This window comes from Lytechinus pictus, chromosome 2, assembly GCF_037042905.1.
Source record: "Lytechinus pictus isolate F3 Inbred chromosome 2, Lp3.0, whole genome shotgun sequence".
In the NCBI taxonomy this organism is placed as follows: Eukaryota; Metazoa; Echinodermata; class Echinoidea; order Temnopleuroida; family Toxopneustidae; genus Lytechinus; species Lytechinus pictus.
The window spans coordinates 27,932,268-28,076,446 of NC_087246.1; the positions used below are offsets into that span (position 1 = coordinate 27,932,268).

The 144,179-nt window shown below is 35.4% G+C and overlaps 6 protein-coding genes across 10 annotated transcripts in view; 5 read left to right on the top strand and 1 right to left on the bottom strand.

The window, feature by feature from the left end:
• Positions 1-3,745: 3,745 nt before the first annotated feature.
• On the top strand, positions 3,746-28,196 carry LOC129254466 (Y+L amino acid transporter 2-like). 4 transcript variants are annotated; one of them, XM_064114695.1, is made up of 12 exons: positions 3,746-4,159; positions 7,581-7,778; positions 16,327-16,650; positions 17,187-17,312; positions 18,215-18,314; positions 20,057-20,101; positions 20,790-20,913; positions 22,949-23,052; positions 24,644-24,740; positions 25,509-25,658; positions 26,504-26,678; positions 27,445-28,196. In XM_064114695.1, exons 2-12 carry the CDS (start codon positions 7,619-7,621, stop codon positions 27,600-27,602), a joined length of 1,563 nt encoding a protein of 520 aa, XP_063970765.1. In that variant the 5' UTR covers positions 3,746-4,159; positions 7,581-7,618; the 3' UTR covers positions 27,603-28,196. The 4 variants fall into 4 exon arrangements, with proteins under 4 accessions (XP_063970765.1, XP_063970787.1, XP_063970780.1 ...); XM_064114717.1 differs by lacking the exon at positions 22,949-23,052 and adding an exon at positions 22,397-22,500 and having other exon boundaries at positions 3,792-4,159; positions 7,584-7,778; XM_064114710.1 differs by lacking the exon at positions 22,949-23,052 and adding an exon at positions 22,397-22,500 and having other exon boundaries at positions 3,795-4,159.
• An 8,797-nt stretch (positions 28,197-36,993) lies between these two features.
• LOC129254465 (DNA replication factor Cdt1-like) lies at positions 36,994-50,554 on the top strand. The gene is made up of 10 exons (XM_054892929.2): positions 36,994-37,755; positions 38,805-38,962; positions 39,918-40,133; positions 40,826-40,998; positions 41,617-41,765; positions 42,380-42,574; positions 42,951-43,103; positions 43,909-44,021; positions 44,673-44,761; positions 45,858-50,554. The coding sequence occupies exons 1-10, from the start codon at positions 37,153-37,155 to the stop codon at positions 46,022-46,024; spliced, it is 2,016 nt and encodes a 671-aa protein (XP_054748904.2). The 5' UTR covers positions 36,994-37,152; the 3' UTR covers positions 46,025-50,554.
• Positions 50,555-51,600: 1,046 nt separating this feature from the next.
• Positions 51,601-71,500, top strand: LOC129254464 (probable aminopeptidase NPEPL1). The gene is made up of 12 exons (XM_064114736.1): positions 51,601-51,908; positions 57,963-58,148; positions 58,948-59,205; positions 60,631-60,712; positions 61,137-61,279; positions 61,873-61,950; positions 63,506-63,606; positions 64,665-64,719; positions 65,479-65,623; positions 66,813-66,913; positions 67,315-67,425; positions 67,622-71,500. The coding sequence occupies exons 1-12, from the start codon at positions 51,750-51,752 to the stop codon at positions 67,775-67,777; spliced, it is 1,575 nt and encodes a 524-aa protein (XP_063970806.1). The 5' UTR covers positions 51,601-51,749; the 3' UTR covers positions 67,778-71,500.
• A 4,873-nt stretch (positions 71,501-76,373) lies between these two features.
• On the top strand, positions 76,374-95,387 carry LOC129273146 (hydroxyproline dehydrogenase-like). 2 transcript variants are annotated; one of them, XM_064114743.1, is made up of 10 exons: positions 76,379-76,957; positions 82,389-82,576; positions 83,038-83,173; positions 85,417-85,518; positions 88,455-88,529; positions 89,069-89,215; positions 91,187-91,316; positions 92,232-92,382; positions 94,132-94,220; positions 95,121-95,387. In XM_064114743.1, exons 1-10 carry the CDS (start codon positions 76,487-76,489, stop codon positions 95,294-95,296), a joined length of 1,665 nt encoding a protein of 554 aa, XP_063970813.1. In that variant the 5' UTR covers positions 76,379-76,486; the 3' UTR covers positions 95,297-95,387. The 2 variants fall into 2 exon arrangements, with proteins under 2 accessions (XP_063970817.1, XP_063970813.1); XM_064114747.1 differs by lacking the exon at positions 85,417-85,518 and having other exon boundaries at positions 76,374-76,957.
• Positions 95,388-101,101: 5,714 nt separating this feature from the next.
• On the bottom strand, positions 101,102-121,296 carry LOC129282061 (cytosolic arginine sensor for mTORC1 subunit 2-like). The gene is made up of 10 exons (XM_064114755.1): positions 121,076-121,296; positions 117,445-117,643; positions 114,263-114,336; positions 113,456-113,640; positions 112,970-113,096; positions 112,268-112,397; positions 111,563-111,670; positions 110,130-110,212; positions 109,166-109,260; positions 101,102-108,340 (listed from the first exon to the last, which is right to left on the bottom strand). The coding sequence occupies exons 2-10, from the start codon at positions 117,552-117,554 to the stop codon at positions 108,224-108,226; spliced, it is 1,029 nt and encodes a 342-aa protein (XP_063970825.1). The 5' UTR covers positions 117,555-117,643; positions 121,076-121,296; the 3' UTR covers positions 101,102-108,223.
• Positions 121,297-140,153: 18,857 nt separating this feature from the next.
• The window catches only part of LOC129254463 (unconventional myosin-XVIIIa-like), a 7,957-nt gene continuing 3,931 nt past the window's right edge, over positions 140,154-144,179 (top strand). The window contains exon 1 of the mRNA XM_054892927.2: positions 140,154-140,247. The gene's annotated coding sequence lies outside the window, so the exon portion shown is untranslated. The remainder of the gene's footprint in view (positions 140,248-144,179) is intronic.

Consider the following 144,179-nt stretch of genomic DNA (forward strand, 5'->3'; position numbering starts at 1 on the left):
ATGATAATATGGAACTTGTAACTTGTCTCTAATATACGGATTGAAATTCATAGAAACTGAAACGATAAGAGAGAAAAGCAAGATAAAAAAGTACACAGGTGGAGTGAGTCCACCATCCCCGACGATGATAATGATGATGGTGATGATGATGGTGATGATGATGATGGTGGTGGTGGTGATGATGATGATGATGATGATGATGGGGATGATGGTGATGATGATGGTGATGATGATGAAAATGATGATGATGATGATGTTGTTGATGATGATGATGTTGATGATGATGTTGATGATGATGATGATGTTGATGATGATAATGATGATGATGTTGGTGATGAAGAAGATGATGATGATAATAATGGCAGTGATGGTAATGAAATCAGAACGGTCCAAGTGAAAGTGTCATTAACTTCGCCCATTGTAATCTTAATAAGAAGTGAATTGCTATAACCAACTCGTATCTTCTCGGATATTTTGATTTCATCTTATTTTTTTTTTATTTTCAAAACCACTCAATGACTACGGAAAAAAACCTTGCCTGTGCATTGGTGACTTCTCGTTTACTTCCATACAGTCTAGAACCTAGAAAAGAAACAGTTAAAAAAAAGAAAACAGAAGAGGTTATTGTTGGTCATGGATTCAGAAGAACCTTCTTTGTACAATGATGGGAAGTCCGTCCTCTTTCACATCCTTCTGTTACGAAGGAAAACATTATAACAAGTACTCTGTTGATAAACTAAATAATAGACGTTTTAACGCCCCGAATTTCTCGGTTCGTATATCCAAGATTATGATAATCTATTCTGGAAACTTCGATCAAACTTTGATTCAAGCGAGAACGTCATCGTGTATTTCTCTTGGGTTTGGCATGAAAAATAGAAAAACGTACAGTATACTCATGTTTTACGTTACGTCTTGTTCTGTTTTCGAGTAGTTACATCTGATTACATCTTAATTGTTTGATTATATATTTCCTACATTATGTACAGTATATATTCATTCACTTGTAATTTAGTTTGTTTATTGTACATGAAAAGATATTAATTACAACATATCTTTCTTAAGTCATGTATATTCTCATCATAAACCTCATCATAAATCTCAAACGCGTACAATGGAAAGTCCATTAAGAGCAATTGAGTGTTATAAATAGGCCTCTTCTCTATATACAAATTTATTGGTGTAAATATCATTTTCACTCTTCTTGTTATACTTTGTATACAATTTTATGCCGATGATTGATGAAAAATATGCTATTTTGATAGACAAAAATATTTATTGAAACTGAAAATGGTATGAATAGTCAAAGTTTATACTTCAAATTATGAAGTTGTAATGTTATAAAAATTCACTGCAATTAGAACCCATGTAAAATTTTGAATTTGCTAATAGCTCCAACCAGATAACGTCTAATGTCAGATGTAGTTTGGTATGTTTTTATATCCAAACTGGAATTGCACTAAAGTATTGTTTCCTATCGTTGAGTGGTATTGGTAACAAAGGATATTACTATTTGACGTAATCTGCAGCCATTGGCCCTGTCCATCGATAAACTGGGAAATAGGTTCATTGGACGAGGTCGAGGGGCAGGAAATTGTTATAAAAACACTTAGAAATTTATCAAAGTCATATAGTTTAACATGGCAAAAAGTTGGATTGCTTGGATATTCTGAATAGTTATTTAGATATCTTCCACGCATCCTACATTGACGAAAAATATGAAATTAATATATTACAAAATTCCAGGTTAACTTAGTGCATCTATGGAAATTTGAACATTAACTAAAACTGCAACAGTTTTATGTAGGATTCATTAATATTAATTTTATACTAAAAATATACCTAAATCTGACCATGGAAAGAAATTGAAGTGTTGTCTGTGCAGTGTCCAATTTTTATTATTATTATTATTATTATCATTTTTATTACTATTATTATTATGATTATTGTTATTATTATCATCATTATTATTATCCTTATTCTAGTGAGTACCTACCGCTTTAAATAGGTTTTTTGATATTATGATTTTGACATGTAGTACGTCATTGTAAATTATGAAGTGAAGGTCATACTTTTTTATTTGTAATCAAATTCAAATTTGAAGAGGGCAAATCGACAAGACATCAGTAATTTATGAAAATAGGAATTGCTTGGAAGAAATGACAATTTTTAACTGACGTGCACCTGCAATTTTTAGCAAAACCTAAAAGTATTAGAACTTTTAGCACTTATTCATTTTAAATTTATAATCCTGCATCCATGCCATTTAAAATACATTAAACAGTAATAATGTTCTTGAAGTCCCTATATAGCATCATCTTTTTTTCACCAATATGATAATGTTTCATTTCTATGACATGAGTCTACGTCAAGCCACATAACAGTTTGTCAAATACAATGTCAAGGTCATGCCTGGTCGTATTTCGAACACCACGACTCATTGTAATGATTCCATTAAATGCACGCTTCCATCTCACAACTGGAAATGTAATTTAACCTGTACTATTCCACCCATGTTCATGGTCACATAAACAATGGAGAATGGTCCGGTATAATGACATCCCATTGTTTTTTTACTCAAGCATGGACCTACTATTCTGTATGCCTGGTCTGACAATGGATCGAGTTTCTTAGTAACACACCCAATCCAATGTCTGAACTATAACCTGAACAGCTATTCTTTTTAGCTGCGAGGAATATTCATCAAGAAGATATTCATTATGTTCCCTTTTAGATTATATAAATACATATATATATATATATATATATATATATATATATATATATATATATATTTAGGTCCATTGCTCTAAAGTTACTGAACCCCACCAGAATATGAAGATATTTAAAGGCCGCAATCGTTTTCAAGCTTAACCGCTCACGATGGCGGTCTCCTGCATTCGTTTAAACTGATATTTTCTTTCATTTGAATAACGCTTCTTGTTGATATTCATTTTTCATTGCTTTATTATGACTATTGTTTATTGTTTTGTAAAAATTAAATGTATCACCTTTGTAGATGTTATGTTGCATATTTATCTGAATGCAGAAATAAAATTAAAATCAAAGTGTTCGAGTTCTGGCATGTTTTATATATCTAGATACTTAATTTGAAGTCGGTTGATAATAATATTACATTCAATAAAATCTGTTTCTCTGGACTAGCCGAACATTGCAGTGTTGATGTCTGCATTAACTTTCAGCATTGAATGAGTGCCATTTTGTGGTGGGGTTCACTAACTTTTGAGCACTTCATGATTGATTCACTACTGTACACATGATCAATTGTTTTCTGAGTGAAATAAAAAAAATTATGACAACTTTTTGTACGGATATTAAATCCATTGAATTGATCATTGTTACGAGTCTTATTTAGTGTTGATAAACAACAGTATGATTTTAGGCATATCTAAAGAGTATATAAACATTATAATATCATGTGGATATATTAGATATTATAAATTTGAAGGAAAAAAATGTTTTGAATGTGCACAAAAGCTGAATAACTGTCTTTTTACATTAATTATCTATTTTCATGTGTAAAAACTATACTAATTTTGTAAATGTAAATACATATTAGGCTTACACATGAGCTAGGTTACCTGATTACTTTAGAAAAGAATATTTTCTGGTAAGACTGAGAGGATTCGAGATCGGACCCTCATCATCTCCATCCATTTACTCTCTTACTTAAGGCATTGTACTACGAGGGATGAATAAATAATTACGTAATAATACAGGATACATAGGCTAGGGGTAATGCATATATAAGGAAGTTTCAGTTACCAAACGGTGAACAAACCAAACTACTATGTTACTCTGGTTGAAAGAAAATAAATGAAAAGTGTGAACAGGAAGATAAAAGGTGTATAGGCCTTGACGTCTGCATTCTCCTGTCATTACTTCAATCAAACCTAAAAATGAGGTCAAAGTTTCCAACTAAACCTGGATTAATAACAGATCTACCAGCCAATTTTGGTTTATGCACCGGTCAGTCGTGCGTTCGCTATACGGGGCTTTTTAGTCAGGTTGGTTTTGTTCTATGAGGGCATTATTGTTTCATCGCGGTCTGACGGGAGGAACGTCATTCTACCCAGTGGTATCTGTTCTTAAACATTAGCCTCTCTGGATTGTCTTTTACTTTGAACCAACATAAATTGTAAGTTATCATTGTTATTTCCTCTATTTTCTTAGCTGGCAATTTATTATTTTCACTTTTGAAAATATGTAAAATATTTTAATGCCTGTTTGTTATCTGAAACTTTTCAGGTTTTTTCTTCTTCTCCATTTTAATTCAGTCTTAGAAGAGTTTGATTGAAGATTTTTGGATAGGACTACTTTTATCTCACATTTTCATATTTATGTTTTTTTTGTGTCATTTTCAAGAAGTTTAATATTGATGATCTTTCATAAGTTCGTAGGCAAGAACAGATTGTATCTTTAATTCATGTTTTAAAAAGTGTACGTTTATAGGAGCTGTCACACTACATAAAAGCTTTATATTTTGTTTGTCCAAGCGCATCCATTAACATCCAAAGTCAACCAACAACACAAGGATCAAGTAATAGCTAATACATTTTTATTACAATTGTTAAAAAATCAGTGCTTTTTGATTGCCGTTCACTTTGTTGTATAATTTTATTTATTTTTGCCTCATTTATGTGTGACTATTACGGACAAAAATAATTACATTCGATGAAAAATAGTGTTTCACTTATTGTTTATCCGATTTACTAACATTACTATTGTTAGACAGGATATATTTTATGAACATGCTTAATCGTTTAGGTGTTTAAGCTTTCATTATAATTTTGTTAAGATAATGGCAGTCGGTATTTGCTCGGTCGTGTGAAGAGAACGCTCACGATCCAGCTGTTGCTATGTAGGTAAATCCTCAGAGCACAGAAGATTGCAATGTAGTATTGCTGCAGATATTTATAGTACATTTTTGTTGTGTCGTTATATACAGGCTGCTTCTTCTTTTGTTTAATGTAATTCTAATAACCAATTAATCATGGACGCGCGCTCAGACTCTCGGAATATAATACTATTGTAATTAAATTGCTATATATACATGTAATACTTACATTTCTTCCGATGTTATGCATTTTGCATTATACTAAGATAAAGTACACACGAAGAAATTAACATTTCAAACTTGCACCATATTTGCGACACCAGCAGCAGCATTGCTGGTGCAATCTTGCACCCTAAGTGAAAAAGAATGGTTGAAAATGTACTCTGAAATGCTCGTTTGTGCCAATGTGCCTTTTTATTTAGGTTGCGAAACATTTCATATTTTTAAAAGTGCAAAGTTGTATATTAAAGAGTACAACTCTGCATAATGGAACCGCAACTGCACCAATGAAGGTGCGTAAAGGTGCACAGCAGAACCTCGATGGTTGATAGTCGCACCATGGAGCTATTAGCTCTATGATCGCACCACTATTTCTCAAAGTGTACGTAATCATCGTAAAAAAATTGTCTTTTCGCACTTAGTATGGGCGTTTCCAACAAACGCCTGCCATTGTTAAATGGACTGTCTCACTGATGAACCCGTTTAAGGCCTAAATACATTAAAATTCATATATTCTATATACAAACGAAATAGAGTTCTCTTTCACTTAACGAAAGTCAGCGAGGTTAATAATAAAAATTACATATACCAGCATAAAGGCAGGTTGTACTTATAAATGCTGTAGAAATCTCCATGAATGCAATGGTAATAGGCAGTAAGTGACTCACGTGACATTTCATGAATAGGCCTACGGATTGTATTGTAATTAACACTGAAAACAATGCAAAATAATTAGTCGTCACTCTGCGTGATATATGCTAATCGATCCGTCTCCTATCTTTAATATTTATCCCTCTTTCCATTTTTCATTCATCTTTCTATTTTTCATTCATCTGTTCATCTTCATTCCAACTGATTACCCAATTGTCTCTCTTTATCGCGTGGAAATTTTCAAAACTAGGAGGTATAAAACACCTATATGACAACAATGATTTCTGTTTCCAGTGCAAAACTACACATTGATTCCAGTTCATTTCTCACGCTCTTTTACAAACATTTGTACCTTTTTGTCATGCACTGTTTGTGTTTATCCATATACACTCTTAAAATATTATCCAACATCGGGTAAAAACTTAAAAGGAAATTGTTTTGTTGTTGGTTAAATCCGATACTTGATATTATGTCAAATTTTCCAAACGTTACCTTAAAATCTTAGTTACCTTCATCCGTAATGCACGTATTTTACCTCACAAGAGTCAAGACTCTTCCAACTAAAATCTATTTTCACTTGTTATCAAATGCTTTGGAAACCTTTACCCAACCTCGTTGAAATCATCTTGATTTCATTATCTACATTATCTTTTCATATTTTCCAGTCTGGGAATAAAATTTATTCACCCTTTATTTCACTTAATTATCATTACATAAAACTCAAAACAGAATATGAACACCCTGGATGACATATCTTTAAAAAAATATCATAAATCAAATTCGATCAATGTCACTTACTCCCTTTTGCCATCGCAGGTCAATAAATATTTATACCAGCATCATGCGGTTTCATGGAACAAGTATTATAGTGGGTATAGTAAAATGATGACAGTTGAAAAGTCTATATGATCAAGCTAATGTCAAAATGTATATCCCCATTAATTTACAATGACTGAAACCTATTCAAGGGGTTAAGTTTTTCCCAATTTTGATGACCTTTGTGTATACAGCTTGGTATTGCAATAAAGAAAATAAAGGTGTAAGGTAATTGAACATGCACCTATTGACTCTAGTCTGCAGGCACAGACCCCGATTGGAACTTTGATCAACAGGTGGGTCTCCAAGCACAGACTAGCTCATACAAAACAGGGTCTTCAGTGCACAAGGCGTTATAGGCTTGCACATTCAGACCCTTAACTCGAGTGAAGGGTTTGCACAGCAGACTACATTGACTGACTCGTCATCGATCATCACGTTTTTCATATTTTTTGTATCTACGAAAGAATTAAGTTATCTTATTTCATGTTCTGAATAGCTACAAGAATATTGTTTGAAGGACAGACGTTAATTTTGATTTCTGAAGGAAAGTATGTAACTAGAGTGCCACCTTGAATAGGTTTTGAGAAAGGTTATGAAAATTCTGGGGAAAATATTTTTTCTTTACATTTTCTCTTCAAATTTAAGACCAGAAAATGAGTCATCATCTATAATTGATTGAAATAGGAGTTTCTTGGGGGATATATATTTTTTACGTACGCGTACTTCTCATTTCAAGAAACAACATGACCCTATTTAAGTTTGCTCTCGCGAAGCGCTGATTTTCTTATCTGAAGGATAGGGGTAGAGTGTGATATGCTTTTTGTTCAGAATACTGCCAGGATTTGGATCTAAAAAGGTAGGTTTAATGTTTATGTTTTACAAGCAATAGTGAACAGTCGAAAGGGTAAATGATATGGAATTAACTGACATAGTTAATTAATCATAAATATGGTGTTGATCTCGTTAGTGTATGAGAAGTAATGTTAAAAAAAATCTCCCATTAAAAGTCTGAAATATTTTTGTTTCATTCCAGCAGCTTTTGAGGAGACTGTATAGACCCCTTCAGCCACCATGGCGCACAGTGCAAAGAACGGAAAGGCGAAAGGTGTTGATGAGTTCAGTGATTCCGGCTCAGATAAAGTGGTGTTAGCTCGTTCATTGGGATTGAAAGAATGTATCAGTATGGTGATGGGCATCATCATCGGAACCGGTATCTTCATCTCTCCTAAAGGTAACAAATCGTGGATTTTAAATTCAGTGCTGATGGCTGGTGTTGGTTGTGTTTATATACCGGCACCGGCGCCCATCTTGAATAGAGGCTGGTGCTGACACTGACATCAGGTGTTTAACAATAATAATAATAATAATAATAATAATAATGATAATAGGCATCTATCTAGAAATAATGTTCCGAGGCGCATTATTGATATTACTATTTCCCCGGCTTTAGCTCGAGCTACCTTTCAGCACTCAGTGCATTCAATGAATTAACCCTGCCGGGTACCCATTCACCTCACCTGGGTTGAGTGCAGCACAATTTGGGTAAATCTCTTGCTGAAGGAAAACACGCCATGGTTGAGATTCGAACCTACGTCCATATGATTGAAAGACGAGAGTCGCAACCACTAGACCACGTACGGCGTCAATGAGTACAGTGTCCTTTATTTCACCTTTGTACACCCTCGGTGTGTTAAAGCTAGCGAGGTATATAGACAACCTGATCCTGATTTATGCACCAAACACCAACACCAACAATAACACAGACACCGAAATCGCCAAGTTGTGTTAATGATGGAGCTCCAAATGAAACACATAATGTCGACATTCACATAATTTAACGAATCAAATTATTTAAAAAAAAATCATAAAACCGTTAAGATCACATATGAAACTAAATTGGAAACTAAAAAACTAAAGAAATTGCGGGGAAAGCACAATTCCCTTCTCCCCTATTTTAGATTGAAAAATATCGTGTCATGAAGCAGAAGTTGGTTTTTTTTTGCACTAAAAGTTTGTTTTCTATGGAGGCAGAGATAAGGAAAGAGAGAGAAAAGGAGAAAACAAGCTATAATAAGGCAACAACTTAAAAGGGAGTTAAGGTGGAGGCCTCTTCGTAAATGATGTGGGAACCTTTTTTAAAAATTAAGCTTCGAAATAAGCATTATTGGAAGACATGGAGTGCACCATAATTTCTAAGTGATATGTGGTAAATTATCAATGAATGTAAAAGAGCCACTATAAAAGTGGAAACAGGTATTTTCAAGGAATAAAATGAGAATATCCCGAGAAAAAAATTGAAAAAGGGACACTTTGTCCCCCTCCCCTAGTATACAGTGCGTATCAAAAAAAAGTTTACACTAAGAAAAAATCCTGTAAAATTATACATTTGTAATATTCTGAAGGTTTTTCCACAATTTAACATTGCTACAGATCCATTTTAGCTAAAGACGATATAACTGTCGAAAAATATTTCCGCTTGAGTGAGCACCACTTACTTTTGAAAAGTAAGTGAAATATTAGTGGCGCAGAACTTTGAAATAGTTATGCGAATAAAAGTAGATCTTAATCATGAAGATCTCGTGGAATTTAGCTAGTAAAATTGATTTGAAGATATCTCTTATCTTTTTAAACTTCTTTCCTTGCCCAAAACACTTCGAAGAGTGCATTGCGCGATTTGCGCCCCACCCCACTCCCCCACACACCGAGGCCATCGTGACGATATTTGCTTTACACTGAGCTGTGATTTACATGAAATGGCTTAGGCTTGATTTTAATTTTGTTAATCATTGTCAAGCTTGGGAAAAGTGTGTAGAAACAAGTATTAAATGAAAAATGAAATGTAAACCCACTTTAAATGATAAGAACTCAGTGAAAAAATGCTGGAGATGTCTGATATAAACTTTTGTTCAGATTCAGTTATGTCCTCAGATCCAGCTGGCACAAAAAGGGTAAAGGTTGTACTTACTAAGTGTTGAAATCTCAATTTGGGTGGCAAAATTGGTACAAAATGCTTGAATGTATCCGTTTTATTTCAATTGACTCAAAGTGCAAGGGAAATGTATGAGAAATGTTTCGCAGGGTAAGTTTTATTTCACCCTTTCCCCTTGACACGGCAGTTTATAATCACTCGCGTCGCGTGCGGGTTCGTAATCACTCGCGTCTCATATGTAACGTGGGATCTAACTCAGCTCGACTCACGTTAGCTTGCTCCATGCTACCGATGCACGTCGTGTCCGACCACGGCCGGGTCCGGCCGCCTTGGGGCCATTGCATGCATGCATGTCCGCATATGGGAATGATACGATGTAATATCGATGTGGCAGATATGGCAAGTTCCGACTCGGAGTCCTCGTATAAGACACAGTAGAAGTCCGGATCTATTCTAAGTTAGTTGAGCCACATGGCTGATTTGCTTGTTTGTTATGTTAAAACAGTAGTCGAGTACATCTTATTTAAGGCACTTGTCGGCTTAAAACGAAACTCGAATTTCTTCCCAGCGTGTTTGTCCCATTGAAGACACCGTTAGAAAAAAATCGCACCGAAATGAAAAAAAATCGCCAAAAATAAAAAACGCGTGTGATTACCAATGCGACGCGAGTGATTACGAACGCGAGTGAATATAATAAGCCCTTGACACAGCGTGAAAACGAGAATTTCTGGGCAAACAGATTTCTGCGAGCTTTACAAAAATGGACATTGCTCACTCAAGTGTAACATTCTGTCAAAACTTTTACTTTCATTGGATAGATGAGACCCAAACCTAAGATCATATGTGAAAATATTACCCACATGTTGTATATTTTTTAATTCCCAGGGCTTTTTCAAAGTGTAAACTTTTTTTTTATACGCACTGTATACCCATGTAAGTCACATTTTCTGGCAATAATTGATTCAATGTACAAGTGATTCTATAACAGCATTCGACAATTTTTATACATAATCTTGAGGGTGAATCAGAATAACATATTATAAAGACCTCGCGTTTATGCTTACTTAAGTTGTCTTCGTGATCACTGATCAGGTGGTATTGTGTAGCAATGTTTATTTTCCTGTATCCGCCTGTAAACCGTACACAATCAGGACAATCGTTGCCATTTCCACTTGAACGAAAGACGAACTATGTTCAGTTCTTTTGATGTTCATACCCATCGTATTGAATTCGGACAAACCGTTAAGGGGTGAGCAGTTCACAGTCCCATATCTAAAGCAAAAATAAACACCGAGACAAAATTTGCAACAGAATTTAAAAAATACTTTTTCAGAATACTTTACTACTAACTCTTGTGTTCAGACGGATTATATATATATTTTTTCTCCGACCTAACACATAAGATAAAAGAAAATGGGTAATTTTGGTAGCTTGGTCAGAACTTTTCTAGAAGTTGTACGAAAGTTTTACTTCGCTATGGACCTTCGTAATAATTTTGGTCAATATTGTTAGTTGTTTAAAAGGTGAAATTTACAGAGTATTAGCTGTTCCCTTTGAATTGTCATTTTTTATATGATTTCGTTTTATTCTGTTCCAACAAACATGCAAAGCAACGACCACATACTAAATATAAGAGTTGAAAGTCTCTGTAATAAACGTGGTCCAAACGAGATGTTATGAGTATCAATTTTGGGGTAAATTAATTTTGTGGTACATGAATATTGACTGAGGACGACGAAACCTGTGTTCCTCAGAAGGGTCAGTGTATACAGACTGAAAAGTTTGTTAACTTATACTGTCTGAAAAAATACCACCATGAATATCCTATATAGCTATTTCAAAACATATACATATTTACTCTCGGTTGTCTTCCCTCTTGACATGCACGTGTATCGATTCTTATCTATTTATTTCAGAACCAATCAGGAAACTATAGATCTACACGTTGTAGGGAAGCAATAGACTCTTAATGATAGTCTACCATTATTGATAACCTGTAACTAAAGGAAATAAAACAATGATTTGGGATATCTTTTTTCTCCTGGTAAGATGTTGGGATAAAAGGCGCTGACTTACAAAATGAACCCTATAAGGTGTGATATAGTCACTCACCCTTATAAAGTTCACACACACATACACATCCACATATATATATATACAGTATAGCGTTTTATTTGAAGAAAAATAAATGGAAATGAATGATAACATAAGCAACAAGAATGTAAACAAAGCTGAACTATAAATACCAAAGCTGCAACTCAATAGTTAAAGTGAATAACTGAACTTAAAGGAACATTTGACTCAATGATTTGGATGTGCATGGGTTGGGCTCCTATACCTCCATCCGCCTCTTCCTTCATTTTCTATCGTTTTCTCCATCTCTCATTTTTCCTATATGTCTCTCCATCATCCTCTCTATTTTGTTGTCTCTCTCACTCCCTCTCTCGCTCTGTATATCTTTATCTCTCAAAGCAGCAGCAGGGCCCTGTGAACGATTTTTTATGCCCCCAGGATAATCTTGGGCGCCCCCAGCACCCCGCTTCCCAGGACCATTACCAACAATCATCTTTGCTTCCAAAGTCGACTGTTCTTATACGCTGGCATAGTTGGGATGGGGGCTATACCCATTAACATTTAAAAAAAGATATTTGTGTCATATTTCTCTCAAATATTCACCGATCCCTGCTTTTATCTCGATTGGTTTGCTTAACCTCATCGTTTCCCACTCATCATTAAGTGTTCGGCACATGGTTTGCATACAAATATGGGAAAAATCATCTCGATGACTGAATAATCACCAGTTCATGGAAACGATGTACAATTGTGTGCCAAAGACAAATAACATACATCGGAAATTCATGAACCTTGAATGATTTTCATCAAAGCATATCAGTATTATAACCCCAAATAGTAAAACTGATAGTTTTTTTTTTGTTAGTATTAATGTTCTAGTGTATGTTGATACTTCTCACTTAAAATATCATTGTGGTGGGAGACGGAAACTTTGATTTAAGGAAAACCATTAAACGTCCCGAAAATCAAATACCCTACATTTAATACAGCAGATTAATAGCAATCTGTATACACGATTACAGCTTAATTTTTCCTAAAAGGCTGCTGAGAATATAAAATCTAATGGTGTCATTGATCTTGGCTTAAATGATTTATGTTTCTTAATTATTAATTTCAGATCTATACAAATTCCTAAAATCATCACTTTAGGAGTATTTCTAGTTAAAAAAAAAATTACTTACCAAAATGCATAGTATGTAAGCGAAAACATGCTCAATTTTTGCGTAAAGCATTCAATACCGTGAATCCTCATTATACAGTGCGTCCCAAAAAAAACTATACACTTTTGAAATGGCTGCCAAATAAAAGATTTAGCACTTTGGGGGAAAAGACTTATAGATATGGAAAGCCAATATAGTCATCTTTCAAATGACACCAAAAAGTTGAAAAACTATTTACGCTTGAGCGAGTACTGCCCATTAAAACAAAGGGTATGAAAATTAGGGTGGGCCGGAATTAGCCTTCCAATTTCTTTCAGGTTTTTTTGTTTGATACTTGCAAAGTTGAGGGTTATTTGGTGAATAAAAGATCAGATGTGATCAGATTGTTGTTTGTGAAAATGTAATGCATTATTAAATTGAAATGTAATGCATGAGTGATCATGAATTGCAATTTTTAGTGCAGTATTTTGTCTTTATCATGTGGATCTCAACAATGTGTTCATGACAGTCAGAAGAGGGGGGTAATATGACTTACATGTAGGTAGGTGAAGTACGTCGATGGTATAAAGGTCAACAGAACATTTAGCAACCCCTCCCTCCATCTCTACCCCCTTCCCCCACTTCTTGAGAGACTAAGCTTGGCTAGGCTGGGCAGGAATTAGCCTTACAGTTTTTTGAGAGGTTAGTCCTTTGGAACTTACAAAGCTAAGGGTGTTCTGCTATTTATGAGTGAGATAAGGTTTGGTTTTTAGGCAAATTTCACGAGTTACTAAATTGAAATGTTATGCATGAGTGAACAGGAATTGTAATTTTAGTGTAGCATATTCATCTTGTGGGCCTCAGAAGTGTATTCGTGAGAGTCAGATTAATGTGATGGTACATGTTACAAGCAACAGGCCGAGATATGCTAACTTGCTAAGACTTGGTTAAAAGGGCATTCCTCTTCATTTTGTCCTTTTACAAATTAAAAGTCATATGTACCCTCCCCTCTCCACCTCCATTTCCCAGCCCCCCTCTCTCTCTTTATCTGTATCATTTCCTGGATTGTAGCCTATTCAAAACTTAACTGCCAAGTGACCGGTGGCTGATGGTCAGTTTTTTTTATTTAATGATTATGGTGATTAATGAAGTAATTTATTGAAAAAAACGAATGTTTGATTGGTCACATTGCACATTGAATGAGTTGATTTACTGATAAATTGTTGATTAAATGATTGATAGGAAAAAGTTGATGCCCCAATTCAGAATTAATCATTAAATCAACATTCTGCTCTGGACTTCACGTGTACATGACAATAGCCATCAGTCTCTCAACAGGAGGGGAGGGCGGGAAAGAGGGAGGGGACGGGGGCTGAATGTTCCGTTGACCCTTGTTCCATCAACCTACTTCTCCCACTTAAGTCCTATCTCACCCCCTATTCTTCCGACTCCCATGAACACATTGCTGATATCCACATGATAAAGTTGAAATGCTGCCCCAAAAGAGATCCAAATTATAAAGTTGAAATGCTGCCCAAAAAGTGTAATTTATGTTCACTCATGCATTAAAGTTCAATTTAATAATTTAAAAAAATTGCTTAAGCAACCAAAACTGGTCACGGTTGATCATTAATTTATCACAACGCCCTTAACTTTGCAAGTTCGAAAGGATTTGCCTCTCAAAAACTGACATAAGTTGGAAGGCTAATTCCAGCCCACCCTAATTTTCATACCCTTTGTTTCAGTGGGCAGTGCTCGCTCAAGCATGAATAGTTTTCCAACTTTTTGGTGTTATTTGAAAGTTGACTTTATTGGCTTTCCATATATGTAAGTCTTTTCCCCCAAAGTGCTACATTTTTTATTTGCCAGCCATTTCAAAAGTGTATAGTTTTTTTTGGGACGCACTGTAGATAACGATGATCCCCAATGGTCTGTATTGGGTCCACTAATGTTCATAATTCATTGATTCATTTACATTTATTGATGATATCGTAAAGCATGTACAAAAAACTTGTTCGATTCACCTATATGCTTCGTGTGGAAGTTAACATCTGCTCCCACAAAAATTTATAACAACTCTAGGAACCAAATTGATTTCCTTTGGTTAGCATATTTATTTATATACTGTATTATAAATAGCGGAACATGCACTTCAATTCAATTCAATTCAATTATTTTATTTCATTTCCATTCAAAACATAATACAAAGTAATATAAAGTAATACAAATCAGTTCGGTGGGTTTATGTGTGGAGGTACAGATGCGCGCGTGTGTTACTACGGGAGAGGAAGGAGTCAGCGAGAATATAATAACTGGTCTGTAATGAACTTTGGATTAAAGAAACAAAAGTCATATTACAAACAAACAAAAACTTTATCATTTTGTGTTCCCTTTCAATATTTGCCTGAAAGTGAATCGAGAGAACTGTATTTATACTGTCATTTGGGGAAAACAAACATCTAAGGCAGCTCATCAGCACTGCACACCATTCATCATAGGCCTATTATTATTTTATTTTTATTGACTATTGGTAGCCGCTTTAGGTCTTGGTGATCAACAAGGAAATGCACTTTATCAATGAATGATGTCAAAGATTTAAAAACAGACAATATTATTTTTTAGGAGTGAAAGATTTAGGATTGATTTATTATAAATGCAGATTACGACTGTACTACGATTGAAAATAACTTTGTGGCTTCACTGGTGCTGGTGAAATAAAACGTTTATTTTGGCAAGCAACAATCAGGTACTTCAGGACTACTGCATTGTGGTTTGTAGTCATGGGCGAGTCACACGCATTTTACTATCAGAATCTTATAATGAGCGGAAATATAAACACCGGTCTGAATTTAGAAGGGTACCAGGTAGTATAAGAACAGTAACCAACAATTTAACCATTATAATGTCATTGTAGTACATATAGACAAGGTTATGGATGATACAAAAGTACAGTATGACAAGTCTAATAACAATTGGTCAAGTGGACGGGGAGAGGTATAGAGGGGGTATGGTCGACAACGAATTATTATTATCTTAATGTCATGTGGAACGAATATCATCAGGGGCCGTGCCCACGGGGAAAGAAGAGGCGACCCCTTCTATGATAGTTAAGAAAAAATGAGGGGAAAGAACAACAGAGAGATAGCGTAGGAAGAAAGGACAGGATAAGGAAAGAAGAGTATAAGATCTGGGTCGTGCATTTTATCATTAATATTTAATTGAGAGGGAAAGTTGCGTTACCATTAAGGTCGTCTTGACCCTTTAAAATATTTTAGCGCCACTACCTTTGGTATTGTAAATTGACAACAGATACAGGAACACATGCATTGAATATGCTGAAGTACCTATTCCCCTTGTGAAAATTGATTTTATGAAAGTATCAAGACTTATTTTTTTATGAGTGTCTTCGACTGTCCCAGAATTCTCTAACACAGAAGAAAACTTAAATTTTCACATACTCAGTTTGCTGCCTACCGTTGGTCCGTCACATGTCTGCCGGAGAAACAGATGTAGTAATTGTTTATTGTAAATTAATAAGTTATTGACGTCTATAAAAGAACCTTAGTCGAATAATGAATTACTTAGGATAATTTTGTCCTTGTTCTTGGAATGGACTTGCCTTTCTTTGCTTCCTGTAGGTGTACTTGCGGGAGCTGGTGGATCACCGGGATGGTCGCTTATTATGTGGATAGTCTGTGCCATCATATCCCTCTTCGGCGCCCTCTGCTATGCCGAGCTCAGTACGACCTTCAAGAAGTCCGGCGGGGAATTCACGTTCATCTTACAAGCTTTTGGACCATTACTGGCCTTCTTGAGGATGTGGACATACCTCTTCATCATCCTCCCAGCCGTGGCTATTGTCCAAGGAAACACCATCGCAAACTACATCACTGCGCCATTCTTTAACGACTGCGAGGAAGTGCCGCTGAATGCTCTCAGACTCATGGGCATGGCCGTCATCTGTAAGTAGTTTCACACCCTCCTCCAAGAGCGTGTTAATTCAAGATTCAATATGAAATATCAAAGCTTAAAACTGAACGATTCTTCCATTTTCAAACTTGTATTATTCCAGTAAAGATTACTTGTGCGCATTATTGATAATTTTGCATTTATGCTGAATTATGAAACTATTTTCATGACGTGTTGTATGTTTTATGACAAGGTTTGAAAGATACATTTACTAAATATACATAAATAGACCTCTTTATAAAAAGTTACTTCAGTAATATATGTTTCAAATGATTCGTATATTGTCTTTATATTTCACGATGGTCTATATCATCTGAATTGAAAATATCTTTCAGGGGCTGCGCGAAGTAGTGAAAGTTTGTGTGAGTGTGTTACTTTGTGTGAAAGAGAGGGGTGTGTGTGGATGTGTGGGGGTGCTAACCATGCCAAATATCACAATAAGATTTTTTTTTTTCGTTTTTGTACACGTTTAATGAACAGTGATCCCGCGGCCCCTGATTATATCAATTCTTTACTATTTGATCTTCAGTCATGTTGGCGTTCATCAATGCGATCAGTGTGAAGTTGACTACTCGTCTCGTCAACATTCTGACCGTGGCCAAGACCGTTGGGCTCATAGTACTCATCATATCGGGACTCGTATATCTAGCTAAAGGTAACACCATTTTACAGGGGTATTTCACAGATTCTCAAGTGTAATAATGTCAGGTTGCACTGAGTTCCCCGGTATAATGTGATGTTTGAGACTTCATCGAATTTGCGAATGCTATAAGATGCACGTTTCTGCATCGTCGCCATTAACAGAATAATCATAAATTGGTATTTAAAATCTTAATTAGATTTTGTTTTGGATAGTACTCATGAAATACCATTTGCACTTTGGCGCTCGAGCCCGAGTTGAAGTCACACGTTACTTTCCATAAAAGATTCCCGGATTTACGACAGTTTTATAAGACATAATTATAATCATGATTAAACATTGTACCTCAGGAACAGGTTTATAAATTACAAGAATATGAATGAAATAGGTGAAGTTATGGGTCTTTGATCGGAGATTAAAGATGGTTTGACCTTGCACAATTCATGTATACGACATCACCACGACTCTCAGTCGATGCTTCTTTTTCTTTCATGAAATTCGATGCTTACTTTAAAAAATATAATTATAAATAAATCAAATAAACCGAATCAAGAATAATTTTGATGGATTTATAGAGGAATATGCAGTCATTATGAAAGATATAAAAAGTAGTTTTATAACGTAAATTATGAAACATCATTCTTAAGACAGATAACTTTTTTCATATTGTAAGATGTAAAACTATTCTCATTATTATCCGGATTGGGTGTCTATTCATAGTAATACCCATAAACATGAATCAAGAAAAGTACAAACTCTAGTTCAATAATTATGAAGGTTGTATTTTTCTTTACATTAAAAACTTTAATGAATATATAGGATATTTGTCTTTTCATATTCATTTGTTTTTGTTGTACAACGGTGTTATATATCTGTTTTTTACGCTCGTATTCTGCATTTTATTTCCTTTTTTATAGGAAACACAAAGTATCTTAATCCTGAGAATTCTTTTCAAATGACTACGCCCTTGAACATCCCTCTGGGTATCTTCGCGGGTATCTTTGCTTTCGATGGATGGTAAGAAGAATGGTTACTTAAGTAGGACGTATTTTACGAAGTCTAGTCGAGTAGTACATTGTACCACCACCACAACCACTAACTACTACTACTACTACTACTATATTTTACTACTACTACTACTACTACTACTACTACTACCACCACTATTTCTACTTCTACTACTACTACTACTACTACTACTACTACTACTACTACTACTACTACTACTACTACTACTATTACTACTACTACTACTACTACCACTATTTCTACTTCTACTACTACTATTACTACTACTACTACTACTACTACTACTACTACTACTACTACTACTACTTCTACTACGTCTACTACTACTACTACTACTACTACTACTACTACTACTACTACTACTACTACTACTACTACCACTACTACCACTACTACTACTACTACTACTACTACTACTACTACTACTACTACTACTACTACCACTACTACCACTACTACCACTACTACTGCTACTACTATTACTACTACTACTACGACTACTACTACTACCACTACTACTACTACTACTACTACTACTACTATACTACTACTACTGCTACTACTACTACTACTACTACTACTACTACTACTACTACTACTACTACTACTACTTCTACTACTACTACTACTACTACTACTACTACTACTACTACTACTACTACCACCACCGCTACTACCACTACTACTACTACTACTACTACTACTACTACTACTACTACCACTTCTACCACTTCTACCACTACTACCACTACTACCACTACTACTACTACTACCACTACTACTACTACTACTACTACTACTACCACTACTGCTAGCTGCTGCTACTATTACTATTACTAGTACTAGTACTACTACTACTACTACTACTACTACTACTACTACTACTACTACTACTACTACCACCACCACCACTACTACTACTACTACTACTACTACTACTACCACTACTACCACTACTGCTAGCTGCTGCTACTATTACAATTACTATTACTACTACTACTACTACCACCAATACTACTACTACTACTTCTACTACTGTATACTACTACTACTACTATATACTACTACTACTACTATTGCTGCTGCTCCTTCATGATAACAGAAACTCAAGGCTTGTTCTCTCTAATTATCTCAGTCTTTCTTTTACCAAGGTATTTTGAAACAACACAAAGATTTTCAAACTTTACTCTGTGACGGAGATCTGGGCCCCGTTGCATAACTACAATGCTGATCACCAACCAATAAAAATCAAGGATTCCAGCCAAGTTACCATTGGATGTCAAAGTTACCATACCAGTAACTTTTATGCAACGGGGCCCAGATCACCAAATGGTCAAACACTTTACCACCACTTTCAAGGCAGGTACACTCTTGCAAATACTATGATATCGATAATGGAGAGAAACATAGACAGGTTATTCGGATCAGTGTATAGATCACACCATAACGCTCCATCTTTTAGCTTCATGATCACACCAATTTCGTTGTGATAAACATGATAAAGATTGAGTCTGTTATAGATGTTTATAGAATCTCTGTAAGAGTTGTATTAAAAGAGAAGTGCTTCTGGCTATACTAGCGCTTCGAATGTAACTGTTGCATATTATTCTATTAGTAGTTAGAGGGGAATGAACCAAAATGATCTGATCTGGGTTTTTTATTAACACTGTATTCACAGTTTGATAAAATATTCAGTATTCGACAAAATATTTTATTCATTTTTGTTTTAGGGAATCAGTGAACACAATCGTGGAAGAAATAAAGAAGCCAGAAAGGTTTGTATATTTTGTTTTTTTCTTTTACCTACTTTCTCTTCGCCTTCTTATTTCTTCATTTCATTTCTATTTTATCATCTCTTTTACAAATTTCCATTTGACTGTTTGAATACTCCATTTTCCATTTGTTGTTCTTTCATTTCTTTATATTCTTATGCTACCTTTATCTCCCCTAATCTTGTAAAAATATATGTAGTAAATAATATAATAAATATATATTCAGTAGATTTCTATTTTTCAACAAACTGAAATTAGTTCATGAAGATCGTCTGAAATAAAAATCGAATAGTTGATAGTCAATAACACTGTAAAAGCGCCAGTTTGAAAATTTAAGCATGTTGTTTAGGCCCGTCACCCTAACAACTCTTTAACTAAAAAAAAAATAGTTTATAAATTTGTTAAACAACGTGATTAAAAGTTTAAATAACTTGTTTAAAAAGCTTAAACAACAGTTGTTAGAGTGATGGGATTAAACAAAAGGTTCTTTATTATTATTATTATTTATCATTATTAATATTATTATTACTATTACTATTTCTATAATAATTATCATTATTATTATTATTATTATACACCATCATTATCATACTATCATAATCATTATAAGGATTATCATTACTTTTTTTTGCATCATTATCATGACACTGATATCTGTTACTGTAAAACTTCTATTTATTTTTACTGTTAGGAATGTACCCCTTGGTATAGTGATATCTCTGGCTGCTGTTACCGTCATCTACCTGATGGCAAACATCGCTTACTTCACCCTCCTATCACCTGCTGAAATTCTGGCTTCCACTGCTGTAGCTGCGGTAAGTTATCCTTTATTCAAAGCTCTCATAAGATATCCATCTCCCATGCAGGCCCGTTCCCATGCAGGATCGTTGCTTACAATCGGGAAGAACCCGAACACTTTTCAGATACGAAGAAGAAAAACCCCAGGGAAAAACATACCCTAAACACGTTTGGCTAGTCTTTAAAAAAAAGCTTTGGAAAAAAAAACTTAGCCTAAATTTTGACCCCGCGATTGACCATTGACCAGTCTTTCAAAACCAACCTTTTTTGAAAATCTGTGTTTTTGATACCCGTAACAAGTGCACGCGCGGCCCTCGTCCAAAACTGAAAAAAACACCCCTTGACCCGAGAATGACCCAGTGGTTCTTACTTAAAGGTCAATTCTACCCCAGGTCATTTTGATTTGACTCAATAGGGAAAAATCAAACAAGCATAATACTGAAAATGTCATCATAATCGGATGTAAAATAAGAAAGTTATGACATTTTAAAGTTTCGCTTATTTTTCACAGAACAGTTATGTGCACAACTCAGTGATATGCAAATGTGATAATCGATGATGTCCCTCACTCACCATTTCTTTTGTTTTTATTGTTTGAATTATACAATATTTCATTTTTTACACATTTGACAAAAATGACCAACCTGACTGAACCTCAAAATGTTTAAACATTGGTAATTCATTTTCAGGGAGGAATAAAACTTTGTGTCACATGACCATTAGGAGAAAATTAAAATATTTCATATTACATAATACAAATACAAAAAAAAAGAGTGCATGATGTCATCAATCCCCTAATTTGCATACCAACCAGGGGAGCGTTTCATGAAAGGACTTGCCAGACGTTTTATCCGACAAGTCCCATTTTATCCGACAGTTACCATAGTAACATTGCTTATCAGCCAATCAAAATCAAGGATAGATGTCAGATCTGACAACTTGTCGGACAAAAATATTGATGAAACGCTCTCCAGGATGTGCATATAACTGCTTTGTGAAATTAAGCAAAACTTTCAAATGTCATATCTTTCCTATACATCTGATTTTGATGAAAGTTTCATTGTTAATCTTGTTGGATTTTTCCCTTTTTATTCGAATAAACTTTTTGCTAGGGTGGACTTATCCTTTAAAATCAATGCAATATTGTGTTTGTCTGCTAAATGATGATGCAGTGGTTTGATGAGGATAAAATTTAGAGGGATGAGTTTTGGATGCAATGTACTTTAAAAGTACTTTGCATCCAAAACTCATCCCTCTAAATCTGCAACAAAATGAATAATTTATCTATTTTTTTTTTAATCTTTAAATTTTTTTTAAAGATTAAAAAAAAAAATAGATAAATTATTCATTTTGTTGCAGATGGAGTGGAAAGTGCAATCAGCCAGATGATATTTGATGAAAATTATGATGATGCAATATATCATGAAATGATTTTGAGGAAGTCATAACATACAAAACATTTTGTTACAATACATGATTGTAATTCTTTCAAACTGACAGGATTACAGCGTTTTAGCCCTAGGAAATTGGTCCTGGACCATCTGGGTGTTTGTGGCTTTATCTGCTATGGGTAACCTAATCGGTAGTTGGTTTGGTTTTAGCAGGTAATGGAACAGCTCAATCCGTTTCAAAAGCATGTACTACATGCAGGTATATGCATGAAAATGTATTCCAACATCATTATTTTATTACATGTATATACAGTAAGTTATGTTATACATGAACGTTATTATGTATTTACCATTTACGGAGGAATAAAAAACATAAGAGGGTCGATAACAGAACCTTGGTGAAATCACTGGACTAGACGTTTGTTTGCATGTATTAAAAATAATGTTACTCTAAGGCAAAATTATAGAATGATAGAAAATTGATAAGAAATGCATCATATTGTTCGCTTTGTCTTTGTTCTTTATTTTCAAAAAGCTACAGCAATCATTATTCATGTTACGTACTCCAAATTTATCAATACTCATACTATATATTTATGAAGCCTGTCATATAAATATATTGTACATTATTTTATGCATGCCTAAATATATATAACCGCAGGATTTCAGTACGAAGGCCTTAGGAAGCTGGTCTTGGACTATATGGGTGTTTGTAGCCCTATCAGCCATCGGTAATCTCCTAGGAAATTGGCTAGGTCTAAGCAGGTAGGAAACGGGGTATGCATAATTATGTGATTTCTTTATCTCTTCGTGGGTCCTACTGTAGGATCTAGGGGGATCTAGGATCTATCATAAAGGGCCGGGCAGAACCAGATTTTATAAATGGAGAGGGGATAAAGGGGTTAATTCTGAAAGGACCTCAATTGCCCCCGCAGAGAGGCATCGGCCCTGGGAGGCATGGTCGATTGCCCCACATGAAACTATTAGAGGGCAAATGGCAATTTGCCCCCAATAATTTTCACAACATGAGAAAATAGCACTAGTAATACGTAATGCAGGTTTGTTTTTAAACCATTGGGAAGCATTATGAAACCATTAACTGTGCATCAACATTACAAAATTTCAATTTTTTTTTCTTAAAGAAAGTGCGCCTTCGCGCAAATTACTGTATAGTAATTTGGCGCGCAGGGTGAGCCGAAAACTTTGAATAATTTTTCACTATTGCCCCCCGAACCCCTCGGAAATATCGATCGACAGCCCTGGCACCCTGCCTAGAAAGGGGGGAACGTTCCATTTGAAAAAGAAAAAGGGGGCAATTTTCACAAAAGGAAATAAACAATTAAGTAAGTTTTACCTTGAAGGGGGACACATGCCCCCGTGCCTCGGAAATGCGCATCAGTCTGTAATGAAGTCTTCTTTTATAGGTTGCTTGGCCATAATGAAAGAGGCAGTCTTGAATCATTTCTTTCATACACGAAACACAAAACATTATTAGAAAACCACTTCAAATCATGATTGGTGCCCATTGGTGCCAAATAAAATCAAGAATTTCAGGATTTTAACTTCTTTCCAAACATTGAACAAAATTCGATGATGGATAATGATACGAACAAAAAATGGAAAAGACTGTGTTTACACAAATGTTCACGAACATGTAAACATGACATACTCTTATGTAAAACGCATGAAAATTGTGTATTGCATGTAATGTATGAATTCAATATTTATGATGCTGAAAATCTGCATGAAAATGATAAAAATATACAGCACATTTTTTGTTTAAATAGCCAATGAAAGTTCCCCTGTGTGCATGCATAGGTATGATAAAATTTATTACATTGAATGGATTTTATTTGAAAAGTGTATAAAAAGTAACGTTTTTAAAACTGAGTAAATTTATGCAAATGTCTGTTCAATATTTAAACGAATGTAAAAAGTTCTTTTTAGCTGATGTTTCTTGAATGCTCTAAGAATGTTTACCATGCAGATAATATGAATCAAATTTGTTTGCTATGATTTTGCTTATTTTGATAGTCTAAAATGTATAGCAAGTCCCCATAAGTATAATTTTATATCAGAGGCTTCCTATGTTCAATTATTTTCATTTTTCGTTTGAATTCAGGGGAATTCCGGGAAAATTATCGAAAGAAATTTGCCTAAATTAGATTTACCGTAAATGTCTTGATCCCACTTCAGACATTTTATAAAAATTTTGGTCGCTATCTAAACATTCGGCTCTTTCAATGCCGGAAAGAAAAAATACCATTGTCTTTTCTGTTTCTGAATTTTGAAATAATAAAAGTTACATTAGGAAAAAAAATAATTGTAAATATTGTGTTATTATATTTGCTGATAGAATGTTCTACGTAGCAGCGAGAGAGGGCCTTTTACCCAATGTAGTAGGAATGATCAACGTTAAACATCGTACTCCCATTCCATCAGTCATCATTGTGGTGAGTTATATTCTATTGAATTTATTATTAGTAATGTTCAAGGTACTATCCTTTAACATGAGTTGATCTGAGACGTATCCATTCATACCAGACGATAAGTAATGACCATCGGGTCTAATAATACACAAAAGATATTGATGATGATGATGATGATGATAATGATAATGATGATAGTAAAATAAGTAATAATCATCAAACGTTAGGGGGAAATAATTGTGCCCTCTCTTGTAGTTCACTTCCCCCCTAACGTAATGTAGATTTGGATTCCCCTATATATACCTTTTCCTTTATCCTGCCCTTTTGTTGACGAAATAAACCCAAATGAGTTTTTACAGATGCGTATCAAACAGATTATGATTATTCGCGTCTGGGATGGACCTTTAAGTTCACCATCCAAAATGCTTGACCAAAGCTGTAACCTAGAACCTATGTATCACTTTTGCAATTTCTTCATTGTAGCCTTTCGTAATTTCTTCATTGTGGCGTGGATGACAGGCGCACACCACATCGCCCAGTTGTTCTCCCTATAGCGTTGATTCCCTTTATGGTAATTTTGAAGCAGATAGTAGAAATAGAAGTAATAATGATGATGATAATAATTATTACTAATATTATTAGTGGTGGTAAAAATAACCATGAAATGATAGTAATATAATGATAACAATAATAATTTTAAAAAATTACATGATGAGGGCGAGGAGGATTTAAAGTAATAATATTGATAATCTATAAGCGAGTGTCAATTTTTTTTAATATTTCTCATCACAGCTACCAATAACATTAATATATCTGATGTTTGATGACGTCATTGCTCTGATCAACTACATGTTGTTCGTCATCGTAGCTTTCATGGCTCTCACAGTACTCATCATTCCGTATTACAGATGGAAACAACCTGATATGGAAAGAACACTCAAGGTTAGGATGAAGTTAATGAATTCAGTTTACCGTGAGGTTGATAAAGTTGTCGATGTAATTGGTATTAATGAAGGTGAATAAGATGATGGTGGTGATGATGATGAAGACGATGACGATGGTGAAGATAAGGATGATAATGAAGATAAGGATGATAATGAAGATAATGATGATGATGATGATGAAGATGAGGATGATGAGGATGATGGTGATGGTGGTGGTGGTGGTGCATAGTGGTGATGGTGGTGATGATGATGGTGGTGGTGGTGGTAGTGGTGAGGATGATGATGATGATGATGATAATGATGCTGCTGATGCTGAGGATGGTTTTTTGGTGATGGTTGTGATGAGGATGATGATAATGGTGATGATGGTGATGGTGGTGATGACTATGACTATGATGATGATGATGATAGTGATGACAATAAAAGGATGATTGTGATGGTGACAATGATAATGGTGATGATGATGATGATGATGGTGATGGTGATGGTGATGGTGATGATGATGATGATGATGATGATAATGATGGTGATGATGATGATATAGTGATACTGACGATGATGATGATGAATGATGATGATGATGATGATGATGGTGATGATGATAATGATGATGATTATGATGGTGACGACGGTGACAATCATGATGAATATTTCGTCTGAATTGCAGTGAAAATATTTGGTTTGATGACATTAACATGGTTCACGATGCTAATAATGATTGTCATGATAATCATAACACATTTTCATGTAATATTTTTTTTTTCTTATCAATTTATCTATATTTGAGAATGTTTTGTACAATTTAAATTAATTGTATTTTTGTAAATTTATTTCTTGCAATAGTTGCCATTGGTGATTCCAGTCATCTTTATCTTAGTCATCTTGTTCCTGATGGGACTCTCAATCTACACAGACCCAATCAGCGCTCTTATAGGAACCGCTTTAACGTTAGCCGGTGTGCCGGTTTACTTCATTGGATGTGTGTGGAAGAAACCCGTCTGGTTAAAGGCAAAGATTGGTGAGCAATGATGCCATAGTCACACGAACAACACTGACTCCAGCCGATCAAAGATTTTATGTTATTTCCGATGACGTACAATCGATCGGTTTGGAGGGGTAATGTTGGTGTGTCTGTTGCATGTAATGTGGAAAAAAACCCGTCTGGTTACAGGCAAAGATTGGTGAGCAATGATGCCACAGTCACGCCAAAGAAACCGACTCATGGGGCCCGTTGCAGAAATCGTCGTGATCAAATGCAACTCTAAAAATCAAACGCATTTTTGTTGTTCAGCCATTGAAATCCGCTAAGCAGAGACTTGCGTTTGATAGTTTTAGTTGCATTTAAACTTTTTTTTTTTATCTGCAACGGTCCCCATACCGATCAAAATTAATTTGATATTTCCAATGATATGACACCGATTGATTTGGAGTGGGTTCCGTTTGAGTGCGTGTGTTATTCATTTCTGGTAAATCTTCCAAAATGTTCATTTTACCATCACAAGTCATTACCAAGACTTTGCCAGAGAATAGTGATAATGTGTGGAGGATATGACGTAGATATAATATTGGGTTTTTGAAGACCCCCATTTCATGCTAAATCCCAGTTCACAAGCACCCCATTTGCAGAGGGCCATCTAGTTCTTAAGCCCCTCATTTCGTATGGTTTCAGATGATTTTGGGGCCGCACACCCCTAACCTTTCCAAATCCGTGTGCCCCCCGACGTATAGACCTATAAGCCTAAGTGTGTAATGACTTTGTTACATTTTCTGTTTTCCGTCCGCAGTTGCATTTAATATCATGCTTCAGAAGTTTTTCTTCGTGGTTCCTCAAGAAAAGGAGATGGCTTCTGAGGCCGATGATGATGACGACGACGAAGACAAGAAAGCCAAATCTAACGGTTACAAGGCTGCAAAACAATTCGAAGATGTTCCTCTGAATTAATGCAATGTTCCTGTAAACTGAACGTGCCTTGCCGCCTTTGTTGCCTGTGTTATATAAAAGGGTCTCGTGACATTACGAGTGAGTTTTCACTTTAAGTCTCTACGACGTGCGACAGATTCAAGAACGTAGAAAATACATTGTCAAAATGTTCTCCAGCGCCAACCAAGATGTCTTTGTCGAAAATCGTTAATCAAAACAGAAGTTTCGTCCTAAACTCTGGACAAACGACATATTTGCAATTTTTCGTCAGCTCCGAAACTTAGGACCAAACTGCTGTTGCGGTTGACCAATTTTCGAGCAAGATCCCCAGATTTTTTTTTGTCATTTGGCGGGAATTTTCAATACATTTTTTTTTCTTGAATCTGTCGGTGGGAAATCTTCCTGCTGGTATCCTTTCCGTCTAATAGTTCTCGTCAGTGATATTAGACGGCCGCTAATTCAGTTTGAACATGCCCAAACTTGAAGAAAGATCAACATCAACTTAAAAAAAGGGTTTAATTGAAAAATAGTAAATAATAGATCAAGCATATACGACTGAAAAGTTAATCAAAATCGGATGTAAAATAAGACAGTTTATTCGTTATTTTCACAAAACAGTTAATGTACATCGTTGGCGATATACTTATGTATGCAGATTGGGAATTGATGATACCACTATAGCTCTTTAGCTTGTGTATTATCTTATTTGACTGATAAAATATTTCCATGTTTTCATGCAATATCATATTTAAAAAATGCATCAATGAGATACTCCTTTATCGCCAGAGTAACAAAGATTGAAATGATGATATATCCAATGGTGATAAAGATTACAGTGCCATCCTTGTCTGCTTTTTTTCTCATATTGGCTTGATTAGGGTGGGCTTGCCCTTTAAATGTGTCTGGTGCCGGGAACCGGTGCTATCTGGTTTTCGAGAAGAATAAAAAATAAAAAAATAAAAATGTAAAATGAACCCAAGCTAAGCCCTCATTTCTTAGATGGTTTAATTGTGTGACTGGACCCACTGCCTTTAAAGGTAAACTGAAAGAGATATGGTAAACAATGTAAAATTGTAAGCACGTTTAAGTACATCACTCTAATAACTATTGATTAAAGTTTTAAACAAGCTGTTTAAAACTTCAAACAAGTTGTGTAAAAAGATTAAACAATTATAAAAACAAGTTTAAACGACTTGTTGGTAGAGTGACACACGTAAACAATTCGCTATTTTTTATATCTTTTTTTTTTTACTATAAATGATGTTTTAGTCACATCCTGAGACTTGTCAACAAAACAGACTCTAAACCTACCGATGGTATCGAAATATTGCAGTATCTATTGGTTTGGTTGGTCAAGTCTGCTGTTACCGCAACATTGAGGATTACAAAATCACGTTCGGATCGTTTGAATATAAATCAAGATCCTGTTCAATTTATAAGAACTAAAACAGATAAAAGATTCATGTTCTTTGTTGTTAATGTACAGTATTTCATAAATATACGTTTTGTAATGGTGCTAATCCTTCATTCAACATTTTTTTATTTATACATTCCTATAGACAGGGTATACGTTTATATACGCCAAAATAAAGACACAGAGAGTCGGTCTAAGTCAGTGTATCTTATTGAGACCTTATATGATATACTGATATAATGCATGTCAAGAAGATAATGTCGCAATAAATAATTGATATTGTCACTAAGGGAATGTATTTTCTGTATAGTTTTAAAAACTATATATATATATAGTTTCGATATATATATATAATTTTCTCAAACATTTTTGCATTATATCATTTAATATTTGTTCAGATATAAGAATTGTCATTCCATCATGAGTGCATGTCTTTATAAGTTTGCTGTAGGCTGATCTGATGGTGCATGCATTTACGAGAGTACAGTTCCCTCCTATTTTTATATAGGTATTATCATGAGTATTTTCGTCTTTTGTAAGTCAGGCATACGAGATTTCAAATTGAAAACAATTTGGATGCATACAGGGGCGGCAACAGGTTATTTTATTGGTATTGGGAGGGGAGGGATATGTGACTCAATGGTGATTACTTTTGTATAAAATTAAGAATATTTTTATACACCCTTCCCCGAAACAATTTTCATACTCCTTCTTTCGTTTGTCTTTTTCTTTCCTTCCCCCTTAATTTTGTTACAACGTAATAGAAGATCCACCTGTAAAGCTAACACAATTTTCACAAATTTGAAATGAAATGTCATGCGTTTATTTTGATACACACTGTACAACATGATATAGCCAGGGGGCGTGACTTCGACAGCCCCCCCCCCATAGGCCTATGCCTTGATGTGCCAGCACTTTTTATGTAGCTGATAGAGATACGCCTACTCTTAACTCTCCAAGTGGTTAAAAAAGCGAAGATAAATACATACAATTTTTAACTATACATATTTTATACTTATTAGTCTGCGAAAATGCATACAAATGCGACATCTTTTAAATGAGTAGTCAACTTTGATACCTTATAAATATGTTAAACAGAATGAGACCAAGTTAGAATTTCATCCACATGCTAATAGTAAATCAATAAAGTTTTCTGGAACATTTCAAGGTAAATGTTCTATTTTTCTTAGATTTATGTAAAATCGTGTATTTCCAAAATTGTCAATTTTGGGGAAAAATGACAAAAAATGCAGTTTTGACCTAAAATCTCTTCTAAATGACCTATTTATCGCCTATAAATGGTACCAAGGTGTAGAAAATTTATTTCTGTTTCATATGACACCAATTTTGTGGCAATTCAATGTTCATGTCAAAACTTATGTACAAAAATTCAAATTTTCTGATAATTTGGCGGCCATCTTGGATTTATACAAATTAGACGTCTTTCCACCTCTGGGATTTTTCTGGACTTTTAGTATATCATTTTGGGGACTTCAGGGAAATGCTTTGCGGTGAAAAAAATTATGTTGCAATTTGTTTGAGGTTGACCCCCCAAATCGGCTATTTTTCCTGGACTAGTAAGCACATTAGCTTTCCAGGAAGAATTTGCAATGAATTTGGAATAAGAGATATTGTCTAAAAGGGTATATGGAAGCATCAGGGTTTCCATTTACAGAAATTGTTTTTTATTTATTTTGCCAAGTCTTTTCACCAATAGGCCTTTTTTAATTACATTTAATGCCACAATGGGGTGTTGTTTGCTTTGAATTGTGTGAGGGTCAGGGTGGGTGCGTGTGTAAGTGCTTAAGTGTGGGTGTGTATATGTGAAATGTAAAAGATTAAAAAGAACATATATATATACACATATATATATTCTTTTTAAATCCCTAGTTCTATTTATTTGTTTATGAATAAAGTTTTTAATTTCGTGATCTTAGTTTCTTGGATCCGCCTTACTGAACTGAGGTTCATATATATATTTTTTTGTTAATCAAAACTGATAAATACGCTGTTTAAAATTTTAAGCACGTTGTTAAAGCCCTTCATTATAGCTACTATTGATTAAAGTATTTTAACAAGTTATTAAAAAAGTTTAAACAATTTCATTTTTTTAAATAACTTGTTCTTAGAGTGACAGGCATAAACAACATGCTTTAAAAATTACTATGAAGAGATATGTATTTTAATCGCAACTCTTTGCAAGGCGGGGCATAGAAAACAGTCCTTTTATGACACCGTGTTGCGTATAGATGTATAATTCTATTTTAAGTGAGTTGATTTATGAAATTATACATGAAATTATTTTTTGAAAGTCTTCTCACTGGATTGCGCACACATTGGTGTAAGTACCCCGTAATAATTACATACAACGAAATTATATATAAGACGAATCAAGAATAAGATGATATAATTATAAGAAACATGTATATAATCTAGTTAAGAATTGAAATTGATGTGATTTTTTTGTATATTTGTACATAAGAAATATATTTCATGGAGTTATTATTTTAATTCGTGTGAAGATATCGGCATAATTTGGAAAAGCTATAACGTTGATGATAAAAACTTTTTAATTTCTTGTATTGCTTTCCAAAATTTTTTGGAACTACATCGGATGATTGATTATAAATTGTTGAAGATGAAGTAATTCTATGTATAAAATTATTAATTTATCTAAATAATTTAATTTAATTAAATCAGGTTTAACATTGATTTGTGTGTGTGTATCGAAATGCCTTCATGTTTAACATGGATTGTGGGTGTTAAAAGAAATAAAATACAAAAAGGTATATCGTAGATATTCATTCCAAGCATATCAAATGTAAAGTATAAGAAATTAATATAGTCTTTTTGTTGATGGGAAAGAATTTTTTATAAGGAAAGTGTCACCACGCTGACTTTTATCAACGTAACAAGATTATAAATGGAATATATTTATCTACAGAAATATTATGCTGCGAATTATAACATATGTATTTGTCTTCTGATGTAATTGCAACGTCTTGAAGTGGTATGTCAGCATTAAAATGAGAAATTATTTCCAATATCTCAACAATAGTCTTGTACTCATGCCATATTGCAGTTGCTGAATAAATGAAGCTGAAATGACAAAAAAATCTTTCTCTCTTTTGTTGTATTTTCGTAAACTTTATGCAAACTACAAACAATGACATTTCAAAACTAAACGGCAAACATGTCATACACACACCCCGACACACACTCCCACACCAACACCGTATCCTCGCACACACATCTTTATACGTCCTAATTCCGAGGTAGGATGCATGAAGGCAATTTTGCATATTTTTAATGGACATTTAACCTGTCCTTCCTTTGGATAATGTTATGTTTGAATATTAAAAATTTTGAAATATAAAACTATTTTTTAGACTTCACCATTGAAACAAAGACTTCAAAAATTAATTCCTTTCCTTAGAAAATACAGATATATTTTAGATTTCAAGGATATGCACATGAAATTGATGTAAAAAGCGTGATTGCATTCCAAACAAATACTTTATTTTTTAGAGGATCAGAATATATTGTCTTCAGTGTTAGAATTTTTAATCGTTTTCCCATAATGGTTTGACTTTTCTACATTCACAAACACGGGCGTCATGCTATTCAAGTGGGGGGGGGGGGGGGTGGAGCAATAAATCATCTCCCCCTGAACAGTAGGTGTGACGCAATGACTTACGCCAGTGTTCACAAACAAGTATTTTAAAGTTGTGGAAATCTGAATAAAAATCATGTTTTGCAGATTATGTTCTTCGTCTTAAAAATTTGAGCGAAAAAATCCCAACCACAATAAGAGAATTAAAAACAAATATCAACATTTGTGAGGAAGTCTCACTTTCTTTCATCTCTGATATAGGAATGTCAAATTCAAGTACAAGGTCTTCAAATGACTTGAGGAAACCGAGGTCATCATATAATTAAGTTATAAATGAAAATTGAACATTCTGAGTAGTTTTTGTAATAGTGACAGGCGCGTATCGAAGTTTGCGAGCGCGAAGAGAGAACTATAATTTTTAATGTACTGTCCTGACAAGAGACCTGCGTTTTTCCAGAATCTTTTTTTTTTAAATATTAGCAACACTTGTTTTAAAAAAAGGGACGCCATCAGAACATCAACAAACTAGAAAAGAAAAGTATATTGAAATAGGGCATTTAATTAAAGGTAAAAGGGATGAATTTCATTATTAAAAAAAGTATATCGAAAGGGGCAAATCATATTTTTAAAGGTATTATGCGATTAAAGGATGCACTAGCAGAAGGAAGCAGAACGCTAAATAAAGAAACTGGGTGCTCATCGAGCACGAAAATAGTGTTTTTTAGGACAACTTATCTGATATGAAGAACAGGCACCTATGAGAAGACAAAGGGACACTTGTTAACACACAAAACGGGCCCTTCTCAAGTGAAAGGGGCACAGAACACATTCGTGAGGAGCACTTTTCTTGGGTAAAAAGGAACACCTTCGAGAAAGGGCACTTACGTTTGTGAGGGGGCAGTTTTGGTTTAAAAAATGCACTATACGAGAAATGCATAACACATAAAAACGGATCCTTCTCATGTGAAAGGGGCACAGTGTACACGTTCGTGAGGGGGCATTTTTTTCTTGCGTAAAAGGGGCACTTTTCAGTGCTTCAAAAAGTTGGGGGCACTGTGCCTCTCCACCATTCCGCCCCCCCCCCCCGAGGATCGCCACCCCTGTCCGACATAAAAAGGTTGTCATTTTAACACTTGTTGTAACCATGAACAGAAAGAGTATATCTAACTAATATGATATTGCAAATACAAAGCGCGAACTGAAATATATACTGCTCGGATAAGATTTTCATAGGACTTTTTGTAGGCATTCATCAAGAGGAGGCCTATACGTATCTCACTATAATTCGAGCACGTAGCGCGAGCTAGAAAAAATTGACATTCAGCACTTTTTTGTGACCATGAACACGGTGTGTATCTTGCTAAAACAATATAATTAAAATTTGAATCCAGAGCAGAACAATAATTTGTGCATATTGACTTGAAACGGGACATACTAAGCCCCATGTTTTCAGTGGCGTAGCTACGGGGGGGGGGGCCTGGGGGCACGTGCCCCCCCCCTGAGATTTGATGTGCCCCCCCCCCCGGTGCCCCCCTGAAAAAAATTGGCAGAGCAAAAAAAAGAAAGGGAGAAAGAAGAAAAGAAAAAAGGAAAAGAAGGAGAAAGACAGAAGAAAAAAGAAGAAGAGGAAAATAAGAGGAGGAAGACGAGTGAATGAAATAATGTGACGGGAAGACTTGCAAAAAAAAAATCTTTCATGTTACTATATAAAATGTTTGCTTGCGCTTCGCGCCAGAATTGCCTGTTCGATGAGATTCACATCTTGCTCAATAGGCTGATATGGAGCAAGTTTTGAAGTCAATATACAAAACATATTTTAGCTCGGACATCGAGCTTTCATTATTTTTTTTTCATTTACAAATTTAAGTGCTCTGTAAAATGTCCGTTTTATGGTCTTCATATCAACATTTTAAGCTCACGCTGCGTGGTCACATTGTTTGATTTGCCAAGTTATTATTATCTTCGTGTATTCCATAAAGTTCCATTAAACAAATATGTATTCAGAATGCCCAGATTCTAGGTCTAAATCTAAAACATGCGCGATAACCTGCATGTTCTTTATTTAAAATGTACTTAAATTATCCAGTTTCAGATCAGAATAGCAATAATTGTCTGCTCACGATCGCATTATTAATGATACCCAATTAACTATATCCTATTCATGATTTACAAAATATGAATATAGTGTCCCGCTTTTAGGTCTAAAATCTCAATTTTCTTCTTCTCGCGCTTCGCGCTCGCATCAATTGTTTAGTTACATACCTATCCCATTTATGAATACAAAAAGTGCTTAGAATGACAATTTTTTAGGTCGGAATGTCAAAAAAAATTCTCGCGCTTCGCGCTCGCATTATTGAAATATATACCGTCTTCGTGGGTAACTGTAAGCAGTATTTAACAAGTCCCTTTTCGACACTGCTATAGAACAGTTATTAAACATTTCTGCTCGCGCTTGGCGTTCGCAGTAATCATCTAGTTACATACGCATCCAGGGGCGTCGATCCATTTTTCAGATTGGGGGTGCAAAATCATTAACGTTCCAAAGGCGCTCGATCGTATAAGACACCCATCCACACCCCCCCCCCCACACACACACATATATATGACTCATGAGACACAGACACGTATCTCACCAACAAATTAATGCGAGCGCGAAGCGCGAGCTGATTTTTTTTAGCATACTGACAGGAAAAGCGTGCCTGTTTAGGGCTGTTTATAACTCATGAGGATACATATCTCACTACACAGATAGTACGAGTGCCGAAAGTGAGCTGAAATTTCTTTATATTCTGACCTGAAAGGTTGATATTCTAAGCATTTTTGGTACTAATGATTAAGATTGGTATCTAAAAGAAGAATGGATGCGAGCGCGAAGCGCGAGCTGATAATTTTGATATTTCGATCTGAAAAAAAATGACAGTTTAATGGAAGTTTTTGATAAAGAACAAGATATATATCCAAGAAAAGATGATTGCAAATCGAAGCAGGAGTTCTTTTGAAGCTTAAAACTGAAAATGGGACATTTACATTCACCTATTCAATCATGAAAAGTATGGGTTTTTACTACAGAAATGATGCGAGCGTGAAGCGCGAGCTAAAAAATTTTATATTCCAATCTGAAAAGCAGACATTTTGAGCACGATTTTAAATAAAGAACGAGTTGTGTATCTCAATCTCGCTTGCTGAACATTACAATCTTGTTTGTTTTTGGTATATCCGGAATTATTGGGGGGGGGGCAAAATGATATGTTTGCCCCCCCCCCCAATATTTTCATTGGTGGGGCGATCGCCCCCCCCCCAGGATCGACGCCTCTGTACGCATCTTGTTCAGGGTCACACATTACATTGCCCAAATTATTAAATTTTCAGGACAAAATACATGAAAGTTACTTTTAAAAAATCGCTCGCGCTTCGCACTCGCACTTTTTATAAGGCTAATGAGATTATTTTATGTTTATGTTGTTTTATAAGAATAAAACTAAGAAGTGACTGATCGGGGAAAATATAGGTGAAGATAATTTCGGGCCCTGTCCCCTATTGGCGAAAGTCGGATCCGCCCTAGTGACACATACACACACACACACACCAGAAAAAAAAATGTTGCCCCTCCTGAGAAAGCAAGGACCCCCAGTGTCCCCCAAGGAAAATAATCCTAGCTACGCCACTGCATGTTTTTATCCTTTTAAGCAGCTTATTATCTTCCTTAACCGGCAATGCGCCTATGCATGGTTAAACCATTACTGTGCAGTGTTTCAGATCAGTAATTTTGCAGAAAAGTTGATCAGTAATTAGGGTAGGCCTATGTGCCTGCAGAGTACGAATTTATATATATATAGGAACGCACAGACCCTGATATCTTGGAACCTTCAACCTATAGCTGTAATTTCCATTCCAAAAAGTTAGATCTACGGCACGGATTACAAATAAATTATTCGTGAAAAGAAAAACAGCAATTTAGCATGGAAACAATACTATAGTCCAATCTGACTAGACTGCCTATATTCAAAATAGTGTTCGGAACCCTTCGGGATTCTTTATGAGAAGTCAACAAGAGGCAAATGAGTAGTTTTTTAAACTTTAAATGCCTACATCCGAGGCAGTGGCGGATCCAGGGGGGGGGGGCCACAGCCGCGGCCCGTGCCCCCCCTTGAAAGGCACAATTAAAATTTGTCGTGTAAACATGTCGTTAAAACAGAAGTGTGCCCCCCCCCCCCCCCTTGAAAGTGAAGACCTTTTTCTTTTTTTCTTTTTTTTGGCTTGTCAAATTTCCTCCTAGGGAAAATGTGCCCCTCCCTTTCGAAAAATCCTGGATCCGCCCCTGACCCAAGGTATTATCCAAGATATTATTAAAATTTTAAACTACAGCAGAAATGCAGCAAATTGGTGTCTGCGCTATAGACTATCAATTAAAGGTCCGGTCACGTGACCAAATACCCCGCGCCAGTCCAAAACACAAAGCTGACGTCTCGTTAACTTCTATCGCAATCTTTTTTTCATTTTCAAGAGCTGTTAGTTTGCTGAAAATCTAAACTTTGGACTGAATCATGGCGCAGTCTAAAGTGACGGATTACTACAGTAGACGGAAGCTTAATTCTTCACTTAAAACAACGAAAAGAAGTGCTGGACGTCTGAAATCTGGCGACATCGAGATCACGCCGACAAAACGCCCGAGAAGGACGGCTGCCCTCCCTGACACTCTCCCGGTGAAAACTGCAGCGCTCGGATCTCGCCGCGGCACGGGTGAAGTTGATCTCTCTTGTCAACTTCGTGCATTCAATAAGTCCAAATCAGAACCAAATGCCGCTTTAGTAAGTAATATATTGACACGCACTTTCACAGGAACGACAGTTCAAGACAAGGAGAGAAATGACAATGTTATTTCTGCTGAATCTTCCTTTTCCGAAAAGAGAAGGGAAAGAGAGTTGGACTTGGAGAAGACGCCTCTCAAACGACAAGTGTCGGATCCAGAAAGAGGAAACCCACCTCGAAGAAAAAGAACTAAAATTAATCTTGAGCAGGGTTCTGACAAAGGAGATGTTTCAAGATCAAGTACGAAAAGGGCAACTGCTGCAATTCGATCTAGTAGGAGGCGCCTTGAAACAACATCAACAACAGATTCAACTTCAAAATCAGTCTCAGAAAAAATTGTGAGTGGCATCGCCATCGGCAATCTTTTTGATAGTATTAGTAGGGTCTAAATGTTAATGATATTTTCATTTCATATTTTCATTTCATTTATTGATTTATTTAAGTCCATTAAAATACATCTAGATTGAGCATATTCCCATATAAAGAATAACAAAAATACAAAAAGAAACAAAGTTGGAGCCTACATAGTAAGACGCAAGTAAGATTTTTAAAAGGCTAAGATTGTAAAAGGCTATTTACAGTACATGCATAAAAATGAACATGAAATGGGAGCTGCAAAAGAACAAGGCAAATGTTCTGTCGAGGCAGTCCCTATGGACAGTAAAATATAAAATTCAAGAGTCCTTGTACTGATATTAACATAATAATAAGGAAATATGATGGGATGAATTAAATTAAGATGTTGGATGGTTGAAAAGAAAGTTTTAGAAATATCAAGAGTGTAAACATAGAAATGTTTTTAATTGAGTTTTTATTTTAACATTGTTTTTTTTTTACTTTTTTGTTGCAAAACTGACTAAAAAGATTTCAAACTCTTGACTTTCATCATGAAATGCTACAAGGGGAAAAGAAGCTTCCAGTACGTCTCATCATCCTGGTAATTCTATTGTTAAATGAAAGTTTGATGATACAAAGTTTAGCAGTACATGTACATGTGGAATCTTAAATACTTGAAGAGATAAATTTTCAGTGCACACCTAAAAAAAGCGCCACAAATCATAGCTTTGCTTTAGGCCTCCTAACGAGTAATGGAGTATATATATTTCTTCCTGCCCTTTTGGTACATGTAGTGCAATGTGTGGTGAGTAAAACCACTTTTACCATATAGATATTTAGGTTTATCCATGAAGCCTAGCATATGAAAGGTACAGTTAGATCTACATGGACTCAGACATCTGGTTTCACCTTTTTTACAACTGGAAAATGACTTTTTCCGTGGTTAATGGACTGGTATAATCTACCTCGCCATGTACATATAACCCACCTCGGCTGTTTTGGCAACATGACAATTTTTATTCGATTTTTGAAAAAATGCATTTCATTTTAGGAGGATAATAACCCGACTCAGATGAAGGAAATGTTAAGTGGATGTGGAAAGTTAGCAGACCTTCAGGCTCGCCTTGCCCTTGTTAAGGATACAGCAGCAGACATCAGGAGACTAAAAGCCTCAAAACCTTTGCCAAAAGCAGTTCCAACGATTGCAAAGTAGGTTGATCTTTTTTGAAAAGATGCATTAAAACGCAATCATTTTATTTATCATTAGAAAGCAGTCAATGAAATATTTACAATTTTGGCTGCAAAGTTAGCATAATTCTGTTATTGTATACAGAGAAAAGGATACTACAGAGTTAACAGTAAATTAACAATGATTTTGCTTAGAAATAAAAGAAAATTCATTGTTTCTGAGCTGCAAGTGTTAGTTTAGGTACGTAGAATACAACCTTATTTTTACAACATATTCAAGAACTGCTACAGTAAAGGTTACCTTTAGGCCAATTCGATAAAATTTGTATGTACAACCCCCTACTGTACATGTATATGTGGGACCTTCATGAAATTTTCTGTCTCTGATTTCTTGTTCTTTTGACAGTCTGTAATGTCCTCAAAGGACCATGACTTGGTCAGTGTATAAAGTGAAGTAATACTTGACAAAAATGGGGGTTGGACATACAAAAAGGGTTGATCATTTTATGGAATTGCCCTTAACACTCACTCAGGCCCAATCAGAAGGAATTTTAAAGTGGTACGGTATGATTCTGGGGTGTTGACTCCAAGTGAGCTTTGCCCCTCCTTGAGTTGCAATGGGGTTTCTGTCATTGAATTACCTGTGCACTTGAAAGTAGAAAATACAAATTTTACAGAAAATAAGTTATGTGACTGCTGTAATGAGTTACTTATGTTGCATACTGGGGACATTTTCTGAATATGTGCAAGCAATGTGTTTGACCTTTTTTATATTATAATCTCATCAATGTCTTGATACGCTTTTTGCTTTATTTTGCAAAAATTTAGTTTAAAAATGCTTTTGCTATTTATTTGATCTTATGATTCATTTGATGTAAATCCAAACAACCTTTAATTCTAGTGAGTTATGTGTGATTGAAATTCTGAGTGTTCAAATTTCTGTTTTTATGATGTTATTCTCAATATACTTTTGTAGGAAAGAGCAGGAGAGTGTTCCAACAGTAGTTCCTGCATTTGAACGTTACCGGCACCTGATCCAGACTGGTCCTTCGAGTCTTGCTCTTCCGTTCAGGTACAGATCATTAGAGGAAGCCTTCCGTTGCTCAGACACTGTTGTCAGCATGCTTTACAACCGATCAGAGACATGTACCTTCTCCAAGCTCAAGAGTGCCGTCCAGGAGATGAGTCGAAAGTAAGTGCTCTTGTAGAGTCACCTTCTGAAAATATTGGCCATAAAGATTAGATTGAAACGGAGTAATTGAACCGATAAGTTAAACTAGTTTCATGAGGAGGTCTTTAATTCAAGGTTGTCAGTAGATTAGATTGGGTACATTCACATAAATCTAACTTTGTAAAATGATGAAATCTAAATGAAAAATGATAAGACCACAAACACAGATAGGCACATGGGACAGTGTATTATTTGTGCTTAGAAAAAAGACCCTATACTTGGCTGGAATGCCATGCTTCTTTTGCAAATTTCTCAACAATTGCACATTTTCTACCAGAGCCATTTGGCAAATATATTTTGTAACATACAAACACATAAAGTCGTCTCTTCATTTTGATCCTGTGGTACTCGGTTTCAGATTGTTTACACAGCTGGCATGTCTGTTAAATTTAAGCTTTACATGAGTTCAATATCAGCTGCTCAACTATAATTTCTATCTGACAGTTTTTATGTTTTCTGTAGATTCTAACCTGAATACAAATGTCCTTTCTTAGAGCCACGTATGTCTATCTTAAATTATCTAAATACATGTTAAAGCTATAATTTTGTGTCAATTGATAATGAGTGAATGTTGATTATTTTGTTTGTGGGCATGTTAAAGCAGGAATGTGATTTTTATGTTGAAAACATTGATCATTTACTCTTTTTTTTAGGAACTTTGAGTTAGATCATCTGAAACAGATTAAGACAGTGTACCCATCGGCATATGACATGCACTGGAGAAAGAACCTACCACAACAGAAGAGCAACTCTAAAGATGGTAATGTTCATCTTATTCTTGAAGCCAACCTCGCAGGCATCCCAGTTGGAGAACCTCAAAACAAAGGTATGAAAATGTGAACTAATTAAGTCATATGTTGTATGTACAACACATTTATTTAAATAATAATTCCAGTTGTATCAATCTCAAAATGAGCTCCATCAGAATCAAATACAATGACCACTAATGTATAAATTGAAAATAATAACAAATAGTGTTGTATGATTTGAATAGTGTCACCAGTGATAAAAAAAAAAAAAAAGTGCAAACAAAAAGTAAAAAAATCAAAGAAATACATAATAGATTTTATCGTGCTAGGTGCACCTGGTGAGATGCGCATAATAGCTTGAGCTGCCATGTGCGCGGTAGTGTACAAATCTTGAGCAAAGTGCCCATATGGGGGGGAGCGTTTGGAAAAATGTATAGTTCGCCTTTTCCCCTTAGGGAAAAATGGACTAAGCGTGATGTCGGCAAGGAAAAGGAACTATTCATTTTCTCCTTGTGTACACCTTCAGTGCAGTGATCTTAAGCAAGGGATATAAAAGCCAATAGATATTTGAATAAATACATAAATAAATATTATTGTTATTAACCAATTTGTTCTTTGAAACAAAGAAATGAACACAGAAGTGATGTGGAACTGATTATTTATTTTTTTATTCATTTTTCTTTTAACTTGATCAGATGAAGCTGGGGGTTCTTTGATGAAAGACTTGATGCAAGGTAGTAAGAATGGAAGTGCATTGTTTGAGAAGTTCACTCCTTCGATGCTCATAGCTAGGAAAACTCTCTTCCATAATGGTTTAGTGGAGATCGTCAAATCACACCACAAGGTTAGTACATGACCGCTGTCTGTCTTATCATGAAAATAGACCTTATGCATATGATGTCATCATGCCACAGTGCCCTCCCTCAGAGGATGGAGGAATACATGTAAATAAAGTTGTCAGAGATGTGCCAGCTGCATATCACCAACGCATGCAAGGCAATGGCTTCACTTCAGACTCTATATTTGGGGGTTTTATGAAAGGGTATATAGCCTATCCTAATGTACATTAGCCGATGGCAGGAGATCACTCTGTCAGAAAGCTCATGAGAGTTATGTACAGTTAAAAGATATCTTCATGTCCCGATGGCAGAATTACAGATTCTCGAAAAGAGTGGCACAAGCACATAATGAAAATTACATCAATGAATAAGAATTCAAAACCTCAAGTCCATATTGACAGAGTTAATTCCTTTAAGTTAAAATCCAAAACCGCAATAAGTTTATGTCATGATGTAAATTAATTTTGTAGGCCACAATACTGTATGATTTCATGCTTTATTTAGGGGATTCGAAGCTGTAAGCCTTTGTAGATTAATTGGTACATAAACTGATGATTTCAAATTCTGCTTTTATTTAATATCTTTTTTTATTTTTTTCAATTTTTTGAAAAATTTTAAGGAATACCTGGCCAGCCTGACTCCACCAATCACAACAATTCCTGATAATAAACTTCATCGATGGCATCCTAAGTTTCCCTTGGATAAGATTCCAGAGGTCCCTGCCTCTGACCTACCTGAACCTCCAAAAGTTACGACCTTCAACACCGCTAAGGATGTTCTGGACAAGGCTCGACAGATGATGGTTAACCCAAAGGTAAGGATTAGGTTAGCTTTTGAATAGACTTGAGTCATTACGTTATTTTTTAAATAACTTTTATACAGATAGTATAGTTAACTGGAAGGGGAATATTCTTCCAAACATGCTAAAATTTCATATTGTACGTGCATTGATGAAATGTCTGGCTATTGTCCAAATTTTCATTTTGTTTTAAACTACTAAGAACATGGGGAATATTCCCTTTCTTTATGACACTGAAAGATATATTTCCAGAAATTTATGTTAGTCTACATACTAACACATATACTAACTGATATGGCACAGGAAAATCGTCCAAACAAAAATATGCATTATAATGCTCTGCAATACCCACAGTATGGAAAATAATTTCCTTATTGACTATTTGATATAGGTGACAAAAGCTCTGGAACATGTTGCCAAGAATTCTGAGTTGAAAGCTGCGGTTGAAGCCAAGCGAGAGGATGATGCGAGGAAGAACAAGACCCCACAACCAAAGAAAGAGAGCAAAGCTCTGAAAGGGGTCTCCATGGATCTTGTGAACAGAGTGAGTACCACCATTTGACTTTCAGGGAGGATGACCTGAGTAGTTGGATATACAGACAATTCTGCAACCGCCTGTGTATAGAATGACCAACTGTCTTTAAAGACCATAAATTTGGTTTCCTGTTAATACTTTGGCCCATTGAAATATGTATTACACAAACCTGTCCATAAAGGTCCAACTTTCTTGCCGTTCTTGATTTGTAATTATGTTAATGCTTCACTGCAAACCTGTTGTATTTTCGACTCTGTCGTCAACACTAGGGCAGAATGCAACAAACCACAAAATGAATCAATTATCCTATGTGGGTCCTTGATATATGTGTGTGTTTGTAACAGCACATGGGATCTTGTGGTGTAATCGAGGTGGATGGTTCTATAGTTCTTGCGAGGGTCTGGATCAGGGTTTACCAGCATATTTAAACATGTGAAGACTAATGTGAGCTAAGTGATGCAGACTCCAAACAGTGCAGGTAAAGAGAGAATAAGGTTTCATATTTATAGAAAGTATGATAATCATTGCTCAAAATACACTGGTTTATCACGATTCATGACCATTTCTTTTATAATAATCATTCATCTCAAGAAGTTGATGGTGGAGATTTTTTCAAATAGTAAAGGCCTGGTCCCACTGGCCGACGGACATAATTTTTTTTTTCCGTTTTACTTCCTCTCTGCATCCAAAAGTGCAGTGGGACCAAGCCTTAACCTTAAAGCAACCTCTGAAGCCACATATTCTTTAATCTCCATGTTGTTTTCGGATTGTATTACTCATGTCAACCTTGTGATAAAATTCTGTATTGTTTTAGATCAAAGCTAAAGAAGCCCGTAACACTGAGCTTGCCATGATGAGGAGCCCTGAGGAGGAATCTAGGATAGGAAGGTTGGAACGTCTTCCAGAACTCTGCAAGATTCTTAGAGTGTATCCTTTAAATAAATACGTTCTAGTCTCACCTTTGAAGGGAAATTTTACAACTATAGGTTGTATTAGTGTTCTCCAGCAATCAAGTTTATGGCCATGTGATATTATGTAATAATTGTATTCTTGTCTCATATACTAGTAGTGAAGTCACTATCTCACTAATCCTGCTTTGGTTTTGGGAGAATCTGGCAAAAGTATGCCTTTGATTTGATTTCTTGGTAGAGCTAAATTGGCTGAACCCTAAAGATGGATCTGCATTGCAGGGTATATTCCAATCATTGCCTCATTTGTTGAGGTCATTATCTCACTTCTCTGACGAACGATACCTGAAGTTGAGGTCATATAATGTTTTTGAATGGACAGCGATGTAACTTTATTACAGTTAATGAGTTATTAGTAGGCCTTTTTTTCATTCTGGTATCAGCAATTGATAAATCACCCCCGATAGGGAGAATGAAATGTATTTAACCCGTTGCCACTGAAACCAAGCAGTTCCTGTACAAAGGCTTTGAAATTATAGATTCAGTGGTCAATGAGTTTAGTATAAGAGCTTAAAAACAGAAGCAAAAACATCTCTGAATTAATTGTAACCTCACATAGGAACATAACCATTTGAAATAAAGTGATTTTCTTTGACGTAAATCAAAACAGGTTTTTTCTAGCAGAGAAGAAAGCAGCTTTGCCGATTGACAGTATTATTCAGAAACTTATGGAGAGCTATCGATCTGCCCTCTCAAGAGGTAAGTGTCCTTATGTCTCTGTCAATGAGCCTTGTCAGTATTTAATAGAGGAGCAGACAGTTTAAGAAAAATGGATTATGATTGTGAAAATTTTACTCATCCAAATATGTAGAAATCCTCAATATTTTTAGACAAGTTAGCAAAGTGGTTAAAAAACTATAGTGTCATCCCCTCACAATTCGCATATCTCATTGTCAGAAACACCCCCAAATACATGTAATGACAGGGACTGTAGACTAGTCCCTGTGTCTGATACCGTGTTTGATATTTTAGGCTGAGCAACTTGAAATGTCCTCATTGTCAAAAACCTGGAAGAAATAATTAGCCCCAGATAATTCCGCTTATTTTGTTCACCAAAATGATATGACATCCAAGGCCGTGATGCTAATTTAGCTTCTTTCTTTGATTCTTTCTTATTCACTCTAATATCAAACTTATTAAAGGGATGGTCCGGGCTGAAATTATGTATAGCTTAATAAATAGAGTAGAATTCACTGAGCAAAATGCAGAAAATTTCATTGAAATCGGATAAAAAATAACAAAGTTATTGAATTTTAAAGTTTAGCAATATTTTGTGAAAACAGTCGTCATGAATATTCATTAGGTGGGCTGATGATGTCACATCTCCACTTGTTCTTTTGTATTTTATTATATGAAATTATGTTTATTCAATTTTTTTCCTCCAAGAACTAGAAAAATTGGATTGACAACTGATTTAGTGCATTAGATATTTATTGCTGCAACTTATTTCATATAAGGGGGATATATTATTCACACAAGTATGAAATAATGAAAAATTTTGATTTTATGTAATGACATAAGAAAACGGAAAGTGGAGATGTGACATCATCAGCCCACCTAATGAATATTCATGACGACTGTTTTCACAAAATATTGCTAAACTTTAAACTTCAATAACTTTATTATTTGCTATCCGATTTTGATGAAATTTTCGGCATTTTGCTAAGTGAATTCTACTCTTTGTATTAAGATATAAATATTTTTAGCCCGGACCATCCCTTTAATATAACTTATAGTAACAATACAATCAGTTCTGATTTTGATTGGTTTCTCCAAAAAAAATTCTGTCTACCAGACGATCTTGAGAAGCACATTGCTTTGATGCTTGAGATCCTTCCCGATTGGTTGAAGAAGGTTGTTATCCGCAAGGTGACCTACATCAAGATGGACAGAACAAAGGAACTTGGTCTGGTTATCTCCGCCATCAATAAGGAGCTAAAGGAAGCTAAGAAAATCAAGTAAAGAGAATATTTCCTTGATTCTACACCATGAACCTACGTACTGATGTTGATATCTGCCATCTTGCTTCTTTAAGTGGAATATCATTGCAGGGACTCTATCAAAAAATGCAATTCATGAAAACAATATCCCAACCATCTTCCAGAGGATAGATTCTCACCTGTGGACAATATCTATGACATTGCTAAAGACAAACACATAAAAAGTAATGCTGCACCAGCAATTTTTGTTTTCTTGAATACAAAAGCAGATCACAAACCAGTGCATTATGGATGCTCACACATTCGTTTGTAATTTACTTGATATTCAAGCCGGAGTATAGCTGGTTGCTGGCTGAGCATAGATGCTGTGTGCAGTAGTAATTGTCTTAATTAAAATATGAAATCATGCATGGGTATCAAGCTATATACTTCTTATATCACTTGTTACCAATTTTTTTGTGAGTTGTGATGTTTTTATTTTCTGAAAAGCCCTGACCAATGGTGGTTTGAACCGTTCATCCATTTCAATATGGCTGTTGGATATTCATATTGGTCAACTTGCATAGTTTGAAATTTGAGTTCTTTTAATTAATCATTGGTGTTCTTACCTTCAAAAAATGCAAAAGTAAGTGAAAGAGGTGTGGATTTTTTAGCTACCTGAAGAAATTATATATTCATTTAGTATTTTCATATTTTAAAGAAATTGAAGTCAAGAATATACTAAAATTATTACCATCATTATTAAGGCTTTTTAATCCTCTTTTAATTGAATGCCTCACTGCAATAAATTGTGATTTAAATCATAAGAGAATGATGTACTCTTCATATAATCACTCATTACATTGATTGGTAGGTCAATTTCTTGAAGCTAAAATGATGTAATCCTTTAAACTACACATACATCCATGTAGTTTTCATTGATGGAAAGTATATTTCATTACCCACATAATAAAATGAATTCATTGATTAGTAAAGTTCACAATAAACATCTTTATTAAGCAATATTATGTATCAGGTAAGATCTCTATAACCATTTGGTCTAATATACAGTCAAACATCACAAAGTTAAATTTAATTTTGTTTAAAAAACAGTCTGTTTACTTATTAATTTTTCTAACATAACCAATTTTCCTTATATCCTGTTAATAGTTAAGGACGTTCCACAGTTAAAGTGAAATCCATGTCATTTTCACCAAACTTTGCACATAGATACTTTAGAACCTTAATATTCGAAATATGCAAAAATTAACATAGGTCCATGTGCTTGATTTTTTGCTATAGAGCTTCAAAGTTCACCCAAATTGATGTTCTTAAGAATTGCGCATTCAAAAGAATTTGGCATTTTTAGACCGCCCAAGATTACTACAATGAGTTTAAACCTCCATTACTCATTCAAAATACATGAAAAAGTCATCAAATTTCGCAAGAGAGTTAATAATTGTATCGTTAGAATGGAGAATCTATTAATAGTGCTATTTGTTTGCAATTTTAAGTTTAACAGCACTGTCAGTTCTTAAAAATGGCGTAAAAGATAACAAAATCCCAATCTAAAAAATGTAAAATTTCAGTAACAAACTACAAACGTACAATAAATGCTGCACTTTATTCAAAATCCATGTCATTTTCACCAAAATTTGCAGAGTTGTAGAGGAAGGTATACATAAGAGGTACAAACATTAAAAAATAGGGGTTCATGTGCTTGTTTTTAAACTATCAGCATTTTTATTAGAGCAAATGTGCTTTTTAAAACACCAAAAATGGGCCGAATGCTTAGTATATATGTGAAGAAAAAATCAAAACCACTCTACCATTTATTCAAACTCGGGGTAATATTCGTGATTCTTGGCAGCACTGCAGAGAAAAGTATTTTGAAATTGTAAAGAATATTTTTTTGAATGGTCCATGGAATAATTCAATTTTTTAGCTTCATGAAATAACGCATCGGATCTGCAGCTTAAGTGAAGAAGATGAGAAAAATCAGCTCATACCTGCAGCTAATTAATCACCTGTTCATCCATTGTGACGTCAGCGCGCAGAGTGTAAACTATGCGCAGATCATAATGCGCACAAATATAACTGTGGAACGTCCTTAAACGTATTTTAAATGTTGTCTAGTAAATAATGTACTTTAGCTAGTGTTCATCTCGACTAAAATGGAATGATGAGACTATTAGTACTGGTATGTGATAATGATTGAGTTTAAGTGGTCACTAGACATTCTGGCACTAAGACCAAGTTCCAGATACCAGTAGACAAAAATAAAGTGCGTAGCAAAAGGGTTTTAATAGCCCAAATGGAGGTAACCTATCTAGACCAAGAAAAATTACACTAAGCATGAATAGATCCTATATCTGTGTACTACTAATACCATGCTGAGTTTCTGGCTTTTTATACAGTGTAATATTCATATCTGATAAATTCATTTATTCCATGGGTAATGCTAAAATTAAATCAGTTGTCTCATTTATCAAAATACAGTGATCTTAAATGTGCAATTGTAATAAAACTATTTATTCAGGATTATGCTTCAGAACTAATGGCCACTTTTTACCCTTTAAATATTAGTATTCGGGTTTTATTGCAAAGAGGGCATAATTATATTTTACTGCTTTCTGCATGTGTATACTTTCACTAATATATGTTACATTAGTTTTTTTATCACGTAGAAGAATGGATTTCCTTTTCTATCTAATTCTAAATGACTCATCTATTCAATACTTGTTTTAAAGCCTGCGTAATGTTTTGGTACAGATTCAATATTATCCATATTGTACTAGTATTTTAACATTCATATCATGTGACAGAAGTGTGTTGTAGATATTTCTATTGTAGATGTTACCCATATACATTATGTCCTTGCATATTAGATATTTGATTTCCTCTTCCCTACACTTGAGTTCTGTAATATCTTTCATTTACCTGGCATTGAATTTAATATTTGAAAATTGATCTTTGGATCTACCAAGCTTAGTGAGTGGCATATGTATATGACAATTTTTGACTGAAATGATGTTCATATTTTGTAATACATTCAGTATTTTACTATTCATCTCTTTTGATCTTTATTGCTTTTCTATTCTTCCTGTTGCTTTATGGTAATACATAAGCACTGAAGTATTCTGAATAGGGGAAAGCATAACGAAATACACCATTGACAAATTTTCAAAAAGTTTAGATGTCATTGAGCTTAAATAGTTTTGGTAAATTCATTCTTCCAAAAATTAATGTACGAGTAATTGATATCAATACATTATTAAGTGTAAAATGTGAGTTTCTGATTAAATGATTGTAGGCAAGAGGGTAATGAAAACATATAAACTGAACAAGTAATTGTGCAGAGAATTTCCTATAGCAGTTATAGTTTCTTACATTAACTTCATTTTCTTTTTATATAGTTTTCTCTACAGTGTATTTGTATCGTCCTATCCAGTTGAAGGGTCAATTTAATAATAACGATTATAATACATAAAAGTTATATAACACATTTCCAAATTCAAATTCATGGGATGCTCAAGGTGCTCCAAAGCAAATAAGAGGAAGGAAATACATTACTGGTTCAAACTTTAATAATGAATGCATAAATTGATGTCTCTCGAAAAAGTACTCCCGTACAGGAATATATATTCTGGTATTATCGTAAAGGGGGAAAAAATGAGAGAAACAGAATTAGGGAATTTTTTAAAGAAATCAGACAAGGAATAGCAAAAGAGCTGTTTGACTGTGAGAAAACTAAAAAGACAGTCCAAATCTCAATATTTACCACATGGTATTGTTTTATTCTTAATTTTCAAGAATTTTTTTTTTCTTCATGTAAATTATACCTTTCCGTCAGGGGCAGCATGGTTAAAATAAATATTTTTCCTCACGAGAGAAAAAAATGTTCTGAGTAAAACTTTAAAAAAGAAGATATTTCAGTCATTTTGTGTATTGGAGCAATGGGAGTTGTCCTTGCCTATCATCATAAAAACCTAGAAGTGACCCATTCAAAAAGTTCTCAACTGTCTGTCAATTTTCTTTTAAACCTACACCAATCTGTTCCTCTGTTTTTTGCCTTTTTACAAAAATTATTTTTGGTTAATGCCCCCTCCCCCACTTTGAAAAACAATTTAGTTGCCAATCACAGGTGCTGATGCGAAGTGGAAATTCTGTGTTTGTAATTAATATGATAATCATTGACCCTGAAGTTTTTAATTTTTAATTATCTAATATTATTCATGAAAAATTCTTAAGCAAAACTAGCAATTGTAGGTGTATTTTTATAAATGATATTATTCATGCAAATTTCTTAAGCAAAACTAACTGTTAAAGTCAATGTATTTTTTATGAATCATATAATGTTCACTGTATATTAGTATCATTGTGCTGTTTTCATAGATTTTTCATTAACAACATGTTAATGATGTTGAGAAATACAGTTACTAGCTGAAAAAATCTTTTATTGATGCTGTTGCTTTTTGTACCTATAAATCAGTGTTGAACACTTTCCTGTTTTATAGCTGTGTTCCAATTTACTTGGTTGTATTTTTAATAAATGTATTGAGTATCCACTTAATAGTGTTTTATGTTATTTTTTTTTGGTCAAAATAAAGTGAATCACGAATCTATGTGGGGAGAGAAAGAAAGAAAGAAAGAGAAAGAAAAAAAAAAGAAGAAAGATGAAGAGAAAGAAAAGAATGCGAGTACACGGTTCCCAGGGGTGGCACCACAGGGGGCGGCAAGGGGTGAATGCCCCTCTACTTTTTTTTTTAAGTAGTGACAAAAAGGGAGTAAGTAAGAAAAAGGAAAAGGGGAAAAAGATATATAAAATAAGTGTGTCATCAACTCTGTAATGCCCTTATCATGCATTCAATAGGAAAAAAATGATGTTGCCTGTGCTCTCTAACATGAATATCAAGTGATAGCACAAATGAAAGACCAATGCATAATTTGGTGCATATGAAAAAGTTATCCTAATGCAATATTTCCAACATGGAAATATAATTTTTCACATATATTCTTGGACTTCAGTCTCTTCTATTTGAGGACAGTATGATTATTGGCATAATATTATGCTTCAGTGAAGCTTAAAGATTTTTTTGGTGCAAAAATACTAAACTTTCATGCGGTGTCAGGGAAAAGGTTGATACAAGCTTGTGCTTAACATTACTCATAATTAATACATTGTAACTTGTTTGAATAACTTTTCTGTTAAAATGATCATTTCATCCCGAGGTGAACATAACTTCAGTTTCTTTAGGCCTGTTAGGGCCAGCTTGAACTGAGTACTAAAAAATGAAAGAAATCAATGTAGGCCCAAATAACATTTTTAGAAAACTACAACATTATCTTTAACAAATCAGAAAGGCCTGCATTTATTATTTCATCAAATATCATAGCTAGTGAGGGAAGAGTTTGAGCATTAAAACATTGCCCTATATCTTTTCAAATTAGGGGGAAAAGAATTAAGAAGAAGGAAAGGGGCACCTATAAAGATAAAAAAAATAGCACTTCACAAAAGAAAAGTACCGTACTAAAAACTAAAATGTGTTAAAAAAAGGGAATAAAAGTTTATATCGCTAGTGCTAGGTGTATATTACACCTTTAGCTCTTTATTTCATTACTTTCTATCTCCCTCGCACCGACACGACGAGTCGACGACGTATATGCCCACGTACATGTAAATCTGTGCAGTCTTTGGAGGATATTCATTTCTTTCCCTTTTTATTGGTACACTCGGAGCTATACTCTCAATATAACTTCTTCGCAACATGGCTTCTGTGAAATCGGAAATGTTGCAGTTCTCTGCTACAAACACCACCTCAGATCCCGCAGATAGGTCTGTTTTGATCGTTGGTCAGCTCCCAAACTTGACCAAAGTTCCCTATGATACTGCAAAGACCAAATTGCAGCCACGAGTCAATGAAGAGGTAATAAAATGCATGTTTCTAATCGGAATCAAAGAGTAGTTCCTGGAACAAAATAAGCCGTTCCCACACGTTCATTTTGGTGTATGCTAGGCCTAGGATTAGCAGTATTGATGAGTCTTCATCTTCATTCAGTATTCATGATAATTCACATGCGGGCTGGACCCGACGATCTCCGAACCAAGCGGAGAGATGAGAACAGAGAGAGAGAGGGAGAGATGAATGTGAATGATGCGAGTGACTAGCTATTCTTTGCATAGACCAAAAGCTTCGGTCTCTGTTATGTTGGTTGTTTAGCTGAACTCCATTGGCTTCACTCACCAAATACAGAGACCGAAGTTCTAGCGCGATCTGTACAGGGGACTCAATGGCCATATGTTTATGTACTTAAGATCGGATAAAACGGGGAAGTGAATTTGCGCGACAGCCGAGGTAAGTCACTGTTTTTGTTCCTTTTAACTTGATTTTTCTCTGTTTTTTGGCAATTAATGCCAAGAGGGAATATTAATTTGCATTTTGGTCGCTTTAATTTTCAAAATTTTTATTAATTTAAAGACAAAAATTGAAGAGCCCCGACGGGGGGATTTTGCATTGCAAGTCCCCTAATGGTGGCTGCACGCTAGCGAGCCGTCTGTGTACGAGGAGAAATAAAAAAATAAAAAAATGTTAAAAAACTCCTCGAAACAGACGGCTGCCAGCTGTCTATTCTTTGCAGTGTTTCCAAATTTCACGCGTGTCCATGTTTTGGCCACTCATGGGATCAATGCATCTCGCGTGCGAAGGATTCATATGCACATGGTGCACGCAAATTTTTCACACCCTTTTTACTAAAATAACTAAGCCATTCCTTTTAAAATAATGTTTCTAATTGTGCTATGACACTTACCGAACCATATGGATCGTTTCTTGTCTTCTCTTTGGTGTGTTTTTAAGAAAAAAAATGCATTTTCTCGTGATCTTCACGTAGATACCGCAGGGTCATTGTGGTTGTAAACTTTTTGTTAAAGAGGGCGCGCGATATTATTCACAAGATGTTTGTTTACGGTTCTGCAGCTTGTACTGCTAGCTGCATTTTAGACGCTCAGCATTATTTTCCTCTTTCTGTTTTTTTTTTTTGCTGTCAAGCGGTATTTTCTATTGTAGCGCCATCAGCGATGATGAAATGTAAAGAGTCGCCTTGAAATGAAGAAAAATTATGTCACATTAATTCGTTAGTTTGTTTCCTATTTTTTTTCACTTTTTTCTTCTTCCTCATCTATGATCAAAGGTGAATACCTTTTTTTGATATCTGTTCTAAAAGCTGGACATTTTAAATATTTTGTTCAAGTAAATAAATCAACAGGATAATAATCAAAATGCGAAAGAGCTGCCCGAGCTGAAAATTCTGATACAAGGACTTGAAAATAAAACATTCTGAGCACTTTTTATAACCATGATGAGGAGACCTATATATATATATATATATAAAATGCTTGATTTATTTACGCCTATATATATATATATTTATATATATATATATGTATATGAAATAAGCTAACACGAAAAAAATACGTTTTGGGGACTGTTAAATAAGAATTCATGAGTGGGATAGGTAACTATCTATTCTATTCTTGTTCGTTTTCTATTATTATTTGTGTGTTGTGTTTATTTTTCTTGAAGCACCAAAAGGTGGACATGTCCGCTAAGATATATATTAACGAAGTCACCATTATTATCACAAGCTAACGGATCAATTAAAATGCGAGCGTGAAACGTGAGCTTCTTTTTTTCTTAATTCAGTCTTAACGATACTTTTTCATCATATTTTAAAGGTGAATCTCATGATTCAAAATGATAAATGCTTGTCGCACGGGCAGAAATAGCGGGACCAATAATTATTTTCAATATTCCGAACTGCATTCTGGACGTTGTATAAGCGCCTTTGTATAACAATTAAAAGGGTAGGTCTATTTACCTTACAAATTATGCGAGCGCTGAACTTTTGGACATTTAAACCTCAACAAATGGACATTTTTAAAATATGAACAACGTCATAAATGTCACTTACAAAAAAATGATGCCAGCGCGAAGCTCGCGCTTAGAGTTTTTGATATTGATGACAGGACTGTATATCTAAATGAAAAATAATGCGAGGGCATTTGCGCTTAAGATTTAAATTTGGGATTTGAAAAGTCCGACAGATTACCTATACTTTTAAAAGAGGAATGACCTCCAGAATTCAAGCGCGAAGCGCCAGTAGATTTATGTTGAAGTTTAGACCTAGAACAGGGACGTTGAACCTTTATAATCATGAAAAAGATGGTATTTTTATAAATAAAACATGGGAGTCTAATTTTGTTTTAGTGTTAATATTCAGATCTTCAAACTTGACATTTTCTTATCCCCTTCATTATCCCCTCTCCTTCTCCCTTTCCCCATTTTCGTTCTCCCTTCTTTTCTTCTCTCCCTTTCCCTTCCCTTTTTCGCTTTTCCTTTCCCTTCTTTTCTTTCCTTTCTCCCTCCCCTACTCTTTTCTCGCTCTTTCCATTTTTCTTTCCCTCTCCCTTCCCCTCTTCCTTTCTTTTGTTTTCTTTCTATTTTATGGTCTCCTTTTCCCTCTCTCTCCTCTACCTTCCCCCCTCCCCTGATCTGTCTTTTATTGTCTCTCCTTTCCTTTCCCGCCCCCTCCATTCCCTTTCTCGCTTTTTCCTTTCCCTTCTTTTCTTTCCTTTCTCCCTCCCCTATATACTCTTTTCTCGCTCTTTCCATTTTTCTTTCCCTCTCCCTTCCCCTCTTCCTTTCCTTTGTTTTCTTTCTATTTTATGGTCTCCTTTTCCCTCTCTCTCCTCTACCTTTCCCCCTCCCTTTTCCTTTCCCTTTCCCTCTCCTTTTTTGTGCAAACATTAACACGAACATCTTGCTTCCTACACACACACACAAACGCCCGCAATCTAACACACGTAATGCGAAACAATCGGGACATTATCATTTTGTTCATACTGTATATATGTATATTTTCTCAATGAACATTTTCATCTATTTAAAGCTTTGAAAATTATCAAACAATGATTCCACAGGCGAAATCTCAATGATCATTAGAAAGGTACTTTACCCATTTTCATTTTATGTCATTGTGATTATTCCATACTAAGGCAACATATTTTGGATATAAAAATACGTGAAGGATATGTTCCTCTTCTGTTTTATACTTTAACAGAAAACATTTTGTTCAACCAAATTATGATTTGTATTTCCAAGTTCCATGTAATATTTTCATTGGAAAATCTCTTAAAGGTCAAGTGCACCCCAGAATTTTTTTTTTGAATAAATAGAGAACTATGTTGATTTTTGGTACAATTTCCTATTATGCGCCGACGACTTGAATCGAGAATGTTCGATAGGAAAATTTCGCATTTCGATTGTTGTTTGCGTAATTTCCACCGCAGTACGAAGGATGACTAAGGACGGACCGAGCGAAGTATCCTGGTTGAGATTTGGAGGTAAGCGATAAAAACACTTTGATAAATAATTTATAATTGCTTTTTCAAATAAACTTGATCATACGATCAAGATTAACATAGTGGACAAATATTGAAAGGTTTGGCGTAGTTTAGTCCCTCACATTCGTGTGATGAATGAAAACGTCAAAATGCACTATGAAATCACATGTGTTGTGCGAGGTTAGTATACTAACCTCGCATGTTGTGTGAGTGTGTTTTGGCATTTGCACCACTCGCACGTATTGCGAGGTTAACGTTAGTATAGTATGCTATACAAACCTCGCACCACGTACGTGTTTACAGTATGGATTTTAGAGTTGTCGGTTAACATCGCTTCATAACGCGAATAATGTTAGCCGAAACTCATTCCGCAACTCACCAGGGCTTTTTCTGGTGAAAAGCGTTCCATTTTCAATTTTACAAATTTTATTAATGGAAAAAGCATGTAAAAAAAGAGCAAAATCGCTTACCTCGGCCTGGAAAGTTGCTTCGCATGTCTCTTCGACGGGAATGAAAGGAAGGTCGTTGGTGGCCCTAATACAATTAAAAACCTTAATTCAGCTTGTCGGTTATTTTTAAACTAGATTTTTAATTCATTGTATGCAATAACTTAAAAAACACACTTTTCATATTATTTTTGCTGACGATAATACTTTTTGGAGAATATTCAAAGCGATGACAAACTAAACAACAAAATATAGAAAATTCTACGTACCTTGAATGAAGCCCCGTAAGTGCTACCGTTCATTTGTCAATTAACGTTCCACCAAAGTCTTTACAATTACAGTAAAAAGATTGGACACTTTGCCAACTTCGCGTAACGCTTTGCATCGATTTACGTGTAAAATATTCTTTTTTGCCTAGTCTTTCCCTTGTAGTGTCTTTGATATGAAGATTAATCGCGCGCCCTCTTTAGCTCATTAGACAAAAAATTTGGGAGATGGTAGCAGGGTCCGTACTTTGTCAACGAGAAGAAAAATCAACGCTTAAATGACGCTATTTGAGGGATATTCATCATATTAGGGGGAATTGACTTCACATTGTTCGATAAGTTTCTTATAAGTACTTAGTTTTACAATTTTTTGGGGGAAATTCGCGGGAGTTTGATTCAAGTTTGCATGCGCCGTGCCTTCAATTTTCCTGTAGACGGCGGCAATAATGCACCCATGGGTGGTTTTGCACATGGTTTGTCATGTTTGTAGACTAAGAAAGTAGAATATCTTGTAAATCTTATATTGCCAACATGAAAAGTGACCATTTTCGTAGTAACTTGAGTCTTGACATGTCACGTGTGGATCGACTGGTTGTGTGTGTGTAGTCTATTTTTAAATAATTTAATTTCATTATGATTATCCTGGTTTAAGTCACCAGTCCATTCAATGTCGTTTATTTCGTCAGCACTAGTAACTTCTTTCCACTCCCATTGAATTTTTACACAACGAGTGCACACCACACCGACACACACAAGAAGAGAGGTGACTAATTTCAGGTTAAGGCCCATTAGACTCTAATATTTTTATTTGAATTTTTAACTTTAAAAGGTTCAAGTAAACAAATTAAAATATTGAATTTAATCTAAATCTAAATATTATATTTTGATTTGTGAATAACAATATGATATTATTTTGATTTGGTATTTTTTTACAAAGTTATAAACATTTAAAAAAGTTTAATTCGCTCTGCCTGAGGTGACATATGCACACACAAAAAATTATTTAGGTCATGATGATTGTCATGATGAAGGTGACAACGTTGCCATTTTGGTATGATGACAGTTCCAACTTTGAAATGAAAGATTTGAATGTTTTGCTCATTTTGTAGCAAATAAATTCCTCATTGAATTTGTTAGAATCACTTTTTTGCCATCTGATGATCTGTATGCAGATTATCTTTCACCTAGACTGTACGTTCCATATAATCTGTTTCATCAATTTTGTAATACTATGTATTGATATAATTGACTTGTAATTTGTATTAAATATTTTTGGTCTAATTTATTATTTGTATGATTTAAGTGATTTGATTTATGTAAAGTCTATAAGATAATCCACGGCATTGATGATGCGAATAAAGACTTGTTCTTCACATCAGCTACCACTCAAGCAACTTGTGGCCATCCTTTCAAGCTCTTTCTGAAAAGGAGTAGACTGAGTGTGAGGCAAAACACCACTGTTAGAGGGGTCAGCGACTGGAATTCTTTGCCTGCTTCAGTAGTCGCAGCATCAACAGTCAATCACTTCAAAACAAAACTAGACAAGTTTTGGTCTGCGTGGCATTACGTTCATGCATGGGAATATTAGTTACTGCATTGACACAGCACAAATAGCACAGATAGCAATTTATAGCAATTCATCGTAGCTAGGAAGACAACGTACTGTACAAGATAGACCTGGAAACTTGACTGCAGACACAACTTTACTTTTCCAATAGATGCAGTATAAAGTAAATGTAAAGCACATGATTGTTATGCACGATATTAATTTCAGTTATTATTCTTATTAATCCATCTATATTTGTTGCTTTTGAAAAACTCATAAGTCAGAGTAATATTAATTTTATTTTTATTTTTTGGGATCAGTCCTACAGAATGGCACTTGGCTGCCTTAGCCCATCGCCAACAGATACTGTCTCTCTGTGGTTCAACAATGCAACATTAGCTGCTCTACCAGTAAAAGCTAGTAGACACAATACACCATCCCGATCTCACATCCTCACCAAACTGGTCCGTAGCTGTCTCACTGGAAGTGGCAATGAATGCATTGTGGTACGTACTGTTACCCATTTTAAAGTGAAGGTTTTTTTTCCATATTTTGATCAGATGAGTGTATAAGATAACTTAAAATCAAATTTCATATTTTTTTCTACTTTCCTTTAATAAAATCATGATAAATTTGGCTTCTGGACAGAGTTCCTTTCTTTTAATTTTCAACATCCTTTTATCTCTCCTGCTCCTTTCCACTGATCTGCAACATATATTCCATTTTCATCAGCTTTGCTCTATTCTACCTTTTTCCCCTCTCAATTTCATGTTTAGTTGTCAATTTAATTCTTTCTAATCATACAGTTCTTATCAGGACTTATGGTGAACTAAAATCTTAATGTTTTTTCTTCATCATCATACAAACTTTCAAATATCACTTATTGTTTGCTCAAAATTAAACTCAGATGCATAATGATAATAATTTCAGTACCGGTATGTTTTTCTCAAATATTAAAAAAATAAAATTCTCGGTGAAGGAAAAGTTAAAAATAATTTGAAATCAGTTTTTAAACCATTAAAATGAATCCTTTATGCCTAATTTTAGTGGATTTTATCCTACCTAGTGATATTGTGGCAGTTGTTTTAATAGGCATTTGATTCAACTTTTCTTTGTATTCTATTATTGATATGTCATCTTTTTTAGTGAAAATCTTCTTCCAAAGCATATGATAATTTATTGCAAATGTGCAATATTCATGCATCACCTGTAAATATATGTGGAAAAAGGCTTCAATGATTGTTTAGAATCATGAGAGTCGTTTTGATTTCTGTCATTACTACCAATATCATTTTCTGTCTACAGGTTGCTTGTGAACATGCCCATGTCTTTGCGCTTGGTTGTGCCATCGCAAGGGCATTCCCCCTCTATTCTCGTAAAGCAGGCTCCCATAAGCAAGTCCAACGTGTCATCACTGTAGAATTTGTCATCACAGATGAGGATAATTCCTCTTTGACGGATGAAGAGGTTGGAACTCTTAACTTTACTGCTCAGTCTATCCGAGAATCAGCTCGTATTGTAGACATGCCCTGCAGTGAAATGAACACTATGCACTTTGTACAAGTAAGATCACAAACTTATCTAGTTCTATCTATAATTGATAGGCATACAAAAATCCCAATTCCAGAATACTCGCGATTGACTTATGTTACAATTATAATGATTCAATTTCAAGTTGAGATGAGAACAGAGAGAGAGAGGGAGAGATGAATGTGAATGATGCGAGTGACTAGCTATTCTTTGCAGTGTTTCCAAATTTCACGCGTGTCCATGTTTTGCACCACTCGCACGTATTGCGAGGTTAACGTTAGTATAGTATGCTATACAAACCTCGCACCACGTACGTGTTTACAGTATGGATTTTAGAGTTGTCGGTTAACATCGCTTCATAACGCGAATAATGTTAGCCGAAACTCATTCCGCAACTCACCAGGGCTTTTTCTGGTGAAAAGCGTTCCATTTTCAATTTTCCAAATTTATTAATGGAAAAAGCATGTAAAAAAAGAGCAAAATCGCTTACCTCGGCCTGGAAAGTTGCTTCGCATGTCTCTTCGACGGGAATGAAAGGAAGGTCGTTGGTGGCCCTAATACAATTAAAAACCTTAATTCAGCTTGTCGGTTATTTTTAAACTAGATTTTTAATTCATTGTATGCAATAACTTAAAAAACACACTTTTTTTATTATTTTTGCTGACGATAATACTTTTTGGAGAATATTCAAAGCGATGACAAACTAAACAACAAAATATAGAAAATTCTACGTACCTTGAATGAAGCCCCGTAAGTGCTACCGTTCATTTGTCAATTAACGTTCCACCAAAGTCTTTACAATTACAGTAAAAAGATTAACACTTTGCCAACTTCGCGTAACGCTTTGCATATTAATTATTTGTATGAAATGAACACAATCCACTTTGTGTGCCAGTAAAATCACAAATTTGTATACCTTGTCAGAATGAATTCTCTCAAAAGTCACAATGATAGTGTAATTGATCATCATGACAAGCAAATTAGGAATATATGAAATCAAGAATACTTTAGTTTAGGTTTCTGATGACTAATGTTTCTGTTAATAATAATCATAGTTATAAAAATTCAAGATAGCCATATTTCTGGTATTGATTGTCAAAATCCTGCCGTATTCTTGGTTCACAAACAAACTGAGGAATAAGAATTGCCCAAAGAGTTAATCCGGGGAGCGTTTAATCAACAAATTTGTTCGACATGTTGTCAGATCTGACAATTTCCCTTGATTTTGATTGGCTGAGAAGCACTGTTCCTCTGGTAACTGTCGGATAAAACGGGACTTGTCGGATAAAACGTCCGACAAGTCCATTCATGAAATGCTCCCCATTCATTTCTCCCGATTTCTCCTTTTCCTCCCCTGACACTCTTGCACTATTGCACAAAGGGATCCATTATCATTCATTCACATTACCTTGACTGACTGCTATTTTTTATGTCACTGTTTTGTTATATAACCAATAGGAAGTACAAAGAGTTGGACAAGGCCTTGGCATCACCCCTCTCGTCATCCAAGGAGAGGAGCTCCAACGGAAAGGATTTGGAGGTAAGGCCCAGAGGTGGGATTATCTAGAGGGGGAGCACTATTTTATAACAAAATTGACCCCCCCAAAAAAAAAAAATAATAATAAATAAAATAAAATAAAATAAATGAATAAATGAATAAATAAATAAATAAATGAAATAAATAAACAAACAAACAAATAAATAAATAAATAAATAAACAAAACAGAATATCGCTACTCACAGAGAACAATTTTCTATACAAAACATTTTTACAAGTGAAAAAAATTAAAAAGAAGGGGCGGTTTGGGGAAGGTTGGCATGGTCCGCGTATACATGCAGGGTACTCTTCGACATCTTGAAGATGCATATTTTATTTATATGACTACATTTTATGCTTGGTTAATGAATTGCTTAAGCCGTTTCAGATGATCCAGTTATTTTCATACATTTTCTGATGTTGTCAGGTATCTACGGTGTTGGTAAAGCTGCAGCCAATCCACCAGCCTTTGCTGTCCTCAGCCACACCCCACCCAACGCCACTCAGACCATCGCTTGGGTCGGTAAGGGTATTGTCTACGATACCGGTGGACTCTCTATCAAGGGAAAGGCAAGTATAGACTGCAACCTAGCTCCAGCCTGGGAGAAGGTTCAGCTTCTCAAAACAGATCTGAATTAAAGATCCAAGTCCCTATATTTGTGTTTGAATTAAATGCTATCACTTTGTATTGCCTTGTATAAAATTGAAGGGAAAACACAGATATGACCTGCTTCAGACTTTAAGCCACAAGGTTTGGGGTTCAAATCCCACCACAACATTTGTGTCCTTTGGCAAGGCATTTATCTGCATTCCCTTTTGTCCACCCAGGTAAAGTACATGGATATCTAGTGAGTTAAGCTGTTATTTGGTAAGTTATGAGCGACTTTAGGAATGACTGGTGACCTTATCCTTCGCGTAAAATCAATGCAAATGTAAATCTGGTGTGTATCACTTACCACAAGAAACACAAGTCGTTCACAAAGTCCCTCATAACTTATGAAACACCCAACAGGTAGGAAGAAATTCTTTGATGCATTGTCTATACCAGCAACAAATAGTTTGAGAGTGACGTAAAGTCACACTTCAATCTTTGTGAAACACACCCCAGGATGCTCTACTTCGAATTCTTATTTTTCTTCTTTTTAAATTTTTTTTCTTGATAGACTGCCATGCCTGGTATGAAGAGAGACTGTGGTGGGGCAGCGGCTATTTTAGGTGCATTCGAAGCAGCCGTTAAAGCAGTAAGTCCTATTCAAATTATCTACACCAAGTATGACAATGTAATTGTAAACCTTTATTAAACCATAATGCCACTTCTAATTGAGGGAAAGTAATGCTGCAGTCACAGTTCCCCTACAGCGGCCGTACGGCGAATAAAAAACAGCCGTTTTATTCATTTTTTTTCTAACCACCTATATGTAGCTGGTACAAAAAATGTTAAAAGCGGCTGTTTTCGACTCGCTGTACGGTTTCCGTAGGGGAAATGCGAGTACGCCATAAGGGGACAATTACTGGCAAAAAGGTGATTTTACAATGTATCATCAGGATTTGTACAAAGCTGGAGATAAATAGTGTAATCATCCTGATTACAAAGGAAGCGATAATACTCCACATTGCCTGAAATCATCTAAATTTGCTCTATATTCTGAACCTGAAATTTATAGACTCTCAAAAGAATGGGATGTATTCATCTTTAAAACCGGTCATTTTCCAACTTTACAAAAGAAATTTGGAGTGTACATGTTTTCTCATGTATTGATGTCATGACATCTACTTTGGTGGCAATTGCTCCAATAAAGATATGCATGTTAAGTCAAACAAACATGCTAATATCAGCCTACTAGTGTTCCTAATCCCCACATTTTAATTTAAAAAAAAAACAATACAACCCTTTTGTATCCTTAGATATAAAAGTAGAATCAAGAGCAAATGTCATGTCTCCTGGATTATTAAAGGAGAACGAAATCCTGGGGGAAATTAATTGTAATGTAAAGAAACGGTATAAACTATTTTTAAAACTTTCCATCAATATTGGTTTAAAAATATGAATCTTATGAAAGTTTGAAAAGTCTCAATTTACTTTCTATGACGTTCCTCAAATTTGTATTGATTCTTCAAGATGACAGGTTTTGTATTGCAACTCTCCATATGTTTTGTACACAATATTCATATTTCCCCATTTATCCCTCATTGTACAATTTATCTCCTTAACTCAAGATAGGAATATGCACCTGACACAACAAATGTTGAACTCACAATAAAATATGCAGCATCTTTAGAGAGATAATGGGTAAAATAATATATTTTGCAGGGTTCCCAGCCCATCAGGGAAATCAGGGGGAATTATTTTACTTTTTCTAGTCAGGGAAAAATCAGGGAATTTGATTTTAAAAATACCTCAAATTGGGGAAAATGCCTCAAATGAGGGAAAAATCAGGGAATTTTGATTGGCCCAAAAGTCCAAAGCATGATAGTCAGTCAGACTCTGTTATATTTTGTTGCATATATCAAAACAACATCCATTGAATGACTGGTTATGGTGGTTTTTTAGTGAAGCTAATTAGATTTACATTATTGTTTTTATGCTGAAAATACATGTAATTCACTGCAACAACTGAGAAAACTTGCGAAATTGGGAATGGGTTTAAATAATTATCAGGGAATTTTTAAACTTCATCAGAGAAAAATTAGGAAAGTTTTTTTTTTTGACAAGCTGGGAACCTTGTTTTGTGAACAACATAATTTTGCATGAACTTATGCAGAGTTATGTCAGAGTTTTGATTGTTTGTATTGCAGGGTTTTGAAGAAAATCTTCATGCTTTATTCTGCCTTGCTGAGAATGCTGTAGGGCCAGATGCCACGAGACCAGATGATGTACATATCATGTACTCAGGAAGGTACGCTCATTAAAGGATTTGATTTGTGTGGAGCTGATTTATGACATTGGCACTATTTCAAAATACCAACTGGGGTAATGAATGAATTCCTCTTCATAGTAACCCCTAAACAAATAGTATCACTTCAAAGCTGTTACTACCCCACATGAATCAATAATACTGCTCATCGTCGCTGGGTTGATAAAACCTCGTATCTCAAAGTTTATATATTTTGATGACAGCTCATAATAAGCTAGATTTTAGAGTTATGTCATGGGTGGCAACCTTCTTTTGCTTCAAAAGAGTTCTTCACAATTATCAGGAGACTGTTTTCAGACAATATGAGACTGCCACCATCGCTATATTTTTGAAATACAGCCTTCTGTAAGCTGCCCTCAAAATTTTTTCAATTTTAAAGTGATTGATTAACATTGGTTTGACTTTTAAAAAATCTGAGCTAGAAGGTCACACTTGTCACCTGTGTCTGTGATATGTTACAAAAATGAAGCCCAGAAAAAATTGTGTTCGAAAATAATTATTTAGTGCTTCAAAAATTGAAATATAAAGTGACCGAAAACACCATCTTAATTTCATCCCATACACTTATGTGTACTATTTAGGCGTCTATAAGACGCCTTTTTACAAAATCGGGGTTTGCCTTGTAGTTTTAGCTTTTCATTCTCAATAATGGTTGTTTTCAGGGTTTATTAGTTCTAATACATGCACTTGTACACATGTTTCATCTTGGTTTGATAATTTTTTAAATCGGCTGCTCACAAAGTTAAACAATACCTTTAAGATACAAGGTTTTATCAGCCCAGTGACGTGACATGATAGCCAATTCTTATATGGGAATATGAAGTTAATGTGTTATGAAAACTGCAGGCAAGAATAAGTGAACAAGCAGGCTGATTCTAAATGCTTGAACCACTCCAGTGAGCTTTAAAGAACTTTGGTGGTGGCCTGTGCATTTGTGCTTGGCTAGTAAACACAAAGTTTTGTCTGCAGGTTTCATAAAGACCCGTTTAAAACTTAATTCATGTGAATGATAAATTTTGTTTCATTACTTTTGTTATCAGGTCGGTTGAGATCAACAACACGGATGCAGAAGGAAGATTAGTACTAGCAGATGGTGTAAGTAACCAATAATTGTTCTTTTATCCTCCAAATGTGTCACAAAACTGTATTAAATGTAATAATTTCATGAAGGAATTAACTAATTCAGGCAACTCAGTATAATGATCTGTACTCTTGCCATGGCGTGTTTTCCTTCAGCAAGAATTTTATCCACATTGTGCTGCATTCGACCCAGGTGAGGTGAATGGGTACCCTGCAGGATTAATTCCTTGCATGCACTGAGCGCCGGTGATGGTAGCTTGAGCTAAAGCCAGGGTAATAAGAACAGCGCTTTGTATCCTCAGGCAAAAAGCGCTTTATAAATCCAGCTATTATTATTCTTCTTCTCCTTCTTCCTCCTCCTCCTCCCCATTATTATTATTACTATTGATACTGTCACCAAATTTTATGTGTTCCTGTGCATGGACTGAGTCCATCAGCTACACATGTACATATAGCCATAGTACACTCTGGTACTCTGTAACTGCAACCGCCGTGTTGTTCCGGGTGTTCATCTAGCTGGCTCTCATCTTTCCTTTATTCTATTTTCGCAAAAGACAATCTTATAACCATTTATACTCGTTGTGTGGATGAAAGAGGGTGAAGAAATAAACTAGAGATCAGTTTCAATTGGAGACAAAAAATGAGTATAGAGATAAAACACTTCATTTTATGTCAATATCCTTGATTTTTAAAATAGAATTTACAAGTGATTGATTATCAATTCTAACTCTGTAATGAATATACATTCACAATAATTGCTTTTGTATTTTGTAGGTATCCTATGCAGCAAGAGATCTGAAGGCTGATATTATTGTTGACATGGCAACCCTGACCGGTGCCCAAGGAATCTCAACAGGAAAGTACCACGCTGGACTCCTGACCAATAATGAAGACTGGGAGATGGCATCAATGAAAGCAGGTTAGACCATCAGGGATTCCTCTCTTTTTTCTAATTTTTCAAACATTAAAGTACTTTGAAGCTTGGCCCGGCTCTGGTAACTTTCGGGAATCTCTGTGTTTGCGATAGGTGAACGCATGATTTGTGTGTACTTGCCTACGCAGCTTGCACTCGACCGAACAAAGACAAACCAAATAAGCCATCCGGCAAACTATCCCACCCTCAGTGGTAATTGTGTTTGCAGTTCCAAGATCGTTGTGATGTACGGGCTTGTCGTAGGGATAAGCGAATGAAATTGATCATACATGGATTTCGAGCGGGCGCTCCCTTTAAGGCCCGTATTCTCAAAGGGGTTTCAATTGAACCATTGTACAACAGAATGGACTATGCAGATTTTTGTACATAATTAAGCTTATTTCATCACGTACATTAAGAAAAATCGTATTAAAAGCGAGCTTTTGGCAAAGGGTGCTAAAAGGATGCGCGATAACATGAGAATTGCATAAACCAGGGTTTTTACCATGGTGTAATTGGAACCTCTTTTGAGAATACAAGCCCAATATTGATTAACTTATCAGAATTTGTAGAAATTTGTTTTTGACCGAATGAGAGAGATATTGTTTATCTCTTTAGAACTTTTAGACAAAATAGAAGACATAAACTATCTAAAAAGGTGAAAAATAACAGGAGTGTCAATAACTGACTAACACCCAGTTTTTATGAATGACTTTACAAATGACTACTGATACCATCTTGTGGTAAATGGTGTGCACCAAATTTCACTGGAGTTGATTAAGCTCCTAAGAAAGGATCCCCAGTTGTTCATGAAGTTGCTTGTATCTTATGAATATCTTTATGAAACACCAACACAGGACAACGGCTTTAAGAATTCTTAAGAGTATTGTAATACCCTTTTTACAAAATCATTGCTACCTTGATAATCAACGGATTACAAACTGGCTTTAATACACTTGGCCATGTGTGCTTATCTGTATGAGCAATTTTTAGTGTACTCAGTTTTCAAATTATGTTTTCAAGATTTTGCAACATTTTGGTTGCTTACAATATATCAGAACTTACTTAATCTAGATGAGTATGATGATATGGTAATAATGGTCTTTGATTGTCCCAAATTTCTGTCAAAATTGTTTCTCACTACAACTATTTAAGCTTGATTTGAAAGACTTTGTTGAATTTTTTTATGTTTCAGGTCGTAACACTGGTGATTTAGTGTTTCCCTTGGTGTATAGTCCAGAGCTTCACTTTAGTGAGTTTGGCAGTGCAGTCGCTGACATGAAGAACTCTGTAGCGGTAAGTCAACATTTTTTACTTAAGGGATCATCATGATCACTGAGTTTATTCATTTCTTCAAATGTATTTACCCAGGATGACAAGATTAGTCCAAGAGCTCATTGTAAATAGCTTCATTTGATTAGAAATAAGGAATGTCTGGTCAAAACACATTACCTCCACCCTCCCCCCCCAAAAAAAAAAAAAATATATATATATATATATATATATATATGAGTGGTGGTGTTGGCTTTGATTTTCTCCCTTAGATGTTGATCATTTGTCATGTATCCAAATTCTTATTGCAATTTTTTTTTTCTTGACAGCAAGGACTTATTTAAAATTAATTTGTCATAAAGTATCTGAATTCATATTGCATTGTATTTCACCAATAGGATATTTTCTTTTCTGTTTTGTTTCAGGATCGTGGCAATGCACAGAGTTCTTGTGCAGGTCTCTTCATTGGTTCTCATATCGGCTTTGACTTTGGTGGAGTCTGGATCCATTTTGACATTGCCTCTCCCAGTTACTCGGTGAGTCTTTTACCACAAGGCTTCCAACACCAACAGTACAAACGGTATTGCGTTTGACAGCTATTTCATGAGAAAATCTTAAAATCCAGATTACTTGTCACCATTTGTTACATTTATCAAACCCTAACTCTCTGAAATCATTAATCTTATCTGATCTGATCTCTATTAATTTCCGTCATATTTTATTGATCAACAGGGTGAGAGAGCAACAGGGTTTGGTGTAGGTCTACTGTTGGGTCTGTTCGGACGTGCCACTCAATCCAAACTCCTTCAATCCATCTCACCCTGCGGCCTCAATCAAGACGACGAAATGATGGTTGAAAGCGCCACCAAAAAGATACGACTCATATGAATGAGAAGCCTCTTTCTATCTAGCACTAGCTTTATGTTGTTAGTTGGTTGTAAAACAACACTGATAGATTTAAAAAAAAAAATAATTTTATGATATGAATCTATCCTTGGTACTTTGTATGTAATGTACCTATTCATATAATATCATTCAGTCAGTATAGCATAAATCTGTGCTTTTCAACCAGTGATCCACTGCTCAGATCGCAAGCATCTGCTGGTGGGCCATTAAGGTATGGCCAACAAAATGAACATTATAAGATACATAGGTTAAATTGTTACTTTTGACTGAAATCAAAAGGATAGATGCAGTGTCCACAAGGTATTGATTATCATCAATGCAGTGTTCGTATCTCTAAAAAAATTCTTTAAACCTATAATAACAATATTCAATAATTAAAGTAGTGGTGTTGTATAAGGGCCTGTACCTGCCAGGTTCTGTACCTTGTGACGCTCACTGAACAGCGAACATACATGTAAGTTAATAGAAACAAAATTAGATAAAAAGTCTTAGAAAAAAGTTTTTAAGTGAGATCTTTCTATATGAAGTAAGTGAGGGGCACCGTGGGGGAGTCCATGTATTAGTTCTCCGTTGTGCTTTTTTAAGTTGTCTTTTTTTTTTTGAAAAATAAGATATGGTTTGCAGCACAGCTACCCAGACCAGCTTCCCTTCCAGGGTCTATTTGTATAAATGATGCAATATTAATTTGGTATATTTCACATTGAGGTACTTTGCACCTTATAGTGTGCAATATTTATCACTGAACGTAAGAAGTCTTTATCCTTTGTCACATAAATTGTTATCATATTAAAGGTTATCTGTAGTCTTGGTACCAGTAATTCGCAAAAAGTATTTTTCACTATTCCAATTCATTACTGGATTACGGAAGAGCCGTGGTGTAGTGGTTCTGACTCTCGCCTTGTAAACAAAAGGTCGTGTGTTCGAATCCCACCGCGGTCTCACGTCCTTTGGCAAGGCGTTAATCCACACTCTGCCACTCTCGATCCAGGTGCTAAATGGGTACCCGATAGGATATATGTTTGAATTTGTCAGCGCCATTTTGAGGCTGAGATGAATGCAAGGAACGCTCCCCAGGGAGTGGAAATTGTGCACATTTCGTGCAGGGGTTGAAATGAATCCAATGACCGGGGTAATAATATGCAGTAAAACGCTTTGAGCCGTTATGGGAAAAGCACTGTATAAAACTAGCTATTATTATTCTTATTATATGACTGCGTATGTCTGAAAACGGTAATGAAGTGAAGGATATGAAATAGAAATGTGTTTTATAAGACATATTTTGCGATTTTTGTGTCAACATTTATTAATTGTGTGTCTGACCAAAATAAAATATTTGCATATTTGTGGTGGGGTGTATATAAAACCACTCTTCAACATGAAATGGGCTGAAAATTTCAGGATACATGTATAATCTTTGTCTGGAACATTTTAATAGTCAATAAATTTGCAAGGTAAGTGCTCAAAGGGCCAATTACAAAGCAAAATAAAGACATTAGTAGGAGAGGGTGCTAGATGCTGAATAATTATAAATTTGAATTCTAGTAGTTGAAAAAAAATCAATGGCCACAACAGTTTATAAGATTGGATGGTACTCGAGTGTTCTTCTCATTACTTATCATCAACCAAAGGCTTAGACAGTCTTTACAGGTTTTGATTTAAAAAAAATAGAATTCATTATTTCAATATTTATGTTACACATTGTTTACTGTAGAGAAGAACTGGATATTTTTCATTCTTAAATTTTTGAAAAATTTGCTCATCTACTTTTATTTTTTTTTCTCTCTAAAATGATGTCCAAAGTAGACAAATCAACAATGACTCAAATGTATCATCTACTGATTGGTCAGTGATTTAACCATCAGACCATCACCTGTCCATGGCACAGTCATGATGATATAAGACCAAATACCTCATTACCTCTGATTTTTAATCTGACTTGCATTCTTAATCTGCCATGGACAAAGGAAAGGAATGATCAGGGTGTGACCTATTTGCATCACAGTCATGCAACAGGAATAACATACTTGTCTGAATAACTCAAAATGAGAGGGACCAAGAGGTATGTGCATTGCTACAATGATAATTGAATTTTCCATTATGCATCTGTAGGTATATCATAATAGCAATCGTCTTGCTCTTTTTTGGGGATCATAAATTTTGCCGTTAAAAAGATACATATTGCCCGCATCTCATCGTGTTGGTGCAAGAACGCCCTTCCGCAATGCATTTATGCATGCTGCTAGGGCATTTTTTGTGCACATGCGATGTGCCAAAGTGTGGTGTTAAGGACGTTCTTGTACCGACACAACAATCTAATGACCCGGGACAATATGATTTTGTTTTGGGCAACTCATTTTATGTTTTCTTCAAGCCCAGCTAATAATCAAGGGTCAATATAATTGATCAATGTATTGGATTTGTATATATTTAGCCTCATCCTTACTCTAGTTAACATATCTTTTGTATATTAGTACTTACTTTTCTTTCTTGAATGTGTAGAAAGAAGCTATTTCCTCTATATTTTCTTAGCCAAGGTACTATTCAATACAGTTTTTGTATGGTTTTAAGATTTTATGCAGACTTTGGTGTATTGAACAATGAAGTACAAAAGTGTCAAATGCTAATCCTTTATTTTTTTCTTCTTTTCTCACAAAGTATGAGGGTTCTTATATTCTCACTTGAATTTTGATACTTGGCGTTAGTATTGCATATTGATGGGACAGGGGCCGCGGAACAGTTTTCAAAGTGGGGAGGGGCTGACCATGCAAAAAATCACAATCGTATGGTAATTTTTACGTTTTTGTACATGGTTTTTAACCCCCCCCCCCCCGCTTCCGCGGCCCCTTGGACAGACTTGAATTTAAGTTACAAGTAATCCAACTTACCCATGTTTGTACAAAGATCATCCCCTTTTTTTTTCTCCTTTATTTATTTTTTTTTTTGGGGGGGGGGGGAAATGAGGTTTAAAATATGTACCTTTTCACAGTGAAGATCTTTTTTTTTTTTGGGTGGGGGATGATGAACAGAAAAATTTTCAAATAAATTTTCCTATTACTATTCTAGACAAAAGTGATTACTGATAAATAATACTTCATGTAAAATTTGCTTTCCATATATTCCAGTCTTTTGTAAAATATGTTTTGTGTAATTTTACAAAACACCTTCATTAAAAAATCCCCTATCACTGCTCAAAGAAATCGGGACAAAGTGCTGTGTTTGAAACTTCAAGTACAGTGTCATTGTTTGTTGCTTTATTGAAAACATAGAGGTATTTAATACCTATATGAATAAACTGGGACTGTGTTATCATACCAAAATTGGAAGTAGTATACATGTTGTAAGAAAGCTTTAACTTTAATTTGAAGAAGTGCATAAAAAATAAATGAAACCATGAAAGAATAATTGTAATGATCACAGCCATTGTCAGTTGGGTGATATACAATTCATTTTGATATGACATTTGTGAAAAGTTTACATTAAATGTTGTCTCCCCATATATATTTTTTGTAGTCAAGAGATCTGTTTTCTAACATGTTCAAATGTTATACTTGGAACTTTATTTACGAATGTTCCTGTGGTGATTGTAAGAAAAGACATTGTTATGTAATTAAACAATGGCTACTTGAGCTAATGCTGATGAGGTAACGATAATAGCTCACTTTGAATAGATTATTTTTTAATAAATGGCACAATGAATTATGATAATTATGACAACTATAATTATTTTTATTCATGTGTGTCACTGCCCAGTGCCAATTCAATAGTTCATAAATGAGGGATTCCCAGTTAGCAGGTATTAGGAAAAGTATAGTGAGCTTGTCTTTATTACACTGACTCATCCAATGGGAATGCGGGGAGCTGTCATGTTTATTGTTTATGTTAAGGAAAATTTTCAAAAATATAAAGAAATAAAGGAATAAAGGAGGGATTTACAGTTCACCATGTAGATTTTCCTGAAAAGGACTGTTGGATGGTGGAGTGGTAGAGATGACAATGGAAAGGCGAGAAAGATTAAAGTGAGAAGTATCTTGTGTCACTGGCGGATCCAGGGGGGCACATCTGGCTCGTGTCCCCCCCCCCCCCCTTTTGAGAATCAGTCAAAATTTTTAATGTAGACATGTATATGCCATTTATACCCAAATGTCCCCCCCCCCCCCATCTTTGAAAGCGAGGACCTTTTTTTTGCTTCTCAATTTTTTGCAGACGAAATGAACTTAAATTTTAGGTGAAAACCTTTTCTTCCTTTTTTTCTTCTTTCTTTTTTTTTTGCTTGTCAAATTTTCATCGGGAAAATGTGCCGCCCCCCCTTTGGAAAATCCTTGATCCACCCTGTCTTGTGTGATACATTGTACAAAGTGTAGGCCCTGAAGGACTGTTTAAATGCAGATGGGATTGATGACTTTGAGCAGAACAGTAGATGAGTTGAGATTGGATGAGAAGACCTGGCAGTGAGGGGTAGGTGAGCAGTGTAGAGTAGAAGTGATGGTTTATATCCAATTCATCTAATGCCAATTCGTCCAATTGCCAACTCGTCTACTATCATTTGGTCTACCATCAGTTCGTCCACTCACCACATGGTCTACTTTCATTTAGTCTAATTCCATTCCGTCTAATTACCAGTTGGTCCAATAGCCATTTAGTCCACATAGCATTTGGTCTAATTACATTAAAGTGTTAATTGTGCAAGATGAATGAAAAAAAATGAGTATTACACCAACTGGTTATTAGACGAAATGGTAATAGATGAACTGGTGATTAGACGAAGTGTTTATTGGACCAAATGGTTATTGGACCAAATGGTTGTTATACGAAATGTTGGACGGAATGGCATTAGACTATTGAAGGTAGACCATGTGGTGAGTGGACGAATTGGCAATTTACCGAAGTGATGAGGCGTCATCAGGATAAGAAAACAAATAGGTCATGTAGGTGGTGATATCAAACGAAAAATAACAGGCGGAATGAAAATACATCCTCTCAAATATACCCTGTATCAACGTAAATAGTATCATGATTGTCAAGATTGGCTCCTAAACTTTATGCTTGAAGCTTCAACAACCAAGTAAATCAACTAACCAATAAAGCAAGACCTTTTGGCACAATAGAACACTACATGTATATGTTTCTATGATTATCAGAGAAATTATAAACAAGATATTCACTCTGCTAACGTATAGAATCATGAATGTATGCTAATGAAGCAATTTCCGAGAAAATATGTTCTCAGAATTTACACAGATACTTCAAGGTCCCCAGATAGAAAAAAAGGGTTTAGTTTTTTATATTCCGAACCTACAAGTCAAATACAAAAATAAGTTCGGAATATGTTTAATTAAAGATTTCTGGTCATATCATGGTATGAACAGGCGTAATGGTGTAATGAGGCGACGATTTTGAGAGGGCCAGATATTGCGTATCGGGCAAAATTTATCTTTAAAAAAAGTTGCGAGCGAGCAAAAATTTTGACATTTTTAATACAAAAATCCAATATTGTGATAGATTTTGACATGATATCCAGAAAATAGTATATTTCATTCTTCTCTCTTTCCATCCCTTTTTTGTGGTCTCTACCCCATTGTGAACAGGATTCTTTGCGGCAGTAGCGTGACGAGTACAAGAAAACGAGGGGCACAGTATGGCGCATGTGCTAAAAAGCTGCTTAATATAAGTCGCGAGCGAAGCGAGCGAGAAAATATCACCTTTTCATGAGAATCTAACTTTGAGATATTTTTTGACATTATATTCAGTAAATAAAATCATATCCTTCACTTTTCCTTTGCTTTTCTTTCCTCCTTTTTTTTTTTGCTCTTGGCTGTAGAACTTTTGGGGCCATGGCTCAACCCTTCCATATTCATATACGGCAGTGCAATGCGGTTGGGGTCTTGATGAACGCCTTTTAAACCTCGCAGATTGCCGCTATTTTTAATAAAATCGCGGGTATATACAGAATATAGCTTTAACGCAACACATTTATTCAACCCAGTTGCGTAATGAACCAAATATTTTGAGGGGGCAAAACAAAGCAATGTAGGAAAATTTGCAACAAGTCGCCAGGGAGCAAAGCGAGCTGCAAAAAAAGTGCCTATTGAAATTAAATTCAAATTATGTGATAGATTTTTCCATTATATTCAGCAAATAACACATTTCATTGTTTCCATTAATTTTATTATACGTTGTCTCCTATAATTATTTCCTCTTGGGTGTGGAACCAAGACCCCCGCGCCTATATGGCAGTGATTGAACGTAAAGCTTAAAGTAGGAAGGGTCCCTATAAAACAGGGGGGCGTTATAGAGCCATTTTAATGTTATAGATGAAGAGCCCCTACTGCGTGTGGTCTGGGGCAAAGCCCCGGTAGCTTATTTGCATAAAATTTAGCAAGCTAATAGCACAATGTTGTATACTGTCCATCTTTCTTCCCGCTCTTTACTTCCAATCCTCGGCAGCCCGGTCGTGTTATACTGTTATTAAGGTTTTTTGTCCCATTCCTTTGTTTTCCAATTTAGCTTTTGACTAATTCCATTCTACCTTCGTTTCCCGCTATATTGTTTGCCACTTTGTCATCCATTGATTTATTTCCCATCATGCTATTGCATTGCATAGGCCTATTTCGGAATGATTTGTTCTTTCTAAAATGTTCTTCTTTCGTTCCTTTTCCCGCTTAATTCCTTCCTTTTTCATTAAAAAAAAAAAAAAAATTCTTTGTTTTCTTTTCACTTTTCCCTTTCCCTTTCCTTGTCCTCCTTTCCTTTTCCCCTTTCCCTTTCTTTCTCCCTCCCTTTTATCTTTTTCCCGTTTTTTTTTAATTTTCCCGGTGAAATCCGCCAGGGGGGCAGCTTGCCCCCCCCCCCTGCCCCCCGCCTGTTACGCCACTGTTTCATTCTTGTTATTCCCTTTTCGTCGTGAAATTTTTGAGGGTCGACCTCTTCAAAGTGCTCCCTCATTTTGTACTCCAGAGTGCAGTGGCTGCAGAAGGAGGGGGGGGGGGGGCAAAAGAACATTTGGGGGTGAAGGCGAACACAATTTTTGTGTGTGCCTGTTTTACAAAATCGAGCGCGAAGAGCGACCTAAAAATTGTAATACAAGCCTCATTGACTTGAATTGATACAGACCTGTTAAGGACTGCACTCTTGAATATGATATTTCACTAAATAAATAATGCGAGCGCGAATAGCGCGAGCTGACATTTTTTTCTATATTGAGCACTCGTGAAAATGTAGGATGTGTATCTCGCTAAAACAATTAAATTTTTTTGAATAATGAGAAAAAAAAATGATATGTGCACATTGACTTGAACACTGGATTTTTAAGGTCCATCATACTGATCATATATACTTATCTCGATCAACCTTCACCGCGCGCGAATCACGAACGAAATTTTGAATTTTATAAATTATGATGACCTGAAAGATTAGTATTAGTGACTGACATTGTAGGGAGGTAACCCATTCATTTCATTTCATTTATTTCATTTTCAACATAATAAAAATAAGACAAATACATTTTTATCGCAATTCCTGTTCGATGAGTTGCTCAATATGCTGTGAAGTCAATAGGCCTACAAAACGTATTTCAGCTCAGACATCGAGCTTTCAGTATTTTGTTTGATTAAAAAATTGATTTAAATTTTTTAAGTACTCTGTATTTTAATGTCCGTTTTATGGTCCGAATATCAATATTTTCAGATTGTGGTGCGCGCTCGTATTATTTGATTTGTCTTCGTGCATTCTATACAGTTCTCAAAATACGGGTCAAAATATTCCTTTTCAGGTCTGATTGCCATAACGTATATCAGCTAGCGCTGCGCTTGCATAAGTTATATATACCTCTATATTAATTCTTTAACTAACTACTTAGAATCCATACAAAGCCATACAAAAAATATATATAAAAATTGGCCAGCTATTCGGGCACGCATTGATTATAAAAGTCAAGTTTCAGGCTTTAATATCAAGTTTCGCGCTCTCATTAAGCTTGCTAGATTAGATAATAACGTTTTTATGAAGTCCTAATCACTAAATTGTCCATTTTTGTCAGAATGGAATATATCGACAAGTTATCGCGTTTAGGAAGAGAATTAGGAAGATAGTCATTTTCATTTGATGACAAAATAAAATGTCCCTCCCGGTCCTAAGTCAAAATAATAATAAACAAATATCAGCTCACGCAAGTTTGCGCTCGCACCTTTTATTAAGGTCCACTTCACAATATAGTGCTTGAAATATAGTGTTCAAATCATTCTGATCTTTTGATTCTCATCGTGCTGAGTATATTTTGAACTTGATTTGTTTCTGAGAACCATGCGAATGTGCATGCCTATATAGGCCCCTTAGTTCTTTTTATCAAGCTTTAATTTCTCGAGTTTTAAACTGATCATTTTTGCAATAAAATAATTAATCTCCAAGAGAAAAAAACTTTTATTCCTTTCAGTAACGAAAAATATTGGTTAGAATAATTCTTCGTCTTCATCTAAGTAATAGTATAATAATTTCATGATGACCCCCGGGGAAGGATATAGGGCTCAGCCGGCAAGCTTGGCGGAAATCTGCGAATTCTGAAAGTATGATTTCGATACGATGCATAGCGCCATCATCAACTTCACTTACCGTACAAAACTTTGTTATTGTTTTCATAGATATGCAAATTAGCTAGTCTGAATTGTTTGGCGAGGAGTAATATTCCTCAAGACAACTATGATTGGGGCACGGATTTCCCTGATTAGGGCAACTGGACGAACCTACAGTTCAGTTAACATAAATAGATGTCTTTCTTATCAGTTTTACTACCACTACCACTGGCAACAAGATGTAACGGGGAGAAGTCGCAATTGTGGAGCGGGAGGCGAAGCTGGAGTACGTGGGCAGCAGTGGACGAGCTCTCGGCAGGACATCTCGAGGAGCTCCCCCGCCTTTGGTGGCCTGCGGCTGTGGAGCTCTCCGAGTTACAGACAGTATAGCAGCGGCCGTCTCATGAATGGATTCATAGAAGACGATCTACTTAAGAAAGACATATTGGTTGAGGGAGCAGATGGTAAATCGCCTCCTGTTATTGACTTCAGCAAAGCAGAAATAATTTTTAAACAGAAGGCAACTGAGGAGCTAGCAAGGAGTCTGGTGGTGCTGCAAATGTGCAGCTTCAACTTTTTTGTTGATAATAGTTTGAAGGTAAGACCAAGTCGTCTGGTGAGGTCTGGAGGGGGGCGGGGCAGGAGAGTGGTAGAGGTGGATGGGATGGGATGGGGACTGTCTCCCTTGAGACTCAGCTGGGCAAGAGCTATAGGTAAAATTAATTGCATCATTCTTGCTTAAAAACATATATCTTGTTTAATTCAGATTTCTATATTATAATTAGATAATTATCTACAATACTATATTCTCAGCACATTTTCTTTGTTATGATATGAAAGTTGTAATATAGTTTTTGATAATTATAAACATGCTCTACTGTGTAAGACAAGAAAAAGAAAAAAAAGTTTCTCTGTCAAAATGTTATATATATGTTTTTTCTTTCCTTTAATTTATGTTTGATTTTGTATGTAGGCCTAATTGTTCTAATATGACTCATAATTGTTTGTATATATCATGATTTTGTTGATTCCATAATGAATGAATATAATTTAAATGTATTGAGTACTAGTAAGTCTTATTTCAGATATTCTGACACTGATATCGCCTGTTTAGTATTGTCTTACCAGTTAGTGGTCAGATCATAAATTGTCAGTAGTTTGGGTGACAGGTCATTTGAAAGGGGGAACTCTAGGAGTTGAGGCTGAAAATGATGGATTTGATAAAGTAAAATCAGGCGACAAAAAAAAACCCAAAAACAAAACTGAAATTTTTATCAAAGTTGGACAAGGAATAACAATGTAAGTATGATATTTTAAAGTTTTGCATTAATATTCAGTTAAGGACGTTCCACAGTTAAAATGAAGTCCATGTCATTTTCACCAAATTTTGCAGAGAGTTACTTTGGTATCTATGCATTACGAAAATGCAAAAAATAATATAGGTTCATGTGCTTATTTTTTTTCTACGGATATCTTCAAAGTCGCTGTATTTGAATGATATGCAATCTTGCCCAATCAAGAGAATCATGCCTCTCTTAGACCTCACGAATTCAACAAAAGAGTTTAAATCATCTTTACTTAGTGGATACCGCATCAAACTTCATCAAATTTTCAAGATATATAACAAAGTGTATACCAAAGCAAGAAAAAGTCTTTTAATTGGTAAACTATATCCGTTTGGAGTCAGCAGCGCCCTCATTTGGCAAGAATGGTGCAAAAACTCGGAAAAAAAACAAATCTTCAAAGACGTGAATCTACTCAAAAAATGTATAAAGTATTTTGTAAACTGCACTTTTTTCAAAATCCATGTCATTTTCATCAAATTCGGCTAAATTGTAGAGGAATGCATATCGAAGGTGTAGGGAAGTTTAAAATATGGGGTCCATGTGCTTGTTTTTAAACTATGAGTGTCCAAAGTGATGCAAGTTGGCATGAAAATCGCCCAATATGCGCCGAAAACGTGCAAAAGTCTAATAATGCCGTCTAAAATGGGAATGGTCCCGTAGTTTTGCCCCCAAACATTCAAAATCCATGTCATTTTCATTATACTCTCTAGATTTGTAGGAGAATATATTCTGAAGACATTAAAATATTAAAAATATGGGGTCCATGTGCTCGTTTTTAAACTATGTGTGTCCCAAGTGTTGCAAGTTGGCTTGAAAATCGCCTAAAAAGCACCGAAAACCTGCAAAAGTCTCTTAATACCAATACCCTCTAAAATGCAAATGGTTCCATATTTTGCTCCCAAACATTCAAAATCCATGTCATTTTCATCATACTCTCTAGATTTGTAGGAGAATATATTCTGAAGACATTAAAATATTAAAAATATGGGGTCCATGTGCTCGTTTTTAAACTATTGGTGTCCCAAGTGTTGCAAGTTGGCTTGAAAATCGCCTAAAAAGCACCAAAAACCTGCAAAAGTCTCTTAATACCAATACCCTCTAAAATGCAAATGGTTCCATATTTTGCTCCCAACCATTCAATATCCATGTCATTTTCATCATACTCTCTAGATTTGTAGAGGAATATATTCTAAAGGCATTAAAATATAAAAAATATGGGGTCCATGTGTTTGCTTTTACACTATCAGTGTCCAAATTGTTGCGAGTTGGCTTGAAAATATTGAAATCCACCTAAATGCGCCGAAAACGTGGAAAAGTTTAATAATACCGTCTAAAATGCGAATGGTTCCGTAGTTTTGCTCCCTAAATTTCAAAATCCATGTCATTTTCATTATACTCTCTAGATTTCCAGAGGAATATATTCTGATTACGTTAAAATATTAAAAACATGGGGTCCATGTGCTCGATTTTAAACTATCAGTGTCTAAACTGTTGCGAGTTGGCTTGAAACAGCCCAAAATGCGCCGAAAACAAGTAAAAGTCTGATAATAACGCCCAAAATGTCTAAAATACGATTGGTTCCGTAGTTCTGCTCCCAAACATTAAAAATCCATGTCATTTTCATCATACTCTCTAAATTTGTAGAGGAATATATTGTGAAGACGTTAAAATATTAAGAATATGGGGTCTAAACTGTTGCAAGCTGGCATGAAACAGCCCAAAATGCGCCGAAAACAAGCAAAAGTCTGTTTATACCGTCTAAACTGTGAATGGTTCCATAGTCTTGCTCCCAAACATTGAAAATCCATGTCATTTTCATCATACTTTGCACATAGATACTTTAGCACCTGAATATTCCAAATATGATATTAGTATGGGTCCATGTGCTTGATTTTTTGCTATAGAGCTTCAAAATTAACCCAAAATGGATGATGTTCTTATGAATTGCGCATCCAACAGAATTTGGCATTTTTAGACCTCACGAGATCACAACAATGAGTTTAAAGCCCTATTACTCAGTCAAAATCCATGAAAATTTCATCAAATTTTGCAATATGATTAATAATTGTATCCGTAACATGAATAATCTATCTATATTGCTGTCAATTGTTTGCTCATTTAAGTCTAACAACACTCAGTTCTTAGAAATTGCGGGAAAGATACTCTACCTCAAAAATTTCAAATTTCAATAACAAACTTGAGAAGTAAAAGAAATGCTGTACTTTATTCAAAACCCATGTCATTTTCACCAAACTTTGCAAAGTTGTAGAGGAAGGTATACCTAAGAGGTGCAAACATTAAAAATATGAGTTCATGTTCTTGTTTTCAACCTATCAGCACTCTTATTAAAGCAAATTTGCTTCTTAAAACACCCGAAAACGCGCCAAAAGCAGTATCTAAGTGAGGAAAAATTCCGAACCACTTTTCCATTTATTCAAACTCGGGGTCATATTCATCATACATTGCAGCACTACAGAGAAACTTTTTTGAAATTGTAGAGGAATAAAAAAAATGGTTCATGGAATAATTCCAGTTTATTAGCTTAATAAAATAACACATCAGATCTGCAGTTAGTACAGATAAGGAGAAAAATCAGCTCACATTACCTCCAGCTGATTAAATCACCTGCTCATCCATTGTGACGTCAGCGCGCAGAGTGTAAAATATGCGCAGATCGTGATGCGCACAAACATAACTGTGGAACGTCCTTAAAACAGCAAAATGTTGTTTGATTATCATCTATCTTATTCTTCTTTACATAGGATTGACTACTACTTTAGTGTTTAAGATATTCATTGCTGCATCTTCTTTTGTTACAAAGGAGACTTGTTATACACATAATGTTTGTTGCTTAACGTTAAAATTCAACAACTTTAATTATTTGAATTAGATTTTGCTGAAATTTTCAGCATTTACCTCACTTTGTTTTACTCAATGCGTATTGTTATTATTTCTGCTTGGGGGAACATTTAAAGAGCACTGAATTAAAAAAAAACCTTTTTGATTAAGATACTGTTTGATAAATGAATTTTGGTATGTTTTTTTTCCAAATACTTACTTGTTATGGAACATCTGATAAACTTTCAACATAGATTCATTCTAGTATAAATCTTAGGGATAACGTCAGTTATGTTAATCTAGCTTTTGATGAATACCTTTAATTGTTAATTTTTATAATTTAATTTGTGTTATAAAAACACTGATGGAGCCGTCCAGCTCTTTTTATATCACAATGGTTTATAAACTTGTAACAATTGGTGCTTGATTATGCCAAGGGGATTATTCTATCCAGCAGTCCCTGCTGCAATTGAATACACCAAACCAAGTGAATATTTATGTTAAGTTTCTCTGTTATTATTGTCCAAATTCTTTAATATTAAGTCATTTTTGTCTCGCCTGAATAAAGTTCGGCAGAGACTCGGTGAGCACTTTTCATGTTGTTGATCTGTTATAGTGTGTTGGTCTGTTGCAAAAGTGTTTAAAGTTTTTGTTCAACTTTTGTTGATTCTGCATCAATTATGTTCATACTTATGACCATGTACATATGGTCCTTGGGTAATACCACACGTAAGCTCATGAGGATGATGGGGTCAAAGGCCATCTAGGGGTCAACCAGAAAATGATATGAGGTCATGTCCTTTTAGAAGTTTTTTTTCAACTCGCTCTCATTTCTTTAATTTCTGCATTAATTTTGATGGTTCAAATGATCCTTGGGTAATACCACATGTTTGTTGATGAGGATGATGGGGTCCAAGGTCATAAGGGTCAAAATGTCAAGTTTTTGTTCATCTTTCTCTCATTTCTTTATTTCTGTATCAATTATGTTAAAAACTTGGTACAATTGATCATTGGATAATACCACATGAGTGTTCATAAGGATGATTGGGTTAAAGGGCATCCAGTGGTCAAAAGGTCAAAGGATATTAGGTCATGTCTATCCTTTTTTTTCAAGTTTTTGTTTAACTTGCTCTCATTTCTTTATTTCTGCATCAATTGTTTTTGCAATTGATACAAATGATCCTTGGGTAAAATCAGTGTACAATGTACATGAGGATGATAAGGTCAAAAGGTCATCTAGGGGTCAAAAGATCATATTGCATATTTATTTATTGCAAAATCAGGTGACACATGTGGTATGTGAACCACCTTGTTCAACAGAATATATTGCTATCGTAATCAATTCATAACTGAAAATATTATACCATCACATCAGTTCAATGTAAAATTCTGACCCTACTCTTTTTCCACTAGATTACAATCAAGTGATGGCAGAAATATGTGCTTTGGAGGCTTTATACCTTTGCTCCATAGAAACTCTTTACCTCTGCTTTGCTCCATTTTCCCCACATTCGGTAGGATTCTTGCCAATTAAATGATGACTTGGCTTATTCAGCCAGAAGCCCTCGATTGGTAACATAACATTTGCTCCAACGACAAATACTCCGGGCTTTATTTTGTCAATTAAAGATATAGGGTTAAGGTGAACATTGCAGTAGGGTTTTATGTTAGGTTTAGGGTTAGCTTCAGGATAGGGAAGAGCGTTAAATCCAGGGTTGAAGTTGGTCATTCCATTTAGTGTGTGGAATTTACAGCGGAGCAAACGTCGTACCCCTTGATTACAACCATGCTGTCAATTCCAGGGATTGAAAACAATTTGTTTCTTCTTTCTTTGCATGCTCTTAGCTGATGAGCTTAGGCCTTCGGGTCTTGGGTGATACCCTCTTTTCAGCACTCATGAAAGCATCCTTCTATGGCCAGTTTGCTGCAAGTCCGCAGTCCGTCACCCAGGTAGCCAAAAAATTCAGCGATGCCGATATTGCCCCCATGCTTGCCACAACCGCTGAAGAGAAAGTGGGAGACAACCCAGATATGTGAGTACACAAAACATCAATTGCGGAAGTGTTTTATGGTACACCATGTGTAAAGTCCTGGAAGGACTGAGATAAGAAAAGTGCTATCTGCATAGGGCGAAGTTGTATTAATTGAATGATGAGGTATAAAATAAAACAATCGTATAAGAGACAAAATCAAATTATTTCTGATAGGGCTTTAGCAGAAAATGATGCATTATTGAATGAAAATATTAAAATACAAAGCACTGTAGTGCAGAAAGGAAAGAGAGAATAGAGAAAGAGGAATTAAAAGAAGACGAGCAGGAGATAAAAGAAACAAAAAAGGCATCATGGCCAGTAAGAGGAGTGCAGGAGGCCATGGTTTTGGTGACCTTTGGCTATTTCAAGGCCTACTTTCACTGTACATCACCTGTCCATGAAAAAAAAATATTTTTTTCTTGTTTGACATCCAATGAATATATTCCCTCCCCCTCTTTCAGCATAAATGAGGCAAAGTATGATAGGAATGTAGAAACAATGCTTCTGTGTCTGGATATGCAGCTTGAAGTTGCCCGGCCCAATCAACCAATCCTCTCTCAACTCAGAGTGACATCGTATATCAAGGCAGATCTTTTGGTAGGTAACTGTAACCTTGACATTTCCTTTTGAAAAGGGGGAACAGAATGGGTGCCTCTTTCAAATGAGTTCTATGCATCAAATAAAATAAAAGGGGATGTTCACCCTGACGAAAAGTTTATTGTAAAAACTGCAGAAAAAAATAATAAAAGATATTGGTGAGTTTTGAGGAAAGTCCATCAAAGATTTAAAAGTTTTTAGAATGATTTTAAACTTTTTTTGTGATGTCATATGTGAGCTGCTTCCCATGTATTGGGAATTTTAAAAAGTCAATAAAATGTCATTTTCTAAAAAAAATAGAATTGAGTTTTATTGTACGTTCAGTATACCAACAGATAAATTATTTTCACATCCGCACCTGAAAGAATAAAATTTGTAGTCATCATGAACATTTAAAAAATGGGAATTTATGCATTTTATATTACATAATATATGGGACAGCTGCTGGTATATGACATCACAAATAAAAAAAATCAAATTCCAATAATAATTTTCTTGATCTTTAATGGATTTTCCTCAAACCTTCAACAATCTTTTTAAATTATTTTTTTGGGTATATTTTACAACAAACTTTTCATTAGGGGGAACTTCCCCTTTAATAAAGTTAAATTTAAGATTGCTTTCTGGTTAAATCATAGATAGCAATTTACTTGAATTTTCTGTGTATTGCTATAGATTATGTTTCATAGTATATATCCATCCAGTTAATTCTATCTTATTGGCCAAAATCTAGCCCCCCTTCCAATTTCAAATTCATTGTATTTCCTTCAAAGAACTTCTGTACTTGATTGAATCTAAAACTTAAGGGTAAAATTAGTTCCCTTGAAGGGAAATCCAAATGGTATGGAAATAAAAAATTAAGATAAATATAATGGTGACAGTTTGAAAGAAATAAAATGTACAAGGTTTTTGTCTCGCCTGCATAGCAGAGCGAGACTATAGGCGCCGCTTTTCCGACGGCGGCGTCAACATCAAATCTTAACCTAAGGTTAAGTTTTTGAAATGACATCATAACTTAGAAAGTATATGGACCTAGTTCATGAAACTTGAACATAAGGTTAATCAAGTATTACTAAACATCCTGCCTGAGTTTCAGGTCACATGACCAAGGTCAAAGGTCATTTAAGGTCAATGAACTTTGGTCAAGTTGGGGGTATTTGTTGAATTACTATCATAACTTTGAAAATTTATGGATCTAGTTCATGAAACTTGGACATAAGGTTAATCAAGTATTAGTGAACATCCTCCCTGAATTTCATGTCACATGACCAAGGTCAAAGGTCATTTAGGGTCAATGAACTTTGGCCAAGTTGGGGGTATTTGTTGAATTACCTTCATAACTTTGGAAATGTATGGATCTAGTTCATGAAACTTGGACATTAGGTTAATCAAGTACCACTGAATATCCTGTGCGAGTTTCAGGTCACATGACCATGGTCAATGGTCATTTAAGGTCAATGAACTTTGGCCGTGTTGGGGGTCTTTGTTAAATTACCATCCTAACTCTGAAGGTTTATGGATCTAGTTCATAAAACTTGGACATAAGAGTAATCGAGTATCACTGAACATCCTGTACGAGTTTCAGGTCACATGACCATGGTCAAAGGTCATTTAAGGTCAATGAACTTTGGCTGTGTTGGGGGTATTTGTTGAATTACCATCCTAACTCTGAAGTTTATGGATCTATTTCATAAAATTTGGGATATAAGAGTAATCAAGTATCACTGAACATCCCCTGTGAGTTTCAGGTCACAAAATCAAGGTCAAAGGTCAGTTAAGGTCAATAAACTTAGGCCATGTTGGGGTAATCGTTGAATTGCCATCATAACTTTGAAAGTTAATGGATAGAGTGAATGAAATGTGGACATGGGTGTAGTTGACAAGTCTTAAGTCACCGTTCAAATGTCATCTATGGTCAATGAATGTGGTATTATGTCATTATATGAATGGTGTTTTTGTGAATGATTATTTTATAGTAGTTTTCAAAGTTAGCACTGCTGCTATATTAAATCGCGTAATGCAGGCGAGACTGCCAGAGGCGTTCCACTTGTTTGGTTTGATTTCCCTTTATGCTTTAATACATGTAGATTGAAAAGAGGTTTCAAACAACTGCTACATTTTAAACATGTATTGTAATTCTAGGCCAATATTATTTTGGAGAAAACATAGATTTTTGAAAAGTCATGACTATATTTGAAAAGGAATAATATGCATTGATTTTTTTCTGTGTCCAACCTTAATAGGCCAAACTATCGGATATTCTTGCAACCATGGATAACAACTTCTTGATGGACAGCCCTGTTTGTGTTGCTAATTTTAAGAATGGTCTAGATGGCAACTTAATGGTGTGATATAATATTTTACTTTTAATTTTTCTTGAAAAATCATGAAGTACCTATATGAACACAAACACGCAAAAAAAGGATCAAATTTTTCATAATAACCTTTTTCATTATATTTCTTCAGATGAAGTAAAAATTGTGATATAATGCAACATATCAAAGTCATAACATAAGAAATGCACATCTTGTCACTATGCACTCAGTAGATGCATGGCATATTGTACAAATAATGAATGTTTATGAGTGCAATGGACAGAATACTTCATGAGGTGAAAGATGAAATGATCCATTCAGCGAGGCGTGGCCGAGTTGAATGGATCATTATTTCATCTTTCACCGATTGAAGTATTCTGTCCATTGCACGAATGAAAAAAACATTCATTATTTGGTTTATATGACACATAAAAATTGTTTTTTTTTTCATGTGAAATTCATGAATTTCGATGCAAAACATGCTCATGCAGTGCAAGCTCGGTCTGTTGATTGTTACGTCATTACAACATGCGTATTTATTTGTCTATGAGCTGTCTCGGTGCGCGCGTGCAATGGACAAAATCGTATGGATCCAAAATTGCACGATGAATGGATACAAAATTGCACGGTCTGATGACGTCATTGCAAAATGGGCTGAATGAACGATATCAAACAACCAATCAAATCGCAAGGATCTATCTAGGTGTCATATAATATGTCATCACGGATAAGATTATAAGCCAGAATGCATTTCATTTTCATTCTCATTGTTATTTACACTAATTAAAAAGAGGAAGTTAATCAGTCAAATCTCAAAACCGGGTTCTAATCAACTCAGGCTGAAATGTGTCAACTAACTGATGATGATCCACAGCATTTATATTGCACCATATTTCTAGGTGCAGCTAGTTAGGCTCATCCAATTAAGCTAATTATGACACATCTGCTGAAATAAATGAGTTTTGAGAGACGATTTGTTCTCTTTTGTTTTATGTTCATTTTCATCTTCTGCTTTCAATTAGTAAAATGGTACAACGTGAAATTATGGACTTGTTCCTTTTGCACACATTGATGTTCGTTTTATTACTTACATTTATAGAATTCGATGTTTCATCTCTATGTGCTAATGATGTTGGATCATCTGATTTTTAAAAATACCTCCCGTTTCTCCTATACACTTTCCTCACATTCATTAAAACTTATATACAATGAATTAACTTAGTAGATGTGCAGTGCAGTCCTTCAGTTTTTCATTCAGAGTTCTGCCTGTTTCTCCAACAACAGGCAGAACTCTGAACTACCGACTGAAGGAACAGAAAAGAGCCTGCAAATTGAACAATCCATCTGTTTTAGCTGTAGCACAACACACCCTCAATATAGGTCACAACATTGGATGGGATGATTACTCTGTCCCGTATTCTGAAGTCGGGTTTAACTTAAACTCAGGTTTAAAGCTGTGGTTTAAGTATGGATAGCCAATTGTTACATAAATCACTAACGGTAGAGATATCATATTTCAGCCCATTTGGCTCTCAAATTATTCATAATTGTCTAGGAAGTATAAATAGATGATTGTCTTCACCATCAATGAATCAGGAAAGAGCACAGTAAACATAAGAAACATACACTTAATAAAAAATTTTGATACTTTTGGCTTCCCATACCGGTACTTAAACCACAACTTTTTTTGCACTTCAGCGTTTTTTATACCATTTTTTGGAAGAGCATGATGAAAAACCCCCACAACCCAAATATGGTGGGTATTAGTCCTTGGGGCCCCAAGATATGACCTCATGAATACATAATTAGCTCAATTGAAGTCAATGTATTCATGAGGTCATATCACAGGCCCCCATCGACAGATTCTCACCAAATGTTGGAAGTGGGGGTTTTTCATCATGCTCTAGCTACCAAAATATGGTATCACAAATGCTGAAATGCAAAATAATTTTTTTTGGTGACGTCATCACTTTGGTACTCTATAGAGACTCTGGAGTCTGGGATGGTATTCTGGAACACTGTCATAACTTTTGCTATAAATTTTGTTGTTTCCCTCCAAGATGTAACACCGCTATGATTATCACAAATCGGTATTCTGAACATTGTCTTTTCCCTGTCATATCTCTCTAAGTTCCGCCCATTTTTTCGGAGGCGAACCAATCAAAATCACCGTTAGTTCCCAGTTGGAGTCCTTATAATGGATAGGAAGGCCCAGCGGCATGTGAGGCATATCCTCAATACAGAAGCTGGCATCGCGCAACGGCACGTATATTGATGCGCTTTAACAAAGAGAGAGTCAGGTAGCTGTGAAGGGTTTTTAGATGAGAGGTAGAAACAGTGGAAAACAGAGAAAAAAAGGAGGAATTGATATGTAAAACTTTTTAAAAGTCATGGATGATGAGTGAAACTAATACCACAATCTAATATAATAGTATGTGTGATATTTAGTTGGCAGGGTATCAGGATATTTGGTAATAAAAGATATGACAAAATTTATGACTGCTAGACCCTGTCATACATTTTGTCATATCTTTTGCTTTTTATATTGGGATTATGCGCATTTAAGAACTGCATATTTTTGGTGCATGCTAAAGACTAGAGACAAAATTAATGACAGGTTTTATGACAAAAGTTATGGCATCTATCAGAATACCGATTCTGTCATATCTCTGAGGAAAGACAAAGTATGGAGAAAAGACATAGTTCCGACTACTGCCCCTTGATATCTATTGTCACCCATCTTTGGGCTAGTGATCAAGAGACTTGTACATTTTTCATCATTCATCATTAGACTTTCAGATCCCCCTTTTTATAATGGTGCTTTTATCAACAATCCTTTTTTTATTTGTAACCTAATTGGTTTAGAGTTCTTTTTCAAATAATTTTGTCAGGTGAGTGAGGGTCATTATACTCTCATCTGAATATATACAAAAATGTTTGTATATGTTATTGTTTATATTTTGTAGGATATACCAGAGTTAACTGATGCTGAGTTAACCCATCTCAGGAATGCCCTTAAAAGAATGGATGTTGTTCTACAGGTAAAGCACACATCTGTTTCTCTTTTCTCCATCACTTCTTAAAATGCCAAATTGAAGACTTGTTTTGTTTGAACTGAAAAGGATTTGTCACAGATATGTAAAAATGTACATGTATGTTGACATAATGAACAACAAAGCAGAATCACATTACAAATATTGTACTTGCACAATTTTATTACCTGGAATACCTGTAAAGATATCTGTCTGATATGATAGGGAAGATATTATATTGAGCCCTGGAAACTCAAAAAAGGAGCTCAGGAAAATCCCCATTTGTTGCAGCATTAATGCTAATCCAATGTCGCAGATTCGGGTAAAAAGTTAGGAAAGGTAGCCCTTGAAAATTACTACTTTTTTTTTTGCCTGCTGTCTGAAGATTATCTAGATGCTTTATTGGTATTTTTCTCTTTTGACAATGTCATGAAGCAGTCAGACAGAAGCATACTAATATATAGAAGAGGATGCTATGAAAGAGTGTTTGAAATTTTCTGATCATTGATTTCCTGGCCATCACATCTATTTTTTTTCTCTTATGATAGAGAGCTTTAAAGAATGGAATAAAGACTCTGGTAGATGCCGAGTATGTGTCTGTCAATCAAGCAATGTCACTGATAACACTCGCTATGATGAAGAAATACAACAGCAAAGAACCACTGGTGTGGAATACATATCAATGCTATCTAAAGGTAAGGGAAGCTGTCCTGATGTCACATACATGTGGGGGCAAAGTTCAAGACATCTGTCAAACTTATCTATCTTCATTGTTGAGCGTAATGTAGTTTTAATTCAAGAGTATAATCATAAGTATATACTAGAAATGTAATTTCATTTGATATAAAAGTAGAATGCAATGTGTATATAGTGTCGTATAATGTAGCATAATAATTCAAAATAATATTGTAATTTAATGAAAGTCAAATAAATAATTTGTCCAACTTCTTGTAATGTAATGTATATGTACATGCAGTACATGCAGTAATTACTAGTAGTTCATAAATTTGGAATCCTGCATTTGTGTTTGGTTTAACATTACAGTATCAAATTTTGAGAGTATGTGGATAAGAGTTGGGTTTGGTTAGAATAAACAAAACTGTTATAGTATTCATAGATCATGCCAGTTCACATAGATTTGCATTTAATGTAGTCCTATGAATATTAAATTGGTGAATAAAAAACAGAATATGTAAGAAGATTAGGATGTAATTCCATACTATATCAAGACCGTCAATTGAGACAACTAGGCCTACATGACATTTATTTTCCCAAGTTGGATATTGCTCTTTCTAATTGGATATTCAGTTCCCAATTATGACTTTTGGTCTATGCTAATCGGATATTTGACATAACAATACAGACGCTTTGAACCTACATGGACATTTGAACTCCATTAAACAAATATATCAGGCTTTGAGAAAGTATAGTGGAATTATTTATCCGAGGCTGGTCTGGCAATTACTATTTTTCCCCGAGGGGCGAAGCCCCGAGGGAAATATAGTAGTTTTGCCAGTCCAACCGAGGATTAATAATTCCCACTATGCTTTCGAATGAAACGCCTGATATATTTGTTTTATATCCTACTTTTAATAATTTATAACCAAAATCTATGCACTAAGCTCGCAAATTCCGGTTACTTGCGTTGAATTACCTACTTTTCTCCGAGCCATGCACCGCGCTAGCGCTCAGCGGAACGCAGATTAGTGCCTGCGCCGACGCATCGCTGGACTTGCGCCCGGGAGAGAGAGCGCGCTATACGCTAGCCAGTGCGCCCGAGAGTTTAGCTAGATATCCAGTTTTGTGAAATAATGACGTCAGAATATTGGTATATCCAAAAATATATCGAGGTATGACGTCACGCAACATCATAGTTGAAATATATTCGGTCACATGATGCTACTTGAACCAATCACTATACAGGATTTACTCTATGTAGGATATAAACTCGGATATCCATATTCTTACGTGGACATATATTAACGTACAACATTTGAAATGCCTACATGGACGATTGGTTCCAATCAATGGACATTTGACCTGGAAAACTTATACATAGGCCAGAAACCTATTAAGTGTCAACAAAATGCTTGATTGACTTCTAGAGAATTGTAATCCCATTTCAATATATTGAAAAAAAATCAAGCAAGCACAATGTAAAAAATATCAAAATCAGATATGCAATAATGAAGTTGAACAGATTTCTGTATTCCCAAAATTTGCTGTTGGCAGATTCACTTGTGTATCTCAATTTTTATAGATTTGACAATAAGGAATCTTTGATTTGATTGATTACCAATAGGTAATGAAGATTCTACATAAAAACAAATTCGCATCATGTTATTCATTGTTAAGAAGGAAAAAACAGATATTTTCATTCTATTTATAAAATAGGAAAAGAAGAGTTTGTGGCTGACATCAGTTTCCTATTTGAAAACTGCATGTTTTATTGTACTGTTTTGTGAAATTAAGCCTGAAACTATAAAGATAGATAAAATTCTCATTTTACATCTGATTTTGCTGAAATTTTCAGCACAATGCTTTTATAATTTTTCTTTATTCAATCCTTGGCTGGATTGGACTTGGACTTTGATGAACAAAATATTAGGCCAGGATTTAATACAAAGCATTGTTTTATACTCACTGCAATTTTTGTTTTAATGTAGGAGGCTATGGCGAACATGAAGAAGGGCTTGGCAGTCGCAGATGCAGAAGGGTTTAAGTTTGGAGTGAAGGTGGTAAGAGGGGCGTACATGGAGTATGAAAGAACTACTGCTAGGTCAGAAGGCAAGCCAGGTCAGTAGTGTGAAGACCTGCTAGAGACATCTAGTGGTAATGGTTATGATGGTGATGGTGAAGAAGGAGGAGTATAAAAGGAGGGAGGATAAGGAGAATAAGGGATGATGTTGGTATTGATAATTGAGGTTAATATCAAGCAATGGTATTAAAATAAAGATTTAAAAAATGATATTAGAGAAAATGAGGACTTATAACTTAGACTTAACTTATACTTATAACCATTACTTAAGGACATTATCCACTGTGGATGGTAATGGTGGTGGTGGTCCTGATGATGGGAGTGATGAAGAAGCAGAAAAAGGAGGGGAAGAAGATGGAGAAATATATGGGGGATGATATCATAAGCAAGTCCTGAAAATAGGAGGAGGAGTAGAAAAGAGAGGGAGAGGTTTGTAGCATACAATGGTAACAAAGGTAATGTTGGAGAAGGGGTGTATAAGGATACATGCGAAAAGTGATATTGATGGCCATTACTCAAGACATTAATCACAGTTGTAACATTGGGGATAGTAGTGGCGGTGGTGATCATGTTGATGGTGATGGTGATGATGGTGATGATGGTGGTGGTGGTGGTGATGATGATGATGGTGGTGGTGGTGATGTTGGTGATGATGATGATGATGATGATAGTGATGTTGATGGTGATGATGATGATGATGATGATAATGAAGATGATGATGATGATGATGGTGATGATGATGATGTTGGCGATGATGATGATGTTGGCGATGATGATGATGATGGTGGTGATGTTGGTGATGATGATGATTACAATGATGATTATAATAATGATTATGACTGAAACTGATTATGATGAGAGAAAGGAGGGGAGGAGCAGATGGGGGCTACCTTGAGGAGAATAAAATTGCCTATCTTTCAACTGTATCATTATTTACCAAAACTGATCTACAGATCCTGTGAATGCTACCTATGAAGATACCAATAACATGTACAATGACGTGGTGGCCCATCTTTTAGAGCGCATCCATGAACGTGGCAGCAACACTATCAACCTTATCATTGCAACACACAACATAGATTCAGTCAGCAAAGCAATGAAAAGGTATACGATTATGAAAGTTCATCTGTGTTGGTAAAAGATAACGATTTTGTTGAACTTTGGTTCACAACACAAAAAACAGAAAATAACGAAGAGTTACCTCGAAATTTTCGAACTCTTCGTTATTTTCTGTTTTTTGTGTTGTGAACCAAAGTTCAACAAAATCGTAATGAAAAGGTATGTGAATATCTTGTTGGACAAGAAATTTCTTGATTGAAACCAATTCTGAATTTACAAATAACACAATTACCATAAAAAAATGAATCGCATGTTAAATGTTTTATTTCGTGAATTATTCATTACTCCGATTTCTATACTTGCTTTAAATGTGTTTCATTTGACTTTTGATGTTGTTATGTTTTGTTATAAATACTTGATTTGAGAGAAAAATAAACAATGAATGAAATAACATAAAAAAAGAACTTTGACAATATACTTGAAAAGGCTTACAATTGATTTGAAAAGAACTAGCAACTGTTTATAGGAGAATAGATTTGCAAAGAAATTTTAAACGTGTTCAAATTCACTTTTCAACAAAAACTACTGTCTGTGACAATGAAAACTGTTTGAAAATTGCAATCATTTATAAACCCTGGCAAAATCGCACCCCAATGCAAGCTACGTTTGCAAGCATTTGTTTATCAGTAAGTCAAACACCTTGGGGTTTTGCCACTGTAAGATTGATCAAAACCATTATTCAATTCTGTATACACATTTTACACTCCCACAATTTTTGTCTCACCTGCATAGCAGAGTGAGACTATAGGCGCCGCTTTTCCGACGGCGGCGGCGGCGGCGACGGCGGCGTCAACACCAAATCTTAACCTGAGGTTAAGTTTTTGAAATGACAGCATAACTTAGAAAGTATATGGACCTAGTTCATGAAACTTGGCCATAAGGTTAATCAAGTATTACTGAACATCCTGCCTGAGTTTCATGTCACATGACCAAGGTCAAAGGTCATTTAGGGTCAATGAACTTAGACCATGTTGGGGGAATCAACATCAAAATCTTAACCTAAGGTTAAGTTTTTGAAATGTCATCATAACTTAGAAAATATATGGACCTAGTTCATGAAACTTATACATAAGGTTAATCAAGTATCACTGAACATCCTGCATGAGTTTCACATCACATGACCAAGGTCAAAGGTCATTTAGGGTCAATGAACTTTGGCCGAATTGGGGGTATCTGTTGAATTACCATCATAACTTTGAAAGTTTATGGATCTGATTCATGAAACTTGGACATAATAGTAATCAAGTATTACTGAACATCCTGTGCACGTTTCAGGTCACATGATCAAGGTCAAAGGTCATTTAGGGTCAATTAACTTTGGCCAAATTGGGGTATTTGTTGAATTACAGCCATAAATTTGAAAGTGTGTTGGTCTAGTTCATAAAACTTGGACATAATAGTAATCAAGTATCACTGAACATCCTGTGCGAGTTTCAGGTCACATGATCAAGGTCAAAGGTCATGTAAGGTCAAAGAACTTTGGCCACGTTGGGGGTATTTGTTGAATTGCCATCATATCTCTATAAGTGTATTGGTCTAGTTCATAAAACATGGAAATAAGAGTAACCAAGTATCACTGAACATCTTGTGCGAGTTATAGTAGTTTTCAAAATCAGCACTGCTGCTATATTGAATCGCGTGATGCAGGTGAGACGGCCAGAGGCATTCCACTTGTTATTAAGAGTACTTTTCTATGTTTAAAGACTTTCATTTTATTCTCTGCACCTAAATTAGGATGTGGGAACTAGGCCTAGCACCAAGAGAAGGTAGTGTGGTCTTTGGTCAGCTAATGGGAATGTGTGATCATGTATCTTATGGACTAGGTAAGCTTCATTTGTTTTAATATTTAAGTAATTCTTTTGTAAATTTATTATCAACAAGAAATATATGTTAATGTTATGTTAATAGTGACCATTATGAATAGTGGTCATTTTAAATAGCGGTCCATATGAATAGCGGTCATTATGAATAGAAGTCATTATGAATAGCAGTCATTAATTATTATAAATAGCAGTCATTATGAATAACAGGCATTATGAATAGTGGTCATTATAAATAGCGGCCATTAGGAATAGACGTACTTATGAACAGTGGTCATTATGAATAGCGGTCATGAATAGCAGTCATTATGAATAGCGGTCATTATGAATAGTAGTCATTATGAATACCGGTCATGAATAGTTACCATTATGAATACCGGTCATGAATAGTTACCATTATGAATAGCGGCCCTTATGAAAAGCTTTCCCTATACCAGTCTTTATGACTATCAGGTGGCCTATTGCTAAAGGCCACCACACACCTTACGACTGGTCCACAATGCAATTTTGGAACAAATCACAATTTGCTCATTTTCTGAAAATGTGAATGAAAAGTATCTATTTATTTGAGGGCCAAATTAACTGAAAGAATACTGATATAACAAGTTTGGTTGATTGAAGACCTTTATTTTGAAATAAAGGACAAGTTAGTTTCACATCATCGCCAATCGTACGATTGTTATGACGTCATTACGACTAGATATTAAATTCGCTTTTATTCTAATAAGGATGATACCATAGTCACAGATTTGAACATATACGATGATTGAGAACATTAGACAGTAAGATATTCCATGTCTCAATATTAGCATCAAATTCTATTACATTTTATTTCAAAATCGGGTCGCAGACCAATGGCAAGGTGTGCGGAGGCCTTTATAAATATCACTTTATTTTTTGTAGGGCAAGCTGGTTACCTGACATACAAGTCCATTCCATTTGGAAGCATAGAAGATGTGTTGGCCAACATGTCCAGACGAGCACAAGAGAATAAAACTGTCTTCCATCGATTGGAACAAGAGAAGAAAATGCTCCGAAAAGAGATCAGCCGTAGAACTTTTTCCTTTGCTAATAAATGAAGTTGATATGATTTCATGTTACATGGCCTTTTTGTAATACATTTTTCTAACACAGGTTAAGGTATAGTAGCAGTATATATATAATTTTTTTTTGAAATTCTTATGAAAGTGTTACGATATTGAACAAATACCGAACAAATAACAGAGAAAATTTAGTAAAATTATTATTTTTTTTTTTTTATTTACAGGTAAACAGATCATACACTAAACAAAATGATAAATTATCTTGCATATCTTGAAAGGTCACTTCTGGTTAATCCTTTATTAAATCCAAATAAAATCCAACTTGGCTGGCAATGATTCCTTAGATTAAAGTCCATAGTGCTGCTGATGACGGAAGCGATTTTGAAAGGCGAGGGATATTTACAGTCACTGTAGTGAGTTGTAATGTCCAAGAAGACAAAGTTGAAAAAGATAAACAGTCAATTTCAGCTATGGGTTGAAGAATAATCTGTAGAACAGGTTGATGATCTTAATGAGAACTGAGAATTTCTTTCTCAAAATAAATGCAAATGGTTAATTGATGGTGTGCAAATAATTACACAGAAGTTTTATTCCAGGTGGAGATAAACTATGCTGCTATATGAAGACTGCCTTGAAACTCTCCATCATCATCCTCATCATTTCACTATCCCTATTATCTGCACTCGAACCACTTCCGTCATCTAACTTCGTAACCATATTTTCATATCATTTTTGTCTCACCTGCATAGCAGAGTGAGACTATAGGCGCCGCTTTTCCGACGGCGGCGGCGACGGCGGCGTCAACACCAAATCTTAACCTGAGGTTAAGTTTTTGAAATGACAGCATAACTTAGAAAGTATATGGACCTAGTTCATGAAACTTGGCCATAAGGTTAATCAAGTATTACTGAACATCCTGCCTGAGTTTCATGTCACATGACCAAGGTCAAAGGTCATTTAGGGTCAATGAACTTAGACCATGTTGGGGGAATCAACATCAAAATCTTAACCTAAGGTTAAGTTTTTGAAATGTCATCATAACTTAGAAAATATATGGACCTAGTTCATGAAACTTATACATAAGGTTAATCAAGTATCACTGAACATCCTGCATGAGTTTCACATCACATGACCAAGGTCAAAGGTCATTTAGGGTCAATGAACTTTGGCCGAATTGGGGGTATCTGTTGAATTACCATCATAACTTTGAAAGTTTAAGGATCTGGTTCATGAAACTTGGACATAATAGTAATCAAGTATTACTGAACATCCTGTGCAAGTTTCAGGTCACATGATCAAGGTCAAAGGTCATTTAGGGTCAATGAACTTTGGCCAAATTGGGGTATTTGTTGAATTACAGCCATAAATTTGAAAGTGTGTTGGTCTAGTTCATAAAACTTGGACATAATAGTAATCAAGTATCACTGAACATCCTGTGCGAGTTTCAGGTCACATGATCAAGGTCAAAGGTCATGTAAGGTCAAAGAACTTTGGCCACGTTGGGGATATTTGTTGAATTGCCATCATATCTCTATAAGTGTATTGATCTAGTTCATAAAACGTGGAAATAAGAGTAACCAAGTATCACTGAACATCTTGTGCGAGTTATAGTAGTTTTCAAAATCAGCACTGCTGCTATATTGAATCGCGTGATGCAGGTGAGACGGCCAGAGGCATTCCACTTGTTTTATAAATAATTGCAAGTCATAGCAACTTTAACAACTCTGTGTAAGTGACTTGAAATACAATATTCTCACAAAGGTTGCTGTATAATTTTATAGAAATTTTTATGAAAAATATTTGAAATTCAATTGCAAGTAAGTCTAATGATATTGTGTATTTTCGTAGTTTGTAATTATACAGGTTTATACCAGATTTGAGAATTATTATGTAATTTTTTTTTTCATGCACTGATCAATACTAATGTGATTTTCATTGTTAACTTATCACCACTGCCACCATTTTAATTATCATTTTCATAACTGCCTTTTTTTGGACATCATCACCATTGAAATATTTTATTCTAAAAAAATCAAATTAGAAAGATAAATTGAATAATAATTAAAAAACTTCCCAGTTCCAGACTTGTGCAATGATAACTCCATCTGTGAAAGAAATATATTTCAGTCCAACTCCTTGTACTTTTATATTAGTTTTTGTCTTCTGAAGGGTAGAGATGTTATCTGTTTGTACTGTAGATTTGAGTATACTATATGAAGGTGTGAAGAGTGTGAAGCAATGTTATTTTGGAATATAGAAGTGATTCGACCTCACTCTAAACAAATATCCTGAATGTTTTCTCAATTACCAAAGAAATTCAGTAAGTGTAATATATATATTTGTGAGTTGTAATGCATGATACAACAGGGGGGAATGCAAAAGGGGCAGGTGATACTGCCACCCCCCTGAATTTTCAGGGGAGGGGGGAGAAGTATATTAAAAAATGAGAGGAAGAACTAAGAGTATAAAAATAGGGGGGGAATCCTCCTGTAAATATATATATTTATATATATATATATATTACCCCCTTTAATTCAATTGAGAAAAATTGTGTCACCTTTTTTAGGGCCATCTTTTCCCCTATTTAAATACCTTTGTGCTACCCATTCTTATTACCCTAACAAGCATAGCTTTGACATGGTAGGGGTAACTAATCCCTCCCCATATAGTCTCATATACTGTTGATGTGTGTGGATTTCCTTCATTTGTTTTCAAATGGATTTCTCGATCAGAATGTTTGAATGTAATAATCACAGAATCTTTTCAGGTTAGAATGTATGTATTTAAAAAACGGGTAAATAGACATTAAGATTATTATTTATTTGATTTATAAGGTTTAAGTTGAAGGGATCTACCACACGATGATAATCATCATCAAAAATTGATTTCATATACTGTAGCACCATTTCCTGACTTGATTGTAGATTGATTGATTAAGATGTGAGAAACTACAAAGAAAACTAGGCGATTTGCTATTGCAGTTTTAATGTTTAATGTCCTTGGCCTGTCATAATGCGTAAGGTTGTCTGAGTTTTGTAACCATGGTAGTTACCATCGGATGGCAAATTATCCAAACAGGGCCTTGGAGTAGAATTTGAATCCCCTTCCCTCTGATAAAGATACTGGAGTTTCAACCACTTCGCCATAAGTATTAACACATTATAATGTGATGATTTTGACCAAAAGCAAAATTTTGACCTCGAAGCATTTGCTTCTATGCAGCAAGCAACTGAGTTTGCTTTGCTAGAAAGAGCTTTTACTTACAAGCCCTTGCTACTGTTTATATGCAGATATAGATGCAAAGCTAGAGGCTAACAAACGCAATTGATATGTTAGTAATACATTTGGCCTATCGGTTAAAGTATCAATTAGGGTCTGCCCTGTAATACAGTGTAATAATTGCTTTTATATGTGTACTCAGTACTTATTTCACTGTATGCCAGGTTATGGCAGTGCAAAAGTAAAACTTGTTTGATTTCAGTCAATCCGCAGAGGGGGGGGGGGGATATTATGTAGTAATATAAAGCACCTTCCCTCTACAGAATAGAAAACGTGAGCGGATCGACGCCCATGATTTCAGTGCTCCTTGTATTTTTGTATTATTGAACATTTTCTATTTTGCTATTACCATCTATGTTCTAGTTTTTTATTACCATATGCTTATATGTTGCTTTATATTTATGATCATGTTATGTTGCTCTGTACTTACTCTTTTTCTTCTATGAAATTTGTCAATTTTCCGTTATTAGTATCTTTGTATAATTTTTACTATAAAATGGATATATGGATCATTATGAAACAATTGGCTGTGAGCTTGCAGTGAGCAAGTAATGTGACATGCATTATTCTAAATGTGCTGCATGGCTGTGCCTTTTTTTTAATAAACAAGCTTGTTGAAGAAGAATCAAATTGTAAGTGTACCTTTGTTTCAATGTGATCAGTAATATTCACATGTACCTATGAAGCAGTGCACATGTTTTTCTTGATTATGTATTTGAAGGACATATGATCAGCTGTGCTGTTGGATAGTAAATCTAGACTAACCTTACATTTAGATTTCGTTTGATTTATCATATATCCAGGCTCCTCCTGAACCAATAACACCTGGCTATATAGTCATTTGTTCAAATTAGCATATTTGATGATGTAAAAATTGTCTTAAGCCACTTTGCGACGCTTTGTGGCTTCAGAAAATTGCTTTGAATTATCGCATGTTGTTGATTTACCTATGGACCTACTCTGTCAGAGTAGTATAGGTCAATGATTTACCCAATGCACCCAGAGGTGCCCATATTTGTATAATCATCATTTTCTTTTGCTATTGTGGGGGGCGTTGTGGTCTAGTGGTTATATAACTCGTCTTTCAATCTGAGGGACATGGGTTTGATTCCCAGCCATGGCCGCTTGGCGAGTTTTCCTTCAGCAAGAAATTTACCCACATTGTTCTGCACTCAACCCAGGTGAAGTTGATTGGTACCCAACAGGTAAAAAATCCTTGAATGCCAGGGCGCCGGTAGGCAGCATAGCTTGCTATAGCTTGGGAATATAAATGTACAATTATTATTATGTACTTCAATTTTTATATTCATATTATCTGTTTTCTATATATTCTGTTAAACAAAGGCAGGGTGAAAAAAAATCACCCCTTCCTATTAACTGAGACGCTCCCAGTGAGGTAAAGGCAGGAATGTGTCGAGAAGGATTCTTCCAAATTTTGGCCTGCTCCGACTAGGGTTGACAACTCCACCCCGCCAACACCCGGACGCATGTTCTGTTAAGACACTATCGGGTTGCAGTCTGTCTGAAAATTTCTCCCCTCTTCCATTCTTTTCTCCTTTCTTTCCCTACTCTCTTTAACATTCTATCCTTTTTTCTTTCTTGCCTTCCTTTTCTCTCCTCTCTCTGATTTCCTCTACTTTTCTTTCTCCTTTTCCTTTATCTCCCTTCTCTTTTCTTTATTATTTCCCTCTCCCGTTCCTTCATTGTTTTCTTTCTCCTTTCCTCTTCCTTTAATTCCTTCTTTTCTCTCTTCCCTTTCCTATTCTCTCCCACCTTTCCTTTGTCTCTTTCTCTTTCTCCCTTCCTTTTCACTCCCCTTTTTTTTCCTTTCTTTTTTTGCCCCGAATCATACCCTTCAATCAAAATCGCTAGCTCAGCACTGAGCCACCCACGGCGCCCGCGCTCAATTACACGCTGGGCTAAAAGTTCCCGTAATTTGCTTTCACACTGCCAAAATACCTGCGACCTTGGAAAAATCCCCGCGAAAGTTCTCGTTATTTTGACAAGTACCTACTATTTAGCGGGTATTTTCTTTCAGGGAGATTACGAGTAATTTGCTTTCAGACTGCCAAAATACCTGGAACTGACCAACTTCGAGGCGGTCTGAAACCACCTAGTGAGTGTCTGTGGTTTTATTGCCTCATTGAGGAATATCACGTACCCCCCCCCCCCCCCCCCGCTTTTTCTACCTGCCCATTGCCAGGGTACTGTCTATTAAGACACGGCTTTACTCTTTCTTTCATGTAACATTGGAAATGAATCGGATATAACATATTGGGTTTGCTCGTCATATTCCATTGCTGGTGTTTTTTCCCTTTTAGAATGAAATTTGAGACAGGGGGCCAATTCATGAAAATACCAGGATATTTGACAGATCCAAACACCTGTCAGACATCATTGACGTGCCTCTCGTCAATGAAAGGCAATCAGTTTATCTGTTTTTTTGCCTGTTGATGGGTGATAGATGAATAGCAATATCAAAAATCCATTACAATTCTGATGATATTTAACAAACATTCTGTAAATAACAGAAACATCAATTCAGATAAAGAATACTTGATGTAAAGGTATACATGTAGTTTTTAATTCATCAATTCTTTCATACATTTAAATGTACAAGTATATAAACTATATTCATTATTTCACTCCAATGCAATATTACATGTACATAAACATCAGAAGAATGTGATCATGATTAATAGAGTAAATAAGAGGAGGGAATATATAAAGCACAGTTTATTCAAGAAAATTGTCGGTTGGAAGATTTTTGGTAATAAGATTGTCAAAGGTACAATATCCATTCCCTTTTAATATAAATGTGATTTCAGTTTATTCGTAGCAAATTCATATGAATTTTACAAAAATGAATTTATCATGTTATACATTACCTTGAAATTTTGATAACTGAACAGTTGGAGTCATTTTATCCTGGAAACTGAATGTTTTCAAGAATCAAATAATTTTAAATTCCTACAAATGACAGGTTTACATTGTTTTGGGCAAGGAAAGTTTGCATGATAACGGTCTCCGGTCATTTAGAATTAACGGCCAATGAACCGAGCATTATACAGCAATAAGATGTAACATGCATTATGGGAATGATATGTAATTTGTCCAAAACGGTATGTATATGTAAACGTTGGCAATAACTAAACGTATTTGGCAGATTTCACCTACTTATTACATAACATCTTATTCAATAATTAACACATGATATATGGACATGATCACGCCCATATTACAAAGGTAAATTGCCAATTCATCTACTGCCAACTCGTCCACTCACCACATGGTCTAATTTCATTTAGTCTAATGCCATTCAGTATATCAACAATTCGTCTAACAACCATTTGGTCCAATCATCACTTCGTCTAATCACCATTTTGTCTACGACCATTTAGTCTCATAACCAGTTGGTCTAATATCCGGTTCATTTTATTAATTTTCCACAATTTGACACTAAGTCCAATTAGACCAAATGGTATATGGAATAAATGGCTATTGGACCGACTGGTTATTGGACGGAATGGCATTAGACTAATAGACCATGTGGTGAGTGGACGAACTGATGGTAGACCAAATGATAGTAGACAAGTTGGCAATTGGACGAATTGGAAATAAACCATTACAAATCATTTCTCAATGTGATACTATAGGGTCTCCCTGATTCAGCTATCCGATGGCATGAGAACATCCTAATCCTAGAATGCTTCCCAAAAAGATCCGAAGGAGGCTTCAAATACATTTCCAGGTTCTATTGCATGAAATCTACTACATTTTGCCATCCAATGGCAATAATGTGCAACGTCCAATCGAGATCAAGGATTCCATAGGAGTTAACCTACCATTGGATGGCAAAGTTATAGCTTTCATATTCAACAGGCCCAGGTTCTGCATTCAAGCTTTTATCAACAGACTAGCACCCTATCACACCAGAATGCATTGTCATGAAGCTAGCTGGGGACAAGATTACGTGTTTATAGCTTGGTGCCACCATACCAGCTCTTCCCTGAATACTTGTACCATGATTTGTTATACTTCCCTGATGTAAACATCGATGTAATGATAGTTCATGTGTTTGGAACTTCAGCCCACTTAGACTTTGATCCTGTCTGCAGGTAGTAACACACTTTGCTGCGACACCCAAATGACATTCCACTTATAACAGAAGAGATGGACATTGGCCACAATAAATTACAAAAGAGAACAAAACAAAGGAGTACGTGACTTTATGACTTCAGGGGCCTGTTGCAGAAAGAGTTGGAATCAAACGCAACTTGATGTGCAACCAATCAGAAGCAAGTATTTGGGGATTGTGTTTGATTTCTTGAATTGTATCGATACCAAAATCTTTCTGCTCGAGCCCCTTGAACATACATATGTATGGGTATATACAGTTGTGCTCAAAAGTCAGTGAACCCTACCCCTCGGGGGGGGGGGGGGGGTACTCAGTATAAATGTATGATACGTATATGCCGCGGTTGAGACCCCCCCTCTCAGCCTTAATTCTTTTTTTTTTTCCTGTTCCGAAGACACTCTAAGTTCTGGAGACCCCCGTTTTTTATGTAGTCACTTCCGGAGCATTGCGTTTTTAGCAAACGTAGATCCAAGAGCCATTCATGCTGCCTAACATACATAGTTCCAGAGCCCTCATTTTCAACTTTGGCGTGGCACATAGGTATCATGTTATAATTCGAGTACCCCCCACACAATGCACTCCTTTATGCCGAGTGTAGACAACACTACAATGATTGATGAGCCCCAAGAAACAAACTTTAATGAACGTATGTTTTATCACCTCACTTCGCAATTAAATATCTAAAATATGACAATACCTGAACACTTGAAATATGTTAATTTTCTGGTGAGGACAGGTTCACTCAACTTTTGAGCACCACTGTATATGGTAATCGGACCGAGAGTTGTATACTGTGGCAACATAAAGATAATGTAATACAATATCGATAAAAATCATATGATGGCACTGTCTTTCAAACACAAATACAAACATAAATAAAAATGCCCAACTCCCATGCCGAGCCATTATTATAAAGCAGCATAATATGATCTACTGACCTTTCTATAATACTGTGTTCAATAAGGATTTAGAGATAGGACAGAGAGAGAGAGTGAGTTAGGGAAAACCGAGAAGGAAGTGCCCAGGACAAAGGAAGATGGAAGCGATATGAGAGCCAATGAGAGGCAATGTTAGGAGAAAGTGTGGGGGATAGAGAGAGAGCAAGAGAAAACAAGAAAAATATAGGGACAGTAAAGAAAAGAGAGGGATCTACCGACCTTTCTGTAATACTATGTTCAATACGAATTTAGAGATAGGAGAAAGAGTTTGGTAAAACAGAGGAAGGAAGTGCCAAGGACAAAGGAAGATAGAAGCGATATGAGGAGAGGCATAACATGCAATGGTAGGAGAGAGAGAAAAGAGAAAACAAGAAAAATATAGGGACAGAAAGGAGAAGAGAGGGAGATAGAGAGACGGTGAAGAAAGGGGGAGGGAGAGAGAGGGAGACAAAGGGCCAGAGTGAAGGAGAGAGAAAGAAGAGGAGAGGGAGAGAGAACAAGACTGAATGTGCTCATCAGCGACAGCACTGATGATTTGATTTCAGTCACATACATTTTCCAGACCAGGCTTGAGCATTTGAAAGTACAGAGAGCTAAAAGTAAACACAAATTGTAACACAATCAATACCGTAAATGGCTAGAATTAAATCTGGCTGGCATGATCTACAACAAAATAAAAAGCGCATCTACTGTACCTCATTGAGAAAAAATACTTATTCATAATATGCATGCATGTGTACAAACACAAAGTTGACTCGTAAAGAAAAAAAAATAGCACCATTGGTACACATGGTAATATAGGCACTGCAAACAAATCATATTCAGGCTACAACAATCACAATATCAAAGACACCTTACCCAAAGTCAAAGCTGCGTCTTTCTTGCAGTAATCCCACCAAAAAAAATTTGTCGCTAATACTCATATTTCATCATAAATGATGGGGATTGCGGGATACCTCAGTGAAAGACACTTAGCATCTTTCAAGCAGGAACAGGCCTAGATGCTATTACCAAAAGTATCTATTACGGTAAAAGTGGGAGAAACATTTGGCAATATATATGTATATATATTACTAGATCCAGTAACACTTGCTCTACCATATTCAAATATTATTTATATTCTGTTCAACATCAGAACAGCCACAATATAATATTGCCCAAGTATGAGATTATCAGAGATTTACGCGACATAGCACCATTATAAACAGTCCCTTTAAGCCAGCTGCACACTGCGATCAATTACATGTACAACCTCATTTTTCAACGAATCGCATTATGCATCGAATATGAAAAAAAAAAAAAAAAAAATCAAAATTTTACTTGGAAGTTCAGAATAATGCTAGGAGTACTAGAATCAAATTCTGCAAGCCTTGTAGTTGGACTACAGTCCAAGTTGGCTTCAAATAGCAGCCAAGGCCAAGATTTCTATGACATCATTAGTATATTTTGGAACTGACTTTTCTCACATGTACTTGCATAGGGAGGCTCGCAATAGCCTGCAGAGCGTTTCATCAACAGTTGTCATCTATAAACAAGTTGTCTGACATGAAAAAAAATCTTTGGTATGGATTGGCTGAGAAGCACTGTTACTATGGTAACAGATAAAACTGGACCGTGAATAAATCATTCAACAAGTCTTTTCATGAAACGCTCCCTAAGAGTTTGATTTTAAAAGGTAAAAGAAAGTAGTTGCAGCAAACAATTATTTCATGAAAAAGTCTTTTAAATCAAGGTAAATTGTCACCATATTATCATAGATCTAGATCTGGTACCTTAATATAAACTCATCTTTGTGAAATTTTAGCTCAAAATCGACAATTCTGATGATCACTAACACAGAAAAGCATATGTATTAATATTGCTTGGAAAAAATGCACGACATTTGATGAAATTCCGTGCTTATTTTGATCATATCTCAGCAATTATGCATTTTCTTCCAGAGCCATTTGGCACACATTTTTTATTTAGACATACAAACACTTGGGTGGTAATTTTATTGGATTCTGTTCGAACTCATTTTGAGATCGTTACCACAACTGGTATTTACCTTTAATATTCTTACAACTATTCAGAACTTGATTAATTCGACAGGCTGGAATGTTCATATCAAATGCTATTACATTCTTCTTTTTTCTTCTTCCAAAATCAGGCCACAAGTGGATCATGTCGCGTGACACACTGCAATATAGAAAGTATAAATAACTGAGCCACAATATACATGTAGGTATCGGGTTGTTCAATACAGAACAAGAATGCACACTTTACAACATCAACTGTGGACGTGCTACTGCGTACTTGCAGCGCGGCAGATGCAAAGGTGGAACTCAAGCATAATGGATGGTAACTATGCCCCTGAAGATGAAGTATAGAGGGGGCACTACACGTTCATGTTGGTATATGGCACACATACATGTATATATGTATTGATTTTGACATCATAAGCAGGGGCACACAAGATACACAAAGTTGAAAAGTTTACAAGCCCGACTTTATACAAAAATATACATTATACGTGGTATCTAGGAGTTGGGCTGATCACTCTACTGTACAAAAGAGGTATTACAATTGATATTTTGTACTGTGCAATCTAATCCATGAATACTAACAATCATTAATTTTAGAAAACGTTAATATCGCACAGAAATATAGAAATGGTTAAACCAAAAGAGGCCAATATTGATCACTGAGTACACAACATACCTTCAAAATGCCCTTATTTTCGAAATACGAGAAGAAACCATGTTAAAAGAGAGATTATTTGTAAGCTTGCAATATTTTGACTCTGAAATAAAGAATATTTATAAACAATATCACATGAAAAGTGATATTGTTTGTACTGAAATGCCCTATTGTACTGAAATGCCCTATGTTTTCATAATATGTCAAGAGTTTGAGTTGGAAAGTTGAACTTCACTTGGAGTTCATCTGTCTCTAATGCATCACTCACAGTCTTGATCTTAAACTACATGTAACTTGGCATTTATGAGGTATTTATTACAAGGTTAATCAGGGGGTGTAGCAACACTTCTGCCAAATAATTTTTTGTGGTAAGAAATATTTCATCATTAAAAGGTTCTGTTATATCTGAAGAAGGAAAATGAACTCGGAATCTATAGAACTGCGCAGAAGAAAAAACAAATCACACAGAAATGATGGCAAATTACAAAACAGATCTAAAAAGAGATGGGAATACCATAGTGAACCCCATCATAAAACAAAAAATAAATTAGGATTGGACTTGAAAATGAGATAAGCTGGAATGACGAAAGTATAATACTAACAAAAATGTAATATGTGGATGTACATAAACACAAAATATTCTTCTCTTCTCCAAATAACATTAATTCAATGATCAATACAATACTATTCATGGCAATGATTATAATGATGGTACTGTAACTGATTGAAATTTATGTACAAGATAATGATGAATATATATATATTTTTTTGCATTTTTTCATGACCCTATCGCTTTCTACAACAATCATCATTTTTTTCAATTATACGAAAATGATCAGTTATTCCTCCAATATAGTATATCTTTTATTTTTATTATTTACTGTAACAAATAATCTAACTTGCAGCAATGTTAAATAGCTGGTTTAGCTTTTAAAACATGCAGCAATTTCAGTGGTCCAATATGGCACAAGATCCCAATTGAATGAAATGAAAATTATTAAAAATCATGAAAATTATAAAAATCATGAAAATGAACATTATATAATTCAAGCCCTTAAGATATGAAATAAGCAACATCAAATAATTGACATAATTTATGAGGATACCAACTATATCGTTTCGTAGCCTGATCTGTTATGATCACCTTCATCAATAATGGATGTTGAGAATGTACATACATTTCAGGACCATCACTAACCCATGTAAGCAGCAAGATGAAATTATGTTATGGCAGATCAGATTCAAAGTTTAGAGGAGTTTATTCATTGAAGAAGAAAAAAATCTGATGTATTTCTTTGGTATTGTGGAAGTCTATAAATCATTAGATATGTCTTCCGTTTGCACTAGATAAGAATAAAATGAAATATAAGAGAAAATAGAGGCTTTTTTATGAATCTGATGAATGATTAAGAGAAGCGCAGACTGAGGAGACAGAGATGGGGTCTTGATACATGAAAGATAGTCGAGCATGATTGGACTGCATCTTCTCCATCACTGATATGACATCACTTTAAGCTCAAGCTTTAACAGGTTAGGTAGCAAACTGTAAGCATTGGAGGCAGTCAGTCAGTGCTTTTGAAGTAAAGCAAGGCCAATCCTAATATAAAACAGGCAACTTGCTCAAAGATTTTAGAATACTGTTTCCATTATACCTGAAATATGTCAATATAAATTTAACCCCAAATTTAATATTTTTACCCCCAAAATGTAATACCTGAAATATGTCATTCAAAGTTTTTTTTACCCCAAATCAAAATTCTGGGGTTGTTTTCATGCACTACACACACAAATATAAAAATATGGCAGAGTCTCACATAGACCACATACCTGCACACACATCAACATATAAAACAAACACACATAGCTATCAAGAATATATGTTATATCAATCTTTCTGGTACTACTCAGTTGCATGTAATGATGAATCTCCTATGATGATGTTGGGATTGTTTGATCAACAATGACACTGTTTTCTTGGTCTTGATGTTGGCATTCTTCACGATGAGATAATACGGTCAGTGTCTTGTTCCACTCAGTCTCCGGAACCTGCAGAGAAAGATATGAGCAATTCAACATCTGTTTCACGAAATGATTTCAGTGGATGAAAATTACTATTTCACATAGCATACACCGAAAGCTATTTTGCATGGCTTAAAGTATGTGCTTGAATATACATTTTACACCAGGACAGTAAAAAGAAAGCAATTGAGACCGTTAAAGACTGTAATTTTATGAAATTATAGACATAAAGTGTAGGAGGGCCTACTTCAAATATTGAAACAATATATTTTTGCATTTTCATTTGTTTTAGCCTTTAGGATTTTTCATGAAAACAGAGACAAATTATAGAGAAAATCAAATTACAAGCTTTTCCAAAAGCAAACAAATACCACTATGATAAGTGTTAAATTATTAACGAAACAATAGCACGATGATGAGACAATCAACAATCAAACCCCTTTGTGTTTCTATAACGATGATGGAATCCCCCAAATATGGGGATTCCATCTGTGCTTACACAATCCACTACATGTATAACTCAAGAACCGTTTACTCGATTATTACAAGTAAGGTCTCAAAATATTGAAGGAGAGATAATGAAGTCTCCAAGGGAAAAAAAATCACAATGCAAATTTATCACACAAAAAAACATTGAGGTTGAAACGATTTTTTTCCATTTTTTTTTCATATTAAGCTTAAAACAATATCAAATGGCTTCATGTTAATGATTCTTGATCTAAATGAGAATATGATACATAATGGGAATATTACTTTATGATTTATATTCATTGTTTTATTCATCAAATGCAAACTGATGTATTTCAATAATTGTGATCAGTAAAATGATCCTTAAATTGACTCTAAACTTACCAGAGTATGATCTGTGAGAAATGTACTAAGGTAGAAAATGGGAATGTTCTCACTGGCAAGAGGTTCGGCTATCTGTGCTACTATACCACACTCCTCTGTCAAAAACATATAATACAGACAAAAATTAGCAAAATTATAAAACAAAACTGACATTGACGAATGAGATCCTATTCATAACCATGCCCTCTAATATCTTGTTAAATGAAATGCTACTCAACTCTCACATAATTTGATTTTCAGGGGGTGGGATAAGTAATAAATGTTTTTTTCTAAATCAATATCTCTAGAAAATACAAGGAGTTGTAAAATAGAACATAATCTTTGGTATAATTCAATTAATTTTTTTTTATATTTACAATAGTAATAAGCCCGCTTCTAAACTAGGTTTCTAAACCAGGTTTCACCATTCATATGGTCTCTTGAAGAATCGAATTAGATTGTTACCAACCTTCTAAAAGAAACAGAGTTCTTGCCAATTTAATGAATACCATAAAGTCATTAGCAGGTCAAAATAATTCTTGTCTTTAAATAGAGTCAACAAGTTTGTTTCCTAACCACCCAGGATAGTAAAAGTGTATCAAGTACTATCTAAGAAATTCCACAAAATTCACCTCACTTCACATCTAATTACAGACAATCAAACCAAAAATATTATAGATGGAAAGAAGCTTATACAGAAAAGAAACTTGCCCTGAGAATCAGTATTGGTATAGGCACGTTTGATTTCATACAACATTCTTGTTCTATGACAATGCGTCAAATCTCAGGGCATTCTCTTAAAATGGTGAAATATCAATGAATTGAAGTTAAGTAGAAAATTGTTTGAAAAAAGGAGACTTGAGTGATAGAACAAACATTTCTCTTCAGATCAAAAGTTTAAAAGGAAAACGGGCATGCAAAATTTGAAATATTGGTTAAGGAATTACAATTCCCAAAGAATTGCCCAACTTGAAATGATAATTACCAAATCCTGTATTTTGTACACCAGTGTTAACCATCCTCCATCTCTCTTTGGCTGAGTCAACACATATACAGTTATCTGGAAACCTAGTAGAAAAACCCATAAGAAGAGAGACAAATTAAAATATGGGGAAGATTGATTCTGTAACATTGAGTGTTGTCTATGCTTCATTTTTCAGAGGCAAAATCGCAATCTTCAGCTGACTTTGCATCGTAATTTTCGTTGAGCAGGAAAGCGAGGTCAAATTGGGTGCGCCCTTTTTCAAAAAAAAAATTCTGAGTGTTGTTATGGTCGACTATTACTTTAACTTCGAACAATTTCTGATCTTTTAGTAATTGCATGGAGCTACTTGACATACATGTAGCCATAGAATTTCTACCATGGTGAGGATAGTAGTAAGACAAAATAAAGTATACACGTATACATATGAAAATAATAAGACATCAATTTGTTATGCTACTGCAGGGCTTCTGGCTCAGCGAAGTCTCATCATCATAACTTATGTCCCTTTTTTTTTAATCCCTCAACATTCATTGTGATAGTGATAGTACTTTATTTAATATTCACCCATGCAAATGTACATTGTTCATTATTAAGAAACCAGGGAGTTTTCATAGAACCATGCAACTGTATTTGCCCGCGGATTTTCATCTCACCAAAAGCATGTACCAAATGACTTCATTAAAACACGTTTACAATTGTGGTCCTGTTTATACTTCCCAAGAAACCCTGATTCTGGTCAAATGATGTTTAGAAACGCACCTTTTTGTAAGTTTACGATTGGTGTTCTGAACCGACGTTTAAATGAAAGTAAGCATGGACCCAACCATGATTTGGACTAATCACGTAAGAAAACGCTGATTCTTGCCTGAAAAGTTGAAGCATAAACACGCCCTAAGCGAAAACAATTGTCAAAATTGCATACAGCATTGAAATAACAAGAACATATCAAATGATTCAGCATATTCCTGCATAAACAGTGTCTGGTTCCAGGAAATTCAGGCAAACAATGGCCAAGGGTAAGGAATAATAACAATGCAACCTTGGTAATTTCCTTTCCTTCCCTTTCCTTCCCTCTCATTTCCTGTATTTTTCTGCTTAAATCAGATTCATATGTTTTTCGTTGAATCGTACAACACAACTAAGTATGTTTTCAATCTAAACATATGGCAGTCAAACCAACCCAACCCAGTCTGACTGACAATCACATTTGAAAGGGATAGTCTACCCTGATGTCAACTTGGTTTAGATAAAAGCAAAAAAATTATTAGAAAAATATTAGTGAAATGTTTGGCAAGAATACAACAAAGAACAAAAGAGTTCTGACATTTTCAAAGTTTTAATGACATAGATTCCCCCTGGAATTAGTAAAATGTATTATTGTCACATGACAAGGTTTGGATCAATCACATCTCTCAATGAGCATGGCTACTCACCTATCTAATAAATCTACATCTAGTACCAGCGATATCCTATCGTCTATTAGGGAATATGACACAAACTGTTCCTTCTGACTCGATGACGACACTGTCTCTATTAGATCACTGGAAAGTAGAAAATTTTTAATTATATGAGAAGTTAAATCTAAATATGTGTAGTATGTGTAATGGAAAGCATCCTTATAACTGTCTACTGGCGTTTGGTCTAATACCACTTGGTCTAAGGGGATCTAATCTTCAGATGGGCTAACAACATTTGGGCTAAACCCACTTAGTCCACTTCTCATCTGGTCTACAGGCCACTTGGTCTAATAACCACTTGAAGACCAGAAGAAGAGACAGTGATGTGTACTTGTTTAATTATCTAATAACATACGATCTACCATCTGTTACTAACACTCAACTTCTTCTGATCCTCAAGTGGTTATTAGACCAAGTTGCTATTAGACCAAGTGGCATGTAGACCAGATGAAAAGTGGACTAAGTGGGTTTAGCCCGAATGTTGTTAGCCCATCTGAAGATTAGATCCCCTTAGACCAAGTCATATAAATATATGATTTTTTTTTTAAAGTAAACTAAAAAGAGGAAAAGGAAAGCCATGATTGGGATTCGAACCCACAGCCCTCTGTTTCACAGTCAGAAGACTAATCCACTGGGCCACAATCATCCACAAGATTATAGGTGATTTGTGATCTAACTTACCATGTTTCTGGATAGAAAAGAACTTGTAATAAGCTGCTCGTGATCTTTGGCAACATATCGGGTTGTAGACTCGTGACTAAGAAGTTATTGGTTGGAAAGTGAAGAGGATACATGATTGCTCTCTTAGCCTCTGTCGATAAATAAATTGAGAAAATATAAAATGAGTTCATGAAACTCCTGTCAAAGGTCATTTGTGATCAGGTCCCTGTTTTACAAGGAGGTCCAATTGATTTGATTGATGTCCAATTGATTTTATTGATCTCAAATATGGAATGCAAGTAAACAAAACAACCGACATGCAAACATTTTACATTCTTAATTATGATGTTCAGTAAGTCAGTCATTGGGTTTTAAACCCGGTTTTAATAGTCCCAAATGAAATCATAGTCCCCACATGTTGGGACGGCATTTCAGGGATCTGTCTTACACAAAGATTCAAACCAAACCAAATTTGAGCTTATTTTGAATCTATCGCAGCCCTTTGTAAAACAGGGCACTGGCTTCCATATGAACATAATCAACCCTCAAAAATGTATGTTTAGTATTTTGAATAGAGCCTCAACTTGAGTGTGGATAGATCACATAATCAACTCATGTGTATACATGCATCATTTGTATCACATTCCATGAGAACACAGTATATCACAGACTTCCATATTACTTTGGTAATATTTCATTGCTTTTACAATATTCTTTTTTTACCTGGTTCATGGACACCATTCTGGGAAAGATCTAAGGTGACAGGTTCAGAATTGCCTTCAATTTCACGGAAGACACTGAACTGAGGGGCCAAACAATGGGTCACGCTGGGCAGGTCCTCCTCTCGTACCTGCATGCATATGATTAGGCATAGATTGGAGAAAATATGAAACATTTTGTTTTTTATTGAACTTGGCTAGGTGCTTCTTAATGTAGGTAGGACAATAACTACAAGCTGTTCATCACCACCATCAATTTGATCCCAATCACCATGAACATAATGATCATATCATCTTCACCACGATCACCATCATTCATCATCATCATCATCATCATCATCATCACCACCACCACCACCACCACCAACATCATCATCACAATTCACTACTACCATTATCATCATGTATTGTCACTATCACCAGTATCTCTGTCATCTTTAACACAATTAGCATCAACAACAGAATCGTCATCAGCATCAGATCAACTTACCAGCACATAGTCTGTTTGGCAAGTTGAGAGACAGAATATAGAGAGCCCTCTATCGGCAAGAGGAACGATAATGTTCCGAGTGATGGTAGTCATCCCTGCGTCATCATTTCCTGCCGTTGCTTCCAGGACAAGCCAAGCACTGGACTGTATCACCATACCCATCTTCTCAGCCTGGTCTGGCAAAGCTGTACCGGAAAAGAAAGACAGATAGGCTCCATCGATTTAAATTAGGTTCTATTTTTTAGGTGTATCATTTAGCACAAGAAAAGGTCTCCAATCATGTTTAATAAAGTCAGTCCAGACTTTTTGCACTAACTACAGGGAAACTCTCTACAACCCACCAATTCCTTTGAAAATGCAAGTCAAATCACATTGGAGAGCTGAGTGAATCTGTAGACTGGGACAGCATCGGGATCTCTTGACTCTGGACAACAACATATTTGCAATTGTTTGTCCGGTGCAAATCTTCAGATGATCTGCTGTCCCAGTGCACAAACTTTCGACAAAAGCCTCTCAGGTCTCCATTGTGATTTTAATTGCATTTTCAAAGGAATCGATGCGTGGTAGAGATTCCCCGTAGTAAATGCAAAAACTCTCTATTTGTAACTTAAGAACAGCAGTATGAAACACCCACCAGGAATATTTTCTATTTTCTTTTCTTAACTCTATATCTTTATAAGTGCATAGGGATTCTCTTATAAATGGCAGTGATATGCACTATACAAGCAATTTTCAATATCATCATCATTTATTTTCTATAATGAACATTGGGGATGCAGTGTATAAAGTAATCCTACATGTACATACCTTTGAAGCCTTCTTCATCAAGTATAATCGTGAAGTCTCGACTTGTCAAGGTAAAGCTGAAAAACTTGCTCTTGCTGAAAAAAAAATTAAACACCATGGGATCATTCTGTTATGGTAACATTCTAGTTAAGAGTAAGAACATTTCATTTCACGAAATTACTAGTTCATCAAAGCAACATTCTACAAAAATATTGAGATTTGTCAAAGGAATGGGGGATGACCTTTTTTCTTTTTTGTCTCCCTCCCATTTCAATTACAGATGATTTTTACATATCATTATATGTTTGATAATAAATTCATCTATACAGACAAACCTTATTGATGGTGCGTCTTCAAAATTAGGCACTCCAAGAACTGCAAATTTTTTTTATTTTTACATAAATGTTTTTAGTGAATAAGAATTTTAAATCTTTTTTGTTTGCAATTGTAGTTTAATTTTCACTATATACATCACTCTAAACCGTCAGAGGCGATGGTGTTGAATGGTTTACCTGATTGCTAAGAAAGCATGGCTGCTTGTAAACAAACAAATAAAGGACCACATACTTCTGAGTTCTCTCTAAGGGACCTTACTAAAGATAACTGCCTTACTGAAGGGCACTAGCGCACCAAGTGGGAATCAAACCCATAAGATTGTGAAACCACCACTCTACCGACTAACCCTCTACCGACTAAGCTATTACACCTCCTCAGGTCCAATGTCCTCTAAATGGTCAAATTTCATGATCAACATGTATGTTTCCTGTCCAAACCATTTTCTGATGGATTGTTGATGATAATTGTAATGTTGAATATCATTATCACTGTTAGTGTACAGTGTGAAAGACCTTTCTCTCCTTTAAAGCCATCCAGGAGTTTAACAGATAGGTTAATGTATTGACACAGTCTGGTCTCATTGTGTTTATCTTGTAATAGGTGATTTATAGGAGTAATGTCAATCTGTGACATGTGTGCACATTCTCAGTTGTTGTCAAGTTGTGTTCACATTGAAATACTGTATGTGAAAAGTGAGTCCAACTTTGGTATGAAAAACATGACAGACAAGTGAAAGAAATCAAATTATAAGAGCGTTATGACTCACAATTCTGCCCCAGCCCCCCCCCCAAAAAAAAAAAAAAAATGGCTCTAAACAAAAAATAGTTTTGTTTTTAAAATAACCTTTCAATTGGTTTGAAAATTGAATTTTGGTGATTACAGGCCTATGAAAGGCAGCATGGCTGCGAAAAAACGAGAGCAAAAGCAAATTGTGCTTGTGTTTGATAGAGGGAGGTGCGTAATCTAACAAACTCCATCAACAATTCAACTTTTAAACTCTTTGCATGCATTGTTCAACAAACACTGACAATTTCACCAAAATTAGATTACAAATAACAAACTTATTGAATTTTGAAGTTTTACAATATTTTGTGAAAAAATCATATGTATGCTGTCATTGCAATAGGTGGGCTGATGATGTCATGTTCCCATGTCCCCATTTTCCTTTCCTATTTATATTTTCATACATGTGTGAAGATAGGTCTCCAATGTGACAAAACAAGTTGCTGGTAGACAAAATTTTAGTAAATATTATTTCATATAAATTATAATAAAATACAACAGAATGAGAGGGGATATGACACAATGGTCAGTGTTTTGTTTCTAATATAATTTTACTTTTTTGTTCAAATCTCAAATCGTATTAATTACAGCCTAGAGTACCACTTCAACATTGGTACGATGAAGAGACCCTGTAAACTAGCAGGCCTATTGCAATTTAATCCACCAAGAGGTTTTGGGCATCATTTTGAGCGAATCAGCAGGCTCAAGCTGAAAATGAATGCACGATATTTTCTTATCAGGCTAATCATCAGATCAGCAATAGCAGACAATAGCTCCAACTTTATTCTTGAGAAGAAGCACCTGATCAGATATCTAGCTGACCTACGAGTGGATGAACTTACCACTATAACCTTCCATTGACACACAACTACAAGGTCAAGAATAAGATATTTAAGAGCAGAGTATAGGATTAAAGGCATTAAAACAATACCTTTACTTCTAAACGTAAAGGAGAACCAACTCACTCTGACCTAAATTGCTATGTATTTCCAGAATAAAATACAACAAACCAAAACAATCAAAATTTGATGAGAATATGATAAATCAACAACAAAGTTGGTGCACTTACCCTAGAGAAATAGTTATAATGGTTAAAGTTTACATGTAGGTCTCTGGGGAATAATTTTGCTAATCAAATTTGAAAGGTATTTTTGGTCATAAGGGCAGTTCCACGGTTACGGAGTGACATTCAGAAACAAGTTTTTAGCATTCAAACAAAGATATCACCCATATTTAAATAGTTATTTGTAAAGAAATGGTACCTAACAGTAGTTGCTGAAACCCACTTTTCAAAATAATAACATTTGTTATTTTGATCCACTGAATTAATGAGATATGAATATTCATAAACATGGTTACGGAGTGACGTAAAATGGACATGCATATTTGAGGAGAAAACATATTGCTCAAACTCTGTGAACTTTAAATGGCTATCACAATGTTGAGTTATTGATTGGATTCTATGTTGTTCTAGCTTTAATATGCTGCATTACATTACAAAATTTGTGTATTTTTTCATTAATTACAACTTAAAACATAAACCCATACCCGGTTACAGAGTGACGGTTATGGAGTGACATCTGAAATATTCACACACAGGCATCGTAAAATAAACTTATATTTTAAAACTTTCTTTTGATATGATGTAAAATGATGACCTTCAGATTATCCAAAAGAAAATTTTACAAAACAAGCAATAGTTTTCTGTTAAATTGAAATTAAGTAAAAAACAATATATGTAGTCTTATGTATAGAATTTTTTGTATGGTTTGGATTCTCCTATAAGGAGATGCGTAAGAAAAAAAGATTGTGGCTAATTATGTTCCCCTTTTGTATTTATGAAATCCCATATGAGTTTTGATAGAAAAATTTGATCAAGATTTGAAATAGAGCCAATATAATTTTTTGGAAAATGTCCACTTTTGCTTGGAATTGCCCATAAGAGAAAAGCTCTCAACTAGATGTTCTGTACAGTCCTATGGAAAAAAATCCGCTACACAAAAGACAGTTTATATAACAATCTTTGAAGAAATGTGGAGCGAATTGAGTTGCAATGTCAGGAAAATTATTCCCTAGTTCCTTACCTGTATTCATGGAGAAGGGCGAGTTTTATTAGGGAGCCAATGAAAGGAAGCAGATCTGACCGCTTGACCGTACAAACCCTCAATCGATGTTCTAGGATATGTAACTCCATGATAGATGGTCAGTGGTGCAGCCAATAGAAGATATCTACAAGGTCAATTGTTGTCTTTGCCCCAAAATAAAAAAGGAGCTTATCACAACCTGGAGTCAAAGAAAAAATGAAAGATCTCATCAGACAGTCTTCAATCAATTCTATTCATTGAAAATGACTCTAAATCTGGTAATTCTGTAGATCAGAAATCGGATGATTTCTTTTAAAAGGATTGTGACAAAAAAGCTAATGACATATTATAAAGAGAACATTTTACAACACAGATTAAACAAGTGGACACCCCTGGTCTCATGTGCATTACACAATTCAATATGACAGCAGTGTTGTCTTTGTAATGTAACATTGAAATCAAACATATTCACTAGTATACAAATATACCAGGCTTTGAGTAAGTATAGCGGGAATTATTCATCCGAGGTTGGACTGGCATTACTATTTTTCCCGAGGGGCGAAGCCCAGAGGGAAAAAATAGTGATTATGCCAGTACAACCGAGGATGAATAATTCCCTCTATGCTTTCGAAATAAAGGCCTGGTATATTTGTTTTATATCCTACTTTAATAAGTTAGAGCAATAGATCTTGATAATCTAGTTCTTGTACTCTTGGATCATCCTTTTTTTTAAATCTGAATCAAACTAGCTGCGCTGACTGACCTACTTTTCCTGAAGCGCTTAGCTACGCGCTCAGTGCGCGGAACGCGTATTAGTGCTTGCGCCATCATGATCTGTGACGTCAATGATGGAATAGTCGACTATTCCATCATTGACGTCACGGAATAGCACTTTTTCTTCGGTGGGCGTTTCATTTTCGACATCATCGCAAAATAGTGAGAATATGTTTGATCACATGATGATATTTAAACCAATCAGCATACAGGATTTAATGTATGTAGGATATAATCTTTTTTAATTACCATGGCCTTGATATCAATTTAATAATCAAAGGCCAACAAGGGTCAAGGCTTGTCGACTGGCCAAAATGCCGCTCTTACATTGTGCAAGTAAGTGGCAAATATTTGATTATTTCAATAGACAGAAAGGGAGTAAAAATAAACAGAAATCTTACCCCCAAAAAAAATGGAAAAAATGTAGAATGTATTGTGAGGGAGCATGATGCCAGCTCAGTCATCCATACATGCATAGCCAGATTACACAAAGTGCAATAGCTAGCATATTTGATACTGCATAAAAATTAATATGTTATTATTTACCGAAGTATGACCATTCCATATACCATTTAATTTAATTGCTCATGGTTGAGTGGTTAAAGGCGTCGGACTAATATAGCTCTACAGTACACTGTCGTTAAGGTACATGATTGAATCCCAATGATGGCTAACATCAATAATGGGTCTTTTTCAGTTAAAATGTTTATTCTAAACCTGAAATAGTGAATAGTGAAATAATGATAACAAGAAACTTGACTAAATATTCACTTAGTCTGGTGGATTGAATGGCGGCTTGAATGATGAATCTGGCCCAATTTTCTATAGTTATATCAAAGTCAATATGTTGGATTCAGACCAATGCAAGCAAGTGGATGATCAATGATCCTCTTCCTCTTCACATACATATCCATCTCATAAATCCCACTCATAGGTCCTGGGGATATCACTACAAGCATGAATTACGAAGACAGAAAGAACTTTGACAAAGAGGTAACTGTAATAGCGGACAATCCTTACCAACATGTACTTTATGTATCTTTTACAAAGCTGCTTACACTCCGATGAAACGAGTCTACAGTACAGCATAGTAACATTAAAATAGAGGCTAGCATTGATATCGACTATTGAGCGGCTAATGAATAGGATAGGAGGTCTACCCCTCTCCCCTTTCATTCAAACAGGCAAACGTGCTAAGTATGATGCAATCACTTTGTACACTTGAGGCATGATCTAAACCACTACAAACATTATTAAAGGTCAAGTCCACCCCAGAAAATTGTTGATTTGAATCGATAGAGAAAAATCAAACAAACATAACGCTGCAAATTTCATCGAAATTGGATGTAAAATAAGAAAGTTATGACATTTTTAAGTTTCACTTATTTTTCACAAAACAGTTCAATGCACAACTCAGCGATATGCAAATGAGAGAGTCGATGATGTCCATCATTCACTACCGGGTATTTCTTTTGTTTTTTATTGTTTGAATAATACAATAGTTCAATTTTTACAGATTTGACAATAAGGGCCAACTTAACTTAACCATAAACTGTTAAAATAATGGTAATTTCACATGTTCAGGGAGAAATAAATTTTTTTCACTTGACAAGGAGGAGAAAATTAGAATATTTCATATTTCATATAATAAAATACAAAAGAAATAGTGAGTGGGTGACGTCATCAGGCTGCCAATTTGCACACCGACCAGGATGTGCGTATAAATGTTTTGTGAAAATTAAGCGAAAGTTTAAAATGTCATAACTTTCTTATTTTACATCCGATTTTGATGAAATTTTCAGTGTTTTGCTTGTTGGATTTTTCTCCTTTTTTCAAATCAACTTTTTGTTGGGGTGGACTTGTCCTTTAAGGGCTCAATGCCAATTGACAGTCAAGTAAACAAGTACCTAAGTATACCATTGAGACCACAGTGGTCATGATATATGTATTTGATCTAAATTTTTAGTACTATTTTTCTATGCAGCACAATGGTTATTCTACATGATATATTTGTCACTGTATCTTATAGAAAAGAGTGACAAATATAGAAAATAAATGTATATATCTAAGCAATAAGCACTGCATAAATATATATTTTTACTATCATTGAACAGGGAAAATAAATTTTTATTATTGTTGAACAGAGGATATCCTCACAGACCTCTGGCAATAATGAACAACAAAAAAATGATATTCCTTTATACAAGAGAACTATATCAATATATACAGAAAACATTTTCACATACATATTGACCAATAAAAAAATATTGAATATATTACAATTTATTTCACAAAAATACCACCTAATAAGCTTGTATTTACAGGGTAACAAATTGTTAACCTGTGATTACTACAGCATTACATTTTTTAAATTCTTATGACATACAATGTAAATGGCAATAATAACAACTATCATTATCAATTATTATTAATATCATAATCATTACCATCATATCATCATCATCATTATTGTCGTTATTACCATGAGTTAATTGGAATAAAGATTCTTTCTTCAAGATGCATTTCCAAAACTACATGTTGTTACATCGTAAACAGGGGGGAGCATTTCGATCATGAAATAATTTGTCAGATATATGTTTTACCCATCAAAATACAGTATATTTCATCCTTCAGTTACTATAGTAACAGTCAGACACATTCGCCTCTATGCCAATCAAAACCAGCAAAAAGCTGTCAGGTCTGACAATTTGTCAGATGAAAAATAATGATGAAACACTCCCCAGATCTATAGAATAGGGTATATCTATAGATATATACCGGTACATGTACATATGGAATCGTTTACTTGTTAAGAGTGATTAATAGTATTAAAAAAAGAAAGAAAGCAAATTCTTACCCTGCAGTGAATCTTAACAAATTCTTTTAAATATCAATCAGAGATAAATTGAGTCATGAATTTGCATCTTCTCTAACAGGTAATTCAATGATGCAAGATGACTACAGCAAACAGTATGTCTGTCATGTTATGATAAGAAAATCAAATTCAAATGCAGCGAGTCTACAAGAGCTGGGTTTGGAGAGTATCTACTGCTGCACAGGGACTGTCCAGCCAGGTTTATAAACAAGATGTGCTCAAGGAGACAGTGTTTTGTTTCGGCTGGCTCGGTGTGCCAACAAACCAGGGTCGAGAGGAAAATTACCAGGGAAGGTGTGTTCACACGTTGAAAAAAACATCACGCACATTCGGCACCGAATAACCATGATTATGAGACCTAATATCTCCAATGCAGAGGGAAAATATTCAGAGATTGCAGGGAAAATATTGTTCAGCTTGGGCGTTGTTTGCCTCTTGTCAAGCATGGAGTTAAATAGGACAAGCTGGTTGAAACAGCACACACCATAAGCATGATATTCCAATAAGGTCAAACGGGGTGATCTCCCTATTCTACCTTGGAGTATACATGACATTGACTAGCTCCATTCACACAATGAGTGATTAGTATGGACGTGAATGATATAAAACACCATGATTGGCTCATAAGTTTTCTGATATAAGCCTACATGTTTGACATTTAGATAACCAGAAGGTTGTAAAAAGAACGAGACTTACTGAACTTACAGCAGTTTGATATACAATGGGTCTCAGAAAAAAAATGAAATCAAGAATTACTGATGACTTAATCATAACTTAATCACAAATAAAATGAGACAAATTACATATGATGGTAAAGCTAGAATCTCACCTTCCACCTGGTATAACTCAGACGCTTCTTCATTCATACATGAAAATAATTTGAATAACAGATACAAAAAAGTCGCTTGGGGGGGGGGTATCTGAATTTCAAACAGAAAATCACATGTCTAAAAAGTTGAATACTTGCTCTTTAATTTGATATCTCAATCACAGAAAATGGTCAAGAAACAACAAAGTTCTGCTTGAATTGCAATAATTTCATTTAAATGAATACGTTTACAATACAGGCTACATGTAGCTGTCAGACTTACCCGACACTTCGTCTGGTCAATGAATAAACTGGCTGTCTAGGTGTCAACATTATGAGTATGACATTCTATCATCATTATCATCATCATCCATCATCAACATGGTGATATTCAAGCAGAGTATTAAAAAGAGATGTCCAGACAGTGTATGTATGATTATGACAACACCTTGACCTTGAGGTGATGTCAAGGAAGACATCACCTTTGGCTTGTCTTGCCCCACCCCAAAACCCTGTCATTGTCCTACATGTACATGCTGCCAGTTATTGATTTCACAATCTCCTTTATCTTCTTTAATGATCATAAGAACAAAAACAGGATTGACAAATGAACGTACAAAGAACTTAAAATATCATGGCTTCAGCAATCATCTACAATGGGCAAATTAAAGCAGAAAAAGTCCTTAGATCTTTTAAATTGAGTAGTAATTGTGTCTTCATAACAAATCATCTCAAGATTGTTCAGATCAAGATAATTTTGAAAGTGAAAACTCAGATTGATGGAGATGTGCCATTCATGATCAACTGCCATTATCATTCAATGTACATCATGAATTTCCACTTGTGATGACGTCCATGTTGTGATGAGCTTGTTATGCCTTTGCACTATGTCTAGAAAAGAACTGGGTCATGATGGCTTGATAGTGTGAGATGTTATTATAAGATCTCAGTGTGTGATGATACCTCAACCTTTACTTGTCACCTCTGAGATAAAGATCATCAAACTGCATGCAGCCCAATGGATAGAAAGTTTTTTTCACCCTATCAAAAGTGTAATACTACACATTTCAATGTGCATTCTCATTCATCGCGTGCAAAGCATTTACAAGAAAGATTGAAGGTTTTCTAAATTCTTGGATGAAAATATACCAGATATATTTTGAAACCTATTAGAAAGCACGTTTAAAAGAGTACTCTTGCCTGAAAATAGTATAATGATAAAAATTATGAAAATTATATTCAGTATAAATAAACAAAAGGTAACCTAGCATGAATAATCCAAAGGACCTGGGGCCCGTTTCATAAAGGACAAGTTTGCAACTGTTGTAACTATGTCATTATGGCAACTACCATGGAAACCTTGATTGTGATTGGCTGCTGAGCCCTTTTACCATGGTAGTTGCCATTACGGCAAAGTTACAACAGTTGCAAGTCCTTTATGAAACAGGCCCCTGGTATTAAAGATAAATGTGCATCATCCCCCCAATTATACACTGCAAGTACAGACTCAAGTTGGACACTTTAACCAATTATACTATGTCTAGCGTGAAGACTGGATGCCAAACTCTGTCTGTGTCAGCCACAGTATATAGTGAATCATCTAGTCTCCCGATTTCAGACCCAACATTAGACGCGAAGTGCGAAGACCAAAGGTCTGCGCCTGGAGACCACTGGCGGATCCAGGAGGGGGGGCACAGCCGGCCCATGCCCTCCTTTTGAGAGCCATAATGAAAATATACCGTTTTAACCCAAGTGTGCCCCCCCTTTGCTTTTCAATTTTTATGTGGATGAAATGACCTCCGATTTAAGTTGAAAACCTTTTCTTTCCTTTTTCTTTTTTGCTTTTTTGCTTGTCAAAAATTTTCAACAGAAAAATATGCCCCCAAGGAAAATCCTGGATCTGCCCCTGCTGGAGGCTACCCCTATAACTCCTGATTTACCTACTGTTATCATCTGCATCTTTCCATTTCTTTATGACCAACAGAATATATTTAAAAATCAGATCCCTTCTACTCCTATTAAGACCGAGACGAGACATGTGCAGTCAAGCAATAAGCATATGGGTCATGGGCCTGCATCATAAATGGTGGCTCCTTCCAACTATCGCACAGCCTTCCCGCAGGCTGTTGATAATTCAAAAGAGGTGAGGGAGAGGATAGTGCTTACTAACACTGATCAATAGATTGCCTAGAACCATAGAAAACAAATCTATAACAAGAACACAACGTTTCTCCGATTCTTAATAAAAGATCAATATGAATTTAATTGTATTGCTTGCTTCTGGAGCCACCATCAACTTTTACCTTTGGCTTATGATGGTAATGGTCTCCTGTATTTCTTTGAACTATAGTTACAACAAAAAGAATTGTACCAGCAAGCTACATGTATATACAATTTTAGTAATAGTGCAATATTTATATAAATTAGTTTATGATACAATTGGTCAGAGTCACTTGTTTTTCATTCATGTCTATATCTCAGAAATGTGTTGAATCTTCTCTTCCAAAGCAATGATATTGATTATGGGATCTACATACATGTACTGTACAAGTACATATGTGTTACAAAGAAGTGAAAATCCGATTCAATGTTTGAAACCACTAATATCTAATGAACTATACAGCCAATTTGAATTTTCTCTCCTGGTTAGAAATTATGAATGAAATAAATTCTTAAAACTGAATGAATTTTATCTACACATTTGACCCTTCTAGCATTTCACATTAAAAACACAACATCTCTATTACATGTTGTTTTACAACATTACTAGAACAATGCTTCATACATGTAGTGCCCCCCCCCTTTTTTTTTTTACACAGTTTATATCTCAATTGAATTAAATCATGGGCCTATTTAAAAAAAAACATTTCTTTAGAGAAACTTTGGCAAAAATATGATGACATATAATTACTTGGCCCTCACTTCAAAAAACTATATTTCAATAACTGTTAAAAGTGACTGAAATCTTGAAAATTCATTGGTTAAAGTAAAGAAAAAAAACATAACTTGTGCCAAATCTCTACTCAAAATATTCAATATTAGGCCATATATGTAGAGGAAAAAGGCACAAATCAAGGTAGCCACTATCCACAAGAGTTCAAAACCACACCTTTTACATTAACAGAAAAGGGATGGGTGGAGTCTTTTGAATGATAATTACCTTCATTTACACTAGTTACATTAGTATCATCTAAATCATCTTACATTTTAAAGTTGGTTATAAAGTTGCTAACTAAGCAACAGCAAAACCAAGGAAATAAAAACATGGGTGGATGCTCTTTATCATTCTTTCAATGTTTTGAGTTTTTACTACGAGGTTGTTTTGGGGCCCCGTGTTCAGATAGTGACAGAGTAAGGTGAAATGGAACAAAGTCATGCTATAATGGCAAACATTTCTTTTTAAAAATTGCAAGATACATGATAGATGAATTATGACATAAACAGTCTAATGCAAAACAATACAATTGCGGACTGTATCCAATTTAGATTTCAACTGTAAATGAACGGTTTTCAAAAGCGTTTTTTTTTTCTTCAAATTTCTATTTCTTGTTGTGTAAATGACCCAATCTGTATACTTCCTAGTCCTGAATGGAATGACCTTGTTCTACTTGATCATGTTTATTATTGCAGGTGTACATTTACAAACACTTTCATTGCCAATAGGATGGTGACACAATGATGAGCTGTCAAAGTGATCAGTGGCTGACAATGACAGGGCGTTACCTTCCCTAACATGACAATGACACTGTAACTCAAAAGTTATTGTTAATATCGCTTTCTAAGGTTGCACCAATGTTCATTGACCTCCATATGAGCATACATCATTCACACCATGTTATTACAGAATAAGATAGCACAAATCTTGATTACTGTTCTTGATTCATATTTTCCTTATACTTATTTACTCTATAGTTTATCAAAATGTTGTAAATATTTTTTTAATCAGTATTTCCTGTTATACATGTAAAACTGTTCTATATAATTTACAATTCAATTCAATTCAAAATTTATTTCAATCAATCAATCATTTTGAATTTACTTTTTTGTTGTTTCTTTTATTAAAGGGGAAGTTCATCCTGGTGAAATCTTGTTTATCTTTTTTAAACGGGCTGGGTAACTGAGATGTTTTGTAACAGGGATCTTGCAAGCGGGGCGGTTTCTAAACGAAACTTTTGTCAGTCGGAGTATCTAGAGAACTGAAAATTAGGTCTAAAAATGGGGGTCATCAAAGCAGCACGTCCCCGTACCACCAATATATGTGAGTGCCCCCCCCCCCCCCCCGGGTGCTGGTGCCCGTTATCCGTAGCCAGCCTTGACATATCCCGGCCCGACAGGGTTGGCAGATCGCTAGGGCAAGCCCTGGTACAGTATACCATTCTTGCCCTCACACAAAGAAGCATTAAAGGAGAATGAAACCTTTGGAACAAGATAGCTTGTGTGAAAACAGAAATATCAAAGAAACAGATCAACGAAAGTTTGAGAAAAATCGGAAAAATAATGAGAAAGTAATGAGCATTTGAATATTGCGATCACTAATGCTATAGAGATCCTCAAATTGGCAATGCAACAAAGATGCGTGATGTCACTTGTGAACAACTCTCCCCATTACTTTAGTATATATTTCACTTAAATTGCCTCTTTTATCCTAGTATCAGTAGATCATGTGTTCTTTCTATAGGAGGGCATGTAATACAGATTTTTAAATACATCATTGATAAAGAGTTTGTATCACCACAAGAAAAAGCAGAAAGAGACATTTTGAGGGTATTTTATAGTCCATCAAAGGGAAAGTTGTTCACATGTGACATCACACATCATTGTTGCATTGCCAATGGGAGGATCTCCATAGCATTAGTGATTGCAATATTCAAATGCTCATAACTTTCTCATTATTTGTCCGATTTTTCTCAAGCTTTCTGTTCTTATTCTTTGATTTTTGTGTTTCGAAACAAGCCTACTTATTCCAAAGTTTTCATTCCCCTTTAATGGCTCATGGATATTCAAGAGCAATAAAAGCCTATCATGCCACACCTCTTTTTGATGAAAAATACACGAGACACTAATGAATATTCACTACATGTACAAAAGTGAATGGGGAAAAGGGGTGTCAGTTAAAATGGAAACATTGCCATCACATAGCCACGTGTGCTACCGCGAAAAAAATAACAACGACCGGATCTACAGAAAACACGGGCAATCTCGCCAGACAGCAAGAAAGAAAAAAAATACTTGGTAAAACATTATATAACCCATCGTTAGCATGATATGAACCAAACATGATATGAACTTGAAAGATATAGACTTGGTCTGTCATTGATGTGGCACTAAGGCAGATGAGCAATGATAAATATTCAAGGTTAGAATTTCAATTTTCACTTACAGTGTAGATTGTAGACTGAAAATCTAAAGTAATTGTACTAGTACATCCACAAATCTAACCCAGATTTTTGCAATCCATCAGGCAGGATCAAATACGGCCACTACACTAGCAAAGCCAAATCCTAGTCTAATGTTAGACCTAATATTAGACCGAAATTATCTGGTTCAGTATCGAGCTATGTATTTTCTGATGGGTCTTGACTTGAGAACTATCAAGGGTGAAGATCTATGTCACATCTACTACTTTCATTCCATAATTTTCCAAAAATTTGTGTTAGCATATGGATGCAGCCAACCGTACCGACCGGGCCGGGGCGCCGGCGCGGTTATGCCAGCCATGGCGCTTGTATACTCAAGAGGTTGTGCTGGATTGTCTAGGCGCATTCATGTGGTGCAGCGAAATTTAGATGAAGACGTATCAACCTCACGTATCCTTGTTATCATATTGATATAAAGTCACCACCCACTTATTCAATGAACAAGGTTATGATTTAATATCATACAAAAAATACAGGGACAAATATTTCATATTTTTAAGCATGGTATTTGATGTGAAAACTTTTCAAGCAAAAATAATAAAAAGAGGAAATGAAAATATATGAAAATCAACTTTACAATCTACAAAAAAGTGCTCTGAGAGGATTTCGGTGGTCTAAATCCGGGTGAAATTGGCAGACTGATTTATTTATGACAGAATTTAATCCTGTTATACTGAAGACTTACAAACAATTAAGACAATAACTTAGAGATGTTTTATTTTCAAAATGTGGTACATTATTATTCCATTGTTTGTATATTTTTTGTTTCTATTATTTGAATCTAGTATTGTCATAATATATTTAGTTTACAGTCTCTATTTTGATATTACTCCTCGAGTGTATCGTATCAGTTCATGGTTTCATTGGCATGACTACCAAATTGTTCACGCACTTCAATTGTATGCACGTATCGAGTGGACCTTACTAATAGCAAAACTGCCGTATGTTGCTGCCCTCTACGTTCGTTGATATGAAAAATCATTCGCAGGGTTTCGGATGATATAAGTTTCAACCTACATGTTACAAAGTTTCTCCATAGCTATTGGCTTGCATTGTTTTCTGTGCACAGCCGGGGACATCAATATTCTACAACTCCCAAGAATGTAATCTGATTGGTCCAAATCGGATCACAAGAATAAGATATTCAGCGAATTGCACTATTGCATCCAAAATGCACTATCCTGAACTCTGACGTCAGAGTGCAAGATAATGCGAGTTCCGGAATTATCTAGAATTTAGATCAATTATAGCATTCGGGGCAACTCAGTAACATGGGTGAGGGGGGGTTGTATAAAACAAACAATACACGCATTCTTGTGCAGCAAATTTATCTTAAAGGAGAATGAAACCCTTGAAACAAGCTGAATCCATATCAAAGAGAAAAATCAAAGAAACATATTGTTGAAAGTTTGAGGAAGATTGAATGAATAATGAGAAAGTTATGAGCATTTGAATGTCGAGATCACTAATGCCATGTAGATCCTCCCATTGGCAATGCGACCAAGATCTGTGATGTCACACACGTACAACTCCCTCATTACTTTAGTACTTATTTAACTTATATTCTCACTTTTAGAGAGTCTATAACAAGGTGAGGTGTTCTCTTTATGAGAGGACAAGTACAGAGGTTTCACAACATTATATCATTGATGAATCGTTTGTCATATGATTAGAATGAGCAAAAAGAGATGTTTTGGGGTATATTTTCAGTGTCCAAAAGGGGAGAGTTGTTCATCTGTGACATCATAGACCTTGGTCGCATTGCCAATGGGAGGATCTCCATAGCATTAGTGATCTCGACATTCAAATGCTCATAACTCTTCTATTGCTAGTCCTATTTTACTCAAACTTTTGTTGATCTCATTCTTTGATTTTTCTGCTTTCACAAAAGCTAACTTGCTCCAAGAGTTTCATTCTCCTTTAAGCTTTGCACAACGATCGTGCGCAAATTATTAAGGTCACACTTTTTTATGACACTTTTTCAGGCGAGCGTGCTCTAGTCGATCGCCATGGAATTTTGAGATAGTGATACGAGCGAAACCCTTGACCTACTTTATAATTCCGTCAAGCGAATTTGACTTTGGGCATGTTGGGATCTTGCCTTCCAATATTTATTTCCTTCTTTAATATAATTATATCAACTTTAATTCAAGTGGTTAATGATAATGCCCGTGTATGTAACAGTGTGTATGGTGTGCGTTTTGGTGATCGAGTGTGCTTGCTTGTGAAATAAGTTTGACATGTCTTATTTAGCCCTAACCCAGGGGCTTACCGTGTATTTGACCATACTCACGGGACTAGGGTGATTTATGGTCTAAATATTTCTCCAAATGAATTGTGAAAACAGAAAGTATACAATTACCACGATTATATGGATGAAGGTCTAGCTAACGAGTGGCAGTTTCCTGACATCTGGGCACAGACTGGAACCTAAAAAAACGAAAAGTTCTCTCCTTCTACCCCAGTCTCGATCGGCCATTTTGTTACGATTTTTAACAAAAATGGCCGATCGAGACGGGGGTAGAAGGAGAGAACTTTCGTTTTTTTGAGGTTCCAGTCTGTGCCCAGATGTCAGGAAACTGCCACTCGTTAGACCTTCATCCATATAATCATGGTAATTGTATACTTTATATTTTCACAATTCATTTGGAGAAATATTTAGACCATAAATCACCCTAGTCCCGTGAGTATGGTCAAATACACGGTAAGCCCCTGGGCTCCCGCCCGCTGCGCGGGCGGGAGCTCCCTGGGTTAATTTAGCCCGACCGACCAGACGCAGTGGCCAGTGCGGAGCTACAGCCAACGACGCCGCGCCGTTCGCGTCGGCATGTCACAGGCGCCATGACCAACATGCCCACCCGGGTCCACACACAGTCACACAACAGTTACACTGTACAGTATACATACACCGAACCGAAAATAAAACTGACAAAATATACCCAAAGTTACAGATTATGTATTAAAATACTTACCGATCTAACAAAAAAATGCAAATTACACTCAAACTAAGCAGACATTACTTATCAATAAGTTACAATTTACGCAAAATTGGAGTAAGTTAGCTTACGTCCGTTGGCAACCTAGTCCTAGAAACGTAACTTTCCTCGGGCTCGGAAATTTCCAGGCACAAGCGCAGCGCATAACAGCTGATCGAGCTCAACCCGAATTGACCTCCCGTGGCTCCCAGGGTGTTTTCTAGTCTGCAAGCACAGACGCTGATTGAAACTTTTCTCATAAAACAATTGCATGGAAAGTTGGTGAACGCTCCCACGGGGAGTGGAGAGAGTAGGGCCCTTTTTTTGCGGGTATGCCATGTTCCGATGACTGTAAAAGCTCATTTTTTTTATTAACGGAACCTTGAAAAAAAAAATCAAATATTACAACACAACAGATGGAATTAACGGGGAATTAACAATTTATAGGGCTGAAAACGGGACGTTTTCACGGCACTTTTTTGTAATCACGAAGGAAGATAAAAAAAAAAAGAACATTACTGGTCTTCCACAGGGCTCTACATGATCCATAACATGAAGTAAACAGAAAAACATTCATAATGAGGAATTAAGGATTCTCGCAAAAAAGGCATGCATCTATACCGGGTGAGTCAAACTTAACTTGAGACTTAATTGACACCTCACAAATTTTTGATACTCCGATTTGAATTTGGTCAGTCCATAGAGGTCAGTCTAAGCACAATGTAGGAAAATTAAATAGGCCTAAATGTCACGAGCACGAAGCGAATCGCAAGCTTCCTTCCTTTTTTTTTACCTAGTAGCTGGACACTAATTCTAAGCGCATTGAAAAGGATTATACTATTTTCACAAATTAAGGATAAGGAATTAATGAAAAGGATATTATCTCAAATAAACTAATAGGCGTAATGAGAGCGCGAAATCATATTAAGACCGGAAATTTGTTGTAATTATGAATAGTTATGACGCATAGGTTAATATCTTATAAATGCGAGCGCGCGTGCCAAAGATTTTGACAAACTGTCATGAAAAAAAAGTTTTAAGTATAGTTTGTTATAGGATTTATATTATGCCCTACATATAAGTACACAACATACATGTATCTCACTATCAAAATGCGAGCGTGCAGCGATAAGTTTTAACAATCAGACCTGAAATGAGATATTTTTAGAACTTATGGAATACACGAAGAGAATATTTCAAATAAGCTGATTTTTTTTTTTGATTTGATTTGATTTGATTTGAATTTATTTTTCCACTTTCGTTTACAATAACAAATCATATCTGACAATAATACATATCAATCAAGAAATAGTTACACAAAATCGAAAAATTAACAATAATTTGTCAAAAAAGATAACAAAAGTGGGGGAACCTAAATTAAAAGCAAAGCTTGTATTGCTTAGGACCCAGTGAAATAACATTTTTTATTTATACAACATTAACAAAAAAAAATAAAAACAAATTTGTTGGTTGGAAAATACTTGATTTTGTAAGAAAAGAAAAAAAAATAATGATAACGGTGACAATATTTATAATAGCAATTATTATGCTATAGTAACTATAATCCTGCGAAGACGGACATGTAAAATAGAATATGGGACAGACCATAAAACGAGGCATTTTATGGGAATATGGGACAGACCATAAAACGAGGCATTTTACAGATTAAGTTTTTAAAATAAATTTGTAAATCAAACAAAATAATGAATGCTCGACGTACAAGCTAGCTGAATATGTGTTGTATATTGCTTTAAGCTCCATTTCAGCCTATAATGAGCAAGGTATCGCGAAGCGCAAAGGGGCCACGGTCCCGCTATTGGCGGCGCCAAAAAAAAAAGGGAGATAGAAAAAAAAAAAAAAGAAAGGACTGAGAGGAGGAAGACAAGTGAACAAAATAGGTGAGGGGAAAATAAAAGTCTTTCGGGTAACTATACAAGATTTTCGCTAGCGTTTCGTGCTAGCATTGCTTGTTCGATGAGTTATATATTTTGCTTAAGAGGCTGAAATGGAACTTAAAATATCCAATTCTTAAGCTTACTATATTCATCACATATTTCAGCACGGACATTAAGCTTTCATTATTTTTTTTAAAACTTACAAATCAATTTGTAAAAAGTGCTCAGAAAAATATAGTTTTATGGTCGCTTGCATTATTCATGAAGGAAGATACCCCTCCTTTTCATGATTACAATAAAGGTCTAATTAATTTCTTTTTCCAGCTCGCGCTTCGAGCTCGCATCAAGTTATTGTTTATTTATACATAACCATCCTGTTCATGATTACAAAAAAAAAAGGTTAAAATGTCCAGTTTTCAGGTAGGAATATCAAAAATTTTCAGCTCCCACTATACATTGGATTGATTACAAAATGTATTGTCTTCATTAGTCACCGCAAACAGTCTCCTTTCTGACGTGTCGCACTCGCAGGACTTATTAATTTAAGTTAGATAGGCTTTTACGCATTTTCTTCATGACCGCAAACATTGCTAAGAATGTTCAAATTCCAGGACAATACATGATATTTCCAAAAGATTTTAGCTCTCTCTCACTCGCTCGATTCAATTAGGATTTATGACATACAATAATCATCTTGTTTACATAAGAATAAATCTAAACGGCTGATCTTGGAAAATATGGGCGAAAGTATTTTTCGCCCCCAACCCTCTCTGTCCCTATCGGCGAAAGATGGATCCACCCCTAAACCGGGAATGGTGGATCAGTGGTTTATCATAGCGCCTGCCTCATCAATAGGAAGTCGCAAAGGTTCGGTCCCCGGGCGATTAATACCAAATACTTGAAGAAAAAAAAAATTGGTAGTTCGTCGGTCGCTCAACTAATTAAAAAGGGTAATTATTACAGTATATGTTATACGTCAGGGTCAACTAGAATATTAGCTATAGCTAAAATAGTTCTACTTAGTTACCAGTGGTTGAATAAGCGTTACACTATATACCCAAACCGAACTTTCATGGGCACCAATCATGTTTTTAAAGACTTTCGTCAGCTACTTGATGTAACGGATGACATGCTGTGAAAACAAAATCATATAAAACTTTCGAAAATACAAGCATTACTTGAATCAAGCACTTTTTTCAAGTTATTGCTCTTTTGGGGGTGACCGAGGTAATATTTCAAAAGGCCAAAATATAAACATTATAGTTTTTCTTTGAAATCATATCACCTGCCACATCACAAGCTCATCGGATTTTGTTCTCACAGGTGAAGTATTTATGTAATGAGTTGTGCAATAATTATAGAGGGGGTGATCTACGATCAGAAGAACGTGTCATTTATGTATGTTTGTGATTAAGTTATGCTAAAACGATGTTATCGGTTTCTTTTTGTGTGTGTGTGGGGGATTCATTGTTGACCTCGGAGTGACCAGCGATAGTTGTGACACTGGGCGGGCAGATTCACTGATCTAACCACTAAGGGGAGAGATCAGCCGGAGATCAGTGCATGGGCAGATTGCATAGCGCCATCTTTAAACCCGGTTAAACGTGAGAAGTCTGCAAGAATATTATGTTGTGTTTGGATCACTTATTTTAGATTGGGAGCCTCTCAATGGTGAGACAGGATAAAATTCCATATACAATTCAATCAAGATACTTTATTGAATATTAATATTTAGCAGTATAACATAGTGTTGTAAAGCATACAGTATTATCAGTGTATTCAGCTCCGTGATAATCTGGACTTCTCTAACCCCCAGCTCTTGGGTAATTCGTACCCAAAATATATAATCAACCTCCAAGTATATTCAACACAAAGGGTCTAGTCCAAGGATTTTTGGTATAGGACAATAAGGGGGGGGGGGGGGGGTTATAATTGGGAAGGGGAAGCCATTCTTTTTTTCTGTGATTAGGGGTTGTCTAAACTATTGACAATAAGGGTTTTAATGGCTGAGATTAAATCAATGAATAACTATAGGGTTCTTAGATTCACATATAGGACTTGTGAGCGGTTTAGCTTGTAATTGATGGCGGCCTCAATGGCGATTGGCCTGACTATGCCCCCCCCCCAAAAAAAAAAAAAACTTCAATCATATTTTATTTTATACACTAACGATAAGGGGTGGAGGCTATAGCCATCTTTCTATATAGCCACTCCCTGTTCCTTGCTTGGCCCCTTTCGTTCTAATTAAAAATGTTTTCGGTTTTCACAATTAAGATGAGTGGAACTTGCAAGGGCGGAAATTTCTCCCCAAAGGTAGGGGGACCAGGGGCTGGAAAATTTGACAAGCAAAAAAAAAAGAAGAAAAGATTATCACCCAAAAAGGAAGGTAATACATTTTTATTTCGATTTGAATGATGTATTTCTTTCCGTCATAAGAGACCAAAAATAGTAGAGGGGACATATGATATTGTGTCCCCCTGCTATTTTTGGTAGGGGGACGCGTCCCCCTGTCCCCCCTGGGATTTCCGCCCATGGGAACTTGTAGACATTTTAATGGTACTGGAGCCACTTCGATATCAATGGCAATGGGATCGTATCATGGCAGGACTGCCCATAGAAAGGTACCAAGTGAATCTACATTACAGAATGTAATAGTTAAAAGGAAAGTCTATAGGCTACCTAACAAAAAGACAATTTGAATACAACTGAGAGAAAACTTTATATATCTAAGCTAGCATAATCCTAAAATAATTACCAAAATCGCATAGGTCTACAATCAGAAAGTTATGACACTTAGAATTAGGCTTATTTTTTAATTTATTTTTAAAAATAAAATACATGTTAGGCTTTCATGGTCAGTGCGCAAAATAATGACGACGCCATCATGATCACACATTCACTATTTATTCTGCTTTATATTATCTAGTCCTCCTGTCCTCCTCAGTGAATATTTTTATTCAAATTCAAATTCAGTTTTGATGATAAATCCTTTTTAATTCACTGGACGGGAAATATCTCGGTGAAGGTCTGATAAAAATCCATCAAAGGATTATGCATTTCAAGGGGAAGTTCACCCTGAAGAAAGTTTTGTTGTCAAAATAGCAGAAAAAATTGAATATTGATGGGGTTTCAGGACTTTATTATAATTTTAAGTTTTGGATTTGTGACGTCATAAACGAGCAGCGGCCCCACACGTTATGGAATACAAAATGCATAAATTTCAATTTTCAATAGTTCGCCATGACTTTTTTTGGGTTTTCTTTTTAGGAACGGGAGTGAAATGATTTGTCTATTGATGTACTGAAAATACATAATAAAAATCGTTCTCAATTTTCTGATGAAATGACATTGGCATATGACGTCACAAAACAAATAATTCTAAAAACTTTTTTTTATTCTTTGATGGATTTTTCTCAAATCTTTGGCAATATATTGTTCAATATTTTTTCTCCTAGTTTATAATAAATTGTTTTTGGAGGGTGATGATATCAACTTTCCCCAAAGTTTGAATTTATTATTTGTGATGTCATATGCGAGTAGCTCCTCATATATTATACAATAGATCTATTATAGATTAAATGAAATAATGGAACACGATGGAAAGTGTACATTAAAATGTTGAATGCGATTTAATTAGAGTATACCATTTTGAGTGAGTAATTGATTAAAATAAATAAATAAACAAGAAGCTTGATTATCCCCTCATTTTTGGCTTGCCATACAACTTTTAACTCTTGATCTTGGAGGGTAGGCACTTATGAACCAAGTTTGAAAGGAGACTCGTAAAATGACGTCACTCTCGCCGATGAATATTCATTAGATCGTGGTCGTGCGTGTTCAATACACACTGCGTGCAGGCATATGCAGATACAGGATAGTTATATGCGAGGAACTTTGGCTCCAGAGACAAGTTGTCAAATAACGTGTGTGTGTGTGTGTACCATCGGCTGGTAGTATTCCATGCTGTCTACTACTTCAAACCGCTTCGGAGAGAGTGCAATTCGGTAAAACGAAGTTTCCGATATAAAGAGATAATAACACTATAATGTCAGATCAGGGGAGGCAGGAGTACAATCAGGTTTTTTTTTAAAGGGAAGAATAGTGTAGAATAAAAGGTATTATATATAGCCAATTGATCTAGTAGAGTGAAGTGAACAATTATGTTTTTTTTTTTAAGAATGAATATACCTTACGTGAATATTATGGTGAAGCCAATTTAAAAGGAGGTGAGACAAGTTTCAATGGAGGTTTTTAAAAATAATAAACTGCATTATGGTGAATTAATTTAAAAGGAGGTGAGGCAAGTTTCAATGGAGGTTTTTAAAATAATAAACTGCATTATGGTGAAGCCAATTTAAAAGGAGGTGAGGCAAGTTTCAATGGAGGTTTTTAAAGAGAATAAACTGTACTACAAATTTAAAATGAGGTGAGGCAAGTTTCAATGGAGGTTTAAAAAAAATAAACTGTACTACAAATTATAGTGAAGCGAATTTAAAAGGAGGTGAGGCAAGTTTCAATGGAGGTTTTTTAAAAGAATAAACTGTACTACAAATTTAAAAGGAGGTGAGGCAAGTTTCAATGGAGGTTTTTAAAAGAAATTAACTGTACTACAAATTTAAAAGGAGGTGAGGCAAGTTTCAATGGAGGTTTTTAAAAAGAATTAACTGTACTACAAATTTAAAAGGAGGTGAGGCAAGTTTCAATGGAGGTTTTTAAAAAGAATTAACTGTACTACAAACTTAAAAGGAGGTGAGGCAAGTTTCAATGGAGGTTTTTAAAAAGAATAAACTGTACTACAAACTTAAAAGGAGGTGAGGCAAGTTTCGATCAATGGAGGTTTTTAAAAAGAATAAACTGCATTATGGTGAAGCCAATTTAAAAGCAGGTGAGGCAAGTTTCAATGGAGGTTTTTAAAAGAAATTAACTGTACTACAAATTTAAAAGGAGGTGAGGCAAGTTTCAATGGAGGTTTTTAAAAAGAATTAACTGTACTACAAACTTAAAAGGAGGTGAGGCAAGTTTCAATGGAGGTTTTTAAAAAGAATAAACTGTACTACAAACTTAAAAGGAGGTGAGGCAAGTTTCGATCAATGGAGGTTTTTAAAAAGAATAAACTGTATTATGGTGAAGCAAATTTAAAAGGAGGTGAGGCAAGTTTCAATGGAGGTTTTTAAAGAGAATAAACTGTACTACAAACTTAAAAGGAGGTGAGGCAAGTTTCAATGGAGGTTTTTAAAAAGAATAAACGGTCTGTACTACACATGGGTGTCAATCGGTAAGCTTGGTTGGGGGGGGGGGGGATGATTGACACAAATGTTCTTGGGGATGGGGATCTTTCAACATTACCCCCACTAAAATCACAAGTTAGAACATTTGGGAGTGGTTGATATGCATGGTGTTCTTGGAAATTCCTTCATTGTTGCAGTGAACTGTATTATGTATATTTTTTTTTGAAAATTCAATTTGTGTTACAAGTAAGCATGTTCTAAGCTCATACGAGAGAAAAAATGACAAAAATTGTCTGGACCATATACAAAGTGATCTGTTTATTGAGCATGATGTATACAACTTCTCTCTTAAATCTAACCCGACTGGCAATATTTTTTTTTCTTCTTAATGCATGATGATAAAAACTCTAAAAATCATGCGCATCTTGATTTTCAACCAATCAACAGCGTGCATTTGGGACTTGCGATTGATTTTTTGACTTGCGTTTAAACGCAACTCTTTCTGCAACGGGCCCCTGGCTTATCAAAAAATATATTATGTATATTCCATTTCAGTGATAATTGCATTTTTGGGGAGGGGATATTACATATTTGGGGAATGGAAAAGTTCAAAATCAATGCATACTTAACCTAATTACGCAGGGGGGGGTCTGTGATTAAAAAAAAAGTCTTTTGCATGTTTTGAGACCAGTTTTGCGAAGCCCGGGTACTGGGTACTGAAAATTACCAAACAATTTGAAGGTGCATATCAGACAAAAATGGCTCAAAATTGTGATTTGTGTACCACGTCAATGGAATATGCGTTTTCAACCAAAATTCATAAATGCCTAATTGTTTTTAGTTTTGTTGAACTAAACTGATTTATTTTATGCTGTTACGAGAGTCCCAGCAAAGTTCGTTGAAAAAAAAAACAATGCAATACAAAGGTAGAACACCACAAAGAGTTTCTAAACCAAAAATTAGAACATTTGGAGCTTTATTTGGGGAGTTAGAGGAATAGGTATTGTATACTAATTATGCACAAATTAGCATAATCAATTAATAGCAATTTGCATGAAATAAATAACTACACAATTTTGTGGATTATTACAAGCAATTGCAATCTATTTCTTCACTATTCATTGTTTTTAGAAACCTCATTGTAGACTTGCCTCATGCACCTCCTTTCAAGTTGGCTTCATCATTTGAATTATATTCTACGTACACTTATCATTCTTAAAAAAAAATAATTGTAGACTTGCCTCACCTCCTCTCAAGTTGGCTTCACCATAATATTCATTCTTTGTTAAAACATCATTTTACACTTGCCTCACCTCCCCTCAAGTTGGCTTCACAATACCTTTTTCGTTAAAACATCATTGTACGTTTGCCTCACCTCCTTTCAAGTTTGCTTCTACATAATATCCATTCTTTGTTAAAACATTATTTTCATTTTACACTTGCCTCACCTCTCAAGTTGGCTTCACCATAATTTGTACTACAGTTTATTCTTTTTAAAAACCTCCATTGAAACTTGCCTTGCCTCCTTTTAAATTTGTAGTGCAGTTTATTCTTTAAAAAACCTCCATTGAAACTTGCCTCACCTCCTTTTAAATTCGCTTCACCATAATTTGTAGTACAGTTTATTCTTTTTAAACCTCCATTGGAACTTGCCTCACCTCCTTTTAAATTTGTAGTACAGTTTATTCTTTTAAAAAACCTCCATTGAAACTTGCCTCACCTCCTTTTAAATTCGCTTCACTATAATTTGTAGTACAGTTTATTCTTTTTAAACCTCCATTGAAACTTGCCTCACCTCCTTTTAAATTTGTAGTACAGTTTATTCTCTTTAAAAACCTCAATTGAAACTTGCCTCACCTCCTTTTGAATTGGCTTCACCATTATTTGTAGTACAGTTTATTCTTTTTTAAAAACCTCCATTGAAACTTGCCTCACCTCCTTTTAAAATGGCTTCACCATAATTTGTAGTACAGTTTATTCTTTTTAAAAACCTCCATTGAAACTTGCCTCACCTCCTTTTAAATTGGCTTCACCATAATGCAGTCTATTCTTTTTAAAAACCTCAATTGAAACTTGCCTCACCTCCTTTTGAATTGGCTTCACCATTATTTGTAGTACAGTTTATTCTTTTTTAAAAACCTCCATTGAAACTTGCCTCACCTCCTTTTAAAATGGCTTCACCATAATTTGTAGTACAGTTTATTCTTTTTAAAAACCTCCATTGAAACTTGCCTCACCTCCTTTTAAATTGGCTTCACCATAATATTCAGGTAAGGTATATTCATTCTTTTTTTACAAACATCTTTGTTCACTTCCCTCACCTAGATCATTTGGCTATATATAATACCTTTTATTCTACACTATTCTTCCCTTTAAAAAACCTGATTGTACTCCTGCCTCCCCTGATCTGACATTTGCCTCTCAACGTACTGTACATAGTGTTATTTTATTATATCTTTATATCGGAAACTTCGTTTTACCGAATTGCCATGCACTCTCTCCGACGCGTTTGAAGTCTTAGACAGCATGGAATACTACCAGCCGATGGTACACACACGCACACACACACGTTATTTGACAACTTGTCTCTGGAACCAAAGTTCCTCGCATATAACTTTCTGCATGCCAGCTGTACTCAGTGTGTATTGAACACGCACGACCACGATCTAATGAATATTCATCGGCGAGAGTGACGTCATTTTACGAGTCTCCTTTCAAACTTGGTTCATAAGTGCCTACCATCTTGGAGTCGAATAGTGAGATCGAACCCGAGACGGACTTTCAGAAAGTTAGATCTGTTTTTTAACATTTGTTTGATGCTGTACTCAGTCGTAAGTTATTTTAGATACATTATATGATATGGCATTTAATATTTTTGAATGTTTGTGCGAATTTGAATTTACATTCTTTTCAAATTTATAAACTTTTTTTTTTGTCGTCGACGTTTGAATTGATGTGACTGTGACTCGGTCACAGTGCGAGTGGCGGTGCGCTGCCAACCAAGCTGCAGCTGCAATGAAAGCACAACGCTGGTGTTGCGAAGCACGGACCACGATAACCCAGGCCAGGGTCAGGGAGCTCCGGCCCGCTAGTCCGTGTATACTACTAGTCAAACATATACTCTCCAAAATGGGGTAGAATGTGGTCGCTATAGCACTCCAAATAAAAGGGGAAAAAATAAATTATGCACTTACCTCGATGGATGAAGGTCTATAGTGCATTGTGAGACAGAATTCCTGACATCGAGGGCGAGGCACAAACTGTACTCCCCAAAAAAGGAAAAGTTCTGTCTCGTTCGTTCTCCTTCTGTCAAAATTGAAAACAAAATGGCCGATCTATACCAAAACGAACGCGACATAGTCATAGTCATATATCTAGGCGCTAGTGTAGTTTCGCACCTCCCCGTTTAATGGTTTCAAACATGTACAATCTCACCCTAAATAATTCACAACCTAAAAGTAAAATAAAATACTTGCATCTGAGCCTCCAAAGTCCAGTAGAAGTTGAATATTTGCCGTTTTGACACTTTTTTTGGCGCTAGTGTAGTTTCGCACCTCCCCGTTTAATGGTTTTCAAACATGTACAATCTCACCCTAAATAATTCACAACCTAAAATACTTGCATCTGAGCCTCCAAAGTCCAGTAGAAGTTGAATATTTTCCGTTTTGACACTTTTTTTTACAAAGTTTTACACCTATTTCGGAATCACTCGGTCGCTTGAAGTTCAGCGCTGCACATAAGCAGTCGGTACACGTACAGTACATACCACCTAGTGAAGTGCAAGAAGAGCGAGTTTTTCTATGGTATCGTCAAAAAGATTTTTTCCCCTCTGACCTAGAGTTCAAAACAAGGCTCTACATTATTATTTCTTATTTCATCGCTAAATCTACGTGTATTCACATTTTTCACATTTCTTATTTCATTCAAACAAGCACACACATGCACACCCCACACACACCTTCACACAACAAACATCAACCACTCTGCACAACCACTACCGTAATACTTGGTGCAAGCTGAAAGAGGGGAAAAAAATCTTTCAAAACGGCAAATATTCAACTTCTACTGGACTTTGGAGGCTCAGATGCAAGTATTTTAGGTTGTGAATTATTTAGGGTGAGATTGTACTAGCGCCTAGATCTAACCTAGACGTCTAACGTTGTCATCGAGGCACAAACTGGACCCTCAAAAAAAGGAAATGTTAACGTTAGACGTCTAGGTTAGATCTATGAGTATGACTATGACGTATGAGTATGACTATGTCGCGTTCGTTTTGGTATCGATCGGCCATTTTGTTTTCAATTTTGACAGAAGGAGAACGAACGAGACAGAACTTTTCCTTTTTGGGGGAGTCCAGTTTGTGCCTCGCCCTCGATGTCAGGAATTCTGTGTCACGATAGACCTTCATCCATATACATGTACCGTAATCAAGGTAAGTGCATAATTTATTTTTTCCCCTTTTATTTGGAGTGCTATTGCAACCACAGTCTACTCCATTTTGGAGAGTATATGTTTGACTAGTATTACACGGACGAGTCCTGGGTTAGGACTAGCCTTGAGGACTCCATGATGATATTTTTAAATATTTTGACATATATACTTCTTCATCATGGAGCCTAGTCCCGCCTCCCATATATGCATAAGCGAGACCTCCACACCCGGGTGGATTTCCCTAGGAAATCCATATTTACAGGGTGAAATTGGTTTATAAGTGTGAATTTTATTGATATTTGAACCTTCAAACGCCTAATCATACGTATTAAGGTTCCAAAAATTGGTTAATAGAAAGGTGACAAATTGAAGGTTTCTTACCAGACCGATCTCGTGTAGATCCCTCGATCCGTTTGTCAACAAAGCAAATACAATAGGTCTGACCCTTGAACCGCTTCGTTATGACGTACCTTCGATTAGCGATGTTACAAAATGCCGTTTTGAAGAACAATTTATAGATAAAAATTATCATTTAACAAATACTAGAATTTAATACGTGATTATAAATAATTATTTTTAGTATACGCGCGCGTCCGTAACGTTGGGGAAGAACAATAGGAAACGAGATGGCGGCGTAAACATCGGGCGAGTCTCTCCCATCTTTTCATAATATTTTTCTCATTTTTTTGATGAAGTCTTGTTTAAAAATGAAATCATTAGCGTAGAAATGTCGGAAATGAAAGTTTGATGTTTTCTGGTGGTACGTGTAGATGAATGCAATAAAATTTCTGGTTCTGTGGAGAGTAAGCATACATTAGTAAATGATATTTACTCTCTAAGAGCCTCCTGGCTAGGTGGCCACACTACAGTAGAGCAGAGGGGCGAGGCAAAGCAGAGCCAGAAAGCCTAGCCTGGAGGCTTCTGGAGAGTAAAAGTAGTTCTACAGACGTAGGCTTACTCTCCATGAAGCCTGGGTTGGCATACCATTACTCTACACGCACCGAATTGGGCAACAATAATGTTGCGCCAAAATACTAGTTATTTTTATTTTTTTAGCCCAAAATTATGTAAATGGGCTACAATATTGGTTGGCAACTTTTGGCCAAAAATTGTTATTTTTTTATCATAAAATGACGCTTAAATTCATTAAAATATTAAAAGTAGAGGAGCGTTTACTTACATATGTTGTTGTCGCCATCTTGCCGTCTTTATTATTGTAGCCAAAGATACTAGAGTATAGCTCGGGCGACAATATAATGAGCAGTGCGTCGGCCGATAAATATCATGAATCTTAAAATATCATGAAGTGATTTCATAATATATATTAGCCAATGCAAGTATTAAAGGGATGGTCCGGGCTGAAATTATGTATAGCTTAATAAATAGAGTAGAATTCACTGAGCAAAATTTTCATCAAAATCGGATAACAAATAACAAAGTTATTGAATTTTAAAGTTTAGCAATATTTTGTGAAAACAGTCGTCATGAATATTCATTAGGTGGGCTGATGATGTCACATCTCCACTTGTTCTTTTGTATTTTATTATATGAAATTAGGTTTATTTAAATTTTTTCCTCCAAGAACTAGAAAAATTGGATTGACAACTGATTTAGTGCATTAGATATTTATTGCTGCAACTTATTTCATTATAAGGGAGACATATTATTCACACAAGTATGAAATAATGAAAAAATTATGATTTTATGTAATAACATAAGAAAACGGAAAGTGGAGATGTGACATCATCAGCACACCTAATGAATATTCATGATGACTGTTTTATATATTTTATGAAATAAAGTAATGTTGTAACCCGCAAGTGAAAACCCTAACCGTACCGTCCCGTATAATCCAATAATTTGCAAGCGGGACCCGCTGACCCGTCGGGTTTTAACCCGCAAGTCAATTTATCTTTGAAAAATGAAAAGTATTATTTCTGCAATCCCCATACTATACAGGCTCAAATCATGCAAATATATGCCAACTACTAACCTAGCCTAGAGTGAATTTACTTACAATTTGCAAATTCGCCTTTTATTCCGGAGAGAAAATGTTTTTTTGGGTGACTTTGTACCACGAAATGGGTCCGCTCTGATTTCGAAATTGAAAGCATTACGCAATTAACTCCTCTGATTGGAGCCGCAGCTCAGCGCGCGCTAGCTAGCCCAGGCTGCCCAGCAAAGATCGGCATTGTTGTTTTTCAGTCCAGGTCGGTCGACACGGCGACTCACAACAATCATAATTACAATATTCAGTTCTATGGGACCTCGTCTATAAAGTAATCAAAATTGAAATAAATACCAGGATAATGATACAGTCAATTTTTTCTTC

Excerpts from the sequence above, each read along its gene's own strand:
- LOC129282061 (XM_064114755.1), bottom strand. The coding sequence starts at position 117,554 with ATGGAGTTACATATCCTAGAACATCGATTGAGGGTTTGTACGGTCAAG. Across the intron at positions 111,671-112,267 it reads CTTTTCTATCCAGAAACATG|TGATCTAATAGAGACAGTGT; the intron begins GTAAGTTAGATC and ends TCTACTTTCCAG. Across the intron at positions 110,213-111,562 it reads GATGTAGATTTATTAGATAG|GTTTCCAGATAACTGTATAT; the intron begins GTGAGTAGCCAT and ends TTTTTCTACTAG.
- LOC129254466 (XM_064114695.1), top strand. The coding sequence starts at position 7,619 with ATGGCGCACAGTGCAAAGAACGGAAAGGCGAAAGGTGTTGATGAGTTC. Across the intron at positions 16,651-17,186 it reads CATGGGCATGGCCGTCATCT|TCATGTTGGCGTTCATCAAT; the intron begins GTAAGTAGTTTC and ends TTTGATCTTCAG. Across the intron at positions 24,741-25,508 it reads TTCCATCAGTCATCATTGTG|CTACCAATAACATTAATATA; the intron begins GTGAGTTATATT and ends TTCTCATCACAG.
- LOC129254465 (XM_054892929.2), top strand. The coding sequence starts at position 37,153 with ATGGCGCAGTCTAAAGTGACGGATTACTACAGTAGACGGAAGCTTAAT. Across the intron at positions 40,999-41,616 it reads TGGAGAACCTCAAAACAAAG|ATGAAGCTGGGGGTTCTTTG; the intron begins GTATGAAAATGT and ends TAACTTGATCAG. Across the intron at positions 42,575-42,950 it reads AGATGATGGTTAACCCAAAG|GTGACAAAAGCTCTGGAACA; the intron begins GTAAGGATTAGG and ends TATTTGATATAG.
- LOC129254464 (XM_064114736.1), top strand. The coding sequence starts at position 51,750 with ATGGCTTCTGTGAAATCGGAAATGTTGCAGTTCTCTGCTACAAACACC. Across the intron at positions 51,909-57,962 it reads AGCCACGAGTCAATGAAGAG|TCCTACAGAATGGCACTTGG; the intron begins GTAATAAAATGC and ends TTTTGGGATCAG. Across the intron at positions 59,206-60,630 it reads ACACTATGCACTTTGTACAA|GAAGTACAAAGAGTTGGACA; the intron begins GTAAGATCACAA and ends TATAACCAATAG.
- LOC129273146 (XM_064114743.1), top strand. The coding sequence starts at position 76,487 with ATGATTGGGGCACGGATTTCCCTGATTAGGGCAACTGGACGAACCTAC. Across the intron at positions 76,958-82,388 it reads TTGTTGATAATAGTTTGAAG|CTGATGAGCTTAGGCCTTCG; the intron begins GTAAGACCAAGT and ends GCATGCTCTTAG. Across the intron at positions 88,530-89,068 it reads GAATGGATGTTGTTCTACAG|AGAGCTTTAAAGAATGGAAT; the intron begins GTAAAGCACACA and ends CTCTTATGATAG.